The 144,179-nt window shown below is 42.2% G+C and overlaps 1 protein-coding gene and 1 non-coding gene across 4 annotated transcripts; one reads left to right on the top strand and one right to left on the bottom strand.

Annotated features, from left to right (window-relative positions):
- The first annotated feature begins 58,262 nt into the window (after positions 1 to 58,262).
- On the top strand, positions 58,263 to 129,809 carry LOC106562961 (noelin). 3 transcript variants are annotated; one of them, XM_014128096.3, is made up of 6 exons: positions 58,263 to 58,366; positions 99,276 to 99,425; positions 108,446 to 108,601; positions 110,607 to 110,826; positions 117,191 to 117,297; positions 127,406 to 129,809. In XM_014128096.3, the coding sequence occupies exons 1-6, from the start codon at positions 58,301 to 58,303 to the stop codon at positions 128,078 to 128,080; spliced, it is 1,374 nt and encodes a 457-aa protein (XP_013983571.1). In that variant the 5' UTR covers positions 58,263 to 58,300; the 3' UTR covers positions 128,081 to 129,809. The 3 variants fall into 3 exon arrangements, with proteins under 3 accessions (XP_013983571.1, XP_013983570.1, XP_013983568.1); XM_014128095.3 differs by lacking the exon at positions 58,263 to 58,366 and adding an exon at positions 65,034 to 65,503; XM_014128093.3 differs by lacking the exon at positions 58,263 to 58,366 and adding an exon at positions 93,705 to 94,324.
- Positions 67,218 to 67,293, bottom strand: trnaa-ugc (transfer RNA alanine (anticodon UGC)). The gene has a single exon. It is a non-coding gene; the product is annotated as a tRNA-Ala (tRNA).
- Positions 129,810 to 144,179: the final 14,370 nt, after the last annotated feature.

Here is a 144,179-nt window from a genome sequence, read left to right as displayed (position 1 = left end):
GGTGATTGAGTCCAGGTGAGTGCAATGAATCGCTGATGCACGTGCCGAGGGAAGCAGGTGTGCGTAATGATGGTGGCAAGAGTGCGTAGTGCTGGGCAGCCTGGCGCCCTTGAGCGCCAGGGAGGGAGAGCAGGAGCAGGCGTGACAATTTTATATAATTAGCAACTACTTAGCATGTTAGCTAACCCTTCCCCTAACCTTAAACCTTTAACCTAACTCCTAACCCTAACACTAACCTTAACGCTAACCACCTAGCTCATATTAGCCTCAACAAATTTGAATTGGTATCCTATCATACGTATGTCAGATTTATAACATATTGTACAAATTGCAATTCGTAACACATCATACGAAATGTATGCTGGACATCCACAAATGAATAATACCTACACTCGTAGAAAAAAAAGGTGCTAAGTAGAACGATACATACTGGTTCGAGCCCAGAGAGTGACGGAAGCAATACTGTTACACATGCACATGCAAAAACACAGATATTACAGTAAAACAAACTATTATGAAAATCTCCCTGCAATAGAGCATCCTGGGAAATTATATATATGGTTCTCTGTAGAACCCTTCTTGCCTTCCAAAGAATCATCGAAGAACCTTTATCATCCAAATAACCGTTTGTTTGGGAGAAAAGGTTCTACAGTAGGTAGAACCCTTTGCCTTACAAAGAACCCTTCTCTTCCAAAACTGTTCTTGGTAGAACCCTATCCCTCTGCAAAGAACCCTTTTGGTACCATATGAAATGTAACATATCATACTAAATGGAGGAAGAATAAACCAGGTGATAAAACCATTTCAGTGTTTGTGCACTTAACTGAATAGTTCATGATGTTGGCTTAGCTGTCTGCCAGAGCTTTTCACATCCCCAACTTTGCTTTTATCTGCTATTAGAGTGTAATAGAAAATGAAAAAATAGTGTGCAACCCTAAAAGACACATTAGCTTGCAGAGCCTACCTACACTGTACACACTCAAGCACACAGAAATCCCAAAGCATACCACATACAAACATATGCATTCACAAACCCTCGCGCACACGAACACACACCCACCCACACACGCACACACACACACACATTGAGAGAGGCAGTATTCCCTCACATACATCACATTGAAAGCCTCTCTCTTCTCAAGGACGGGTTCTATACAGGAGCAGCTCTTGATTTCAACCTCGCAGAAAGCAGCCTTCAGCCTCCTTGAATCTGCCATGGCTACATTCCCTGCTGCTGAGATTTCACTGGCTGTCATCTCTCAACACCATTCACTTGATTTGTATTCTCTAGCACCTCTCTGTGTGTCATCTGACTGTTATGGGATATCCTTTTTTCTTACAATGTTAGAAGAAGAATAACTTTTTTCCTGCAAGGGAACTTGTTTTTGGAGTGATTCAGAAAATAAAGAAATAACATAAACATAGAAAACTACACACAGTAGACCAAGCTACTAGGCTGAACTTGGTTACGCAAACAAAAGAGCACAGGATGATGTAACACTACATAAAAAAACTAGTTATTTGTTCTTCATCCCATTTTCTTCACTGACACATCAGTTTGCCCTCTTCTGTCTCTGTTTTGGTTTAAACCTGAAACTCCCCGAAACGTCAAATATCACCACAATAAGTTTCCCCACAAATGCAGCATGCAGCCCACTTCAGAGTTGTGGAGGAACATAGCAGAGAGATATAACCTGCCCTTGATTCTCTCCCTATCGATCGTTCCCTCCACCGTGTCACCTCAAACCCCCCACACCCTCCTCCACCACCACTGTGTATAAAAAAAATAAGAGATGGAATTATGGTTGTGTTTATGGCCTTTCTGAGGTCAGAGGATGTGGCGGTAATTCATCACTGTTGTATGGATATCAATGCCGTGCGAGTGGGTCACTACCATCCTCTGATTAAACATCAGGCTGAGATGGTGTCATACTCTAGGGTGCCAAGGTGAGGCCGGCCAGCCCACCACAGCTTACAAATGCTGCCTATCTAATGTTGTTCTACAGCCATATCCTCAAATCGCATTCATAAACACCTCACAGAAGGAGGATCTGTAAACATTTGACTTTAGAAAAGCTTTGAATTATAGTGAAAAACGAATTACAGTCAATACAGTTGAATCATTACATAATCACAGTGATCATTGTTGATTTAACATTCACCATGTCTGTTATAATCCTGCCATATATTATGCTAGTAATGGGCCAATAGGCCATGGTCATAAGTAGTGCACTATTTAGAGAATAGGGTGCCAGTTGAAACACAGACACTGTAGCTGACTGAGGATGGGTGCCAAGGAGAGGCCGGACAGAGCATCTTGGCTATCTAATGTTGGTGCTCCAGCCACATCCTCAAATAGCCTTCATAAAGCATTTCACAAGCATCTCATACAACCTGGTCCAGTCTGTAGATATTTGTGTCTGTGAAGATCGTCTAAAGAATGACAGTGGTTAATTCGTCAGTGATTGAAACTCCATGTTATACTGTATATTGAAATTATGGTCGTTAGATTTGATGATTAATGTTACATGAATAGGTTTAGAAAATAGCTGAATATGTTAAGAAGAAAAGTATTGCCTTTATGGAAAAACCACATGAATTTCACATGTGAACACATGATCTCGTGATATCTCATGTGATCACATGTGACGTTAATGTGATAATGTGACTACATGTGAATCAACAAGTGACAACATGTGAAGCAACGTGATAACGTAAAACTACACGCGACAACATTGAAGCACATGATCTCGTGAAAATAATATGAAATAAACGTGACAACATGGGGATGCAAAATTTCAACATGTGATACCATGACACTACACGTGACAACATGTGAGCACAAATGCGCAGGTGTCAAATGTCATTTGGAATAACTTTGAGGACGTTTTTAAGACGTTGTGTCATGGTCCACTGGAGGCTTTTGTCTATTTGCGGTGAAAATATGGTAAATCTACAACGAGTTACTGCATTTTTACAGCTAAAATCAGGTGAAAGGACAGTATGCTACTGTATGCTGATTATTTGGGACTTTTGAACTTTGAACTGACAACCTCTTGTTTGCGCGCTACCTGAAGTTCCTGCTGCGACACGAGGTCTGTGGACATTGTGGAGATTAGCAAGAATACATTTCTGCACTTTGCTTAAAATTGCAGTTAAAGTAAAATAAAATACATACAACAACTTGGTGTTATTACTATAAATGTACAGTATTCTGCTGTATTCTGACTTAAATTAGTGTAAAATATCTTGTATAATTTTGTATTATGACAACGCATGGTCCTAAACCACACCTCATTTTGTATCACATTCCAATGATAAAACTGGTCTGGTGGAAGCAATGGTCTGGTGGAAGTATTATAGCCGTTTAAATGTTTGATGGTTATGCAATTGCAACCAGAGCACCTCCTTTGACACGGTCTGTTCTGCAAACTTGGTAAGAGAATGTGTCAGTAATGAGCTACACTGTGAAGAAGTTATTATGCATTTTCCATTAACTGAATGGCAACGTGTTGCTGTGAATTGGTCATTTCATAACTGGAAACTACTTTTCAGTAAGTTATTGTAAAAATTCACAATGACATACAGGCAAAATGCTGCCAGTAACCTACAGGACACTTGCTGACACTAGCAATCTTGCAAGTCACCTACAGTATCTTCACTGACTCTTCTGTTGGCAACATTTACATCACTTGCTGATTGGCAGCCTACTGTAACAACGGCAGCCTATCAGAAGATTGCAGGAGTGGCTTATTCTCAGTGTGGCTATCAGTTAGCTCTTTTTGGTCTCCCATAAGATGGAATGACATGACAGTTAGTATGGTGTGTTCATAAACATTGATCTAGTAGACTGTCAGTTCTGCTGTCTTGTTCAAAGCTGTCATAAGTGAATGTCAAACCAAAGAATCATAACATAATTCATTTATAGCTAGTCACCATGTAATTGTAATACTCATGTTCCACCCAGACTGTCAGGTCAGTGGGTGTGAAGTATTAGCTACAGTGAGTTAATGTGAAATTGTCAACAACCCACTTATAACTAGGTGACATTGAGTTATTGAAAATTAAACAACTTCCTGTGAACCAGCTGCCATTAAACTACTGGAAAATGCTAGTGATGTTACGTTTGATATCGGCGCTTTATCGGAGCTCAAAATTGCTAAGCAGTTTACTTCGATGTCGTATGCCGATGCTTGTATCACGTCATCAGAAACAGAAGGTTGTCGAACAACCACCAGATTGGTTTGGTAGAATACAAAAAGGCTACCCTGCGCATGTGTTATGGCGTGTGTGATGTCATCTATAATAATTTGTCTGTTCTAAATGATTTTCACCAGCAGGTGCCACTAATGTACAATGTGTTGATCAAAGCCTTGCGATACGAACCTATCTTCGACACAATTGGCTGGAACGTCTCATTTTCCCATCACTAGAAAATGCCCAGTAACCTCTTAAAACAGCGCAGCTCATAAATATCACAAGATCCTACAACAATAACAAAACTGACAACGCCTAGTCAGAGGTGTTAAATCTTCATAAATATAATTATAAAACCACTTAAACTGGTACAACATTTATACTGGCGGTTAGACCATGACCATAAATATGCTAATGAGCCCCACCAACACATTGCCCCCACCTATATTTCAAATTGCAGTAACGATTGTACCTAATGCTGCATTCTTAACCAAGTGGGAAGTGGGATTTTGAAATAAAATCAAATTTTATTTGTCACATGAGCTGAATGCAACCTCACTTACAAGCCCTTAATTCTTAAGGATCCGCCCCTTTTTTGAAATTTTCGCCTAAAATGACACCCAAATCTAATTGCCTGTAGCTCAGGCCCTGAAGCAAGGTGTTGCATATTCTTGATACCATTTGAAAGGAAACACTTTGAAGTTTGTGGAAATGTGAAAGGAATGTAGGAGAACATAAAATCTGAGAATATTAGATCTGGTAAAAGATAATACAAAGAAAAATAACATTTGTTTTTGGGATTTGTTTTGTACTATCATCTTTGAAATGCAAGAGAAAGGCCATAATGTATTATTCCAGCCCAGCTGCAATTTAGATTTTGGCCACCAGATGGCAGCAGTGAATGTGCAAAGTTTAAGACAGATCAAATGAACCATTGCATTTCTGTTCAAAATGTTCTATCAAGACTGCCCAAATATGGAAAATTGGTTTATTAATAACTTTTCAAGTTCAAAACTGTGTACTCTCCTCAAACAATAGCATGGTATTCTTTCACTAATAGCTACTGTAAATTGGACAGTGCAGTTAGATTAACAAGAATTTAAGCTTTCTGCCAATATCAGATATGTCTGTGTCCTGGGAAATCTTCTTGTTACTTACAACCTATGCTAATCACATTAGCCTTCGTTAGTTCAACCGTCCCGTGGGTGTGACACCGATCTGTAGAGATCCTTAAGGGCTTGTAAGTAAGCATTTCACTGTAAGGTCTACACCTGTTGTATTCGGCGCATTTGACAAATCAAATTTGATTTGATTTGAAAAGAGAAACACGATGTAAGATGCTGACCTGGTATTCCAATTGATTCTAGGCTATAAAGCCAATGACTTACCACTGAACCACAGTGTTATAATGAAAACAACAGAGAAAAATCATCACACGCTGCTATTTATTGCTGACCAGCAGATATCACTAATGTGCATTGTGAACAGATAATGAATCTTAGAGTAATTAACAATTTTTCAGCACAAAAAGCCTCAGTTTCCCATGACTACTACAGTACTTCACCTGGTAAATTCCCACAATTCCCATATTGTTACGAATGCAGCTTTATATTGTATATATTGGGTAGGAAAATGTACCATTATCCTAGATTATTTGCACATGTACCCTAAAACGTATTATTTACATTTACATTTAAGTCATTTAGCAGACGCTCTTATCCAGAGCGACTTACAAAATGGTGCATTCACCTTATGATATCCAGTGGAACAACCACTTTACAATAGTGCATCTAAATATTTTAAGGGGGGGGGTTAGAAGGATTACTTTATCCTATCCTAGGTATTCCTTAAAGAGGTGGGGTTTCAGGTGTCTCCGGAAGGTGGTGATTGACTCCGCTGTCCTGGCGTCGTGAGGGAGCTTGTTCCACCATTGGGGTGCCAGAGCAGCGAACAGTTTTGACTGGGCTGAGCGGGAACTGTGCTTCCTCAGAGGTAGGGGGGCCAGCAGGCCAGTGGTGGATGAACGCAGTGCCCTTGTTTGGGTGTAGGGCCTGATCAGAGCCTGAAGGTATGGAGGTGCCGTTCCCTTCACAGCTCCGTAGGCAATCACCATGGTCTTGTAGCGGATGCGAGCTTCAACTGGAAGCCAGTGGAGAGAGCGGAGGAGCGGGGTGACGTGAGAGAACTTGGGAAGGTTGAACACCAGACGGGCTGCGGCGTTCTGGATGAGTTGTAGGGGTTTAATGGCACAGGCAGGGAGCCCAGCCAACAGCGAGTTGCAGTAATCCAGACGGGAGATGACAAGTGCCTGGATTAGGACCTGCGCTGATTCCTGTGTGAGGCAGGGTCGTACTCTGCGAATGTTGTAGAGCATGAACCTACAGGATCGGGTTACCGCCTTGATGTTAGTGGAGAACGATAGGGTGTTGTCCAGGATCACGCCAAGGTTCTTAGCACTCTGGGAGGAGGACACAAGGGAGTTGTCAACCGTGATGGCGAGATCATGGAACGGGCAGTCCTTCCCCGGGAGGAAGAGCAGCTCCGTCTTGCCGAGGTTCAGCTTGAGCTGGTGATCCGTCATCCACACTGATATGTCTGACAGACATGCAGAGATGCGATTCGCCGCCTGGTTATCAGAAGGGGGAAAGGAGAAGATTAATTGTGTGTCGTCTGCATAGCAATGATAGGAGAGACCATGTGAGGATATGACAGAGCCAAGTGACTTGGTGTATAGCGAGAATAGGAGAGGGCCTAGAACAGAGCCCTGGGGGACACCAGTGGTGAGAGTGCATGGTGCGGAGACAGATTCTCGCCACGCCACCTGGTAGGAGCGACCTGTCAGGTAGGACGCAATCCAAGCGTGGGCCGCGCCGGAGATGCCCAACTCGGAGAGTTGTCCATTGTCCGCATCCATTATCCATTCCCATGTGAATTCCTATATGTACCTTTGAACTTTTTGTACATACACTACCGTTTAAAAGTTTGGGGTCACTTAGAAATGTCCTTGTTTTTGAAAGAAAAGCTAATTTTTGTCCATTAAAATGACATCAAATTGATCAGAAATACAGTGTAGTCATTGTTAATGTTGTAAATGACTATTGTAGCTGGAACCCTCTGATTTTTTATGGAATATCTACATAGCCGTACAGAGGCCCATTATCAGCAACCATCACTCCTGTGTTCCAATGGCACGTTGTGTTAGCTAATCCAAGTTTATCATTTTAAAAAGCTAATTGATCATTAGAAAACCCTTTTGCAATTATGTTAGCACAGCTGAAAAATGTTCTGATTAAAGAAGCAATAATCTAGCCTTCTTTAGACTAGTTGAGTATGTGGAGCATCAGCATTTGTGGGTTCGATTACAGACTCATAATGACCAGAAACAAAGCACTTTGTTCTGAAACTTGTCAGTCTATTCTTGTTCTGAGAAATGAAGGCTATTCCATGCAAGAAATTGAAAAACTGAAGAACTCGTACAACGCAGTGTACTATTCCCTTCACAGAACAGCGCAAACTGGCTCTAACCAGAATAGAAAGAGGAGTAGGAGGCTCCGGTGCACAACTGAGCAAGAGGACAAGTACATTAGAGCTCAGTAGCCGTTAACCTAATATAAAATGACAGGATTATTTTTTACAGTTTGTGTCAAAAGCACATCTAAAGTATCCTGTACGCTTAAATGCAGTTGCAAGTGAGGCATACCAAGTTATCCTGTCAGGCTTCAAGACGGGTCATTCAACTGAGACGGCTCTTTTCTGTGTCATGGAGGCTCACCGCACTACCAAAATGCACTCTCTCTCCTCTGTTCTTAATCTCCGAAATCTATCCACTGCCTTCGACACCATAAACCATCAGACCCTCCTCTCCACCCTCTCAGGGCTGGGCGTCTCTGGCTCTGCACAATCCTACAATCCTACAATCCTACCAGGTGACATGGAGAAGATCTATGTTTGCACCACGCACTGTCACTACTGGTGTCCTCCAGGGCTCGGTTCTAGGCCCTCTCTTCTTCTCTCTATACACCAAGTCACTCGGCTCCGTCATATCCTCAAATGGTCTCTCCTATAATTGTTATGCGCGTGACACTCAACTACTTTTCTCCCTCCCCCCTTCTGACACCCAGGTGGCGACACACTTCTTAGCATGTATGGCAGATATCTCAATTTGGATGTCGGCCCACCACTTCAACCTCAACAAGAGTGAGCTGCTCTTCCTCCTTGGAAAGGCCTGCCCACTCCAAGACCTCTCAATCACGGTTGACAAATCCACAGTGTCCCCCTCCCAGAGTGCAAGGAACCTTGGCGTGACCCTGGACAACACCCTGTTGCTCTTTGCAAACATCAAAACAGTGACTCACTCCTGCAGGTTCATGCTCTACAACATCTGTAGAGTACAACCCTACCTCACAAAGGAAGCGGTGCAGGTTCTAATCCAGGTACTTGTCACCTCCTGTCTGGACTACTGCAACTCTTAGTTGGCTGGTCTCCCGCTTGTGCCATCAAACCCCTGCAACATATCCAGAACGCTACAGCCTGCCTGGTGTTCAACATTCCCAAATTCTCCCAAATTCTCCCGCTCCTCCGCACCCTCCACTGGCTTCCAGTCATAGTTGGCATCCTCTATAAGACCATGATAATTGCCTATGGAGCAGAAAGAGGAACTGCCCCTCCATACCTTCAGACTATGCTCAAACCCTACACCCCAACCCGAGTCCTCCGTTCTGCCACCTCTTGTATCTTGTCCCTCCCACCACCATGGGAGGGCAGCTCCCATTCAGCCCAGTCCAAGCTTTTCTCTGTTCTGGCACCCCAATGGTGGAACCAGCTTCCCCCTGAAGCTAAGGCAGCAGGGTCCCTGCCCATCTTCTGAAAACATCTGAAACCCTACCTCTTAACCCTACTCCTTCAAACCTTAAATAATCCCACGGCACAAAGCACTGTGTGTATCATAATGACTAGCTTTTGTTTGCAGGGCACCACCTGTGGAATCTCATGTGAAAGGTTATATGATCACATGTGAAGTGTTCCAAAAACACATGGTTTCACATGATTTCAAGTGTGAAAATCCAAAATATGAAACTTCATGTGAAATATCATCACATGTGGAGTGTTCCAAAAACACATGATTTCACATGTGCAAAACTTGTGGAAATCTCACATGAAATCATGTGATTTTCCACATGTGAAATCATGTGGTTCTTCCGTAAGAGTGAGGCTATTGGTTGTAGAGGGCTCCTCTCCTGCTTTTGTAATACAATCACCTCTTGTCAATCACTATTTAGTTATTCCTCCAAATTTTCTAGGGCTGCATGTGGCCTGCATGTGATCCGTACTCTGAACTGAAGTTGTGGGCAAGGAGAGGGGAAGAGATGAAGAAGGGAAGAGGACAGTGTGCATGGGCCTCTGATGAGTCTGCAGCTTCCTGTCTTCTTGTATACTGACAGGAAGAATAATTAATCTAATGGTGGTAAGCTGACACCACGCACTGCTGTCATCACTAATGTTACCCGGTTCTTTCTCTCTACCTTAGAGAGAGAATGGATATCCACTTCTGAGTGTGCCTTCCAGGATCCGTTGGGAAGTTGAACGCTTGACAGGGTTGGTGCCTCACCAGCACATCTCTGATCACCCATAATTTAATCAAGTGGAGTCTCTTTAATGGCTTGCTTCATCTCAGTTTGGGCCACACTGATGTGTCACTCACTGTTAGCTGACGTGACAGACAGTTGGGAATAGAGACAGTCAGGAACACAATATTACATTTACAAAGAAGACATTTCATCATCTAACACACTCACATCAAACAAGCATGGCTAATGCATGTTTAATGGACACAAGCTGATATTTCTCCTAATAATTTAACACGTTATCTCCCCTAACTCTAACACTGGCACAGATGGAAACACATTAACCCCTGGTTGGTGTTAACTAGCTGTTGAACGGACCTTAGGTGATATTTCTCCTCATAATTTAACACATTATCTCCCTATATAACTGATCAGGAGGCAGAATCACACTAACATTATCCCTTCATTGTCATTATCTAGCTGTTGAATGTCAGCTCAACGTACTGCTCTGACTGACACATTAGGCCAAATTATCTATGTAAAATGATCTATCTAAATGACCAATTTTTCATTCAGTTCTTTCATGAACCTGAATCAATCGAGGTACTGAGCTTTTAATTACAGCCAATTAATTAAGGTCTATCTACTTTCCGACTGAGTGATTTCCTCTCTCTCTCTCTCTCTCTCTCCTCTCTCTCCCTATCAATGTCTCATTCAGTATTGAACTGAAGTGAATATGAGTCTACACAAGCTTTTGAAAGACAAAGCTCCCTCTCTGTCTCTGTCTTCTAACGACACTCTCATTCATTCATCCATGCCCACCCGCTCCTTCTGCTCACTTCCTCACTCGTCCTCTTTGGAGTGGTACCCCCTCTCTCTCTCTCTTTCTGGAATGGACGTTAAAACAACAACTCCTGAGCATATGCACCTGCTTTCTTAATTACACAGTCAAATATTACACTAACAATCCACTCAGCCACCCATTTGTCAGAAACTGGGAGGCTATCACAAAATGGCAGAGTTGTGCGTGTGCCTTCCTCCGTTCCCCATCCTTTCTCCCATCCTCCTTGATTGTTGTTGCATGTGTAATGCCAGTGATTTTGGGTAGCTTTGCGGGACTGTGCCTGTCCAAAAACGCGCTGTTCTACACCGAGCACAAGTGTGCTATTGGCACCTCTGTCATCTCCAAGAGTTGAATGAAGATGCCTGAAAACAGCAGTGGGATGTCTCATTACCTCTCTGCAGATGGTTGATCACTAGGCTGAGGATACTCTGCTTCATATACTGTACTTCCTAGTATTATCATCAATGAGAGCTGCATTGGATTTGTCTTGATCCTGTTAGAAATATCATAGATACTATGGTAGGGGGCGAAATACAGAAAGAATATGAGATTTAAATATTGCTGTCTTGCTTTGTACAACAGCTCTTTATGTTGAAATGTAGTCGAACATAAAACAGGATCCATTCCACTTCACATACTGTACCTGACAGGATCTGTACTAAGATTCAATACGCAAATCTTGCCAAGCAGAGGCAGCAGGTATCCTAGCAGTTAAGAGTGTGGGCCAGTAAGTGAAAGGTCACTGGTTCAAAACCCTGAGTTGACTAAGTGAAAAATCTCTGGATGTACCCTTAAGGAAGGCTGATTGCTCCTATAAGTTGCTATGGATAAGAATGTCTACTAAAATGCAGAGCAGATAACATTTACTCCTACAGTAACTACATGAATTGAGATTATTACAGGAACCACTGTTGAAAAGACAATCATATAAATGACCTAAATCAGCAGAAGGAGATGCTGGGTCTCTGGGGAACATTGGCATCTGCTTGAATACTAATGGCCCAGTTTTGAGATAGTTTTGGACAAAATCACTACCTGAACCAATCTTGGGCTATGTCTCAATAGTCAAAGCAGACTCTTTTCCTTGTCTCTGTTGGCACTCTACACTGATGTGAAAGAAAGAGACAGATGGAGGTAAATACCTGGTATAGATTAATGACATGGCATATTGCTTTCCCTATGCCATGGTTTCAGATCAGTACACTGAAGGAAAGAAAAGACACAAGGAGAGGAAGCCAGTTCAGTTATTGAGATGCACCCTCAGCAGAAACCCCAGAAAGTATATCAGTAGCAGCATCATCATGATGTTAATCTCAGTGATTCATTACAACACATAGCCTATTCAGTGAGAATGTTGCTTAGCATCTGTCCGTGTTGCTCTTTCTGTTCTACTGTTAACTTCTAAGGGGCCATAGCCGCCGAGATCTCCTATTAGCAAGACAGCACAAAACGATCAGGGACCAGGCTAGTCCATTAATTGGTTTATTAGCTTTATTTGTATAAAGAAATTATGAACGAGATTAGTGTGTTTTTTAACTATCTAATCATGGCATGGGGTTGTTCAGTGAGAGACATGTATTTGTTCAAGATATATTACTTGATGGTTTAATTTCAGAGAGACAAATAATCGTGTTTTTTTGTTGTTGCTAAATGCTATATATCTTCCACACTTTAAGAGAAAGAAATAGTAGCGCTAGGTTTTACATAGTCAGATGTAACAAATAACTACATTTTTTATAAAGAACTGTACAAATGATACATTTGAACAGCAATATAAACGCATCATGCAACAATTTCAAATATTTTACTGAGTTACAGTTCGTATAAGGAAATCAGTCAATTGAAATTAATTCATTGGGCCATAGTCTATGGATTTCACATGACTGGGAAAGGGCACAGCGATGGGTGGGCCTGGGAGGGAAAAGACCCACCCATTTCAGAGCCAGGCCCACCCACTGGGGAGCCAGGCCCAGCCAATCAGAATGAGTTTTTCCCCGCAAAAGGGCTTTATTTCAGACATAATACTCCTCAGCACCCCCTCAGACGATCCTGCAGGTGAAAAAGCCGGATGTGGAGTTCCTGGGCAGGCGTGGTTACACATGGTCTGCGGTTGACGTACTGCCGAATTCTCTAAAAGGAAATCGGAGCAGGCATATAGTAGAGAAATTAACATTAAATAATCTGGCAACAGCTCTGGTGGACACTACTGCAGTCTGCATGCCAACTGCATGCTCCTTCAAAACTACAGACATCTGTGACATTGTGTTGCGTGACAAAACTGCACATTTTAGAGTGGCCTTTTATTGTCCCCAGCACAAGGTGCATCTGTGTAATTATCATGCTTGTTAATGCACATAGAACATTTCTGGGATCTTTCATTTCAGTTCATGAAACATGGAACAGTTTACATGTTGCGTTTGTATTTTTGTTCAGTATAGTTACAGTAACATGAGATCTTTATGTTAAAATGACATTTTAGTCATTTAGCAGATGCTCTTATCAAGAGCGACTTACAGTAAGTATCACAGTCAAATATACAGGACACAAACATTCCATTCCAGCTAATCAATGTAAAAGAAAATATGTTTTGCAACAACAACAAAAAAATTAAAATCTATTCATAAAAAATTGTGTGATGAATCTGCTGACTGTGTGGTATAACGTGCCCTGAGAGAGAGAGAGAGAGAGAGAGAGAGAGGAGAGAGAGAGAGAGAGAGAGAGAGAGAGAGAGAGAGAGAGAGAGAGGAGAGAGAGGAGAGAGAGAGGAGAGAGAGAAACAATCAGACCCCACAAAAATACCCCACAGAGCTCCAGGACAGCAACACAATTAGACCCAACCAAATCATGAGAAAACAAAAAGATAACTACTCTACACATTGGAAAGAATTAACAAAAAAAAACAGAGCAAACTAGAATGCTATTTGGCCCTAAACAGAGTACACAGTGGCAGAATACCTGATCACTGTGACTGACCCAAACCTAAGGAAAGCTTTGACTATGTACAGACTCTTGCTAGTTCTGCATGCTGGGCAGAATTAGGATGATTCCCGATAATAAAAAAAATCCAGAAAAGAGCAATTAAATTCTACAACCACTTTTTCTTTTAACCTTTATTTAACTATGCAAGTCAGTTAAGAAAAAAATGTGTATTTACAATGACGACCTACCCTGGCCAAAAGACACCGGGCCAATTGTACGCTGCCCTATGGGACTCCAAACCACAGTCAGTTGTGATACAGCCTGGAATTGAACCAGGGTCTGCAGTAACCAGTCTAGCAATGAGATGCAGTTGGCCTTAGACCGCTGCGCAACTCGGGAGTCCCTAAAAATATGTGATTCTCAAACATTCCATATCAAATCCCTCATAACAAAGCCATCACCGAAGGGAGATGAACCTGGAGAAGAGTCTCCTCTGCTAGCTGGTACGGACCCCACAGTGCCCCAGGACAGCAACACAATTAGACCCAATAAAATCAGGAAAAAGCAAATAGATCATTACTTGACACATTGGAAAGAATGAACAAAAAAACGGAGCAAAATTGAGTTATTTGGTCCTAAACAGAGTGCGCACAGCAGCAGAATACTAGACCACTCTGAATGATCCAAATTGAAGGAAAGCTTTGAATATGCACAGACTCTGTGAGCATGGCCTTGCTATCATTGGGAGACCTGGCTCTCAAGAGAAGAAGCCCTTCCAATTTAATTGAATTGAGAAAGAGGAAGAGAGAGAACGCGAGAGAGAGAGCGAGTGAAACAGCGAGAGAGCGAAAAAGAGAGAGAAAGAGAAAGAGAATCCAGATAGATAGAGAGAGAGAGAGAGAGAGAGAGAGAGAGAGAGATGGCCATGAGAGACATCTATTAGGCCTTCTGCTGTCCCTGAAGTGTGTCATACACAGTAAGATACAGTCAACCATCCACCCTCAGTCCACCCATCTGCTGATAGACTAGGGAAGTGTTTAGGGCCTTGGTACAGACTCAGGGGAATATTCCACAAATGTAAAATGGTAATGTGAAACTTAATGTCCTCGTGGTAATGAGCAGAAACCTTAATATTTGCTGCAAAGATCCGGAGAGGATGTCTTCTCTCCTCTAAGACTCCTTTCCTCTGATATTACTAGTCATTCTTTCCTTCTCTCCCTCTATTTTGCTCTTTCCGCTAATGACTCCTTTCCTCTTCTCTTATCCTTCTCTCTCTCTCCTTCTCCAGGGTAATGTTTTCGGTCCCTGGTGTAGGGTGCTGAGGCCTTAACTATAAAGTCAATGTGAGGTCAGAGTCACAGAGGAGTTGGAGGGATTTGCACACAAGGACTGGGGAGAATTACTCCTTCTGCATTCATTCATTCAGTCAGTCATTCAGTCAGTCATGATGGGGTTACAGGCTGACTGGGGAAATTGGATACAGGGGGAATGAGAGAGCCAGCGGGGTTGAGATTTCAACTATTACCATAGATCCTGTATTGGAGAGTTATTAGCCGTACTACCCAGAGAGAGAGAACTCATTCCAAGCTAAATAGTAGTGTAGCATTGCAGTGCTGTATTTCTGCTAGCGCTGGCAACGAGAGTCGGAAACTTAACAGGGTTTAATAATATGTGGGGTGGCTTTAACTCAGGCTAGGTAGCATTCGCAGAGCACACTATGGGTCAAATTGATGGCACAGCTGTAATTCAGCTAATATTTGGGAGTGAGGCTTGCTTGAAGGCAAAATCGTACACCACAGCAAGGGGTATGTAGAACAGTCTCAGCAGCGCTCTACTGGCTATGTGAAGAGAAATGGCTCTTATGCGAGTGTTGGTTAGTTTTCTGTAAATGTAATATAGCAATGGTGTGCTATCACATTAGTACTCTGCGGCTAACAAATCAGGAGTGATGGCGAGAGGGAGCAAGAGAGAAAAATAATTTCAAAAGAGAGAAAAGACAGGCACTAAGAGATGCTAGAAAGGAATCATGACTCTCAGCTCGTCTGTCCACTGTTCTTGAAGGTTGTTTACACACTTGTCCCCCTTGAGAGGAGCATCATGTGAGTATTAGTTTGGAACCTTCATAAACTTTGTTTCAGCCACTGTAGTTAAAAACAACTCTGGCATTGCTTTGCTCTCCAAACCTCAAATGTAGATTTTAAAACATGGCAGACCCACACTGTGCCCTAGCTAGCAGAATGAATGCATTATTAATACATGCATGGAAGAGAAAGAGGCAGAATGCTAATATAGAGTACCTACCAGACATACAGTACCAGTCAAAAGTTTGGACCCACTCATTCAAGGGTGTTTCTTTATTGTTACTATCTTCTCAATTTTAGAATAATAGTGAAGACATCAAAACTATGAAATAACACATATGGAATCATGTAATAACAAAAAAGTATATTTGTATTTGAGATTCTTCAAAGTAGCCACCATTTGCCTTGATGACAGCTTTGCATGCTCTTGGCATTCGCTCAACCAGCTTCATGAGGTAGTCACCTGGAATGCATTTCAATTAACAGGTGTGCTTTGTTAAAAGTTAATTTGTGGAATTTCTTTCTTTCCTGTGTGACTCGTCTTAAGTTGATACCGTCAATATGCTAATTTCTGTTTGGTAGTATCCAAACCGTTTGGGCTGCAAACTAATGAACACAATGCTGTTCTCCATTTTGCTCTAAGACCCGCACATGTGTAACTGGACTAGTCTGAAGGTAACCAGTACATGAGATTTTTTAATATCTCAGAGATTTAGGTAAGAGACTTCAAACCTTGTTTTCCTATGGTTTATTTTTTTATTGTCCTTTTTGCTATTTATTAACGTGTTATTCTATGCTTTTCTATGGTCTTTAGTAGTAAAGGCCCAAAATCTATATTTTCAAATATTTTTATATATATATGGATATATATATAAACTTAAATGGGTCCCAAAATTCTAAATCAAATAGCTAAATGATCCATAGTATGACCATCTTAAAACAATTCCACATGTCAGTGCAGCCTGCCTCAGCCTCAATACTGAGCACCACATCACAATCTGTCTCAGTAGCCTACTGGAAACCATACATCCTGAGGCTGCATTTATTGTAGCTGGGGATTTTATCAAAGCTAACCTGAGAACAAGACTTCTTAAATTCTATCAGCATATCGAATGCGCGACACGAGCTGGTTGCGTTCTGGATCATTGCTACTCTAACTTCCACGATGCATACAAAGCCCTCCTCTGCCCTGCCTTCGGCAAATCTGACCATGACTCCATTTTGTTGCTCCCAGCCTATAGACAGTAACTAAAACAGGAAACGCCCGTGCTCAGATCTATCTAACGCTGGTCTGACCAATCGGATTCCACGCTTCAAGATTGCTTCGATCACGTGGACTGGGATATGTTCCGGATAGCCTCAGCCAACAGTGTTGATGTATATGCTGACTCGGTGAGCGAGTTTATTAGCAAGTGCAACGGAGATGTTGTACCCACTGTGACTATTAAAACCTTTCCTAACCCGAAACCGTGGATTGACGGAAGCATTTGCGCAAAACTGAAAGCGCGAACCACCGCTTTCAATCATGGCAAAGCGGCTGGAACATGACCGAATACAAACAGTGTATCTAGTAGAGTTGTAATTCAATGGCTTAAACACGAGACGTATGTGGCAGGGTCTACAACCAATCACGGATTACAAAAAGAAAACCAGCCCCGTCGCGGACATCGACGTCCTGCTCCCAGACAAATTAAACAACTTCTTTGCTCGCTTTGAGGACAATACAGTGCCACTGACACGGCCCGCTACCAAAGCCTGTGGGCTCTCCTTCTCTGTGGCCAACGTGAGTAAAACATATACAGTAGGAAGTCGGAAGTTTACATACACCTTAGCCAAATACATATAAACTCAGTTTTTCACAATTCCTGACATTTAATCCTAGTAAACATTTACTGTCTTAGGTCAGTTAGGATCACCACTTTATTTTAAGAATGTGAAATGTCAGAATAATAGTAGAGAGCATTATTTATTTCAGCTTTTATTTCTTTCATCACATACCCAGTGGGTCAGAAGTTTACATACACTCAATTAGTATTTGGGAGCATTGCCTTTAAATTGTTTAACTTGGGTCAAATGTTTCGGGTAGCCTTCCGCAAGCTTCCCACAATAAGTTGGGTGAATTTTGTCCCATTCCTCCTGACAGAGCTGGTGTAACTGAATCAGGTTTGTAGGCCTCCTTTCGCGCACACACTTTTTCAGTTCTGCCCACAAATTTCTATGGGATTGAGGTCAGGGCTTTGTGATGGCCACCTCAATACCTTGACTTTGCTGTCCTTTTTAAGCCATTTTGCCACAACTTTGGAAATATGCTTGGGGTCATTGCCCATTTGGAAGACCCATTTGCGACCAAGCTTCAACTTTGTGACTGATGTCTTGAAATGTTGCTTCATTACATCCACACAACTTCCCCTTCCTCATGATGTCATCTATTTTGTGAAGTGCACCAGTTCGTCCTGCAGCAAAGCACCCTCACAACATGATGCTGCCACCCCCGTGCTTCATGGTTGGGATGGTGTTCTTCAGCTTGCAAGCATCCCCCTTTTTCCTCCAAACACAATGATGGTCATTATGGCCAAACAGTTCTATTTTTGTTTCATCAGACCAGAGGATATTTCTCCAAAAAGTATGATCTTTGTCCCCATGTGCAGTTGCAAACCTTAGACTGGCTTTTTCATGGCAGTTCTGGAGCAGCGGCTTCTTCCTTGGTGAGCGACCTTTCAGGTTATGTCGATATAGGACTCGTTTTACTGTGGATATGGATACTTTTCTACCCGTTTTCACAAGGTCCTTTGCTGTTGTTCTGGGATTGATTTGCACTTTTCGCACTAAGGTATGTTCATCTCTAGGAGACAGAATGCATCTCCTTCCTGAGCGGTATGATGGCTGCATGGTCCCATGGTGTTTATACTTATACTTACTTTTGTTTCTACAGATGAATCTGGTACCTTCAGGCATTTGGAAATTGCTCCCAAGGATGAACCAGACTTGTGGATGTCTCCACTTTTTTGTATGAGGTCTTGGCTGATTTCTTTTGATTTTCCCATGATGTCAAGGAAAGAGGCACGGAGTTTGAAGGTACGCCTTGAAATACATCCACAGGTACACTTCCAATTGACTCGAATTATGTCAATTAGCCTATCAGAAGCTTCTAAAGCCATGACATAATTTTCTGGAATTTTCCAAGCTGTTTAAAAGCACAGTCAACTTAGTGTATGTTAACTTCTGACCCACTGGAATTGTGATACGGTGAATTATAAGTTAAATAATCTATCTGTAAACAATTGTTGGAAAAATTACTTGTGTCATGCACAAAGTAGACGTCCTAACCGACTTACCAAAACTATAGTTTGTTAACAAGACATTTGTGGAGTGGTTGAAAAACAAGTTTTAATGACTCCAACCTAAGTGTATGAAAACTTCCGACTTCAACTGTAAAAGGACTATGGGCTCTCCTGCTCCGTGGCCGACATGAGTAAGACATTTAAGCAAGGCTGCCGGCCCAGACGGCATCCCTAGCCCCGTCCTCAGAGCATGCGCAGACCACCACCTGTGTTTACGAACATAGTCAATCAATCCCTATCCCAGTCTGCTGTCCCCACATGCTTCAAGATGGCCACCATTGTTCCTGTTCCCAAGAAAGCTAAGGTTGAACTAAATGACTTTAGCTCAGTTGCACTCACTTCTGTCATCATGAAGTGCTTTGAGAGACTAGTCAATGATCATATCACTTCCACCCTACCTGACACCCTAGGCACAATCCAATTTGCTTACCGCCCCAATAGGTCCCCTGACGATGCAATCACCGTCACACTGCACACTGCCCTATCCCATCTGGACAAGAGGAATATCTATATATGAATGTTGTTCATTGACTACAGCTCAGCATTTAACACCATAGTACCCTCCAAACTCGTCATTAAGCACGGGTCTCGACCCCGCCCTGTGCAACTGGGTCCTGGACTTTTTGTAGGGCCGCCCCCAGGTCGTGAAGATAGGAAACAACATCTCCACCCCGCTGATCCTCAACACTGGGGCCCTACAAGGGTACGTTCTCAGCCCTCTCCTGTACTCCCTGTTCACCCATTACTGCGTGGCCATCCACGATTCTAACTCAATCATCAAGTTTGCAGATGACACTACAGTGGTAGGCTTGATTACCAACAACAACGAGACTGCCTACAGGAGGTCAGGGCCCTCGGAGTGTGGTGTCAGGAAAATAACCTCTCACTCAATGTCAACAAAACAAAGGAGATGATTGTGAACTTCAGCAAACAGCAGATGGAGCATCCTCATCGACGGGACAGTAGTGGAGAAGGTAGAAAGTTTTAAGTTCCTCAGCGTACACATTACGGACAAACTGAAATGGTCCACCCACACAGACAGTGGTGAAGAAGGTGCAACATCGCCTCTTCAACCTCAGGAGGCTGAAGAAATTTGGCTTGTCACCTAAAGCCCTCACAAACTTTCACAGATTCACAATCGAGAGCATCCTGCGGGCTGTATCACCGCCTGGTATGACAACTGCACTGCCCTCAACCACAAGGCTCTCCAGAGGGTAGTGCGGTCTGCACAACGCATCACCAGGGGCAAACTACCTGCCCTCCAGGACACCTACAACACCCGATGTCACAGGAAGGCCAAAAAGATCATAAAGGACAACAACCACCCGAGCCACTGCCTGTTCACCCCGCTATCATCCAGAAGGTGAGGTCAGTACAGGTGCATCAAAGCTGGGACCGAGAGACTGAAAAACAGCTTCTATCTGAAGGCCATCAAACTGTTAAACAGCCATCACTAACATAGAGACTGCTGCCAACATACAGACTCAAATCTCTGGCCACTTAAATAAATGTACTTATAAAGGTATCACTAGTCACTTTAAATAATGGCACTTTAATAATGTTTACATATCCTACATTACTCATCTCATATGTATATTCTGTATTCTATACCATCTACTGCATCTTGCCTATGCCGCACGGCCATTGCTCATCCATATATTTATAAGTACATATTCTTATTCATCCCTTTACATTTGTGTGTATAAGGTCGTTGTTGTGAATCTGTTAGATTACTTGTTAGATATTACCGAATTATCGCAACTAAAAGCAAAAACATTTCACTGCACTCGCGTTAACATCTGCTAACCATGTGTATCTGACCAATACAATTTGATTTGACTCTCTGCAAAGGAAAATTATTACGTGAATTTAGTAGCCTATTTTTTTGTTCCTGCTGGGATAAGCTCCTTAACATTAGCTTCTTACTTCATCCTGCTAGCTGGCTAAATAATACTAGCTAGCCAGAGTCCTTCAAAGTTACTGTCACGTCCTGACCAGTAAAGGGGTCATTTGTAATTGTAGTATGGTCAGGGCGTGGCAGGGGGTGTTTGTTTTGTGTGTTGTGGGGTTTTTTGGTTCTAGGGGATTTTGGTTCTAGTTTTCTATTTCTATGTTTCTTTTTCCATGTTTGGCCGAGTATGGTTTCCAATCAGAGGTAGGTGTTTTTCGTTGTCTCTGATTGGAAGCCATACTTAGGCAGCCTGTTTTTTCCTTTGGGTTTGTGGGTGGTTGCTTTCTGTATAGTCTGTGAACCTTACAGAACTGTTGATTGTCGGTTTGTTATTTTTGTTTAAGTGTTCACTCTCTTTATTAATAATAAAACGAAGATGAGCACTATACCCGCTGCGTTTTGGTCCCCTTTCATCGACGCGTGTGACAGTTACTGCAATAGAAGTCTCTGCCGGTAGCTATCCACCTGACTGACTGACATATCTTATCTATTAGCGACTATTTACCAGTTGTGCACTCATTCTCCGAGAGTCGGGTTTTGTTTGTTTGGAGGATGTCTATAGGCACGGCAGGAGTTGCTGGACAGGCTACTAGAGCCGACGCCTTGCTGAGTTAGCCCGTTTCACTTCTCAGTCCCTTGGCCTGTGCCGCAAGAGGGCTGAGTTAGCCATTTGAGAGAGTGGTAAATGTGCTGCAAAGGCAAATCCGGGGGGGGGGGGGCAAATCCAGTGGATGCAGGCAAACATGAAAAAACCACTGTTCATGATTCCAATCGTTCACAAAGAGACGGGCGCTATTAGAATTCAGTCAGATCGAGAACTTTGATAAATGCTGGGACCAATATTTAGATGTTGACCCACCATTTATTTTCATTATTGTGTACAAGTGGAGTCCTCATATGTTGTCACTGCCCTGGTCTTGCCTGCATCAGTTCAAAGGAGAGACGAGTGACTGAAATGACCGCCTGGTGGCTGTGAGTGTATGGGAGAGCAGGGCAGATCAGCTCAATCAGCCCGTGCAACTGAAAGACCAATGAGAGGATTACAATTATATTCTGCAAAGAAATACATGATTATGATTGGACAACACAGATCAAAAGGAGATAAAAAAGGAGCGTTTTGTGAAATTGAATACTATTAGTAATTTGTAATAGTTTTCTGGGCACCACGTCTCACTATCGTAATTCGTTTTTGTCAGTAAAAATTGGTTATTGACAAATATTTTTCAGCGTAGTTATTGTTGACAAATTAACACTGCTTCAGGCAAAGCTGTACTGCTTCCAGCAAATATATTAAAGATAATTCATTTTTAAGAACTGGGAGTAAATCTCTAAGGTGCACACTTCCCGTCATTGATTTAAAAGCGTTGTATTGGTGTAATCATTAGGTAGAAGGAGTCTCACCATTGATAAATCCATGTTGGAAAGTTTGCAAGTTTACACTTCAACAGAAGGGTGCTGAATCTCTCTCTTCCTTAGCCTCCATATTGGACCCTAATCCTCCACCATCCATATTCTTATAATTTGTCTTGGCTCCTTGATTTATAAAACCCGTCATGGCGGCTCTGTAGCCGCGGGGACTAAAGGATTAGCTGGAAGAGCTGGAAACTAAACCACGTAGTGTTCCACACCTGACACCCCACTAGCACAGATGGTGGGATGGCTGCTCTGCCTTGTTCCCTCTGCTCTCCCTGCCTGTCTGCTCTCCCTGCTCTGCCTTGTCTGCTCTGCCTCCCTTCTCTCCCTGCCACCCTGCCTCTCCGGCCAGTTATGCTCTGTAGAGTGTATGTGTGTGTGTGTGTGTGTGTGTGTGTGTGTGTGTGTGTGTGTGTGTGTGTGTGTGTGTGTGTGTGTGTGTGTGTGTGTGTGTGTGTGTGTGTGTGTTTGGTCAGTCAGACATACATATATGTAAGAGTGACTCACAAGTTTGAAGGATTTTTAATAGTTGAGAGTTACAGCCCACGGCAACAGATTCTCAAAATCCTCCTTCATAGCTGGCCAGCCAGCACCATGGAGAGCTGCGCTGTTTTAGAAGTTTTGTTTTTACGTCCTGCTGTTTGTGTGTAGGCTAGTCCTCGCCTTTTACTATGTATTTTGCATGAACCGGGAGTCCAAAGAAAGTTCTGTGAGTTCCCTCACAGACAAATAAAAGTACTTTGAATATTTGGAATGCTCTACATTGGCATTTAGTTGTTTCTTAATTGGTCTAAGATAAGAATGACTTGGTCTAAGAACATAAAGTTTACGTTTCCAAAGTTGGCTATTTATCATGACCAAAGCATTAATTACTTTCGTGTTCTATCCAATAGTGCTATCACACCCTGTACTAATACAACTCCATACTTAGCTATTGTTTATCTGTCAATACTACAGAGCCGATTGCTAAGCTGGTCTGAGAACAGCTATTAAAGAACAGAGCCAGACAGTAGTCTGAGCAGTCTGAAATGACAACACATTATCCCCTCATCTAATCCCCATTCTAATTAGAGATGCTGAGGGCTCTATTCAATCCGTATCATGGAAGTTCCACACTAAAGCCCAATTGAAATTTAAAGGCAAGGTTCCCTCGTTGGCAGACACTGTATTCACAGAAAGACCCTGCATATGTCCGCTCAATCGGAAATTTCCATCACAGTTCTAGTGTGCAGTCTAACGCTTCAGCGCAGTCTGTAACGCTTCAGCGATACAGATTGAATAGAACCCTTTGACAAAGAAAAACACCAAGGAAGGAAAGAAGAGGAAATAAAAAGGCCCAGATGGACAGTACCAGACACCCAGAGGGTGTGTGTGTGTGTGTGTGCGCTGAGTGCCTGTCATATCATTTAAGAAACAGAGCCCGATACTGAGAGGCACCATCATCATTAAGGCAACAGTCAAGTAATGAGTTAAAACTGTGCTCCTTCATTTCTCTACCCCTCTCTCCTCTTCTCCTTTCATTTCCTTCTTGTCCCTCGTTCCTGGTAATAAAACATAGGCAGTTGCATCTGTGTGTCGCTGGGGCTCTCCTCTCTCCCTGTGTCACCGTCTCCTCCTGTCACTCAAAGCACAGCATCGCTTTTTCTCCTTCATTATCTCTGCACACAGTCACTCTTTCTCCCTTTCTCCCCGTCCCCGCTCCTTCTCTCCCACACACCCGTCCCTCCCTCCCACTCAACCTGTCCTTCTCCCACTCTCTGTCACTTTCTCCACCTCTCAATCTTCCACTCTCCAGCTGTCCCTCTCTCATCAATACCTCTCTCTGCCCCCTTCTCTCCCACTGTCCCTGTCCCTCTTGCCCTCTCTCCTCCTATCTCCCTGTCCCTCTCCTCTACCGCCTCTGTTCTCCCTGTCCTTCACCTGTCTGCCCCATATCTACTATCTGTTATCCACCACACCACACTTTTTTCTGCTCCATCTCTTATTCTGCCTGTCTTTAATTTACATCTTTCATCTTTTTTTCTTCCTCAGGCTTGAATAATTGTTCCTGCAGTGTTTCTCTGTTCTCTGCTCCCCTGACATCATGGGTAAATAAGCTGACAGAGTTCTTCCAGCTACGCCTCTATAAACAGAGCACAGACCCACCAGTCATTCTACTAATGATGTTATAATGAGACCATGGCCTATGGGGTCAGAGGAGAGAGGAGACGGAGTGAGACAGACAGGAAGGGAGAGAGAGCGTCAGGGGGTGAAGGGGGGAGACAGAGTGAGAGGAGGGGAAAGACAGGGAGACAGGGAGAGAGACAGACAGGGAGACAGGGAGTGACAGAGGGTCAGGGGGTGAGAAAAACAAAAAGAGAGAGCTTCAGGGAGAGAGAGGAGGTGAGATGAGGGGTAGAGGGGAGAGTCAGGGAGGTAATACACTCAAAAACACGCACAGCTTAATTAGCTTGACTAGGGGCGAGAGGTGGGGGTAGACAGGGCACCGTAGTGGACAGACACACATTCACCGCTATATTCACCTTATTTAAGAACCCGGAAACAAAACAATGTCCGAATGTTCTGTTTTCTGGAGGACTTTCGTTGTGGTGTTTTTTGCAAACTTTAGCTAGCTAGCTCAAAATGTTGTGGGATCATACCAAGAAAACCATTCAGAGTCGAATGGCAAGTCTGTGCCACATCCGCGGATTATTCAAGAGTGGGAGCACGATATGAAAAGATGGCCACATATCACCTACGAAGACATCTTAAATCATTTCGTCTTGTCTCTCGGTGTGGATGGGTCAGAGATGAGGAGCTACAAAAGCACAGAGGCATGTCAATACCTCCACAGTGACAAAGTTGGGCAAGTGCTTATTCACTGTCTTGAGGATGACAACTTGGTGTTCCTCAAAGCAGATGTCCAGCCCAGTCAGAGCAAAACACACCATCATTCTGCCTGGATTCTTGTATTATCTGTCGGCATGGTGGAGACTGAAGGTTGCTCTTGTGTTGCAGGGCAGGGGAAGTCTTGCAGTCATGCAGATGTAATACTATGAAAGGTAGTTCGCTCGCTGGCTTTTTGTTTATCATAACTTGCCCTTTCTGTGACTGATACGTTTCATGTTAGCTAGTTCCTTAGCTAGCTAGCTATTTGTGATGATACCTGCTGGTTTAGTCTGGAGAGTAACTGTTAGCGGCACGGTAGTGAGAGTCAAGGAGCTGTGGCTTTCTGCAAGCCCAGATGGAGTGTTAAACTCTCAAGAACTTCTAGAAATAAAAATGTCCTGTTCTGAGTAAGAAGTGTGAGTCTCTGACTGTTTTCTGGCAAACTCACCGATGTGAATGGATGGTGTTCCTCAGTCCGTGGGTACTACATGCAGGTGCAAATGGGCATGTTCTCCACAGGACTGGAGAGATGCAAACTGCTTGTCTGGGCTCCATCCGAGCAGGTTATTGATGAGCCTTTTGATGGGAACTTCTGTGCTGATGTTATCCCTAAACTGAAGGCATTCTATTTCACACATATGCTGCCAAGGATAGTAGATGAGTTCCAGTCAGGCAGACTAACTCTGTGCTCCAAATATGTTAAACTATGTGGCATCTAAGGGCCCAATACCTCTGTGTTTTTAAATAGTTCTTATATTTTTCATCTCATAAAGCTCTGTCATCTCTATCTTATTATCTAAGCATAACTCTTGATGAGTGTTTTTTGTTGTTGTCTTGCACGGTTCTCTTCATATGCATATTTACCTGATTATGTTTGCATAATTATTGGTGTTTTTTATATCTTGCCTTGTACAGCTCTCCTCATACATGTTTATCTAATACTTAAGGATAACTCCTTATGATTTATGAACATTTGTATAGCTCTTTCCTTTTCATATGGCACTTCATGAACTTATCTCAGCATACTGTAAATCATCTTGCACTTGGCAAATGATGGTGTTGATAAAAACACTATGAAATTCAACTTTGTTGACTTTTTCTTTGATACTTAACATTTTGAAATGTGGAGGCATGTCTAAGGGTGTCAAATGTGTTCTTAGTTTGATTCTGGATTTGGTTTTCAGGGCACAAATTAAGAAAACATTGTGGCATTTGATAAACAGTTGTCTTCCCTCTTGGTCTGTTAGAGACATTTTGGTTTTGAAGAAAATGCATTTTAAATAGATTTAAGAGGGCATGATAACAGCACCTATTGGATGCCTGTAATGATCAGGAACAGGCAAAGTTACAGTACATTTCTAATGTAGGAACATCAAAATTATTCAGATGAAATAGGAAACTATATATACACACAGTATCCCATGTGGATGAAATGATAGTCTATAAAGTTACATTTCAGATGTATGAACATTCTCATTGCTCACTAGGCATCCTAATGGATGATCTCACCCTGCATGTCAACAAGTGCTGCACAGATTCTGGGGACTCCATTTTGTGCATCAGGTTGATGGGAACAGTCTGGGAGATGATTTTGAACACCTTGAGTCATCTGATAACTCTCTCAACATGTCTACACACATTAGCTATCCTTCTCATGCTTGTGTCATCCTCATCAGACAGCTGGTCACCTTTCTGAGTGAAGGCTGGTATTGCAAAGTTTACCTTCCTCTCATACAGCAGATCTCGGATGGTGAAGCCCCTGTCTGCCATAACTTCATTGAACAGGCCTAAGGAATTGCAGGAAGCCAGAGTTTTGGGTGATGAACTTGTCACTGCATCTGCAGGAGAAATTAACATAACGAGTCCACATGAAGCAATGGCAACCAAATACTTGAGAGTATTGTTGGAATAATAGTCGCTGTATGACTCCCCTCTGGAATCGAGATTGTGTGCTTTCTGAAGAGTGGTTTCAGAGCAGTTGATGACGCAAGGGGTATTGGGGAACTTCTCTTTGAAGCACCGAGACTGTGTTCTGGATTGTCTCCCTCGGCTGCCATGGAATGTAGATGCTCATGTGCTCCTCCATTGTGTCAATCCAGCAGGAAAGGATTCTGCTCATTACTCCCTGGGACACAACAACACGTTCAGAAAGTTCACCCTGGAGTAGATTCAGCTTCAGTTTCATCAGTATTTGATCAGTGATATGCATTTTGAAGTTAGCCGTGTAGAATTTCTGCAGAAACGCTACATGGTCAAAGTAAACACTAAGAGGAAGGCCAGTATACAACACTGAGCTAGTGTCATTCTTCAGGATGGTGTGGGTCAATGTCTCCGCACACCACAATGGGTTTGTTTGTTGCAGTTGAGCTTGTTGCCTTGGTTTTATATACATTTTTATTTATTTAACCTTCATATGACTAGGCAAGTCAGTTAAGAACAAATTCTTATTTACAATGACAGCCTACCAATTGGAAAAAGGCCTCCTGCAGGGAAATATAGGACAAATCACACATCACGACAAGAGAGACAACACAACACTACATAAAGAGAGACCTAAGACAACAACATAGCAAGGCAGCAACACATGACAACACAGCATGGTAGCAACACAACATGGCAGCAGCACAACATGGTAGCAGCACAAAACATGGTACAAACATTATTGGGCACAGACAACAGCACAAAGGGCAAGAAGGTAGAGACAACAATGCATCACACAAAGCAGCCACAACTGTCAGTAAGTGTGTCCATGATTGAGTCATGGTTGTCTTGACATTTAGGTGTGATCAGTCAGTGCTGGAACCTCCAATTGAGTATCAACATCTTTATGCTGCGGTGACATTGGCATACTCAGATCAGACTCTGCATCACCACGGTTGTCTTCATCTGTCAAACAAACATAAGAGAGACCACAAGTTTAACAAAATGAAATACACAGACAGCCATGGTTAGGTAAAAAAAAACACAAAAAAACGCTTGAATGTTTAATAATTTAGCTCGTTAGACATTTCATGACCATCACCAGTGGCATGCCAGCAATGATGCGGATAGTCATGGCATGGGGGAGTCATTGCCAGACAGAAGTTGTTGGATAGCTAACAATGTACTAGCTAGGCTAGATAGCTAGCAACACTGTATCCGATGGGCTGCCCTCAATCTAGCTAGCTAAGTGAGTAAGCTAGGCAACAATTAGCTAGCTACAGCATGTTAGGACTTAAGAGTGGCTACCAACTAGTAACATAGTTAGCTAGACTATAGCTAGCAAGTAGCAGCTATCTAACAGCTACCTGTATGTGTTGATGTCCTGATGAGATGTCGCCTTCTGGTCTGTACAGGAGCATCATAGCCCAGCCACTTCTCAGGGAAAGGATGCTCTTCAGTCAGAGTCTTGTCCACGAAGTGATAGGAACTCACATAGGGTTGGTTTTGTGGTGTCTGCAAGTTCAATGCTTTGCGTCAAAGCCGCAGAGACTCCTTGTCCTTAGGAGGTGGGTTCAAATCAAAAGGCGCCTCACAACTGCACTCGCTCTTCAAAAAAGTTTGGTGGTCAAAACACTCCTGCTCCATGAACAGCTTCCGTTTCCGCCAGTTATTGTGACATCCCCTTACCGAACATAAATGCCCGTTTTGCGTGAATCCATGTTTGGAAAGTTGTGAAAAGCAACACTGAGTTAGTTAGTTAGCTAGCTAGCTAACTACGAACTATGGCCCGAAGTGCTTAGCCGGAAGTCCCCCACAAAAAAACCTAAACAGATCCCACCCATATTTCTGTTGAAGATGAGGTGAATACACCTGACTGTTTCTGCTACTATTGTTACAACTCAGTTACATATTTTCTTTGAGCCTAATTAAAATCACAGCTACCACAAAGAAAGAAAGAGGGAACAAAACCGCATAAATAAGGGCTGAAAAAAAAGAAAAATGGATAGGAACACGGCCGGCACTGAGTATGCACACAATAATACGATTACTGTGAATAGTCACATTCATTTAATAGTTCGATTTAAACGTTTAAATGCTTTGCAAGAATAATTATTTCCTTAATAATCTTGTTTACATTACAAATCTGAAATTAGACTACCTGATGATGGGATTTTGATAAATGCACTAAATCTCCAATCAAAAGAAACGTTCTAGCAAAGTGACCATGTTATTTCCGACATACTGCCAAAATAAAGGAAACACCAACAAAAAGTGTCTTAAGGGCGTTGAGCCAGAACAGCTTCAGTGCACCTTAGCATAGATTCTACAAGTGTCTGGAACTCTATTTGAGGGATGCAACACCATTCTTCCATGAGAGTTTCCATAATTTGGTGTTTTGTTGATGGTGTTGGAAACTGTGCTGAATCATCCTGAAGCATTCAATTGGGTTGATATCTGGTGACCGAGATGGCCATGGCATATTGTTTACATTGTTTTCGTGTCCTATGGATGGGGGATATAGTCATGAGAGCCAAAATAATGGTCCAAGTAATGACCTGCCCCGCATATTTTTACATGACCCTAAGCATGATGAGATGTTACTTGCTAAATTAACTCAGGAACCACACCTGTGTAGATGAATCTGTTTTCAATATACTCTGTATCCTTTGTGAATCCATTATTTTGTCAGTTACCTGTATAAAGTTTGTATGTGGAAAGTATTTCAAACATGCATACTTTCCGTTTTTCTAAGATCAGGATTTTCATTTGGTAACATCGCACTGAGTGACATGTAATAATTGTAAAAGACTGACTACAACGTACAGTAGGGGAAGGCCTTTAGACAGCATCACACAATTTAATTTTGCTCTAGGTCTACTCTAATACAAATAGTACATTGTATTTGTAGAGCGCAGTTCATTTATAGACAGAAATCACAAAGCTCTAGTCCATACCCAGACACAGATGACTTGGATGGGGGCTGATGTTGAGTGAGTTGGCATGACAGACCAAGTGGCTGGCCGCCATTTAATCCCTCCTATCATGTAGACAGTAATCCACTACTTCACTAGAGATCTGAGGCGCAACAGACTGCAGGTGTCACAACTCCATCTCCTCTCATAGACAGGATAGACAGGAGTAGACACTCCTGTAGACAGACGATTTTTTGAACAGCTGGAATTGGAAGGTTTGTTAGGGAAATAGCAGATTACAATTATAGTTTAAACTAGACAAGCCTGTCTGTGATTGTGTATGAGGTTTATGTGTACACCAGGTGTGTTTTTATGTGAAGTTATTTATTATTTATTGGGGAATATTATATCAGTTGGTAAACCACAAATTGAATCAGTTGGTTTTCAACCACAGGGCTTCTCACTCTCATAAACACACACTCCCAACATATATTTATCTTCTTCTCTCTATACTCGCTCTCGCCCTCTCTTGATCATATATTGCGGCTACAGTAATACATCAGATGTGTCTCCCAGTTTAGACCGAACAGTATAACTTGACAGTATATCCCAGTAAGGTGTGGCAGACAGACTCACAGGCTCCATTAACAAAGAGGAGGGCTGGCAATGGGGAAAGGAGAGGAAGCCTTCTGAATACCAAGTGTTGAACAGACACGGTAGAATACCTCCTGGTATACGTACGTGTGTGTGCGTGTGCGCGTGCATGTGCGCATGTGTGTATGTGTATGACTGCATGTGTGTGTGCTACACTGTCAGAGGTGTCGGTCTGAGATGAGACTTTGATGAGACATTCACAGATGAAATTACACCTTTGGAGAGAAAAATGTTACTGATTGGGGTGAAAAACGTCATTGTGACTTCTCCTTCTATGACTACCACCATGTTATTTTGGGTGAGAGATTGTTATCTTTCCTTTCTCTGCAAAAGAAGACACTTGCAGACAGGGTCTTTGAAAATAAGATATTCTAGTATTTGCAAATTAATTGGAGTTCTAATGCCAGTTAGAGAATTCAATCCAAATATCATTAGCGTGTGAATTTCTACCAGGTATAGCAGAGTAAGAGTTGCTTCAGCAGTGAATAACTAATTTACATGACATTGGCCATCGTTAGCCGTTTAGGTCAAAAGATCCAAAAGACGGCTAACGATGGCCAATGTCATGCAAATACTAGAATATCTTCTTTTCAAAGACCCTTCGCCACTAAATCAAACAATCAAACAAAAATGATGCCCATTGAAGCCCTGAAATCACGAGACATTCCATCGCAAAATGAGCAGCCAAGCTACGACGTCGCCTCAGACCACCTCAGTTGCCATCACGCTGCCAATTTGCCTCCTCCGCCAATTTGGAAGAGCTGCGAGCAGAGACCACCGTGACAGCTTCAGTCAGAGGGCCATTGTCAGAGAGGATTTAAATCATTTTACAGGGAGTAGGCATCATGCTGCAGTTTCTCTGGTGCATTTGCACATGAAAAGTGCTGTTCAGAATCACATTGACTTGGTACTGGATTGTAACGCCCTGGCCATAGAGAGGGTTTTTTGTTCTCTATTTTTGATTAGGCCAGGGTGTGACATGGGTGGGTGTTCTATGTTCCGTTTTCTATGTTGGTGTATTTCTTTGTTTCGGCCATGTATGGCTCTCAATCAGGAACAGCTGTAGATCGTTGTTGCTGATTGAGAGTCATACATAGGCAGCCTGTTTTTCCTTTGGGGTTTGTGGGTGAATATTTTTCCTGTTTAGTTTTGTTAAACCTGATAGAACTGTTGCTGGTCGTTTTTGGTTTATTTTTGTAAAGTGTTCATTCGGTCCATTAAAATTATTAATGATGAACACATCCTCCGCTGCACCTTGGTCTCATTTTGACGACAGCCGTTACATGGATTCAGTTTCCGCTAAAAAAAGCATGGTCTTTAAAATAAAGTGGTGATCCTAATTGACCTAAGACATGGAATTTGTACTAGCATTAAATGTCAGGAATTGTGAAAAACTGAGTTTAAATGTATTTGGCTGAGGTGTATGTAAACTTCTGACTTCAACTGTACCTATAACAATCACTATAATTACCAGATCTGCATACTGTACTTTATTATTATTTTGCCTTATTTGTGCTTTGGTGTCAAGAGCAATTAATGCTGGATGGCATACCAGTGTAGGTTTTATATTTTTTATATATTTTTATTTAACTAGGCAAGTAAATTAAGAACCCTAACTCCCCTAACTCAGACAATGTGTGGCCAATTGTGTGCCATCCTATGGGACTCCCAATCACAGACTTCCCTGTGGCTCAGTTGGTAGAGCATGGTGTTTGCAACGCCAGCATGGTGTGTGCAACGCCAGGGTTGTGGGTTAGATTCCCAGTACAAATAAAAAAATAAAAAAAATGCATGAATTAAAATGTATACATTCACTACTGTAAGTCGCTCTGGATAAGAGTGTCTGCTAAATGACTAAAATGTAAAATGGTTGTGATACAGCCCAGGATTGAACCATGGTCTGTAGTGACAACTTTAGCACTGAGATGCAGTGCCTTGGACCGCTGTGCCATTTGGGAGCCCAAGGTATATGAAAAGTTTTTTGATGTACTCAAAGAACCACTATTATTATGTTTAAACCACTCCTATAAAAATTGTAAACTATCAGGGAGGCCTCTTCACTTCAATGCTGTGATGCAAAAATCCTAGCAAAATGCATAGCGCATAGAATTAAATAGGTGTTTACAGATATTATTCATCGTGATCAGACAGGTTTTTTAGTTGGATGATACATTGGAGATAATATAAGACAAGTACTTGTAACAATAGAACACTATGAAAAATCTAGAAAATCAGATGTGGTATTTATAGAAGATTTTGAAAAGGCTTTTGATAAAGTACGACTAGAATGTATATATAAATGCCTGGACTCATTTATTTTTGGAGAATGACTTATACAATGGGTTAAAGTTATATATAGTAACCCTAGGTGTAAAATAATAAATAATGGCTACTTCTCAGAAATGATTAAACTGTCAAGAGGAGGAAAACAAGGTTGTCCACTGTCGGCATATCTATTTATTATAGCCATCGAAATGTTAGCTATTCAAATCAGACCCAACATTAGTATAGAGGGGCTAGAAATGCAGGGCTTAAAAACAATGGTGTCGTTGTACGCTGATGACTAAAGTTTCCTCTTAAATCCGCTATCAGGATCCCTGTATAGAGGATCTAGATAATTTTTTGAACCTCTCTGGATTACAACCGAAATGAAGATGTACCATGTTACGTATTGGTTCACAAAAAAATAAAAGTTTTACATTACCATGTACTTTACAAAAAAAAAGTCTGATGGTGAAGTGGACACACTCTGTATTCATATCCCTACAGAAATAAACAAACTTACTACACAGAGATTCAACAGAAAGTTAGCAAAAATAGATAAGGTCTTGCTGCCATGCTGCCTTGCTGCCATGGCAAAATCACACTAATTAAGTATTTAGTCATATCCCAGTTTACCCATTTACTTATGGCCCTGCCTGCGCTGAACAACTTGTCTTTTAAATTATTTGAGCAAAAAATATTTCACTTGATTTGAAACGGCAAGCTAGACAAAATGCAACGTGCATATTTCTATAATTAATATGACTTTAGGGGGCTAAAATTATTTAATATTAAAGCATTAAACCTCTCACTAAAAGCATCAATCATACAAAAGCTATACTTAAACCCACACTGGTTCTCCAGTAGATTAGTAAGAATGGTTCACCCCTTGTTTAAAAATGACCCTTTTCCCTTTATCCAGATTACAACCCTTCACTTTCAGTTAATTGAAAATGGAACCATTTTTAAAATATCGCCCTTTCTAAAACAAAACATTGAAAAAGGAAGTATCTTTGTTAATAATATTATGAATAGGAAAGGTGGAATTACGTCACAGGACTTCAATAGAAGGCTTCTTCACCTGTGAGATCGTCTAAGACCAGCAACCCGGACAGCTGATGAAACTGAGGGTTTTCACAACTGAAGAATTTCTGCACAAACTGTCAGAAACCGTCTCAGGTAAGCTCATCTGCGTGCTCATCGTCCTCACCGATTTCAGCGGGAAAATGCTCGGCACTGGCACCCCGCTGGAGTTGTGTGCTCTTCACGAATGAATCTTGGTTTCAACTGTACCGGGCAGATGGCAGACAGCATGTGGGTGAGAGGTTTGATGATGTCAACGTTGTGAACAGAGTGCCCCATGGTGGCGGTGGAGTTATAGTATGGGCAGGCATAAGCTATGGACAACGAACACAATTGCATTTTATCGATGGCAATTTCAATGCAGAGATACAGTGAGATCCTGAGGCCCATTGTCATGCCATTCATCCGCCGCCATCACCTGATGTTTCAGCATGATGAACATGGCCCCATGTCACAAGGATCTGTACACAATTCCTGAAAGCTGAAAATGTCCCAGTTATTCCATGGCCAGCATACTCACCAGACATATCCTCTATTGAGCATGTTTGGGATGCTCTGGGTCGACAGCGTGTTCCAGATCGCACCAAAATCCAGCAACTTCACACAGCCATTGAAGAGGGTGGGACAATATTCCACAGGCCACAATCAACAGTTTGATCAACTCTATGCATAGGAGATGTGTCACAAATGGTGGTCACACCAGATATGGACAGGTTTTCTGATCCACTCCCCTACCTGTGACCAACAGACGCACATTTGTATTCCCAGTCATGTGAAATCGAGAGATTAGGGCCTGATGAATTCATTTAAATTGACTGATTTCATTATATGAACTGTAACTCAGTAAAATATTTTGAAATTGTTGCATGTTGCATTAAATGTTTCCTGATCTTTCTTATATGTCTCAGATACAGAACAGACACTTCAGAACAAACTTCCAAAATATTTTTGGTGGGGGACTATCTGTTTTTCCATGTAGTGAATCTGTTATTCAATGCATTTGTATGGGCTAATAGCAATAAGGCCCAAAGCAATTTTCTACACTTCACAGATCTTACAATTCAAAATCAAATAGAAAAAAAATATACTTTGTATGACCTTCTTAAAACAATTCCATATAACTTAGTATAACCCCACTCCCTTGGTATGAACTTCGAAAAATAATTTAGCTTGGTTTAGTAGAACCCCCGCGGCTTAGACCAGGCTTATACTCTTATGGGTTAAAGACATCTGTCTGTGTCCAGTGGCCACCTGCACATCAACTGTCACACCCTGACCTGTTATACCTGTCCTTGTTATTGTCTCCACCCCCTCCAGGTGTCGCTTGTTTTCCCCAGTGTATTTATCCCTGTGTTTCTTGTCTCTTTGTGCCAGTTCGTCTTGTATGTTTCACATCAACCAGCAGTTTTTCCCGTACTCCTGCCTTTGCTATTCTCCTTTTTCTAGTCCTCCTGGTTTTGACCCTTGCCTGTTTCTGGACTTTGTACCCACCTGCCTGACCATTCTGCCCGCCTTGACCTCGAGCCTGTCTGCCACTCTGTACCTCCTGGACTCTGAACTGGTTTGACCTTTTGCCTGTCCACGACCATTCTCTTGCCCACTCCTTTTTGGATTATTAAACATCTTAAACTCCAACCATCTGCCTCCTGTGTCTGCATCTGGGTCTTGCCTTGTGTCATGATATAAACAAGTCCTTATATTTTTGAGGTTCCTCTGTGACTGTCAACACAAAGCTGACACACACCAATGCTCTTTTCCCAGACACTGATATAATATATGTCGACTATACCCACAACTTCCTCCCTCCTCAAAATTAATATAATAGATATTGTCAGGTGAAAATGTGCGGTGTGACAGACTGTGATGTAGTTTGTGCAGCCAGCTGAAATAATAGAGGAACATCAACTTATGGAGCAGAGGATGATATGGCACTGTGCCATGCGTACATAGCAAATTGGCCAGTGTTGATCTTTCGGTGTAACATTTCTAGTGTTGATTCAGGAGTTAAATTCACACTATTAGAGTGAAATTTACATTCAGTAGTGTAAAATAACCCCAGTGTTGGTCTTAAAACCTCATCTCAGGCTAGGGTCCTTTTCTCTCAATTTCCGCCTGACTGACATGCCCAAAGTAAACTGCCTGTTACTCAGGCCCTGAAGCCAGGATATGCATATAATTGGTACCATTGGAAAGAAAACACTTTGAAGTTTGTAGAAATGTAGGAGACTATAACACAATAGACATGGTAGGAGAAAATCCAAAGAAAAACCAACCAGAATTGTTTTTCTTTTGAGAGCCTTACAATGGAAAGTATAGGGAAATAATGAAATCTAGCTTCCAGTATGCAATTCCTATGGCATCCACAGGGTGTCAGCACTCTAAGGTTTCAGGCTTGTTTCTTCCAAAACAAGTAAGAAATCTGAGTTTTAGTACTGGGACACAATATTGGAAATTCGTGTTTGGGCGCACGATGAAGACAAGACGCACCTGCTAATTTTGGTTTCCTATTGAACATACTTCTTTCCGTATGAAATATTATAGTTTTATTACATTTTAGAGTATCTGAGGAGTCAATAGAAACATATTTTGACTTGTTCTAACAAAGTTTAGCAGTAGATTTCTGGATTCCTTTCTCTGCATGTTGAACGACTGGATTACTCAAATCGATGGCGCCAACTAAACAGACCTTTTGGGATATAAAGAAGGATTTTATCTAACAAAACGACACTACATGTTATAGCTGGGACCCTTTGGATGACAAATCAGAGGAATACTTTCAAAAAGTAAGTGAATATTTAGTCGCTATTTGTGAATTGCACAAAGATAAATAGCCTGTATTTTTAACTAATCCAATCAGTTAGTTGGACCCGTTACTGAAATGGTTGTTCCAGTTTACCTTACCAGAGTTCCTAACCCTTGTAGTTATTCTGAATGCATGTCGCGGATGAATAAAATTATGTCTGGATTTCGAAAATAATTACACATCACTTCACCAGCCAGGATAATGTGACTAGAAGGTAACACCACTGTATTACTGACTCAGCCATGCCTCCTTTCCCGTCCAACATTTCCTCATCTCCCACCCCTTCTGATGTGACTATCCCTGATGCTTCTCTATTTTCCCCCCTGCCCCGCTACAAAGTTTCTACCTGCAGGCAGTCACCGAGTCCGAGGTGCCAGAGGAGCTCCTGAAACTTGACCCCAAAAAAACATCTGGGTCAGATGGTTTAGACCCTTTCTTCTTTAAGGTTGCTGCCCCTATCATTGCCGAGCCTATCTCCGACCTTTTTAACCCGTCTCCTTTCTGGGGAGGTTCCCATTGCTTGAAAGGCAGCCACGGTTTGTTCTTTATTTAAAGGGGAGATCAAGCTGTTCCTAACTGTTATAGGCCTATTTCTATTTTGCCCTGTTTATCAAAAGTTTTGGAAAAACTTGTCAATAATCAACTGACTGGCTTTCTTGATGTCTATAGTATTCTCTCGGGTTATGGATGTGTCACTGCAACCTTAAAGGTCCTCAATGATGTCACCATTGCCCTTGATTCTAAGCAATGTTGTGCTGCTATTTTTATTGATTAGGCCAAAGCTTTTGATACAGTAGACCATTCCTTTCTTGTGGGGTGGCTTAAGGAGTATTGGTATCTTTGAGGGGTCTTTGTCCTGGTTTGCTAACTGCCTCTCTCAAAGAGTGCAGTGTATAAAGTCAGAAAATCTGCTGTCTCAGCCACTGCCTGTCACCAAGGGAGTACCCCAAGGCTCAATCCTAGGCCCCACACTCTTCTCAATTTACATCAACAACAGAGCTCAGGCAGTAGAAAACGTACCCTAGATCAATAAAACTACAATAAGACACTTGATGAATACAGACCTTGATTCGTTGTTGAGTTTAGTTATTGTCAATATCCATTTATATGCAGATGATACAGTCTTATACTCAGCTGGCCCCTCCCGGATGTTGTGTTTAATGCTCTACAGCAAAGCATTCTTAGTGTCCAACAAGCTTTCTCTACCCTTAACCTTGTTCTGAACACCTCCAAAACAAAGGTAATGTGGTTTGGTAAGAAGAATGCCCCTCTCCACACAGGTGTGATTACTACCTCTGAGGGTTTAGTACTTGGGAGTATGGCCTGACAGTACACTGTCCTCTCAGCACATATCAAAGCTGCAGGCTAAAGTCAAATCTCGACTTGGTTTCCTGTATCGTAATCGCTCCTCTTTTACCCCAGCTGCCAAACTAACCCTGATTCAGATGACCATCCTACCCATGTTAGATTACGGCGACGCAATTTATAGATCGGCAAGTAAGGGTGCTCTCGAGCGGCTAGATGTTCTTTACCATTCGACCATCAGATTTGCAACCAATGCTCCTTATAGGACACATCACTGTACTCTATACTACTCTGTAAACTGGTCATCTTGTATACCCTTTGCAAAACCAACTGGTTGATGCTTATTTACAAAACCCTCTTAGGCCTCACTCCCCCATCTGAGATATCTACTGCAGCCCTCATCCTCCACATACAACACCCGTTCTACCAGTCACATTCTGTTAAAGGTCCCCAAAGCACACACATCCCTGGGTCGCAGGAGGCCTTTTGGTAGGCCGTCATTGTAAGTAAGAGTAAGAGTGTGTGCTTAACTGACTTGCCTAGTTATACTTCAGTATTCCATAGTAACATCTGACAAAAATATCTAAAGACACTGAAGCAGCAAACTTTGTGGAAATTAATATTTGCGTCATTCTCAAAACTTTTGGCCACGACTGTATGTCAGCTTGTATGCATGTGCATCTGTGTTTTCGCCAGCGTGTGTGTATGTGCGTGCATCCCTGCCTATCTAGTATGGGTATGCTTCACGGTATATATGTGTGTGTATGCACATGCCTGCCTGTCTGTAGGCTACATGTTATATGTGTGTGTCAGTGAGATGGATGCTTGGTGCTCCAAAGGTATAATTGGATTCTGCAGGTGCCTCTGGGTTGGTCATTGATCTCTCCCCTGCAGCAGGCAGTCCTCTGTACTGTGGGGCTATGGGGAGGAGGCTGAGAGCTGAGTGACTTTATTGATTTTACCCTAGGCCCATCAGGAGAAGATGGACACGTGATCAACACTAATCCCTGTGGTCTGCTAAAGCTGGGTGCTGGACTATAAAGGCCGACCATCTACTCTTCTCTATTTCACACACGTCATGTGTAGGTAAGAAGTATAGTGTCGCAGCTGCCTCGCAATCCGACCAAGGTCGATGTGTAACGGAGGGGATTTAGATAACCCAACCTCCAGCTCAAAACGAGTCCAGGGCATATTTTTACAGCTGAGAGATAAAGTCCTGTCTGCGTCTGTGATGAACAACCTTGCACTTGAATACTTGTGTTATCTCCCCAAGCTTATGCATGGGCTTCAGCTTTATGGGCTAACAAAGTCTTGTAGCGCAGGAGTCCTGTGTTCCTTCAACAGTCAGCCACCTATGAACTGTGAGCCAAACTGAATATTTTTATTCAGTCAACCATGGAGAGCAATGGAAGTTCAATGTCATTTTATTCTTTGTTAGACAAAAACTCATAGGCCTATTGGATATTGCAACTTTCATTCTCCTTCTTCACCGAATATGCGTTCTCTACAGAGTGAAATACTGAACAGCAACTGTCTTAGCTGCCCCATACATATTTATTTATTTCACCTTTATTTAACCAGGTAGGCAAGTTGAGAACAAGTTCTCATTTACAATTGCGACGTGGCCAAGATAAAGCAAGCAGTTTGACACATACAACAACACAGAGTTACACATGGAGTAAAACAAGCATACAGTCAATAATATAGTATAAAAATAAGTCTATATACAAAGTGAGCAAGTGAGGTGAGATAAGGGAGGTAAAGGCAAAAAAGGCCATGGTGGCGAAGTAAATACAATATAGTAAGTAAAACACTGGAATGGTAGATTTGCAGTAGAAGAAAGTGCAAAGTAGAAATATAAATAATGGGGTGCAAAGGAGAAAAATAAATAAATAAATAAATACAGTAGGGGAAGAGGTAGTTGTTTGGGCTAAATTATAGATGGGCTATGTACAGGTGCATTAATCTGTGAGCTGCTCTGACAGCTGGTGCTTAAAGCTAGTGAGGGAGATAAGTGTTTCCAGTTTTAGAGATTTTTGTAGTTTGTTCCAGTCATTGGCAGCAGAGAACTGGAAGGAGAGGCGGCCGAAGGAGGAATTGGCTTTGGGGGTGACCAGAGAGATATACCTGCTGGAGCGTGTGCTACAGGTGGGTGCTGCTATGGTGACCAGTGAGCTGAGACAAGGGGGAACTTTACCTAGCAGGGTCTTGTAGATGACCTGGAGCCAGTGGGGTTGGAGACGAGTATGAAGCGAGGGCCAGCCAACAAGAGTGTACAGGTCGCAGTGGTGGGTAGTATATGGGGCTTTGGTGACAAAACGGATGGCACTGTGATAGACTGCATCCAATTTATTGAGTAGGATATTGGAGGCTATTTTGTAAATGACATCGCCGAAGTCGAGGATCGGTAGGATGGTCAGTTTTACGAGGGTATGTTTGGCACCATGAGTGAAAGATGCTTTGTTGCGAAATAGGATGCCAATTCCAGATTTAACTTTGGATTGGAGATGTTTGATGTGAGTCTGGAAGGAGAATTTACAGTCTAACCAGACACCTAGGTATTTGTAGTTGTCCACATATTCTAAATCAGAACCGTCCAGAGTAGTGATGCTGGATGGGTGGGCAGGTGCAGGCAGCGATCGGTTAAAGAGCATGCATTTAGTTTTACTTGTATTTAAGAGCAGTTGGCCACAGAAGGAGAATTGTATGGCATTGAAGCTCGTCTGGAGGGTAGTTAACACAGTGTCCAAAGAAGGGCCAGAAGTATACAGAATGGTGTCGTCTGCGTAGAGGTGGATCAGAGACTCACCAGCAGCAAGAGCGACATCATTTATGTATACAGAGAAAAGAGTCGGCCCAAGAATTGAACCCTATGGCACCCCCATAGAGACTGCCAGAGGCCTGGACAACAGGCCCTCCGATTTGACACACTGAACTCTATCAGAGAAGTAGTTGGTAAACCAGGCGAGGCAATCATTTGAGAAACCAAGGCTGTTGAGTCTGCCGATGAGGATGTGGTGATTGACAGAATCGAAAGCCTTGGCCAGGTGTCAGGGATTTCTTCGTCGGAGGACGATATGGCGAAATCATCATCGGAAAATGAGGACCAATATGCAGCAGAGTTCAGATGGTTCATTTTGAACTTTTAATAAATTCCAAAACGAACATACAAAATAACAAAAAAGAACGCACGATACACTGACAGTCCTCTTAGGTTTACACACACTAAACACGGAACAATCTCCCACAATTAAACAGACAAACACATCCAACTAATATAGGACTTCCAATCAAAGGCAACACCACACAGCTGCCTTCAATTGGAAGTCCACCCCAATTAACCAAACATAGACATACAACTAACTAGATCAACATAGAAATACGTGAATCTCAAACAGTGCCCAAAAACCCCGGAATACTAAATCAAATGCCCTTACTACAAAAACACCACCCTGAACCACATAAAACAAATACCCTCTGCCACTTCCTGACCAAACTACAATACCAATTAACCCTTATACTGGCCAGGACGTGACAGTACCCCCCCCTTAAAGGTGCTAACCGCGGGAGCACCTTAAGAAAAACAACCCCAAACAACGACAAAACCAAAAATTCCCCCCTACTAAAGGGAGGGAAGGGAGGGTGGCTGCCGTCAACGACGGCACTGTGCTACACCCCCCCTCCCCAACCCACCTATATCTGGAGGTGGCTCCGGTTCTGGCCATTCCAGGCCGTCGGGCCACTCTGGCAGACCCGGGGGGCAGTCGGGCCAGTCTGGCAGCTCGGGGCAGTCTGACCAGTCTGGCAGCTCGGGGCAGTCTGGCATCTCGGGGCAATCGGGCCACTCTGGCAGCTCGGGGCAGTCGGGCCACTCTGGCAGCTCGGGGCAGTCTGGGCAGTCTGGCAGCTCGGGGCAGTCTGGGCACTCTGGCAGCTCGGGGCACTCTGGCAGCTCGGGGCACTCTGGCAGCTCGGGGCACTCTGGCAGCTCGGGGCAGCTCCAGGCAGTCTGGCAGCTCCAGGCAGTCTGGCCACTCCGGCAGCTCGGGGCAGTCGGGCCACTCTGGCAGCTCGGGGCAGTCGGGCCACTCTGGCAGCTCGGGGCAGTCTGGCCAGTCTGGCAGCTCGGGGCAGTCTGGGCAGTCTGGCAGTCTGGGCAGTCTGGCAGCTCGGGGCACTCTGGCAGCTCGGGGCACTCTGGCAGCTTGGGGCACTCTGGCAGCTCGGGGCAGCTCCAGGCAGTCTGGCAGCTCTGGGCAGTCTGGCCACTCCGGCAGCTCCGGGCAGTCTGGCCACTCCGGCAGCTCCGGGCAGTCTGGCCACTCCGGCAGTTCCGGGCAGTCTGGCCACTCCGGCAGTTCCGGGCAGTCTGGCCACTCCGGCAGTTCCGGGCAGTCTGGCCACTCCGGCAGTTCCGGGCAGTCTGGCCACTCCGGCAGTTCCGGGCGACTCTTGACTGACGGGCAGTTCTGGCGATTGTTGACTGGCAGGCAGCTCTGGTGACTGTTGACTGGCGGGCAGCTCTGGCGACTTTAGACTGGCGAGGCTGGGTTTACGCACTAGATGCCTTGTGCGTGGTGCTGGTACTGGGCGTACCAGACTGGGAACACACACCTCCAGGCTAGTGCGGGGAGCGGGAACAGGACGAGTCAGACTGGGCTGACGTACTTCCGGGTCCGCACGAGAGACAGGAGCTGGAAACCTAGGGCTATGGAGGCGCACAGTCGGTCTTGATCTTACCTCCTGCACAACCCGTCCTGGCTGTATGGAACTAGTAGCCCTGTACGAGCGGGGTGCTTGTACAGGGCGGACTGGGTTGTGCAGGGGCCTGATGGTAGCCGTACGTAGAGCGGGAGTTGGGTAGCCTGGTCCTCGGAGGCGTACCGGCGACCAGATGCGCTGCGCAGGCATCCTCCTACCAGGCTGGATGCCCGCTCTAGCACGGCACCTGCGAGGGGCTGGAATCACGCGCACCGGACTGTGCGTGCGTATGGGTGAGATAGTGCGCTCCTCAGCGAAACATGGCGCTCTCCACCTCATACGCTCCTCCATATAACCACGGGTAGCTGGCTTCCGGCTCTTCCTAGTCCTAGCCAAACTACCCGTGTGCCCCCACAAAAAAAATATTGGGGGTGCCTCTCGTGCTTTAACGCCAGTCATGTCCCTCGGAAACGTTCCCGGTCCATACCAGCCTTACTCTATGGGCCTTCTCCGGCCATAACCTGCTCCCAAGTCCATCTCTCCCGTTTGTCCAAATCAAAATTCCTCTGCTCCTTCCTCTGCTGCTTGGTCCTGGTTTGGTGAGAGATTCTGTCAGGGATTTCTTCGTCGGAGGACGATATGGCGAAATCATCATCGGAAAAAATGAGGACCAATATGCAGCAGAGTTGAGATGGTTCATTTTGAACTTTTAATAAATTCCAAAACGAACATACAAAATAACAAAAAAGAACGCACGATACACTGACAGTCCTGTTAGGTTTACACACACTAAACACGGAACAATCTCCCACAATTAAACAGACAAACACACCCAACTAATGTAGGACTTCCAATCAAAGGCAACACCACACAGCTGCCTTCAATTGGAAGTCCACCCCAATTAACCAAACATAGACATACAACTAACTAGATCAACATAGAAATACGTGAATCTCAAAGAGTGCCCAAAAACCCCGGAATACTAAATCAAATGCCCTTACTACAAAAACACCACCCTGAACCACATAAAACAAATACCCTCTGCCACGTCCTGACCAAACTACAATACCAATTAACCCTTATACTGGCCAGGACGTGACACCAGGTCAATGAATACGGCTGCACAGTATTGTTTCTTATCGATGGCAGTTAAGATATCGTTTAGGACCTTGAGCGTGGCTGAGGTGCACCCATGACCAGCTCTGAAACCAGATTGCATAGCGGAGAAGGTGCAGTGGGATTCGAAATGGCCGGTAATCTGTTTGTTGACTTAGCTTTTGAAGACTTGAGAGATGCAGGGTAGGATAGATATAGATCTGTAGCAGTTTGGGTCAAGAGTGTCCCCCCCTTTGAAGAGGGGGATGACCGTAGCTGCTTTCCAATCTTTGGGAATCTCAGACGACATGAAAGAGAGGTTGAACAGGCTAGTAATAGGGGCCGCAAAAATTTCAGCAGATAATTTTAGAAAGAAAGGGTCCAGATTGTCTAGCCCGGCTGATTTGTAGGGGTCCAGATTTTGCAGCTCTTTCAGAACATCAGCTGACTGGATTTGGGAGAAGGAGAAATGGGGAATGCTTGGGCGAGTTGCTGTGGGGGGTGCAGTGCTGTTGACCGGGGTAGGGGTAGCCAGGTGGAAAGCATGGCCAGCCGTAGAAAAATGCTTATTGAAATTCTCAATTATAGTGGATTTATCGGTGTTGACAGAGTTTCCTATCCTCAGTGCAGTGGGCAGCTCGGAGGAGGTGCTCTTATTCTCCAAGGACTTTACAGTGTCCCAGAACTTTTTTGAGTTTGTGTTGCAGGAAGCAAATTTCTGCTTGTAAAAGCTAGCCTTGGCTTTTCTAACTGCCTGTGTATATTGGTTTCTAACTTCCCTAAAAAGTTGCATATCACGGGGGCTGTTCGATGCTAATGCAGAACGCCACAGGATGTTTTTGTGTTGGTTAAGGGCAGTCAGGTCTGGAGAGAACCAAGGGCTATATCTGTTCCTGGTTCTAAATTTCTTGAATGCGGCATGCTTATTTAAAATCTACATCTAATGGTAAGATAAGTAAAAAGGAAGCAAAGGCTGAGGTATGATTGAAATAGAAGATAAATCAACAATCTTTAGGGTATATAAAATGTAAAGGAGCCACTGTGCTATAAAATAACAAACAACCAACCTGCAAGGTCATTGTTCAGACTTTAAATGGGAAAGTTCATTAGAGGGATACAGTGTTTTGCCACCCAATAGCAGAGGTGGGACCAAGTCACTATTATTCAAGTCACGAGCAAGTCTCAAGTGACAAGGTTCGAGTCTCAAGTCACAAGGTTCGAGTCTCAAGTCGAGGCCCAAGCAGAATGGGTCGAGACTAGAGTCAAGTCCAAGTGGGGCATTCTAAGAGCAAATCACAAGTTTTGTAAAAAAATAAATAAAAAAATCTGTACATGCAAATCTTTGCCTATTTATCGAGGCTAAGAAATTGTTGGCTATAAAATGAAAATGTATCGTATGCCTATCAAACATGAAACAGAAATGTCTATGTGTTGCAATAAATGGTACGGGGATGGAAGGATGAAACGCTCGCAATTGTTGTAGTATTAGATGGAATATAGATTTACCACATAGGGCCTATGCATTTAAATGTGTGACAATAACAGCAAATATTTCAACAAGAGAAAAAGAGCACTCTCCACTGGCGGGAGTTTGGAGAGTGCAAGTGAACAGCCACAGTAATATTTGATTTTAACAACAAATTCTAAATGAATGCAAGCGTCATAAGTCAATTATAAATATCAAGCAATTGTTACATACCAAAAATAGTAATTGTTACCCCAATGCTGGTTAGCTTGCAAAGAAAACAGTTAAAATTCTTGATCATCAAACAATTTTTGGAACTGCATATTACTTTATTATGGCAATCCTCTCTCCCTACAATTTAACGTTTACACTGCACCCGATCATATAACTGTACAGCAAATCAGAAATCTGTTCGCTAGCTCACGCAACCTGTGTTGATTGACAGTTTGCTGGTTCAATCAGAGTGCTGAGTGTGCGTTTCAAATTTGCCAATCTATTGCAGATCTTTTTTGCATGGGCGATGCTGCGGCTACTGTCTGGCTGTGTGTAAATTAATCCACGTAGACTCTGGTCCACAAAATGAGTGACAAAACATTACAAAACCTGGCCAGATCATTTCAAGTCAAAGTCAAGTCCCAAGAATCCAAGTTCAAGTCAAGTCTCAAGTCATCAAATTACAGCGTCTGCCTCTGATTCCAAAAGTTGGAAGTTCAAACCCAGTGATAGAGAGTCGTTTTTTACATTTTTGTTTCAAGCCTAGCCCAAAAATATAAAAAACAACTTTCCAAAAACAGATGCTTACACAAAACGGAAACCTACTTAAAGGTAAAAGCGCTCAATATGTCTCTCTCTCTCTCTCTCTCTCTCTCTCTCTCTCTCTCGACCTCTCTCTCTCTCTCTCTCTCTCTCTCTCTCTCTCTCTCTCTCTCTCTCTCTCTCTCTCTCTCTCTCGACCTCTCTCTCTCGACCTCTCTCTCTCGACCTCTCTCTCTCTCTCTCTCTCTCTCTCGACCTCTCTCTCTCTCTCGACCTCTCTCTCTCTCTCGACCTCTCTCTCTCTCGACCTCTGAATGATCAGCTATGAAAAGCCAGACATTTACTCCTGAGGTGCTGACCTGTTGCACCCTCTACAACCACTGTGATTATTATTTGACCCTGCTGGTCATCTATAAACGTTTGAACATCTTGCGGAACGATCTGGTCTTAATGGCCATGTACTCTTATAATCTCCACCTGGCACAGCCAGAAGAGGACTGGCCACCCCTCAGAGCCTGGTTCCTCTCTACATTTCTAGGGAGTTTTTCTTAGCAACCGTGCTTCTACATCTACATCTGCATTGCTTGCTGTTTGGGGTTTTAGGCTGGTTTTTTGTATAAGCACTTTGTGACATCTGCTGATGTAAAAAGGGCATCATAAATACATTGTATTTTATTTTATTCGACTAACAGAGCTAGCACCAATCTAAGGAAGGGACTGCCCTGCCTGGCGCATCCACAAAACACACACAGATTTCAAAAGGCATTGTTATCATCCTCTGGTGCAAGAAAAAAATTATGTAATTTATTATGTGTTATGTGGGGGTGTAGAGGGTTTGGCACAAGAAAGATGGGCCACAACAATGCATAAGGATTTTCATTTTGTTTTGGTTCAGAGATTTATGTGAGTGCATGTCTGTGTTTCTTTGTGCCCGTGTGGTTGTCTTGAGCATGTGTGTGTGTGTGTGATGTGTGTGTGTGTGTATATGTGCGTGGCCCTCTAAAGATACATGATATTCCTGTGGAAATTTCATTTGCATTTGGTCCATGTGTGTTTGTATGTTTGTTTCTCAATCAAAAGGAATAGCATGAGACTGAAGATCATTTCTTGAGGATACGCTTCAGATTTGTCTCAAGTTTTATATCGTCACCTGCACAAGTACAGTGAAATGCCTCTTTCCCAACAATGCAGTACTCAGTATCAGTAGTATGTTATATGAAGTAAAGTAGAACAGAAACATGCAAGAAATAGAATAAGAAGAACAGGAGAAAGTAAGAAGCTGTATACAAGGTCAGTGTCTATACCATATTTCCAATGTGCAGGGATATTAGAATGGTAGGGGTAGATATGTATAGGGGTAAGGTGACTAAGCATCAGGATATTTGATAAATAGAGTACCAGCAGCGATTATGATGATTTTATGTGACTGTGTCTGTGTGTGTGTAGAGTCAGTATGAATGTGTGTGTGAGTATGTGTGTGTTGGATTGTCAGTGTGCATGTGTATGAGTGTGCATAGAGTCAGTGCCAAAGTACAATAGAAGGGTCAATGCAGATGGTCCGTGTAGCCATTTTGTTGACTATCATCTAGCTAGGAGTGTTATGGCTTGGGGATAGAAGCTGTTCAAGAGCCTGTTGGTTTCAGAATTGTTGCTCCGTTATTGAAAGTTTGAAAGTTGCCCCCCCCCCTTACTGTAGTCCAAGATCAACTCTTTGGTCTTACTCATGTTGAGGTTGTTGTCCTGGCACCACACTGCCAGGTCACTGACCTCCTCCCTGTAGGCTGTCTCATCGTTGCCGGTGATCAGGCCTACGACCATTGTGTCGTCAGAAAACTTGATGATGGTGTTGGAGTTGGACTAAGGGGGGGGGGGGGGGGGGGGACTAAGCACACACCTCTATGGGGCCCCTGTGTTGAGGGTCAGCATGACTCTCTGGGGCCCCCGTGTTGAGGGTCAGCATGACTCTCTGGGGCCCCCGTGTTGAGGGTCAGCATGACTCTCTGGTAGAGAGGTATCATTGGGCAGATCACTGCTGTGTCTTGGTTTGTAATCCGTAATGGACTGTAGACCCTGTCACATGCGGTGGTGTGTGTATGCAGGTGTGTGTGTGCTCTTACGATGGAAAACATGGAGCAATTTAACATTGTTCTACTTGTATGTATGCATGATTTTGTGTGGTGCTTGCAAAAGGCTCCATTAGTAAATCCCATTAGATTCGCTTTAGCTATACATTCTGATGTGTGCCTGTGTGTGTGTGTACAAGTTTACTCACATAATTCGAGACGCATCTCTTTGGCTTGGGTGGTAACACATTTTGAACAGCCGGCTCTTACCTTGGAGTTCCTACAGATTCTGTTCTGATTTCCTGCTTTTCAATTATGCTCTTTTGACCGACTGCACAAGTTGCCTATGGCAAATGCAGCGGAAATATTTTAATCATAATGAATATAGAAAAAAAGCAATACAGAGGTTTTAACAAGGTCTTCTACACGCTGTATTAGTGTGATTAATTCTTCCATCTGGCTAGCCTCCAGACACAGCACTGTGAAACAGGCTGAGAGAGAGAGAGAGAGAGAGAGAGAGAGAGAGAGAGAGAGAGAGAGAGAGAGAGAGAGAGAGAGACAGACAGACAGACAGACAGACAGACAGACAGACAGACAGACAGACAGACAGACAGACAGACAGACAGACAGACAGACAGACAGACAGACAGACAGACAGACAGACAGACAGACAGACAGACAGACAGACAGACAGACAGACGAGTGTGAGGTAGAGGAGACAAAGCTGGAGTCATGGTAATATAATCATACAGTAAATAGACAGGCACTCGTGGCTTATGAAGGATGTCTATTTACCTAGAATTCACTTTTAATGAACTCGTCTTTGTATATGACTCTGGTGTTTAAATGAATTGGATTAGTTAGACTGTGCCCAAACCAAAATGAGGAACTACAAATAATAATTTGCACTAGGCTTTGTTTCAATTTGTCAGTTTCAAAATTGTTTTCTAACAAGTTTTATTTTCTATTTACAGTTTTAATTTAGGTGTGTTACGCCTCCCCATTAATTCACACAAGAAGTAGCCCATTTCACTGTTGCGGATCATTTATTTTTGAGCCGGACAAACTTCTCTCTTCAACGGGAGCTGAAGCACTTTCTCAGTGTTTCCCCAGATCAAGTAGGCAGACGTTTTCTTATCTCTTGTCAGAACAGGCCTTGCACAAACTTTTTACCCCTGGCACATTTTCTGGCTGGCGCCCTTCATTGTTATTTTCCTTACAACTAATAACTTTGGACATGTGTGTGTTCCTATCAAAGTAAGTGCCTCATTTTCTGTATATCGTATTGTCTTTTCTACTGTAGCATAGCTGCTGTTAGCTTAGCTGACACGCTTCTGTTTTCTAAATAATATTACTTTTCTACCTTGTGCTCACCAGAGATATGGTACATTGTAAACAATTCTAGCTGTTAGGTCGCTAACTTATGTTTTTTTTTTTTTGTCAGCGCAACCTGTTATTTACACTGGTTTATGGATTGAGTTTGGCTGTGAAGGTGTTCCGTTTGATGCTTGGAATGATGAAATTAGCATTTATCTTTTACAATAAAGGTGACATTGAGGAATAGAGTTGTGAAACCTTTATTTCCCATCAGAACAAAACATTTTTAGTTTCTTTTCAGACAGCAATGTGCTTTAGACGCGCTTGTTGCGTCATACGTTCTGTTGCTAATGTTCCAATCACATATTTGTGATGGTACGCTGCAGGGACCACTCAACAATTATCACAAATATGTGATCGTACACGTCAAAGGGCTAGAAAAGAATGTATAAATGTTTTATACTTTGATATATTGTGCTGCAGGAAGAGCCTGTCAAACGGATTTGGATCTTTGGACTAGGTATAAATCCTTCCGTGTTTTCAGACAGCAGCACAGAATGTGTCCCAAATAGCACCATATTCATGGGGCAATATATTTGACCAGGACCCTATGGGCCATGGCCCAAAATCCATTCACTACATGGGTAATAGGATGCCATTTGGGAAGGAGCCACAGTAAAGCAATAAATTAATCAGAAATAAACTGAGCTCTCACTTTGATGTACTGTATAACTGACCTCCAGAGCCCTGCTGTAATGTGCTGCGCTGGAATCATGAGCTGAATCATGAGCTGCGTTCAAATCACCACCCAACTGAACTGAGGAGGCAATTTTAACTGGCATAAACAATGCAGGCCCGTTTTACCTGATAAATCATCACAAGAGGTGTGCGTGTGTGTGCGTGCGTGCATTTGTGTGCTCTGGACCAACTTTCAATACCAACCAAGATGGAGGTGTTACCATCCTAACAAGGCTTTATATCCCCATGCACCACGCAAGCTATGATTTAGTAACTGTGTGATGTACTGTATAGACTACGGATAATGCAACAGCCTAACAAGACCAATTCCAATTCCATCCCCACCCACCGCTGATCCAACTGATTGAGCGAATGATTTGTTTGTCATGAGAAGTAGTGATTTATCTGATGTGTGGAAGTGGCAGCCTGGCATTGTGTACAGGCAAGAAGGGAGAGTATACTGCCACAAGTTCTATGATTGTAAAGGCAACCCATACAATAGAAGACACAGAGGATTTACTAATGAGTTTGGCAACCCATCAGAGGTAGCACATTATCGCTGTCTGATGAAAACCTCTTATCTAAAAAATGTAAATATTTTCCCATTAACTAACATACAATTATGAAACTTCAGTATGACATTTTGAATACATTTTCTTGGTCCTAGAGTCATGAAATGGTCAGAATACACTGAGTTACTGCTTTAAATAAATGTTAAAAAATAAGTTTTTCTTTAGACAGCGAAGACATACTCAAATAGCGCAACGGACAGCAAACAAGGCTTCACCAACCAAGTCTGCAAGTAATTCCTAAACCATTCAGACCCATGGAGAGCACCCCATATTACACCAACACATTAACTGGAACACAGTTAGTTCTATCATGAGTGACGTCTGTGTCCTGTGCTATACTAGAAGTAATTAAGAGATCTGAGAATCTGGCAACCCAATGGGTTGAGGAGGAAATGCAGGCAGAGGGGAAGAGCTCGGAGCTTATGGGCCATAATTAAGAAATGTGCAAATCTGGCAACTCAGCAGGGAAAGCCCATTTGCAAAGAAAGAGCAGCTCTAGCCTCTAACTGATAATGAGTTCTCACAACCACAGACATAGATAAAGTGCATTCGGATAGTATTCAGACCCCACTTTTTCCACATTTTGTTACGTTAGAGCCTTATTCTAAAATTTATAATGTTTTCAAAAAAATCCTCGTCAATCTACACACAATACCCCATAATGACAAAGCGAAAACAGGTTTTTAGCCATTTTGCAAACGTATAATTTTTTATATATAATTATTCAGATCCTTTGCTATGAGACTCGAAACTGAGCTCAGGTGCATCCTGTTTCCATTGATCATCCTTGAGATGTTTCTACAACTTGATTGGAGTCCACCTGTGGTAAATTCAATTGATTGGACATGAGATTGGAAAGACACACACCTGTCTATATAAGGTCCACAGTTGACAGTGCATGTCAGAGCAAAAACCAAGCCATGAGGTCAAAGGAATTGGCCGTAGAGTTCCGAGATAGAATTGTGTCGAGGCACAGATCTGAGGAAGGGTATCAAGAGATTGTGGGAGTGTAGGTCCCCAAGAACATATTGGCACAAGTTTGGAACCACCAAGACTCTTCCTAGAGCTGGTCGCCAGGCCAAGCTGAGCAATCGGAGAAGAAGGGCCTTAGTCAGGGATGTGAACAAGTACCCGATGGTCACTCAGAGAGCTCCAGAGTTTCTCTGTGGAGATGGGAGAACCTTCCAGAAGGACAACCATCTCTGCAGCATTCCACCAATCAGGCCTTTATGGTAGAGTGGCCAGATGGAAGCCACTCCTCAGTAAAAGGCACATTACAGCCCGCTTGGAGTTTTCCAAAAACAAGATTCTCTGGTCTGATGAAACCAAGATTGAACTCTGGCCTGAATGCCAAGCGTCACATCTGGAGGAAACCTGGCACCATCCCTACATAGTGATGGCAGCATCATGCTGTGGGGATGTTTTTCAGTGGCAGGGTCTGGGAGCCTAGTCAGGATCGAGGGGAAAATTAAAACCTGCTCCAGAGCGCTCAGGACTTCAGACTGGTGTAAAGGTTCACCTTCCAACAGGACAATGACCCTAAGCACACAGCCAAGACAACGCAGGAGTGGCTTCAGAACAAGTCTCTGAATGTCCTTAGAGTGGCCCAGCCAGAGCCCGGACTTGAACCAGATCGAACATCTCTGTAGAGACCTGAACATAGCTGTGCAGTGACACTCCCCATCCAACCTGACATAGCTTAAGAGGATCTGCAGAGAAACTTCCCAAATACAGGTGTTCCAAGTTTAGTCATACCCAAGACTCAAGGCTGTAATCGTTGCCAAAGGTGCTTCAACAAAGTACTGAGTAAAGGGTCTGAATACTTATGTAAGTGTGATATTTCAGTTTTGTATATTTTATATATTCGCAAAAATGTCTAAACCTGTTTTTCCTTCATCATGCAGTATTGTAGGTAAAAACAGGTTTATAATTAGGGTGTAACGTAACAAAATGTGACTCATTACCTGGATTCGGCCTTATGTAGCAAAATTTGAATTTCTGTTTTTTACATTGGATAAAAGTAGAGATTCAGAGCTACAGCATGGTATATAATACACTGCATTTGAGGAAGCAATGGGAAAGTAATTCTGCTTTGAATATTGATCAACTTGTAAACTCACATTTGAGAAAACCCTCTTTCAATGTTTTGGCACCACTTTTGGAGAGCCCTTTGTCTACACCCATTCAGCATTGTTCACACCCTCTTAAGCCTTTGCTCCACCCATCTCTTTAAGGGTTGATCGGAGCGTTCTGTACTAACTTGCCAGCTACTTCCAGACATCTAAGAGAGAGAGAACAGCTCACTGAACATTACTCGCCCTAGCAGAGCTGGTTAGGCTGTTATGTTATCCAGAGCGTGGCGGCTGCAACTGTGCTGTCAGATTGTCCATTTGTAAATTCAGACCTCCGTCCCAGTCTCAAATCTCTGGAAGACTGAAACAGGTTTCCCTAAAGAATTTCCCTGTATGTAGCACTATCCATCATTCCTTCAATTCTGACCAGTTTCCCAGTCCCTGTCGATGAAAAAACATCCCCAGAGCATGATGCTGCCACCACCATGCTTCACTGTGGGGATGCTATTCTTGGGGTGATGCAAGGTGTTGGGTTTGTGCCAGACAGCATTTTCCTTGATGGCCAAAAAGCTCAATTTTAGTCTCATCTGACCAGAGTACCTTCTTCTATATGTTTGGGGAGTCTCCCACATGCCTTTTGGCGAACACCATACGTACTTCCTTATTTTTTTATTTAAGCAATGGCTTTTTCTAGCCTACTCTTTTGTAAAGCTCAGCTCTATGGAGTGTACGGCTTAAAGTGGTCCTATGGACAGATAATCCAATCTCTGCTGTGGAGCTTTGCAGCTCCTTCAGGGTTATCTTTGGTCTCTTTGTTGCCTTTCTGATTAATGCCCTCCTTGCCTGGTCCGTGAGTTTTGGTGGGCAGCTGTCTCTTGTCAGGTTTTGTTGTGGTGCCATATCCTTTACATTTTTTAATAATGGATTTAATGGTGCTCCTTGGGATGTTCAAAGTTTCTGATATTTTTTATAACCCAACCCTGATCTGTACTTCTCCACAACTTTGTCCCTGACCTGTTTGGAGAGCTCCTTGGTCTTCATGGTGCCGCTTGCTTGGTGGTGCCCGTTGCTTAGTGGTGTTGCAGACTCTGGGGCCTTTTGGAACAGGTGTGTATATACTGAGATCACGTGACACTTGCACACAGGTGGACTTTATTTAACTAATTATGTGACTTCTGAAGGTAATTGGTTGCACCAGATGTTATTTAGGGGCTTCATAAAAAAAATATATATATATATATATATATATATATATATATATATTTTTTTTTTAGGGGCTTCATAGCTAAGGGTGTGAATACATACCACTTTCCGCTTAAAAAAAAAATGAAACATGTAATTTTTTAAATTTCACTTCACCAATTTGGACTGTTTTGTGTATGTCCATTACATCAAATCAAAATAATTTTAAATGACAGGTTGTAATGCAACAAAATAGGAAAAATGCCAATGGGGATGAATACTTTTGCAAGGCACTGTAACTGTGCTGCTGGCAACAAATGAATTACGCTTTGTTGCCGACGTTTACTGACTATGGACATATTCAACGGTTTTGAGCGTTCAAAAATGTATCAGTTATTCTGCGCTCTGGCACACTAAGATGAGTCTTTTGTTAATAAATGTAGCTAGACATCTAGCTAGGTAAACAATGAATCCCAAAGTATGACAAAATGTTAGTTAGCGAGCCAGCCAGCTAACGTAAGCTAGCTAGCTAACAGTACACTTTAACTTGAAATTAAAATATTTTGTGAACATATGAAAAGCGTAATATCTGAAAATGTAGCTAGCTAGACTATCTTACCCATGGTCTGAAATCGGAGTAGACAGCCAGAGCAAATGTAAAAGCTAGTACGTCTATCAACAGTTAGTGACATTCTATTGAAATGGATACTTGCATAGTGGAGTCTTTTGTTAAATCATGTAGCTAGCTAGCTAGCTAACTAGCTAAACAATGGCTCATAATCACAACTCATGACGTTACTACACTGCATGAATCTGCAGGTAGCTAACCATATAGGTTCTATGGCTATAACTAGTCAAGCAAATGTGTCTGAGATACAAAGAATAAGATCATACACATAACGTTAGCTAGCGACCCAGCCAGCTATCGTTAGCTAGCTAACAGTACACTTGAAATGAAATCACTTTCTGTCAAAATAAGAAATGTGTATTATCTGAAAATATAGCTAGCTAGACTATCTTACCCGTATACATGGACATCATGTTTGGACGTGTCTCCTGTCTGATGCCATGCATGGTTGTCCTTGGTTTGAAGATGCAATCCAGACTGGTGTTTTCTCCATCTCCTTAGCTATTATACTCAAATTCCACTGATTTCAAAATTTCTGAAAGTGGAGAGCATGCACATAATGTTAGCTAGTGAGCCAACCAGCTAACGTTAGCTGGCTAACAGTACACTTTAATTTGACATTAGGTTTATGCAGATTTACTACGTGATAAAAAACAATTTTAAAGCCACTTTCAACACAAATACCAAGACATACTGACCAGTTCCAATAGACAGACCAGTGCTATATGGCAGACCAATCCAAACTCATCTCTTGGCATGTCCAGCCCACTCATTATCTCAGCCAATCATGGCTAGCGGGAAGGTTGGACTTTTTCTCTGGGGCTAAACCAACTAGGCTCGTAATTTAACCATTTTATTCGTATTTATAGATTGAATACACGTTTGATATTAAGGCACATGAAAGTTCACATGTTCGAGAAGGCATTTCTGGCCCAAAAACGCATTTTGATTAAAAAATAATCAAACGGCTCTCCTGTGAAGTCGTGACTTGCGACTTACACCTAGTTTCCTGAATCGGGTCACAAATGTGTTAAAAGTGAAGGGGTCTGAGTACTTTTTGAATGCAATCGTCTATGACACGAGAGTGAGGGTGAGAGAGAGAGATCAAATGGATTGCACCGCAACGACGCCTGAATCATGATCCAACATGGCCTCCCTAAACCATTCTCTCACTCTCTCCCACCTTACGTTCCCCTGCTCTCTTTCCTCAATTTATTCCTCTCTTTCTCTCTATCAGTAGGCTATCACTCTCTTTTTTGTTTCCTGCATCATACTATTCTGACCTACATAAACCCAGTTTATACAATATTGCATGTATCTGGATGTGAAGGACGTCCCCTGGCTACCCACTGCAGCCTGCATGTGAGCTCATATACACACACACACACACACACACACACACGAGAGAGAGAAAAATGCACAAGTACTATGCATATACACACATAACAAACACAGACACATATCCCCATTCATTAACACAAGCCCGGAAGCAAATTCATACATGCACGGTACATCTCACCCATACAAAAACACACACAAATCACCGTTCAAACACAAAGAGAGGAGTATATAAAATTTCCAAGGAAGTGGAATGGAATGTCATAGAGAGAGAGAGAGGCAGAGAGAGAGAGACCAAATAAACAACCCAGCGCTGGTTCACTTAGTTGGGTAATTGAGTTATGATCCACCGGGTCAGAGCCAGTGAGAGTATATTTCATTCTGACCCGGTGAGAGTATATTTCATTTGACACGTTAGGGTTCAGCATTGACAAATTTGTAGCCTACTGAGAGTTACGCAAGTTGACTACGGCAAGTTCCTATGAGTATGTTGGGGTAGTTACAACTGTGTTATGATATTTAAATATTGATTGTACATATAAATATGTAACGTGGAAAAATATTGAAGGGAAGTGGACAGGAATGACATAGAGCCATGACTACATGGAACTCTATTTCACACCAAGTAACTCATGCCAGCAGTAAAATTAGATTTAAAAAACAGATAAAAAACACCTTATGTTACAGTGGGGACTGTGAAGCAACACAAACATTGGCACAGACACATGCATACAGGCACACACACAATTACATACACATGGATTTAGTACTGTAGATATGTGGTAGTGGTGGAGCAGGGGCCTGAGGGCACACAGTGTTTTGTGAAATCTGTGAATGTATTGTAATGTTTTTAAAATTGTATAAACTGCCTTAATTTTGCTGGACCCCGGGAAGAGCTTTGGCAGCAGCTAATGGGGATCCATAATAAATACAAATTACATTTATTCTAATGGTTGGCCAAGGAGACCCATCGGCAATCCACGGCCACAATTGGCCCTGCTTCCTGAAAATAACCTACGGATTACATTAAAAAAAGACCCATCTGCTGGGTCAACCCAGCATGAAGGTAAATAAAAACCCAACTGATGATAACTAGTGATGTTATGTTTGATACCAAGGAATGCATAGAAATTGCTAATAAAGTGTACTTCGAAGCAGTGTGCCGATGCCTGTATCACTTTATCAAAAGCACGTGATCATTGACGTCCAAAGTTTTGTTTTGTCGAACTACGTTTGTTATTAGTTTGGTAACAGACAAAAAGGCTACGCTGTGCATGCGCTATGGGGTATGGGACGTCGTCTATAATAATTTGACCAGCAGGTGCAACTAATGTACACTGTGTTGATCAAAGCCTTGAGTAATGAACCTATTTTCAACACAATTGGCTGGAAAACCTCAATACTTCAGAAAGCTTTGTTTCCCCATCAGTACTATATACAACTTCTTTTAATGGCTCTTCATAGAACCTTAGGAAACTTTTTTTATAGCACCATACAGGTTCCCTATAGAACCTTATGAGCATGGTTCCATATAGCACCAAAAAGACTTCCGCTATGGTTACAAGCCAAAGAACCCTTATTTGGCACAACATAGAACCATTTCCTTTTAGAGTACACACAGAGTAACCCAACAAAAACAGTGCTGCTTTCATTGTTGATGCCTGCTAGGTGTGTGTGTGTGTGTGTGTGTGTGTGTGTGTGTGTGTGTGTGTGTGTGTGTACTCTCAGAAGTCTGAGAGTAAATGCCTTTGTTTCATTTTGAGTGTGACCACAACACTAACAGCTCATAAAAAAAACACATAAACATCCCTATAATCAACAGCTTTATCCTCTGCCTAAGTGGCTTCGCTATGCTATCATTCCCCCCAATGTCCTTTATGTGTGAAAATTAAACTATCAAAGTACACAGAAAAATAGAGACAAGCCAAAAACAAAGACATAACCCTTTAATTTCCCCTGTCCCTTCCCTTCCCTTCTTCCTTCTTTACTTCTTCCTCTCTCTCAGGAGAGTCTGGAGCCCAACTGAAATGAGAATAATTAGCGGACTCATTAGTACTTAGTCATATGATGCTGCCTGCCCCCCTTCCCCTCTGGGCCTTCCGTCGGGTCCCGCTGTTCAATCAGACTTTTATGGAGCTCTCTCTCTCGCTCTCCCTTTGTCTCTGTCTGTCACACACACTCTCTGTCTCTCTTTCCCCCCTCCTCTCTCTCTCTCTCTCTTTGCCAGCCCCGGATTGATCGTGACCCAAAGCAATGGGCTGCATCAGAGGCTGCACAGCAGCCAATTTGAATGAATGGAACATCTCAGTCATAAAAGGGGTGAGAATCATATTTTTTATATCTGCCGCTGTGTCTACATGGAGGGGGCTGATAAGCGCTGAGAGGTGGTGATGATGGCTGGGGAGTGTAATGGCCGACTGCCTGGAGAAAGGGACGTGAATTCTATCAGGACAAAAATGTCACAGACTAAAACTCTCCCTCTGTCTTTCACTCTTAATTGTCTCGCTCTCTCTCCGTGACTCCAGCTCTGTCTCCAAGTTAATACAGAATGTAATGTATCTATCCTTCTGTCTCTCCCCCTCTATCTCTCCCGCTCACCCTTTACTCACATTCTTCTCTTCTCATTCTCTCTCTCACGCTCTCTCTTTCTCACTCTATTAGCTCAATAGGAAAGGATAAGAGGAGTGACAGAGAAAATTGTATGCATTCATTAAAGTCCCAGTGCAGTCAAAAGGGAGAATTTCCTTAGAATTGTATATATTTACACAGTGTGAGGTTGGAATAATACTGTGAAATTGTGAACGTTATGATCATGCACTTTTAGTGTAAGATCTGTTTGAAAAGACAGCTTGAAATTTCAGCCTGTTTGGTGGGATGGAGTTTTGGCCTTGCATGGTGACATCACCCTGCAGTAAATTAGTTAATAGACCAATAAGAAAGAGTTCCAAACCTATCTATCAACAACAGCAAATGTTCAGTTTTCCACTCCCTACTCAGATTACTCCCAGACAGTCCTAGCAAAATTCTTGCTTGAAAAATTGCCCTTTGCTAAGAAGCAAATTTTGTTTGTTTTCAATTGAAATTGTAAAAATAATCACAGTAAGGTACTTAGAAATTATTTTAGATTCAGATCAAAATGTCTGCATTGGACCTCTAGAGTAATTGAATTGGCCAATTATCAACCCAGAAAGAATTTGAAACCGTAAAAATTTTTTGAGAAAAATGTCCTCCTGTGTACCAGTCAAAAGTTTGGACACACCTACTTTTCCCAAGGTTTTTCTTTATTTGTAAAATGTTCTACATTGTATAATAACAGTGAAGACAACAACACTATGAAATAACACATATGGAATCATGTAGTAAACAAAAAGGTGTTAAACCAATCAAAATATATTTGAGATTTGAGATTCTTCAAAGTAGCCACCTTTTGCCTTAATGACAGCTTTGCAAACTATTGTCATTCTCTCAACCAGCTTCATAATACTTGGAATGCATTTCAATTAACAGGTGTGCCTTGATAAAAGTTACTTTGTTGAATTTCTTAATGCGATTGAGCCAATCAGTTGTGCTGTGATAAGGTAGGGGTGGTATACAGAAGATAGCCATATTTGGTAAAAGACCAAGTCCCTTTTATGGCAAGAACATGTTCAAATAAGCAAAGAGAAACGACAGTCCATCATTACTTTAAGACATGACGGTCAGTAAATCCGGAAAATTTCAAGAACTTTGAAAGTTTCTTCAAGTGCGCTGGAAAAACCATCAAGTGCAATGATGAAACTGGCTTTCGTGAGGACCGACACAGAAAAGGAAGACCCAGATTTACATCTGCTGCAGTGGATAAGTACATTAGCGTTAAATGCACCTCTGAAATTGCAGCCCAAATAAACGCTTCAGAGTTCAAGTAACAGACATATCTAAACATCAACTGTTCAGAGGAGACTGCGTGAATCAGGCCTTCATGATCGAATTGCTGCAAAGAAACCACTACTAAAGGACACCAATAAGAAGAAGATACTTGCTTGGGCCAAGAAACACGAGCAATGGGCAGTTGGGAATCTGTCCTTTGGTCTGATGAGTCCAAATTTGAGATTTTTGGTTCCAACTGCCGTGTCTTCGTGAGACACAGAGTAGGTGAACGGATGATCTCTACCCGTGTGGTTACCACCATGAAGCATGGAGGAGGTGTGATGGTGTGGGGGTGCTTTACCTGGTGAAACTGTCAGTGATTTATTTAGAATTCAAGGCACACTTAACCTGTTTTTCAACAGGACAATGACCCAACACACCTCCAGGCTGTGTGAGGGCTTTTTGACCAAGAAAGAGAGTGATGGAGTGCTGCATCAGATGACCTGGCCTCCACAATCACCTGACCTCAACCCAATTGAGATGGTTTGAGATGAGTTGGACTGCAGAGTGAAGGAAAGCCAGCCAACAATGCTCAGCATATGTGGGAACTCCTTCAAGACTGTTCGAAAAGCATTCCAGGTGAAGATGGTTGAGAGAATGCCACAAGTGTGCAAAGCTGTCAAGGCAAAGGGTGGCTACTTTGAAGAATCTAAAATTTTAAAAAATTGATTTGTTTAACACTTTTTTGGTTACTATATGATTCCATATGTGTTATTTCATAGTTTTGATGTCTTCACTATTATACAATGTAGAAAATAGTAAAAATAAAGAAAACCCTGGAATGAGAAGGTGTCTCCAAACTTTTGACTGTTACTGTATATCAGTATGTAAAATGATTAAGATAATACAAAATGCATGCATAAATGTTCCCATATATAGACTGAGTACGGAAAACATTAAGACCTGCTCTTTCCATTCCATAACCTGACCAGGTGAATCCAGGTGAAAGCAGTGATCCCTTATTGATGCCACTTGTTAAATCCACTTCAATCAGTGTAGATAAAGGAGAAGAGACACGTTAAAGAAGTATTTTTAGGTCTTGAGACAATTGAGACATGGATTGTGTATGTGTGCCATTCAGAGGGTGAATGGGCAAGACAACAGACTTAAGTGCCTTTGAACGGGGTATGGTAGTAGGTGACGCAATGGTTTGTGTCCTACAACGCTGCTGGATTTTTCACGCTCGACAGTTTCCTGTTTCTGTCAAAAATGGTCCACCACCCAAAGGACATCCAGCCAACTTGACACAACTGTGGGACAGCGTCCCTGTAGAACGCTTTTTGACACCTTGTAAATTCAATGCCCCGTGTTAAAACATTCTCACAGCTAGAGTACCTTTGTAGCGATGTACGCTGTGAGTCGGGAAGCAAGTTCAGGGAGTGAAAACACTTAATAAATAAATGAACCAACCACGTAACACAACCAGCGCACCGACATGATACAGATACAATGACGACTGGTGAAGGAACCAAATGGAGTGGCAATTATAGGGCAGGTAATCAAGGTGATGGAGTCCAGGTGAGTGTCATAATGCGCAATTAAGCGTTACGAGGGTGACAGGTGTGTGCCATGACGAGCAGACTGGTGACCTAGAGGCCGGAGAGGGAGCACACGTGATAACCTTTTTAAATTCATCAGATTACTCAAACTCCTGATGTTAAAGTTTAAACACTGAGGTAAACATTAACGCTCATGCACAATTTAAAAGAAAGAAAAAATACAATAAGAAAACTTATTCAGAATCAGAAGGGCTCTATGTAGAACCCTTCTTGCCTTCCAAACAATCATCAAAGAACACTTTCTTCCAAAAACGGTTCTTAGGATGAAAAAGGTTCTAGGTTGAACTCTTTGCCTAACAAAGAACCCTTGTCTTCCAAAAAGGGTTCTTTAGATGACAACGGTTCTTGGTAGAACCCTATCCCTCCGCAAAGAACCCTTTTGGAAACCTTATTTCTAAGAGTGCACTGTAGGCCACAACGTGGTGATATATTATATATTATAATGGAGGCTCCATAAAATGTGTTTAGACTAGGCATATTGTATTACTCTTTTCAAGACTGAGAGTAGAGCAGCTCAACCACTCTAAACAGACAGTGTGTTCATCCCAAATGGCACCCTATTCACTATATAGAGCATTACTTTTGACAACAGCAATATGGGCCCAGGTCAAAAGTAGTGCACTCTATAGGAAATAGGGTGCCATTTGGGACTTAGGCGGTAATGCTCTGCTGGTTCTGAACAACAATAGCTTTTAGGCTACATGCAGTCAAGCTTTTTCCCATTAACCTCTCAGCTAATTTGAGGGCACCTACTGTAGCTAGCTTTTCCTTTCAAAAGCCCACCCGTATAAAAAACTATTTTGTACACAAAGCAATAGAGGGTAAAAGTGTAATAGGATGTTTACCTGACTTCACTATCTTAAGGAAAAACAGTTAGTAAAACTAACAACTAGTAGACTATGCAGCATGTTCTTCACATTACATTACCCCACAGTATCTCTCTGGATTCATTCCAAGTGGCACCCTATTCCCTATACTGCACTACTTCTGACCAGAGCCGTAGGCAGGCTCTGGTCAGATGAAGTGCACTATAAAGGGAATAGGGTGCCATTCGGGACATGCACTATGTACTTCATTGGCTCAGTCCTTTGTAGCCAGAGTAGATGTAAGTGAACACATTTAGCCAGCTATAGCTAGCTGGGTCCCTCTGTAAGCTGTTTAACAAATTAAGGCGTGTGTGTCTGATGCTACATGCCTTTAAGCTGTTAGTGTATGATACAATTCCATCGAGATGCAGGCAGCCTGGCGGCCATGGAATCGCATCAAAGACTTCTCGGGCAAGCAATTGACAGAGGAATTACTTTTGGTCTGCATCTGAGAGAAAAGAGGCCATTACTGAGGCACACAATGAAATGAGCGCGGCACAGAGGGAGAATGCTAAATAGACCACTAAAGTGACAAAGCACATAGGCTTACACACAGCGGCCCAGCACTGTGGGCTACTGCCTACACAAACAAGACCCCCTGCGCACTAATATACCCAATCCAAATAGTTAGATTCTCTCCATGCATAATATTGTAGGATAGAAACTCAGTTACACACACTTACTTACCTGTGGCTCGCGCCCCCACACACATACACACACCCCCCCACACACACACATACCCCCTTTAGACACACACATACACACACAGACACACCACCAACATATTTTCACTTTAGTTTGAGGGAGGACATAAGCCAGCTTACAGTGACAGTCTATAAAAGTCTATAAAGCCCTCTTCAAGCTGACACACAGCACTTGAACACATTGTACATCACATGTGGCTAAGAGAGGAAGGCATTCAGATGAAAAGTGTTGAACTGCACTTTCAATTCCAACTACGGTTGCAGTCAATTTCATGAACTGCGATATCCCTAGCGTGCAGTTGGGTAAAGCAAATCAAGAACCGGCTGTAGTTGCAGCCTACCACACAGTACGAACACTGTTAAAACGAAGTGCTTCGTAACACCAAAACAAGTAGCAACTGAGCTATCACCAATGTGAAGGAGCCGAAACCTTAACTTTGCTGGAGTATTGAAACACATTATCCTGAGATGTTTTGAAACATTACTTGGTGGGTTTTGACACCACTTAATCAAGTGTTCTGCAACACCTATTTTGGTGTTTCGAGTTCGGTTAGATACTTTCTCTTTTGGTGTTGTTTGGGCGGGCCGGCGTGCGTGGCGGCGTGGGCTCGAAGGGGCTGTGGGGGCTCGGAGCCAACATTATTATGGTGTTTCAAATCCTGTCTAGTACATAATTGGACCACTTCTTTTGGAGTATTTTAATGTTTAACATTGATTTATGTATCTGATCATTTGCCAGTTTAACCCATTTTGTCAGGCACAGTTGAGCACAGTTCTCGATCCCCCAGGAGTAGCTGCAGGTTTTCCAGAAACATTGCAGGAAACGGTATTAGCCTCCAACATTACAAGCTAGAAATGTGGGAATGGGTCGTCTCATCACTGAACTTCATTTTGCCTGACGGTTTTTAAATCTGTTCATCATGAGCAATTACACCTCATGGCACAACAAGCTGCTTAATACTAATATAGAGGTATACCTTTCTTTCTTCAAACATGCATACCACATTGTGTAAAATAATAATGAAGTCTGAACCTTTTGAATTACCTACAGTCCTCTAAAAACAGAGCCACAGGGCAAGAGAGGAAGTGCAAGGAGATTAAAAACACGAGACTTCCAATGAGTTCAATAACTTAATTTTCTCTATCTTTGGTTATCCTCATAAAATATAGTTACAATTAGAATTCCACAACAAACATTTCTTCATAGACCCTTATCATGAATCAATATTTAAGGTGTAACCCATTTGCATTTCTCAGTCTCACACAGTCTGCTAAAAATATATTTATGTTTGTTTTGATGCAGCATTTTACATACACTGAAACGCAAAGTGTTTTCAAACACTCTCTTAAAAACACTAATATTCAGATTGAAGAACCACTTCGGGTGTTTCAGAATAATGCTATTCCATTTTTAAAACACTTTCTGTGCATCGTAACACTTACATTGGGTTTACATTCAAACACCTTCCAAAAACGAGATCTCAGCACTACTTTTCATGGTTTCATGCAACACAAACAACATTACATAATCCCAGTGTTTTGAGTCTTTCTATTTTTACAGTGAAGCCACTGTTACTGCCAGTGTTGCTTGATCAATTTCTCAATTTAGAAACCAACACACGATTTCAGCCTTACAGACTATGATCATGTATTATTTCAATATCAATGAACAGAGGTGTATGTGAAATGAATACCATTATTTTGGAATATGAGCCAAATCAAAGAAGAAACTCCCAATGGACTAAATAGGCTATCTAGAACACAGACAGGCCAGCTTTAGTTTAATAAACCTGTGACAAATAAATTAAATACTAGAATTGAGGGACATGTTTTCTTAATAATAAAAATCATCAAATATTAGGCCTTCTCCCATATCTCTCGTGCGCTCCCTGTTTGAATTTCCCACGCTCTGGCATGTCATTTCCTGGTTCAACACCGTGGACAGCTCCGCCGTCTCTCACATTTTTTCACCAATCGCTATTCTTGAGGCTCGAGGCAGGAGAGCAAAGTTTTGGCAAAATCTGAGTAACCGGTGCAGCTTTCCGTAAACCTTCGTCTTCCTTCGCAAATGTTTATCAGAACCCGTAGTGGCGATTAGAGGACGAAAGGGAGGACGAAAGAGGGAGAGCAGAAACACGGAGACTGAGAGGAGCCGAGATTTTTTTTTTTAAATATGCGAAGAGACTGTGATTCCGCACAGATTTATCGCTTTCTACTATTTGATTGCTGAGTGATAAACAGGCGGCGAGCGACCTCAGCGCTACGAGGGAGCGGAGAGGACTGCCGTGCGGGGGACGCAAAGGAACCGATCTGCATGTGAGAGCATTGGTACGTTCCACACACCGGAGGCAAGAGATGCAGCCCTCGAGCAAGATCCTGAGTCTTATCGTCCTCGTCTTGATGGGCACAGAACTCACCCAAGTAGGTTTGAACACACGCCATTTTCCCCTCTGTATTAGAGCTACAACGTGGCGGGCGGTTAATTGGTCCGATAAAAGATTAAGAGGCTACCCAGTGCCTGCTCGCTAGACAGAGCTCCGGTAAATCAGACAGTTTCCGCACTTAAACAGATTAAAGGGTGGGATTACATGGCGATGATGTGGATACATTGTGCTACACGGGCGCAGATAGCGCCAGAAGCGCCCAATGAATGTCACACAGCCTGACCCTACTGGGGCTCTCCGTCTAACGCGCAGGGATACAGAGATATACAAAACGCACAAATGTGTGTCAATATACAATATACAAATATATTACACACGTATAAATAATGAGCAAATGTAATAAATGAATGACAAATATATCCATCCAAATAATCAATGTGCGGGTTAGGGTTATGTCAGAATGTTTTTAATTCCAAATCGAATCGTTGTGCTTTGTCTGCTAGATGTATCGTTATTCTGGATGTGTCGTTTGTTTTGAATAAATAACAGTCAAAGATGATTGCATATCAAGTAGCACAGCTCGTCCTTTGAAGATGCCCAAACGAGCAGTAAGAATTTGACTTCTGAGAGGAATAGGGAGGTCTTCATTCTAACCAACGAAGTACATTTTATTTGTCTGGTATAAACCATTATACAACATATTGATCCAATCACCAAAAATGTATCCAAGGCTGTAATGCAGGAGTTGACAATGTGATGGAAGAATGTTGTCAAGTGTTGTTCTCTGTCTGAACCACCCACACAGCACTTCTGGGAGATGCTTATGGTGGTGCTGTCCATGGTGCTGATGGTTGGTTTATTGTTGTGAGGAAGTTGCCTTTAACTCACATTGTGCACATTTTACTCTATAATTTAAAGTAAATTCCCACATTTTTAGCACACATTTTTACATAAAGGGTTACACAGGTATTCAAGCAATTATTTATGTTTCCCAAAATTACACGTGTGTCTGTTCATTCCCAGAGACCTACACACAAAAAAATTATGGTTATAAATAGTACCAGATTGCGGTTCTTTGGCTTGTAAGTATAGTGGAACCCTTTTTGGTGCTATATAGAACATTTCTTTTCAAGGTTCTATAAAGAACCATGCTCATGAGGTTCTAAATGGAACCCCTATGATGCTATAAAACACCCTTTCCTAAGGTTCTATAAAGAACCATTAAAAAGGTTCTTTATAGAACCAAAAAAAGGGCTCCACTATGGTTACAATCCTTTTTGGGGCTATATATAACACTTTTTTATGGTTATTTTTAGAACCTTTATAAATAACTGTTTATTTTATGGAGAAGGGTTCTATAAATAACCTATATCAATCTGAAAGGTTCTGTGTAGATCCTTTTGAAGAACCACACTTTTCTTGTCTTTCTGGTAAGCCCTATTATATTGCTATAAATCCATAGGTGTTAGAAGATTAATTGAATCACGTTAGCTACCTCTGGAACAGCTGGGGGTCCATGAGGAGAGAATTGAGAAACTCTGAGTGATTGAGTCAACCATTTTCAATTGACGCAAGGCCATGCAAAATCTTTCACAAGATATGCCACTGCCCATAATCATATAGCAGAGCATAACACAACACATTTTTACATTACATTTTAGTCATTTAGCAGACGCTCTTATCCAGAGCGACTTACAGTAGCGAAGGCATACATTTCATACTTTTTCATACATTTTTTTTTTCTTCCGTACTGGTCCCGCGTGGGAATCGAACCCACAACCCTGGCGTTGCAAACACCATGCTCTACCAACTGAGCCACACGGGACCATTAGATAGACTGGAATGACACTCTCACTCACGGTTGCACAAAAAGAGCCCCAAAATATCTTAATGAGCCACCTCCCCTACATTTTAAGTATCACTAAAAGAGCAAAGAACCCTTATGTGAACTGTAAAGAACCATTGAAGAGCTCAAAGGGTTCTTGAGTCATTATGGTTCCACATAGAACCAGCACACTTCCCAAAAAACTCTTGAGGAACCCTCATATTTTTTTACCTATCTCCCTAAGCATGAACAAGTTGACAACTGGTTAAAACCTCGAGGATACAATCCCGATAACGGGATTGGATGGACAACAACCAGTGAGATAGCACGGCGCGATATTCAAAACAAAATAATCTCAAAATTAAAATTCAAGTATTATACGGCATTTTAAAGATACTCTACTCGTTAATCCAATCACATTGTCCGATTTCAAAAAGGCTTTACGGTGAAAGCAAAACATTAGATTATTTTAGCATAGCACCTCAGCAAAAAAACAAAAAAAAAAGCAATTTTCCAAGCACGATAGCCATCACAAAACCAGATATACAGCTAAAATTAAGCACTAACCTTTGACAATTTTCATCAGATGACACTCCTAGGACATCATGTTAGACAATACATGCATTTTTTGTTCGATCAAGTTTATATTTATATCCAAAAACCCAATTTTTACATTGGCGCGTGACGTTCAGAAAATGTTTTCTCCCCATAACCGCCGGTGAATAGGCACATTTAATTTACAGAAGAACTCATAAACGTTGAAAAAATGTATAAAAATTATTTAAAGAATTAGAGATAATCTACTCCTTTATGCAACCACTTTGTCAGATTTCAAAATAACGTTACGGAAAAAGCACATTGTTCAATATTCTGAGTACAGAACTTAGCCTTCAATGCTAAGCTATACAGTTAGCCTACAACCACGGCGTCGACAAATCTCTAACAATATGTTCGAAATATTTACTTACCTTTGCTGATCTTCGGCGGAATGCACTCGGATCGGCACCCACTTCCACAAGAAATGTTCATTTGTTCTGCAAAGTCCATCATTTATGACAAATACGTCCGTTTTGTTGACCCATCCAGAACACTTTACAATGCCATGTGGCATGGACGCAAATCCATAGACGAAATGTTCAAAGTTCCATTACCGTTTGTAGAAACACATCAAACGATGTTTACAATCAATCCTTTAGGGTATTTTTTAACGTAAAATTGCGATCATTTTACAACCGGGCAATAGCTATTCATCCCAGAAGAAAAATATAAAAACGATGAAGTCACGTGCACACGCATCTTAAGACACCTCTCCTCAGACTGGCCAATGATTGACTGAGCCAAAATGATCTGCCCGGTAACAGCTGACGGTTGAAACCAGTTCTTAAAGATTGTTGACAGCCAATGGAAGAGTTAGGAGGTGCAACGTAAATCCTATGTCACTGTAGTTTTTCAAGGGATTCAAAACAAAAAATGTCATATTTCTCCCACTTCCTGATTCAATTTTTCTCTGTTTTTTTCTGCCTGCCTTATGAGTTCTGTTATACTCACAGACACCATTCAAACAGTTTTAGAAACTTCAGAGTGTTTTCTATTCAAATCTACTAATAATATGCATATTCTATTTTCTGGGCCAGAGTAGTAACCTGTTTAAATTGGGTACGTTTTTCATCCGGACGTGAAAATACTGCCCTCTAGCCCCTTGAGGTTATTAACAAGCAGAATGGACATTAGTTGAACATAATAATCCTGTCAACATGAATACATTATGTGGACATCTATTTGGCAATGCATAAACATAGACCACACAATATTCTACCAAATTTGAACCTACATTTTAATTAAAATTCAACCACAGGCCTCAACATTTAATTCATTTCAGATTGGATTAATGTTAGGGACAGATCGGAATTTACTAGGGCGGGACTGGTCTACCTCAAGGTGTCATAAAAAAAAGCACCCCCCCTCCACAAAGTAAAACATATTTTCACTTGACCCTCCCGTTGTACTATAAAACATATTGAACACCCTCCCCCCTCATAGAATTACCTCAAAATAATGTGTTTACTGCCACAAATAACAATAACTGTAGGGATCCTGTGTTTATAAACATGGATATCGACTTTGCCACTTCAGCATGCTTTTGTGGTACAGCTGATTCCACGGAGGGCTACGGGCCAGAAGGTTGAGGTTTCGCTGACCACCACAGACGAGTTAACTCTCCCTGCCTCAGTGATTACACTACGATCAGAGTTGGCTGCAGACACAATCAGCTAGGGGGAAATCACATTTCATTCAACATTTTGATGCAATATTTCTAATTATATAAAATGTATGCAACATATTTTCAACCAACAGGTTTCTGTGCTAATGCACCTCACAACTAATAAACAAAGCATACCGACATTGGGCAATTCAATATCATGGTTTGCATTTTCAACACCACAATAAATAGATTATGTCAATCTCGACAAACAGAAAATACATCCCTACCTTCTAGGCTTACCCAGTATCAAATCCTTGGCTTGACAATGTCCGAATGTCATTCAACTTTTCTGTTTTCTGTATTAGATCTCTCTTTCCATTCATCAACCAGCTGCTGCACAGTTTGGACTGATTGATTTTATTTGTCAGTTAACATAACATATATACAGTTGAAGTCGGAAGTTTACATACACTTAGGTTGGAGTCATTAAAACTCGTTTTTCAACCACTCCACAAATGTATTGTTAACAAACTACAGTTTTGGCAAGTCGGTTAGGACATCTACTTTGTGCACGACACAAGTAATTTTTCCAACAATTGTTTACAGACAGATTATTTCACTTATAATTCACTGTATCACAATTCCAGTGACTCAGAAGTTTAAATACACTAAGTTGACTGTGCCTTTAAACAGCTTGGAAAATTTCAGAAAATGATGTCATGGCTTTAGAAGCGTCTGATAGGGTAATTGACATAATTTGAGTCAATTGGAGGTGTACCTGTGGATGTATTTCAAGGCCTACCTTCAAACTCAGTGCCTCTTTGCTTGATATCATGGGAAAATCAAAAGAAATCAACCAAGACCTCAGAAGAAAGAATTGTTGACCTCGACAAGTTTGGTTCATCCTTGGGAGCAATTTCCAAACACCTGAAGGTACCACGTTCATCTGTACAAACAATAGTACGCAAGTATAAACACCTAGGGACCACGCAGCCGTCATACCGCTCAGGAAGGAGACGTGTTCTGTCTCCTAGAGATGAACGTAGTTTGGTGCGAAAAGTGCAAATCAATCCCAGAACAACAGCAAACGACCTTGTGAAGATGCTGGAGGAAACAGGTACAAAAGTATCTATATCCACAGTAAAATGAGTCCTATATCGACACTTTTTTGGTTACTACATGATTTCATATATGTTATTTCATCATTTTGATGTATTCACTATTATTCTACAATGTAGAAAATATTACAAATAAAGAAAAACCTTGGAATGAGTAGGTGTGTCCAAACTTTTGACTGTTACTGTATAAGTAAAAATGTTGATAAATACTTTGAGGGAAAATATACTTGATACGATTTTGATATGTTGTTGGCTCACCTAGCTATCTTAAGATGAATGCACTAATTGTAAACCACTCTGGATATGAGCGTCTGGTAAATGACTGAAATGTCAATTTTTATGTAAAAATTGCAGAGCCTGCTGAGTATTATTCTAATGAGCTCTGCCCTGAAACAAGGCCATTAATAGTACCCAGTGTGCTTTGTTGTTGATTTTGGTATGTTCATTTTCACATATACATTTACATTTTGGTCATTTAGCAGACACTCCTATCCAGAGTGACTTGCTCAACTAAGGTAGTTAAACAACAACATATCACAGTTATAACATGAAAAACATTTTTGTAACCGTTACTTGCAAATTTATTTTTGTATTTGAGTATGTATTTTAATTAAATACATTAGAGAAAACAAGTGTTTTGTAGTTTATTTTGATACACGGATCACTGTATTTTCTGTCTGAATTGTGTCCTGTTTTGCATCACACACATGCCCACAAAAAAAAAAAATATGTTCTTCAAAGTTTCTTTGGGAAGGGTGATGGTTCTATGTGGGGACCATAATACCTCAAATAACCCTTTGAGATCTTCAATGGTTATTTACAGTTCACAAAAGGGTTCTTTGCTCTTTTAGTGATAATTGAAATGTAGGGGAGGTGGCTCATTAAGATATTTTGCTGTGTGGTATGTGCACAGCTCTTTTTGTGCAACCGTGAATTAGGTCATTCCAGTTCATCCAATGTGTTGTGTTATGCAATTGTATATTATGTCTATGGCTAGTGATAGGGTTGTGTGAAACACTCATGTATGGGCTTCTGTCAATTGAGAATGGTTGTTTAAATGTATTTCTTTACGCTCTCCTCGGGGACCCCAAGCTGTTCCAGAGTTAGCTCTCTTGATTCAGCTTGTCAATTAACACAATAACACCTATGGAATTTTAACAATATGAGATGGCTGACCAGAATAAAAAAAAACATGTATGGTTCTTCAAAAGGATTTACAGAGAACTTTTCAGGTTGAGAAATGTCAATAAGTACCACCTTGTAACCAACATCAGAGAAGGCGTGTTTGGAGAGGGGCATGGTTTATATAGCTAGGAGCTACTCTGCTGGTGCCAACATTTGACTGTAGTGTCTCTGCAAATAGTGCATAATTAAAAGTTTACCCAGTTCATCTATATAAAAGATACGTATAGGTTTCCCCTTTCATCTGTGTCTGGTGTTCGCTAGTTACTGGCTAGCTAGGTCTTCAGCCAGCATGGAACAAACGTGGGGAGGGCTGTTCAAAACTCTGATGCAGTTGTCAAGTCAACACATCAATCAGTGTTGCTGTGATAACATCACAAGAGACATGCCAAATGGGATATACAGTGCCTTTGAGAAGTATTCAGACCCCTTGACTCTTTTCCCAATGATGTTATATTACAGCCTTATTCTGAAATTGATTGAATCTCAACTTAATACCCAATATTAACAAAGCAAAAACAGGTTTAGACATTGTTGGCAATTTATTAAAAATACAAAACTGAAATATCACATTTACATAAGTATTCAGACTTTTTACTCAGTACTTTGTTGAAGTACCTTTGGCAGTGATTAAAGCATCAAGTCTTCTGGGTATGACACTACAAGCTTGGCACACCTGTATTTGGGGAGTTTCTCCCATTCTCTGCAGGCACTGTCAGGTCGGTTGGGGAGCGTTGCTGCACAGGTTTTTTCAGGTCTCTCCAGAGATGTTTAATCGGATTCAAGTCTGGGCTCTGGCTGGGCCACTCAAGGACATTCAGAGACTTGTCCGGAAGTCAATCCTGCGCTGTCTTGGCTGTGTGCTTAGGGTGATTGTCCTGTTGGAAGGTGAACCTTCGCCCCAGTCTGAGGTCCTGAGCGCTCTGGAGCAGGTTTTCATCATGGATCTCTCTGTACTTGGTTCCGTAAATTTTTTTCCTCGATCCTGTCTAGTCGCCCAGTCCCTGCTGCTGAAAAACATCCCCACATAATGATGCTTTCACCACTGTGCTTCACCGTAGGGATGGTGCCAGGTTTCCTCCATACGTAACGCTTGTCATTCATTGTTTTCATCAGACCAGAAAATCTTGTTTCTCATGGTCTGAGAGTCTTTAGGTGCCTTTTGGCAACCTCTAAGCGGGATGTCATGTGCCTTTCACTGAGGAGTGGCTTCCATCTGGTTACTGTACCATAAAGGCCTGATTGGTGGAGTGCTGCAGAGATCCTTGTCCTTCTGGAAGGTTCTCCCATCTCCACAGAGGAACTGTCTTTTCAAACTTCCTGGTAATTAGCATTGAGATAAAAATCACTTTTTCTCTAATTTTGAGCATTGATATCCAAAACAAATATTATGGGTGATATTTTAGTCACTCTAAAGGCTATTTTACGTGGGAATCAGTCCTCAACTGGCAGCTTCATTAAATAGTACCAGCAAAACACCAGTCTCAACGTCAACAGTGAAGAGGCGACTCCGGGATGCTGGCCTTCTAGGCAAAGTTGCAAAGAAAAAGCCATATCTCAGACTGGCCAATAAAAAGAAAAGATAGGCAAAAGAACACAGACACTGGACAGAGGAACTCTGCCTAGAAGGCCAGCATCCCGGAGTTGCCTCTTCACTGTTGACGCTGAGACTGGTGTTTTGCGGGTACTATTTAATGAAGCTGCCAGTTGAGGACTTGTGAGGCGTCTGTTTCTCAAACTAGACACTCTAATGTACTTGTCCTCTTGCTCAGTTGTGCACCGGAGCCTCCCACTCCCCTTTCTATTCTGGTTAGAGACAGTTTGCGCTGTTCTGTGAAGGGAGTAGTATACAGTGTTGTACGAGATCTTCAGTTTCTTGGCAATTTCTCACATGGAATAGCCTTAATTTCTCAGAACAAGAATGGACTGATGAGTTTCAGAAGAAAGTTCTTTGTTTCTAGCCATTTTGAGCCTGTAATTGAACCCACAAATGCTGATGCTCCAGATACTCAACTAGTCTAAAGAAGGCCAGTTTTATTGCTTCTTTAATTATAACCACAGTTTCCAGCTGTGCTAACATAATTGCAAAAGGGTTTTCTAATGATCAATTAGCCTTTTAAAATTATAAACTTGGATTAGCTAACACAATGTGCCATTGGAACACAGTAGTGATGGTTGCTGATAATGGACCTCTGTACGCCTATGTAGATATTCCACCAAAAAATCTGCCATTTCCAGCTACAATAGTCATTTACAACATTAACAATGTCTACGCTGTATTTCTGATCAATCTGATGTTATTTTAATGGTCAGAAAACTGTGCTTTTGAACATTAGTGTAGCTGTTGCCAGAGAATCGACTGTTCATTTCTTTACCATAAGCCACCTCCATTTTAGAGAATTTGGCAGTACATGCAATCGGCCTCACAACTAATTGTTTTTATAATTATTTTCTCTCTGACAAAAATCTTCCTTCGGCCAAATGTAGTTGCGTACTCCTCCCCTAGAGCACTACATATCCAATAGTTCCTTTATGAAGATGTACTCAGAGCATAGCTAGTATGTGGGCAGTATGTATTCCAGAATTCCTTAATTTTTTTTTTTTTAGAATAGATAGTGAGGGCAGTATTTGTTGTTGTTGGTTCAGGTTTTCCGTCATGCAGTGAAAGGCCAGCTGTTCACCTGGCAGTTCCCTCAAGGCTTTAGGCCCACTACATCTCCCTGCATGGCAGTTTTAGACCCCTCTCCCTGCCTGCCCTCTCACAGAGACCTGAAAAGCAGCTGCTGCTGTTACAGTAATATAACAACCCTCTGTAACACTCAAGGATTCAGGCCCACCTCTCCCTCCAGCTTTATGAAGTGATATACAAAGAAACACAGCGAGCATGGGCCCGTGAGTTCTTCTGCATAAATATAGAAATAGAGTTGGATAAATGTAGATAAACTTGCATTTTTTTTGCAAGGACTTATACAGGATACTAGCCTCAACATCAAAACCTTCATTCCAATTTTTGTATTTATTATGGATCCCCATTAGCTGCTGGCAGCAGTAATTCTTCCTGGGGTCCAGCAAAATTAAGGCAGTTTATACCATTTTTAAAAACATTACAATACATTCACAGATTTTACAACACACTGTGTGACCTTAGGCCCCTATTCCACCACATCTACAGTTCTAAATCCATGTGTATGTGTGTATAGTGTGTATGTTATCGTGTGTGTGTATGCATGTGTCTGTGCCTATGCTTGTGTTGCTTCACAGTACCCGCTGTTCCGTAATGTGTTTTTTATCTGTTTTTTAAAATATAAATGTACTGTTTGCATCAGTTACTTGATGTGGAATAGAGTTCCATGTAGTCATGGCACTATGTAGGACTGTGCGCCTCCCATAGTCTCCTCTGGACTTGGGTACTGTGAAGAGACCTCTTGTGGCATGTCTTGTGGGGTATGCATGGGTGTCCGAGCTGTGTGCCAGTAGTTCAAACAGACAGCTCGGTGCATTCAACATGTCTGACACATGTGCTCCCACTCCGGCCTCTAGGTCACCAGGCTGCTCATTGTGGCGCACACCTGTCACCAGCGTTACGCGCATAATGACACTCACCTGGACTCCATCACCTCCTTGATTACCTGCCCTTTATATGTCACTCCCTTTGGTTTCTTCCCCAGTCGTCATTATTCCTGTTTCATGTTGGTGCGCTGTTTGTGTGTCTTGTTTTGTTCATTTATTTATTAATTAAATGTATTCACTCCCTGAGCTTGCTTCCCGACTCTCAGTGTACATCGTTACAATGTCAATACCTCTCATAAATACAAGTAGTGATGAAGTCAATCTCTCCTCCACTTTGAGACAGGTGAGATTGACATGCATCTTATTAATATTAGCTCTCTGTATACATCCAAGGGCCAGCCGTGCTGCCCTGTTCTTTTTTTTGTAGCAGCTGTCCACACGACTGAACAGTAGTCAAGGTGGTACAAAACTAGGGCTTGTAGGACCTACCTTGTTGATAGTGTTGTTAAGATGGCATAGTGTGGCATATTTATTATGGACAGATTTCTCCCCATCTTAGCTACTGTTGTATCAATACGCTTTGACCATGACAGTTTACAATCCAGGCTACTCCAAGCAGTTTAGTCATCTCAACTTGCTCAATTTCCACATTATTTATTACAAGATTTAGTTGAGCTTCAGGGTTTAGTGAATGATTTGTCCCAAATACAATGCTTTTAGTTTTAGAAATAATTAGGGCTAACAAATTCCTTGCCACCTACTCTGAAACTAACTGCAGCTCTTTGTTAAGTGTTGCAGTCATTTCAGTCGCTGTGGTAGCTTATGTGTATAGTGTTGAGTCATCATAGAGTCATACATAGACACTCCGGCTTTACTCTAAGTCAGTGGCATGTCGTTAGTAAAGATTGAAAAAAGCAAGGGGCCTAAACAGCTACCCTGGGGAATTTCTGATTCTACTTGGATTATGTTTGAGAGGATCCATTAAAGAATACCCTCTGTGTTCTGTTAGACAAGTAACTCTTTATCCACATTATAGTAGGGGTTGTAAAGCCATAACACATGTTTTTCCAGCAGCTGACAATGATCAATAATGTCAAAATCTGCACTGAAGTCTAACAAGACAGCCCCCACAATCATTTTATCATCAATTTCTCTCAGCCAATCATCAGTCATTTGTGTAATTGCTGTGCTTGTTGAATGTCCTTCCCTATAAGCGTGCTGAAAGTCTGTTGTCAATTTGGGTACTGTGAAATAGCATTTTACAGAAGTTTACTATGGGTTGGTAACAGGCTGATTGGCCAGCTATTTGAGCCAGTAAAGGGGGCTTTACTATTCTTGGGTAGCGGAATGACTTTAGTTTCCCTCCAGGTCTGAGGGCACACACTTTCTAGTAGGCTTAAATTGAAGATGTGGCAAATAGGAGTGGCAATATCGTCTGCTATTGTCCTCAGTAATTTTCCATCCAGATTGTCAGACCCCGGTGGCTTGTCATTGTTGATAGACAACAATATTTTTTTCCTCTTCCACACTGACTTTGCGGAATTCAAAATTACAACGCTTGTCTTTCATAATTTGGTCCGATATACTTGGATAACTTGGATTAGTGTCAGCGTTTGTTGAAATTCACAATTCCATACCTAAAACCTTGATTTTGGACAAAATTACCTGAATGGACTATTACTACCAAGTACTATCAAGGAAAAATACTTCTAACAAGCCAAGACCTGGAGAAGAAACACAACGGAACCTGGAAATACCATCCAACACAAAATTGCGTGAGTAATGTTCAGACTGAACCTACTTTCTGAAGCCAAAAAGTAAAAGACAATCTCGAGGTAATTTTGTTATATGAAGCTTAATAAATAAGGCTACTAATCTGCTAGGAAATAATCTGACTGAAATTAGCACTGAAGTGTGAAGTGAGAGGAGTGAAAACTCAAAAAAAGCAGGAGAGTTTCACAGCCTCTCCCCACCCAAATGCAGAGGCCTTTGAAGCCCTCTCCATCTGTGCAGAGAAAATATCCTCCTCAGAATCCCCAAAATACAACAGCCACAGGACAACTTTGTTTGGACGTTGTAAAGCACCATTCGCCAAAAACTGACAAGATAAAGCTAGCTAACGGCCTCGTTTTCCATGTGGAAAAGATGGACAGAGACATACTAGCTACGTTAGCTGGGATTTTCTACAAGGAATCTGCCTCCTGAAAATAGCTTCTCCCAAGTGGGTCTGACACCTACTCCCATTGCCTGCTGCACTGCTGCTTGGATTCCACCTGGCGATCTGTTCACCGTTTGCCCTGGCATGTCTCCCCTTATCTGGTATAGGTACCCCCGCCACACTCCCCCCTCTCTCCCGAGCTTTCTCTTGCCTCCAGCACACATGCACTGTTGAGGCAAGTGACTCTGAACTTACAACGGCTAGCCCAAAGTTATATTTTTCTCTTGTGCCTTATGCTATTTGCCTCATGACGCCTGCATGCTTTGTTGACTATGAACTTGCTTGTTTACCCAACCATGGGAAAGTCTGTTTTTTTTAAACACTCGGGACTCTGACTCTCTACTGGTTACACGGACTCTTGGCCTCCCATCCTATTCTAACCACCTCTTGCTGGCTTTGTATTCATGTTACCTGATGAAATTGCTGTACAATATGATCTTGTATGATATCATTCAAATGTTATAAATCAGCACTGCAGAGCTCTCCCTGTCCTCTGCCATTCCCTGATTGTATTACTATTGATTATATCTGGAAATGTGCAAGTACACACTGGCCCATCTACTGTTGCTAGTCCCAATTCTGATTTGTGCTCTGATATCTGCTTCACTGATTTCTGCTCACGTAAAAGCCTGGGATTTCTGTACGTTAACACCAGAAGCTTATTACCTACAATGTATCAATTGAAAGTGTGGGTTCACAACTCCATTCCAGATGTGTTGGTCATTACTGAGACGTGGTTAAGAAAGAGTGCTTTGAACACTGATGTTAACCTTTTTCGGCAAGACAGATCTTCCAAAGGTGGTGGAGTGGCAATCTTTACCAAGGAACACTTTCAGTGCTCGGTTGTCTCCACCAAGTCTGTTCCCAAACAATTTTATCTGCTGGATTTACACATTAAACTTTCAAATAACTCTTTGTTGACTGTTGCTGGGTGTTATCGGCCACCATCAGTACCAGCCTGTACCCTAAATGCCCTAAACTCTCTCCTGCTCCCTTACAATAAGTCTTAATTTGTCCTGCTAGGTGACCTAAACTGGGACATGTTTAAACCACCTGACCAAGTCCTAAAGCAATGGGGCTCTCTAAATCTTCCTCAGATTATAACCCATCCCACACACTATGACTCCAAACACCAAGAAAAGGCTACTCTCCTTGATCTTATCCTTACAAATAATCCTGATAGGTATCAGTCTGGTGTTTTCTGTAATGACCTTAGTGATCACTGTTTTACAGCCTGTGTTCGTAATGGCTGCTCAGTGAAACGACCTGTACTGACTTGTCATAGACGCTTGCTAAAAAAGCTTAATGAGCAAGCCTTCCTTCATGATCTGGCCTCTGTAAATTGGTATAGAATCAGCTTGATCCCCTCTGTCGAAGACGCTTGGCCCTTCTTTTTTGATATTTTTAGTGGTAACAAATACACGCTCATAAGCTAAATGAGAATTAAAAACAGGTTCAGCCCCTGGTTCGACCGTGATCTGGCAGAGTTACTCCACCTCAAGAATTTCATTTGGCGAAAGGCTCGGCACACGGCATTCAGGCTGACTTGCTCTCGTTCAGGCAAATTAGAAATAAGTACACTCAGGCTATCCGGAAGGCCAAAGTTAGTTACTTTAAGGAGCAGCTCTCTCTCTGTGGGTCTAACCCCAAGAAGTTCTAGAAAACGATTACAGACCTGGAGAATAAACCCTCCTCATCACAGCTGCCCATGTCACTTAACGTTGATGATGTGGTTGCTGCTGACAAGGAGCACATGGCTGAGCTCTTTAATCACCACTTCATTAAGTCAGGATTCCTATTTGACAATGCCATGTCTCCTTGCCTGTCCAACATTTCCTCATCTCTCACCCCTTCTAATGTGACTATGCTCCTCCGTCTTTTTCCCCTGCCCCACTACAAAGTATCTCCCTCTAGGCGGTTTCTGAGTCCGGGGTACTAAAGGAGCTCCTTAAACTTGACCCCCAATAAACATCTGGTTCAGATGGTTTAGACCCTTTCTTCTTTAAGGTTACTGCCCATATAATCGTCAAGACTGTCTTTGACCTTTTTAACCGGTCCCTCCTCTGTGGGGAGGTTCCCATTGCTTGGAAGGCAGCCACGGTGCGTCTTTTATTTAAAGTGGGATATCAAACTGATCCTAACTGTTATAGGCCAATTAATTTTTTGCCCTGTTTATCAAAAGTGTTGGAAAAACTTGTCAATAATCAACTTACTGGCTTTCTTGATGTCTATAGTATTCTCTCGGGTATGCAGTCTGGTTTCCGCTCAGGTTATGGATGTGTCACTGCAACCTTAAAGGTCCTAAATGATGTCACCATTGCCCTTGATTTTAAGCAATATTGTGCTGCTATTTTTATTGACTTGGCCAAAGCTTTTGATATGGTAGACCATTCCTTTCTTGTGGGCTGGCTAATGAGTATTGGTGTCTCTGAGGGGTCTTTGGCCTGGTTTGCTAACTACCTTTCTCAAAGAGTGCAGTGTATAACGTCAGAGCATCTGCTGTCTCAGCCACTGCCTGTCACCAAGGGAGTACCCCAATGCTCAATCCTAGGCCCCACACTGTTCACAATTTACAAAAACAACAGAGCTCAAGCAGTAGGGGGCTCTCTCATCTATTTATGTGTAGATGATACAGTCTTATACTCAGCTGGCACCTCTCCAGATATTGTGTTGTACGCAATAAAACAACGTTTTCTTAGTGTCCAACAAGCTTTCTCTGCCCTTAACCTTGTCTTGAACACCTCCAAAACAAAGGTCATGTGGTTTGGAAAGAAGAATGCCCCTAATCACACCCCCCACCAGTGTGATTACTACCTCTGAAGTTTTAGAGGTTGAGGTATGGTATGGTACGGACGGTACACTGTCCTTCTCTCAGAACATATCAAAGCTGCAGGCAAAGATTAAATCTAGACTTGGTTTCCTCTATCGTAATCGCTCCTCTTTCACCATAGCGACTGGAACGAGCTGCAAAAAACACTCAAACTGGACCGTTTTGTCTCCATCTCTTCATTCAAAGACTCAATCATGGACACTCTTACTGAGAGTTGTGGCTGCTTCGTGTGATGTATTGTTGTCTCTACCTTCTTGCCCTTTGTGCTGTTGTCTGTGTCCAATAATGCTTGTACCATGTTTTGTGCTGCTGCCATGTTGTGTTGCTACCAATGTGTTTTCATGTGTTTCTGCCATGCTATATTGTTGTCTTACGTCTCTCTTTATGTAGTGTTTTGGTGTCTCTCTTGTCGTGATGTGTGTTTTGTCCCATATATATATATATATATATAATTTTTTTTTTACATCACGGCCCCTGTCCCCGCAGGAGGCCTTTTGCATTCTGATAGGCCATCATTGTAAATAACAATTTGTTCTTAACAGACTTGCCTAGTTAAATAAAGGTTAAATATAAATAAATACAAATTCTTACAGAGGCTTGGAGTGTCAGATAAGCGCAGTTTGCACATTTGAGATTTTTCTGTTGTTTCCACTGCACCTGAAAGCTCAGTCAAGCACAGTATTTGAATCCAGGTATGCTGCTGTAACAGTAATATAACAGCCCTCTGTAACTTTCAAGGTTTCAGGTCCACTCTATCTCCACCTCTCCCTCCACCTCTCTCTTCCTGCATTCTTACAAAGGCCTGATGTGCAGACCTAGGTTCGAATACCATTTAAAAAAATGTCTAAATACTATTTGAAATAATTTAAAATACTTTATCTGTGCTTGATTGAACTTTTCTGGCTTAACTGACCAATATAGTAGTCCCAAAACTGTAAACCCACATTTGGCACTCTATGCAGGCTAGATCAAAATATATTTTTCATGTTTTAAATTGTTATTTGAACCCAGGTATGCTGCTGTTACAGTAATATACCAGCCCTCTCCTCTATAAACCTAAAGTTTTCAGGCCTACAATTCCATGCTACATATCACACACCTACAATCTGCATCAAAGTGCAAACCTCTACATATCGTCACACGCCTACAAACAAATACAAACCCACACACAGTTACAGGCTAACTCAGAGCGATATGTAACATACTCCCACTAATGTAAACACATGCAGACTCCCTCATAGATCAAATTAAATGTATTTATGAGGCCCTTTTTACATCAGCAGATGTCACAAAGTGCTTATACAGAAACTCATTCTAAAACCCCAAACAGCACCGCACCTAAGGGAGCAGCAGATTTTATACATGTGATCACTCCCTAGTGGTATGATCACCTACGTAAATGTATGTATACAGCAATATTTTGAGGTTACCTTATAAGGTGACCTAGTACAGTAGCTTCTCTGAATTCATTAGCATTGTCCACTGTCATACAAGATCAAAATGTCAAAACCAGACAGTGGTTACTTCTTTTTATCTAGTTTCGGTCTGACTCAGACCTAGCCTGCCTGCAAGCACACTCTTGCAACAGCTAGGGCTTAACCACAAAGACTAAAATAGATGGCTTGTGGAATGTATAGTGGTAGAGTTTTTAGGCACATAGCAACCGTATCTATTATAAGGCCTGCAGAAAAACATATGAATCTTAAGGTCCCCTTAATCAATAATGGGGAGGGTCTTTGGGACCCTAACCCCTTCAAGAGGAACCAGGTTCTGGGAGGGGGGGTCAGTCCTCTTCTGGCTGTTCCGGGTGGAGACTATAAGAGCACAGGGCCATTATGGCCAGATTGTTCTTCAAGATGTTCATACATTTATAGATGACCAGCAGGGTCAAATAATAATCACAGTGGTTATAGGATGTGCAACAGATTAGTACCTCAGGAGTAAATGTCAGTTGGCTTTTCATAGTCGAGCATTCAGAGGTCGAGACAGTAGGTGCAGGGGAGAGAGAGATCGAGAGAGGGAGGGAGGGAGAGTAGAAAACAGCAGGTTCAGGTAGCACATCCGGTGAACAGTTCAGGGTTCCATAGCCACAGGCAGTTGAACAGTTGAAACTGGAGCAGCAGCACAACCAGGTGGACTGGGGACAGCCAGCACTCATCAGGCCAGGTAGTCCTAAGGCATGGTCCTAGGGCTCAGGTCCTCCGGGAGGGGAGGGAGAGAAAGAGAATTAGAGGGAGCATACTTCAATTCACACAGGACACCAGACATAACAGACTGCTCCTAGCCCCCCGACACATAGACTATTGCAGCTTAGATACTGGAGGCTGAGATGGGGGAGTCGGGGGACACTGTGGCTCTGTCCGACGATACCCCGGACAGGGCCAACTAGGCAGAATATAACCCCACGCACTTTGCCAAAGTACAGCCCCCACACCACTAGAGGAATATCAACAAACCACAAACTTAGATACCCCCTGACAAGGCTGAGTATAGCCCATGAAGATCTCATCCAACGCTGAGCCAAAGGAGGCGCAAACCGGACAGAAAGATTACGTCAGTGACGCAACCCACTTAAGTGATGCACCCCTCCTAGGGAGTGCATGGGAGAGCACTAGTAAGCCAGTGACTCAGCCCCCATAATACGGTCAGAGGCAAAGAATCCCAGTGGAGAGAGGGGAGCTGGCCAGGCAGAGACAGCAAGGGTGTTTAGTTGCTCCACTGCCTTGCTGTTCTCCATCGCATCCCTGGGCCAGACTACACTCAATCATAGGATCTACTGAAGAGATGAGTCTTAAGTAAAGAGTTAAAGGTCAAGACTGAATTTGCATCTCTCACATGGATAGGCAGACCATTCCATAAAATGTAGCTCTATAGGAAAAGCCCTGCCTCCAGCTGTTTGCTTCAAAATTCTAGGGACAGTAAGGAGGCCTGCATCTTGTGATCATAGCATACGTGTAGGTACAGTTCAAGTCGGAAGTTTACATACACTTAGGTTGGAGTCATTAAAACTAGTCTTTCAACCACTCCACAAATGTCTTGTTAACAAGCTATAGTTTTGGCAGGTCAGTTAGGACATCTACTTTGTGCATGACAAAAGTAATTTTTTCCAATAATTGTTTACAGACAGATTATTTCACTTATAATTCACTGTATCACAATTCCAGTGGGTCAGAAGTTTACACACGCTAAGTTGACTGTGCCTTTAAACAGCAAAATGTCATGGCTTTAGAAGCTTCTTATAGGCTAATTTACATGATTTGAGTCAATTGGAGGTGTACCTGTGGATGTATTTCATGGCCTACCTTCAAACTCAGTGCCTCTTTGCTTGACATTATGGGAAAATCAAAAGAAATCAGCCAAGACCTCAGAAAAAAGAATTGTAGACCCCCACAAGTCTGGCTCATCCTTGGGAGTAATTTCCAAACACCTGAAGGTACCACGTTCATCTGTACAAACAATAGTACGCAAGTATAAACACCATGGGACCACACAGCCGTCATACCGCTCAGGAAGGAGACGCCTTCTGTCTCCTAGAGATGAACGTACTTTGGTGCGAAAAGTGCAAATCAATCCCAGAACAACAGCAAAGGACCTTGTAAAGATGCTGGAGGAAACAGGTACAAAAGTATCTATATCCACAGTAAAACGAGTCCTATATCGAAATAACCTGAAAGGCCGCTCAGCAAGGAAGAAGCCACTGCTCCAAAACCGCCATAAAAAAAGCCAGACTACGGTTTGCAACTTGCACATGGGGACAAAGATTGTACTTTTTGGAGAAATGTCCTCTGGTCTGGTGAAACAAAAATAGAACTCTTTGGCCATAATGACCATAGTTATGTTTGAAGTAAAAAGGGGGAGGCTTGCAAGCTGAAGAACACCATCCCAACCGTGAAGCACGGTGGTAGCAGCATCATGTTGTGGGGGTGCTTTGCTGCAGGAGGGACTGATGCACTTAACAAAATAGATGGCATCATGAGGGAGGGAAAATTATGTGGATATATTGAAGCAACATCTCAAGACATCAGTCAGGAAGTTAAAGCTTGGTCACAAATGGGTCTTCCAAATGGACAATGACCCCAAGCATACTTCCAAAGTTGTGGCAAAATGGCTTAAGGACAACAAAGTCAAGGTGTTGGAGTGGCCATCACAAAGCCCTGACCTCAATCCTATAGAAAATGTGTGGGCAGAACTGAAAAAGCGTGTGCGAGCAAGGAGGCCTACAAACCTGACTCCGTTACACCAGCTCTGTCAGGATGAATGGGCCAAAAATCACCCAACCTATTGTGGGAAGCTTGTGGAAGGCTACCCAAAACGTTTGACCCAAGTTAAACAATTTAAAGGCAATGCTACAAAATACTAATTGAGTGTATGTAAACTTCTGACCCGCTGGGAATGTGATGAAATAAATAAAAGCTGAAATAATGTCACGTCCTGACCAGTAACAGGGGTTATTTGTTATTATAGTTTGGTCAGGACGTGGCAGGGGGTATTTGTTTTATGTGGTTCGGGGGTATGTAGAGGGGTGTTGTATTTATGTTTTCCGGGATTTTTGGTGTATGTTCTTGTTTTGGTATTCTAGGTTTTCTATGTTGTGTATTTCTTTGTTGGCCGGGTGTGGCTCTCAATCAGGAACAGCTGTACATCGTTGTTTCTGATTGAGAGTCATACTTAGGGAGCTTGTTTTCACCTGTCTGTTTGTGGGTAGTTGTTTTCACATTGCTTTCGTGTATAGCCTGCGAAAATTTTGGACTGTCGTTTCTTTGTTTATTGTTTTTTTTCGTGTTCACTTTAATAAATAAATATGATGAGCACGCAACCCGCTGCGCCTTGGTGTAATTCCTACGACAGCCCTGACAAATAAATAATTCTCTCTACTATTATTCTGACATTTCACATATTTAAAATAAAGTGCTGATCCTAACTGACCTAAAACAGGGCATTTTTACTAGGATTAAATGTCAGGAATTATGAAAAACTGAGTTTAAATGTGTTTGGCTAAGGTGTATGTAAACTTCCGACTTCAACTGTATGTACGGCAAATCGGAGAGATAGAGAGGAGTAAATCTATGCAATGCTTTGTAGGTTAGCAGTAAAATCTTGAAATCAGCCCTAGCCTTAACAGGAAGCCAGAGTAGAGAGGCTAGCACTGGTGTCATTTGATCACATTTTGGGGTTCAAGTCAAGATTCTAGCAGCCGTGTTTAGCACTAACTGAAGTTTATTTTGTGTTTTATCCAGGTAGCCGGAGAGTAGAGCATTGCAGTAGTCTTATCTGAAAGTGATTAAAGCCTGTATTAGCTTTTCTGCATGATTTTTGCAATGTTTTGAATATGGAAAAAAGCTGCCCTTTGATATATTCTTGATATGTTTGTCAGAAGAAAGATCAGGGTCCAGAGTAACGCTGAGGTCCTTCACAGTTTTATTTGGGACCATTAAGATTAATCGTCAGATCCAACAGCAGATCTCTTTGTCTCATGGGACCTAGAAATAGCATCTCTGTTTTGTCCGAGTTTAAAAGTAAAAAATGTACCGCCATCTACTTCCATTCATCTGAAACACAGGCTTCCAGAGTAGGCAATTTTGGGGCTTTACCACGTTTCATCGAAATGTACAGCTGCGTGTCGTTCGCAAAGCAGTGAATGTTGGCATTGTGTTTTCCGAATGTCGTCACCAAGAGGTAGAATATATATTGAAAACAATAGTGGTCCTAAAACGGAACCTTGAGGAACATCGAAACGTACAATTGATTTGTCAGAGGGCAAACTATCCACAGAGACAAACTGATATCTTTCCGACAGATAAGATCTAATCCAGGCAAAAACTTGTCAGTGTAGACAAATTAAGGTTTTCCAACAGTCTTGATGGAGTTCCCACATATGCTGAGCACTTGTTGGCTGCTTTTCCTTCACTCTGCGGTCCAACTCATCCCAAACGATCTCAATTGGGTTAAGGTCGGGTGATTGTGGAGGCCAGGTCATCTGATTCAGCACTCCATCGCTTTCCATCTTGGTCAAATAGACCTTTCACACCCTGGAGGTGTGTTTTGGGTCATTGTCCTGTTGAAAAACAAATACTAGTACCACTAAGCGCAAACCATATGGGATGGTGTATCGCTGCAGAATGCTATTGTAGCCATGCTGGTTAAGTGTGCCTTGAATTCTAAATAAATCCCTGACAGTGTCACTAGCAAAGCACCCCCACACTATCACACTTCCTCCTCTATGCTGCACGGTGGGAACCACACATGCGGAGATCATCCGTTCACCTACTCTGCGTCTCACAAAGACAAGGTTGGAACCAAAAATCTCAAATTTGGACTCATCAGACCTGTGGACATATTTCCACCGGTCTAATGTCCATTGCTCGTGTTTCTTGGCCCAAGTTAGTCTCTTCTTCTTATTGTTGTCCTTATGTAGTATTTCTTTGCAGCAATTCAACCATGAAGGCCTGATTCACACAGTCTCCTCTGAACAGCTGATGTTGAGATGTGTCTGATACTTGAACTCTGTGAAGCATTTATTTGGACTGCAATCTGAGGTGCAGTTAACTCTAATGAACTTATCCTCTGCAGCAGAGTTAACTCTGGGTCATCCTTTCCTGTGTCGGTCCTCATGAGAACCAGTTTCATCATAGCGCTTGATGGTTTTTGCGACTGCACTTGAAGAAACTTTAACATTTCTTGAAATTTTCCAGATTGATAGACGTTCATGTCTTAAAGTAGTGATGGACTGTTGTTTCTCTTTGCTTATTTGAGCTGTTCTTGCCATAATATGGACTTGGTCTTTTACCAAATAGGGCTATCTTCTATATACTATCCCTACCTTGTCACAACACAACTGATTGTCTCAAACACATTAAGAAGGAAAGAAATTCCACAAATTAACATGCACACCTGTTAATTGAAATGCATTCCAGGTAACTACCTCATGAAGCTGGTTGAGAGAATGTGAAGTGTGTGTAAGCTTTCATCAAGGCAAAGGGTTGCTGCTTTGAAGAATCTCAAATATCAAATATTTTTTGATTTGTTAAACACTTTTTTGGTTACTACATGATTCCATATGTGTTATTTCCTAGTTTTGATGTATTCACTATCATTGTACAATGTACAAAATAGTAACAATTAAGAAAAACCCTGGAATGGGTAGGTGTGTCCAAACTTTTGGCTGTTACTGTAGGTCCGGAGACATGTTGGACAAAACCCACTAAGTGTATGATGTCTCCGAAAGCCTTTTGGAGTGGGTCTGTGAACTTTTCCATGTGAATATTGAAGTCACCAAAAATGTGAATATTATCTGCCATGACTACAAGGTCTGATTGGAATTCCAAATACTCAGTGAGGAATGCTGTATATGGCCCACGAGGCCTGTAAACAGTTGCTATGAAAAGTTTTTGAGTAGGCTGCATAGATTCCATGACTAGAAGCTCAAAAGATGAAAATAGTATTTTTTTTGTTGGTACATTGAAATTTGCTGTCGTAAATGTTAGGAACACCTCCATCTTTGCGGGATGCGCGGGGGATATGGTCACAAGTGTAACCAGAAGGAGAGGCCTCATTTAACACAGTAAATTCATCAGGCTTGAACCATGTTTCAGTCAGGCCAATCAGATCAAGGTTATGATCAGTGATTAGTTCATTGACTATGACTGCCTTGGAAATGAGGGATCTAACATAAAGTAGCCCTATTTTGAGATGTGAGATATCACAATCTCTTTCAATAATTACAGGAATGGAGGAGGTCTTTATTTCAGGGAGATTACTAAGGCAAACACCGCCATGTTCAGTTTTGCCCAACCTAGATCGAGGCACAGACATGGTCTCAATGTGGATAGCTGAGTTGACTACACTGACTGTGCTAGCGGGAGACTCCGCTAAGCTGGCCTGCACCGTATCTCATTGTTTAGCTAGAGGAGTTAGAGCCCTGTCTATGTTGATAGATAAGATGAGTCCGTCACTCCTCAGCAGGCCAGGCGTGGTCCTGTTTGAGGGTGAGTCCCAGAAAGAGGGCCTATTGTCTACAAATTCTATCTTTTGGGAGGGGCGGAAAACCGTTTTCAACCAGTGATTGAGTTGTGAGACTCTGTTGTAGAGCTCATCACTCCCCCTAACTGGGAGGGGGCCAGACACAATTACATGATGTTGACACATCTTTCTAGCTAATTTACACGCGGAAGCACATTCAAATGCATTCACTAAACACATACATAAATCCTCAGCAAATATACACATATCCACAAACACACTCATACAGACAAGACATTCATTTGTTGAGACAAAATTCCAAACACTTATGTCCCGTGTGCTGTTCAGCTTAATCTTTCACCCAGCTAGAAATGTAGGGATCCAAGAGAGAGAGAAGAGAGATAGAGGGAGAGAGTGAGCGAGAGAGCGAGAGGGAGAGAGTGAGTGAGAGAGTGAGCGAGAGAGCGAGAGGGAGAGAGTGAGCGAGAGAGAGAGCGAGAGAGTGAGAGTGGGGGGTTGTAATGCAAGGTTTACACTATAATCAATTCAGTTCTTGGGAGAGTGAGAAATATGGAGAGAAAGATGGAGTCTCTCTGCAGCTGCATTGCATTATGTGATTGACATCTTGGATTTGATTGATTCATAATTCAGTGTGAGTGAAAGAAGTTGTCCATTTGAATTGGCACAGCTCCATCTGACTCAATGGGAGAGATCATTGACGATCATATGTCATACTGTACTTTCACAGTTGTGTATGTAGTAGTAGCAGCAGCAGCACTAGTTATACATGCCATATGGTCATAGTAATCATATAACATGGGAGAATATAGCCGTTTTAAATGACATATTCTAGTCTGACTAAATGAGAGACATAATTGGTGCTGTGTGAACCTCAGGCTTTCTGCATGATACTTACTGTAATGTTCCTTTTACTCCTTAATTTCCTCTCTGCCACTCTCTGTGAATCGGTCAGTCAAGCCAGCCTAGCCTGACAAGCCCGAGCTAGTCCTCCACTGACTGATCTGTTCCAGTGGTTTATCCCGTATTAGCTGATCTGTCCAGGGCATGGTCATAAGGACGGTTTCCCATACACAGACTAAGCCTAGTCATGGACTAAAACCCATGCTCAAGGACTAGGTTGAATTTGTGTTGGGGAACCCACCCAGTTAAAGCAGGTTATTAATGCTTAGCACTGCTATGCAAACTGACTGGCAGAGATGAGATGGCCCTGGGATGGGGTGAGCAGAGCTGAGCTGGGCAGGAGGGGAGGGGAGGTCAAGGCAGGACAGGACAGAACTTGGATGGGTTGGGCTGGGATGGGCAGGGTAGGAGATGGCACACACAGAGGTGAGCTGACCCCCTCTGATACCTCACACTGTCCTGTAGAGTTACAACTGCTGTGTACTGTACACTGAGAAAGGTCAAAGAGAGAGGGGGGATGGAGAGACAGATACATTGTAGGAGGGGGAGAGAGGAAAAGGGAAAAGGAAGGAGAGACTGAAGGTGAGAGAGAATGGGAGACTGAGTCTTATTTATAACAGCATACTGCATTACTGAGAGGACATAAATAGCCCATATAACACTGGATATTTTGGGTCTTGATGTAACCTATAGGTTGAGCACTACCCAGGTAGTGTGATGCTCTGGTCAGTGCTTTGATTCTTTACTTCAGGGTTGGGCAACTCCAGTCCTCGGGGTGCTAATTGGTGTCACACTTTTTCCCCAGACCCAGCTAGCATACCTGAATACAATAATAAACTAATCATGATCTTTGGTTTAGAATGCAATTAGTTTAATCAGCTGTGTTTACTAGGGATGGGAAAAAAAGTGACACCATTCCGGTCACATGAACCAAAACGCTGTAATGAAATTATTTATTGGGTAATATTAAGGGAATTATTAAAGTGAGGATTCAAAATAGTCACAAGGTGATGGGAGAGAGGTGATAGGATAAAAGAAGGAGACAGGTATGGGGTCTAGAGTACTGGTGTGTCATCCTGCTGCTGTGGATATCACTGTGGTTCTTCCCTGTGGGAATGTCTTCCCTGTGGCTCAGTTGGTAGAGCATGGTGTTTTCAATGCCAGCATGGTGTGTGCAATGCCAGGGTTGTGGGTTTTGATTCCCACGGGGGGCCAGTACAAAAAAAATATATATATATAAAAAATATGCATGAAATGAAATGTATGCATTCACTACTGTAAGTCGCTCTGGATAAGAGCGTCTGCTAAATGACTAAAATGTAAATGGTTCAGGGGCTGTATGCAGGGCTGGCCCTGGGCATAAGCAACATAAGCGATTGCTTAGGGCCACGGCTGATAATCGAAATTTGGTAGTGTATCAGCAGTTTTTCTCATGTAATGTCAGTTATTGACAGTCACTCAATTAGCCCATGTCAGCAAACATTGATAGCCATCTATCTATACCTTGTTGTAATCATGTCCAAATTACTGACCAGGCACACAAGGCATGTGCCTAGGGGCTCTGACCTATAGGGGGCCCTCATTGATTTTGTTAGTCACTCTCACTCAGGTATCATATGAACATGGGATAAGTCATGGTAAAATGTGTAGAATTGCAGGAAATTAGCTTTAAAACTGCTCATTTTTCTCTCCTCCCCATGGACAAATGACTAGAATTAGTTTTAAAACTGCAAAAATATATCTCCACTGCGTGGCAGAATTTGTAGAATTGCAGGAAATTAGCTTTAAAACAAGAAAATGTTCTGTTCAGCCCCATAACACAATGAGTAGAATTGCATGAAATGTGTTTTAAAACGGAAAGATTTTCTTTCCGCCCTGTGGCAAAATGTTGCAGAAAATGTGCCTTAAAACTGCAACATTTTCTCTATGCCCCATGGCAAAATGTGATTGAATTGCAGGAAATTAACTTTAAAACATAATTTGTTCTCTTCGCCATCAAGAAGGGGACCACTAAAATGCTTTACCCGTGAGGTGGGGGGCTCCCAAACCAAATCTCGCTTCTCAGAGTAGGAGTGCTGATTTAGGATCAAGTCCCCCTTGTAATTTTTTATTTATTTTTAGTCATTTAGCAGACGCTCTTATCCAGAGCGACTTACAGTAGTGAATGCATACATTTCATACATTTTTTTTTTGCATGTAATCTTATTCATTGTGAGCTTGAAGGCAAAACTGATCCTAAATCAGTACTCTGACAAGGTTGATACTATATATATGGCCTATGGCTGGGTTTCCAAAACCCTGGTTTTTGCCCTACCACTACAGAGCTGATTCAAGTAATGAGAGAGTGTGAGTGAGTGAGAATCAATTCACCTGACCCTGTATGTCAGGGGTAGGCAACCCTGGTCCTGTAGTGCCGCAGCCACTTCATGTTTTTTGTTTAAACGACTGGGAAGACCAGGTGTGTTGAATTTAGGCAATCACTGAACTGATCAATTAGCTCAGTTGGTCAGGTGTGGTGCCTAGTTGGAACAAAATCCTGCAGTACCTGTGGCACCCCAGGAACAGGGTTGCCTACCCCTGCTGTGCTTGTTCTTTTGCCTGTAACACCTTCAGAAATCATTTTAGGTGATGCAAATTAGGCACACATTCCAACACGAAATTAGTCGCTAACCGTTGGGTGATTCATTTACACATTTAAATTGGGTTGTGACATGTATGTGATATTTCACAGCTATTTAATGAAGAACAGTATTGCCTTATGACTACTGTCCCTTTAAAAGACAGTTTGAAGTACCAGCAACACCAAAAGCAGCTACAAGATGGTGCCAGAGTCTTCAACATCATTAGTTTCAGATTATACTGTAAAGGCAGTGTTGATAATGATAGGTGTGCGCTTTGGGGACTTTTGAATTAAGCTTGGTTTTGTGTTTTAATGCACTTTTTTTTCATTATTGGATAATAAATGCTTGTTATCCATATTGTGTGCACTATTAGGCATATGTACAACCCTTATTTGCCTATCTCACCTTAATATGCCCACCACAACTTCTGATCAAATTCTGAACTGGTGGAGTATTTAAATCAAATCATAATGGACTTTAATTGCATGAGGTTGTTCATTATATGAAGGTCAACTTGAGTAATTATCGGTACCTTAACACCTCGGGGTCCATGGGGGGGGGGGGGGGGGGGGGGTGAGAAACGTCACCTGCTGCGGCCCGGGATAATTGCCTCGTTCACAACAACTGGGAACTTGGAAATCTCCGATTTCCGACATTAGTGAGTTCAAAACAACTGGGAACTCAGAAACAAATGATCCCTGACTGAGAAAAATCGATTTGAACGGTCATCCAACTCGTGAACTTGGGCCTCTTTCTAGAGCTTCAACTATCCGACTTGAAGATCACCTACGTCATGATTTGACCTCGTATTTTTTCGAGTTAACTTTTTTTTTACTTGGCAATAGAAGCGCTCAGCGTCTTGCGAGCAGGCAAGTGGGGCAATTTTACTGGGAATTGCTCTTTCCCCTATTTCCTCTGGGGGCGCGATTGAGGACAATAACGGCGCGCAATCCGAGATTACACAAACCAAGTAGACACGGACCCCCGGTGGCACGAGGAAGGGAGTCTCGATCCTGGTTGACACCATCATTTTTTGCGTGTTGCTTGCGTTGCTATACAAATTAAATAATGTGGTTTCCTCAAGGGTACTTTGGGAAAGGTGATGGTTCTATGTGGAACCACAATGATTTAAAGAACCCTTCGCGCTCTTCAATGGTTCTTTACTGTTTCACAAAAGGGGTCTTTGTTCTTTTAAAACATAGTGAAACGGCTCATCAGAATATGCTGGGTCATGGTATGCGCATAGTTATTTTTGTGCAACCGTGAGTGAGAGTGTCATTCCAGTTTTGTAATCTGTTATGTTGTGGCATTATATGTAACTATGGCCGGTAACGGTGTTTTTTTGTATTAATTGAGAACGGTTGTCCGTTGGTCGCAATTGTTCTCAGGGATCCGCAGTTGTTCCAGAGGTAGTTCACTTCATATTCACCTTGTCAATTAACACAATAATAACACCTAAGGGATGTTAGCAATATGATATTGCTGACAAGAATAAAAATAAACGGCGGTTCTTCAAATTGATCTAGAAAGAATCGTTCAGACTGAGAACGATTCTTTATGGAACCATTCTCCACAAAGTTAAATAAAGAACCGTAATAAAGGGTGCTATATAGCCCCGAAAAGAGTTGTAACCATAGTGGAACCCTTTTTTTGTGCTATATAGAAAACATTTGAATGGGTCTTTATAGCACCGTACATGTTCCAATTAGAGTCTTGAAAAAAATGGTTCTATATTGCACCAAAAGGTTTCCGCTACGGTTACAAGCCAAATAACCCATCTGGCAGTATACATATCCATTGTTTTCTGTGTATATATCTGCAGGCACCTCCTTCTCCATTTGGAACAGCCTGTGTGTAGTCACTCGCACTTATATTCAAGAGTGCGCGAGGCAGGAGGCGGACTGAGGGCGTGAACGAAAGAGGAAGGGAGAACGGGAAAGCCACCAGAGCGCGGGACAGCACAGAGACAGCACAGAGCCCTTTGAATTGAATTGAAAGAGATAGGCCTGTCCATCCAGATTTCTCCATCTCCAACCCACAACTCAATCTCACTTTCTCACGACTTTCGGGTCTGTCCGATTGGTTATCGAGGCTTTATTCTCATTAACGTGATCCATACCTGCTCCTCCGAGCTTTTTCCAGCTCTGAACCATTCCGCCATTCACCAGTGATGTCCAAGAAACGACCGACCGAAACGGGGCTACGGGTGTTACACCAGCAGGCTATGGCTTCACCAGGCAACATGGATTGCCTTGCTCGTTTCTCACCGGATTGTGCCGAAATAGAATGCAGCTAATTTGGGTTAAACACAGAGTGAAGAGATGTCGGTACCGTTGTTGAAAATCGGTGTGGTGCTGAGCACCATGGCGATGATCACAAACTGGATGTCGCAGACGCTGCCCTCGCTGGTGGGACTCAATACCACCAAGATCACCGCGGAGAGGGCAGGCTACCCGGACAGGAGCACCGGAGTAAGTGGCACCACAACTTTTCGTTTCTCGCGGCTTCGTTTTGGCTGCATATTATTTTCTCAACTATTACTCGTTTTATTTTATTCGCTCTCATTGGTTCATTAATTATTAAACGTATAAAAGCCCTTCTCTTAAAGCTCTTTTTTTTTTGCTTGACTGGGTCACTAGTGTATTTTTATGTTGCGCTGTCTGTTTCCAACGCATGGTTGGCTCTCAGATCTTAGAGCAAATGGAATTGCAGAGGCATGATTGATATCGTCTTTTCCAGTCTGATATCACTCGAGAGAGAGAGATACTAGTTGTAGGTTACTGTATTTTCGAGGTGAGGCGGGGGAGCGCGCTGAGAGGAGGAGGAGAACAAGGGCGCGCGGTGGGAACTGAGAGCGGTAATGGACTTGGATGCTGTCATTGATAAAACGCTGCAAGGTGAAAATTACAGTGAAAGCAGCTGGGTTCATATTTGTTCCCGGATTTCAGGCACCCTCAGTGGGGTCTCTGATTCTCTGATCATCGAATGAAAAGCGCACCAGATAAATCATTGGGTCCTGTTATTACTCGGGGCAGAAGGCTTCTTCTCTTTGTATCTTTGTCAAGCACAATCTGACCTTTTGGTTAATCGAAGAAAATGTAATGATTATTAAACATAAATAGGCTAATACTTTGTGAAATAAATGTTGAAACCTATAGAAAAAGAAATTCTATGTGATTTTACGCAATGAGGTTGAGTAATAAATAATTAATAAAACGCACTCCTTAATCGTTTACATTTTTGGCAAAAACCTATTTGATTAGAACATAAACCATTTCAATAATTAAACCATAAAACAATACTATCTGGTCCGATATAAAGGCTGCACTGTAATGAAGGGCCGACATATTACAATATTACATAGTCATTTTCGCTTATTACATGGTGATCTGATAGACAAAATGTTGTGTTATTACATAGTAATAACCAGAGCCATGTGTTTAGATAAGACATGGCTCTGGTTATAACATTCATGAGTGTTTGCACTCTGAATTTGAGCTGTTCTCCTGTGGGATTATTGATTAAAAAAAAACTTCCTCTAAACCATGCACCAACAAAAATCTAGGGGGGCACAAAGTACATGAGGACGGCTGGGGGGGGGGGTGAAGTTAGAGAATTTTACATTTTTCAATCACCTGAAATAGATTTTTCTTGTAGTCTAGAGACATAATCATAATGCTTAATTATATGTAAAAAAATAAAATAAAAGTATATAATGACTAAAATAACCCTTTGAGCTCTTCAATGGTTCCTTACAGTTCACAAAAGGGTTCTTTAGTCATTTTAGTGATAATTAAAATGTAGGGGACGCGGCTCATTAGAATATTGTTGTGTAACCGAGTCAGAGTGTCATTCCAGTTTGTCTGATGTGTTGTGTTAGGCCAGTATCTGAATTTAGCCGGTGGAAGTGTTTTGTGAAAGACTCATGTATGGCCTTGTTAATTGAGAACGATTGATGAAATCAGTCAGTTCTCAATTCTTTCTTCAGGGACCCCCATCTGTTCCAGCGGTAGCTCACTTGATTCAACTTGTCGATTAACACAGTAATAACACCTATGGAATTTTAACAATATAATATGGCTGACCGGAATAAAAAAACCTGTATTGTTTTTCCGAAAAGGATCTACAAATGACCTTTCATGTTGAGAAATGTTCTTTATATCACCATACAGGTTCCATTTAGAATTCTTTATTGAACCTTCAAAAAAGGGTTCCCGCTATGGTTACAAGCCAAATAACCCCTATCTGGTATTATTTAGAACCATTATTTTCTTGTGTGTAGTTGAGCATCTACCTTTCCATTATATTCAGTCAATGCCTCTGTGAAGTGAATATGGAAAGGTTGCCAGTTGGCTTTAAACATTCACATTTATTTACCACACTTTAAGTTAATTGTTGGTGACCTTTTTGGTTCCCTTTAGGGCTCTAAGGTAGGGATGTATGTAGGGATGACAAACTGCATCCATGCACTATCCATTCACTCTCAGCAGTACTCTGGCTACCGGACATTTGACTCAGATTAATATTCACTATTGGAATAGGCTTCTCTTGCACCCTGGTCATGATGTACAGTCAAACGATGAATTGTGGAATGAGTGTGTGGATTCAGGATCAGGACGCTGTTGGCTTTTATGTACAGTAGTAATGAAAGTGCTACGATTTCAGATTAGTCCTGCAGATATGTAATGGCCCAGGTAGAGAGACTGAATGGAACGGAAGTGCAACGGTTTCAGATGAACAATGCAGACGAACAATTGGCTATTTCCTATGTTCATGCCACCAGACCTGTAGATACATTTACATATGGAGCATGAGTCTTTGGCTGAAAAGTTTTAGTGATTAATTATTTCAAAGATATCTGCAATCTAAAAAATGCTGGGTTAAAAACAACCCAATTGATGTAAATATTGGACAGAACACACATTGGGTTATTTTGACCCAGCCACTTGGGTCACAAACAACCAATTATTTTCTTTAAATTGGGTTGTTGAGCTATGATCCACCAAGGTCAGATAAGAAGACTGGGGGCGTGGCTTTCCGGTAGTTATTTTTGGCCAACCGTGAGAGTGAATGTCATTCCAGTTAAGAAATTCTGTTGTATTGTCAAGGAATTATAAGGGTTGAGTCAGTCAGTAAAATACTTGGTGGAGAGTGTGGTGAATTGGTGACGATGACGACGTTGTCTGTCCTGCAAAGTTAGGATGTGTTAGTTATCCTGTGAGAGCTTTTGTTCTGAAAATACTGCGGCGTATTATGATCCAAGCTTATGGTCATTTTACAGCAGTGTGTATGAGGGAGATTCCTACATGTAACAAGTGTGCAGGAGGGCATGAGACAAAGCAATGTGTCGTATCGGTGGAGAAAGTCATGTGTCAGCTGTGGCGGTGCCCATGGGGCTGGAGATCGGGTCTCCATTGAGACAAAGGCAGGTTGAGGTTGCCAGGGTCAGAGTAGTACAGAAAGTGTTGTACTGAAGCAGTGAAGAGAGTGGTAGAGGAAGATGGGTACAGCGTGAGGGATCCTGAGAGGATTTCTGCGAGTAGGAAGAGACCATTAGAGAGGGATGGGAATAATATGCGCTTCAGTAAGGTGGGTTTCTTAGCATTCATAGACGTGGTTGTCAACTGAACCGCAGAAATGCAACGTGAGTAACAGAAAATTTGAGGTTGTGGTGGCAGCCGCAGAGAAGTCCTTGGGATTGTGAGGTTTTACTGAAAAAGATTTGCAGGGGGTGTTGAGTGGTAGTTTTTTCCTCCCAGACCTTTGGCCCGGAGAAGGATTAGATAGGGTTAAATAATGGAATAGGGTAGTGTTTTTTGTTGTTGTGAGGGCTAATAATTGGCAGGGTCATTTTCCTTTTCCCCAATTTTGTAGTACCGGAAGTTAGTAGTAGGTGGCGGTGTATGCAACTAGAAGTTGGATGCGAACCGCCAACCCAATCCCAAAGTAGAAAAAGAAGTGTCAGTGAAAGTAACTTGAAGGTTCTTCCGTCCAGAGGGCACGTGCGCTCACAATCACGCACATTGGGACAATAACTATGACTTGCTTTGCTCTTTGGGGCAGGGTGCCATTTAAAAGGAGTGATGGTGTTAAGTGTTGAGGAGGATCAACTGAAATTGAAGATTCCAGGTGTATGTGACGCCTGCCATTTGGTGCGACGCAGACCCAGTGGAGAGCGTGGTGAAACAGAGAAAACACTGTCTGTCCTGCTGAGTTTTTACCTGACAGCCATGGTTATCAACTGTACAGCGGAAATGGAACGTGAGTCTCGGAAAATACACATTGTGGTGGCGGCTGCAGAGAAGTACTTGGCATTACAGGATTTTACTGCAGAAGAGTAACAGGGGATGTTGATTTGGTAGTGTTCTGTCAGCCCAGGCCGTCGGCCTACAAAGTGTCCGTGCTCAACCTTAACATGTGTTGACTATACAACAGAACAGATTAACTGGAATTACATTTACTCCAAAAATGTAATTCCCGACTAAGCCATGCCTCTAGTCTTCTGCTCTGACCCGGTGGATCATAGCTCAGTAACCCAACTAAGTGAGTCAACTGGCTGGGTCAAAAATAACCCAACGTGTTGTCTGTCCACTATTTACCCAACACGGTTGTTTTTAACCCAGCATTTGTTTGAGTGTGGGCCTCAGCTTGTCAATCACTCAGGGACAAGGATAGAGACATGTCAATCAACACCGTTGTCAGATCCCTATCAGATTGCTGTCAATTGGTTGTGAGACCAGCATCAGCCCCAAATTCAGTATTCATTGATGACCTCTCAAGCTTTGTAGGATTCTGCATACCCAGCTTAGCCCTGTCTCAATGCGAACATGATTGGACTCTGTTCATTGTTTAATCTTGACCATCTCACACCTCATCCTTGTATTGTTAAATAGTTGGACACCAATAACTTTGATAATGTACACATACACGAGTATTTCGACGTCTCGACCAGTTCGATTGGCTGCTGTTCCCCTCTGTTTGCATTTGATGATTGGATGGTTGCGGGGTGGGAGGTTGGAGGAGTTTAACGGTTCTCGTCATGGCCATATGTCCCCGTGCGTAATCCTTTGTTCGTGTGCATCCCACAGAGAGACATTATGTAAGTGCCACTGTGGAGAGAAAATAAACACAAAGTACTGAGGGTTTAACACAGCTCCACCACTCCAAATGGTGCTATATGTGACCACAAGCCTACAGTGTATGTTTGAAGTGTGCGGCCAAGCTAAGCCAATGCAGTCAGGGAGCAGGTGAGGATGGAAGGGGCAGAATAAGTTATTTGTTCAACAAATCCCTGACAATTGGATTATAGGATGGATGCTTTTGTTATTCTCTCACCAGTTTTTTCCCCGAACACCCACCCACCCTCCCTCCCTCCCTCCCGCTCTCTCTCTCTCTTTCTATCTCTCTCTCTCTTTCTTCCAGGTGTTGCCAGCGAACCCAGAGGAGTCGTGGCAGGTGTACAGTTCAGCCCAGGACAGTGAGGGGAGGTGTGTGTGCACCGTGGTGGCACCGCAGCAGTCCATGTGTTCACGAGATGCCCGCACCAAACAGTTGAGGCAACTGCTAGAGAAGGTAACTACACTGAACAAAATATAAACGCAACATGCAACAATTGCAAAGATTTTACTGAGTTACAGTTCATGTAAGGAAATCAGTCAATTTAAATAAAACAATTAGGCCAAAATCTATGGATTTCACATGACTGGGAGTACAGATATGCCTCTGTTGGGCACAGATTCCTTAAAAAATAAAGGTACTGGCGTGGATCAGAAAACCAGTCAGTATCTGGTGTGACCACCATTTGCCTCATGCAGTGTGACACATCTCCTTCGCATAAAGTTGTTCAGGATGTTGATCGTGGTCTATGGAATTTTGTCTCACTTCAATGGCTGTGCAAAATCGCTTGATATTGGCGGGAACTGGAACACCCTGTCGTACATGTCGATCCAGAGCATCCCAAAGCGGCTCAATGGGTGACATGTCTGGTGAGTATGCAAGCCATGGAAGAACTGGGACATTTCTGGGACAGCTTCCAGGAATTGTGTACAGATCCTTGCGACATGGGGCCGTGCATTATCATGCTGAAATGAATGGCACGACAATGGGCCTCAGGATCTTGTCAGCGCTTCCCTGTGCATTCAAATTGAGGTCGTTGTTCGTAGTTTATGCCTGCCCATACCATAAACTCACTGCACAATTTTGCACTCTGTTCACAACGTTGACAAACCGCTCACACACACAGCGCCATACACACTGTCTACCATCTGCCTGGTACAGTTGAAACCGGGATTCATCACTTCTCCAGTGGCCATCGAAGGTGAGCATTTGCCCACTAAAGTCGATTACGACGCCGAACTGCAATCAAATCAACACCCTTGTGAGGACGACGATCACGCAGATGAGCTTCCCTGAGACGGTTTCTGTCAGTTTGTGCAGAAATTGTTCGGTTGTGCAAACCCACAGTTTCATCAGCTGTCCGTGTAGCTGGTCTCAGACCATCCCGCTGGTGAAGATGCTGGATGTGGAGGTCCTGGGCTGGTGTGGCTACACGTGGTCTGCGGTTGTGAGGCCGGTTGGACGTACTGCCAAATTCTCTAAAATGACTTTGGAGGTGGCTTATGGTAGAGAGATGAACATTACATTTTCAGGCAACAGCTCTGGTGGACATTCCTGCAGTCAGCATGCCAATTGTGTGCTCCCTCAAAACTTGAGACATCTGTGGCATTGTGTTGTGTGACAAAACTGCAGATTTTTGAGTGCAGCTGTGTAATGATCATGCTGTTTAATCAGCTTCTTGATATGCTATACCTGTCAGGTGGATGGATTATGCTCACTAACAGGGATGTAAACAAATTTGTTCACAAAATTTGAGAGATATACTTTTTGTGCGAATAGAAAATGTCTGTGATCGTTTATTTCAGCTCATGAAAAATGGGACCAACACTTTACATGTTGCGATTATATTTTTGTTCATTATATTATTACTTAATGTCCAAAGCAACACCAACCAATGACCTGTCAAGTCTTACCTCACAGACTTCAACGGAATTATTCAACTACCCCACCACCACACAACCCACAGACAGCAGCCCACACATACAAGTAGCAGTCCAAGACAACACACTACTTCAGCACCCTGCCTTAACTTGTTCAGCACCAGCTCCACAAAATCTACCCAAATTTACTCCTCCAAAAATGACGGGTAAAAAAACAAACACAATTTGGTTATTTAGCATTGTTTTCTTGAACATGCATTGACAATAAAACACAACAGATGAAACGGAACAACATTTACTCTCACGGGTGGCCAAAAATAACAATATGAAAGCCACGCACATACTAAGACACGCCTCCAGTTTTCTTATCTGACCTGATGGATCATTGCTCAATAACCCAGCATCAACAACCCAACTTAAAGTAAACAATGGGTTGTTTGTGACCAAACTGACTGGTTCAAAATAACCCAACATTTGTCTGTCTAATATTTACCCACATTGGGTTGTTTTTAACCCAGCATTTTTTGAATGTAACTACACTGTAAAACCATGCAACATGTGAACACTTTCATAACTTAAACGTTGGTGTTTAAAACTTCAACATTAGGCATTTAGATTTGCCAATAAGTGTTCTCATCTTAAACACAGCTGTTTAGAATGCAAGATTAAACATGATAGTCAGCTTTTTCCAGTCAGTTTCCAATCAGGAGAACACCTACTGTATATCTCCTAAGTGATCCGATTTCAAACACTAGTGTTTACTTTCCCATCATCCTGTTTAGAGTGCATTTAGTGATTCGAAATTGATGGAACTTTCCATGCCTTTTATTCAGATCAGTGTTAGGAATGTCTGTCACCATACCTACATTTCAGCACTTAACAGGACATTTGATTCAAGAAATCTTTTCAATCGCATGGTGTTGTTGTTACTCGACTGTGTTGAATTCATTTCCGTTAACTCTCTCGTGAGTGAAAGAGACGTGGGAAGGGTGTCATGATCATATATTTCCCAGCATGATTTGTTGCAGGTTGATTTTTAGAGTAGTTTGTCTTAATATCTATTGGTCTTATACTATACAAAGACAAATAACTAAAGATTTTCTAAACTAATCCAATCGCTAAGGGTTTCTATTTATTGCACCCATTGCTGAGATGGTCGTTCCAGTTTAGACGGTTTAGGTACTGTGATCGTCTTTGTTATGTCCGCCATCATAGCAGTCATTCCGAGTGCACGTTGTGGGTGCTAAAATAATCAGGTCGTTGGATGTTCTCCCACTGGTATGATTCTGATAGTAATTACTTACCGCTTCACTGACTTGTTGGTTTTCATGTAGCCTGTGAGTCAGGATTTTCAGATGTGAATGGCCAGGATAGCTGATTGCCTTACGAAATGTATTAAATTTGGTCATAAAGGTTTTACATTCAGTTGAAATACTTTCACTTAGGCAGTCACGTGAAGGCTTAAGGGGTAGAAGGTTCTGAATGTAACAACCATGTGTCTCTCAGTAAACAAACACAGTCACGCTGTTGGTGGGTATTTCTCACATTCATTCGAAAGGCACGCAGGGAAATATGCAAATACAGCTTTACACCCTACCTACAGTGTTAAAATAACATCCCCTGTGTTTAGTCTTTAAAATCTAAACTCCTTGTGCTGAATAAACATGTTCGTATGTTTAAAAAAATGTTACAGCGAATAAACATGTTTCTGGTATGTACAATCTAAACATTTATTGAAATTCGAAATGCCTTGGCGTGTTTAAAAGAGTTTTACAGAAAAGTGTTTAGTTGTGTTCAGATGGTTGTCACCCACGCCCACCTGCGGCTCCATCTTCATCCACCCTGTTGTTCATAAGACAAGAATGAGAACCGGGAACCAGTCAGCCACTAATGAGTTCCATGGAAACCTCAGGGCAAGAAGCAGGCATTATGGGAGTCACTATTACATCACCGCACACTAGCCAGACAACACTACAGATGATGCAACCCAGCTCAATGCACATACAGTACAGCAGGGATTTACAAACTCAGTCCTGGGGCCCTCCTGGGTGCACGTTTTGGTTTTTACTCTAGCACTACACAGCTGATTCAAATAACCAACTCATCATCTAGCTTTGATTATTTGAATCAGTTGTGTAGTGCTAGGGTAAAAACCAAAATGTGGGTGGCATAACTGAGTTTGGAAAACCCTGCAGTACAGTGTTTAGAGAAGGAACAATTATCAAATGTTTGCGGTATTTATGATGCATAGTTTGTGCTGTTTTGGCTAGCAATTGGTAAAGCTAATCTCAAAATAACCCAGAGTGTATTAGAACAGTTGGTGAGTGTCCATAGTATTGCTCAAGCTGCCAATAAGTCTGACTGACGCATAAAGATCTCTCTTCCTTAGACTAAGTGATTTATTGTCCAGTCATGTCTGTCGAGTTGTCTGTGGCATACAATAGGCAACTAATAATACATTGCATTATTATGGACAAGTATAGAAATAGAGTACAATACAATTTTACATAACAACATCACATACAAATCAAATCACATTTATTTATATAGCCCTTCTTACATCAGCTGATATCTCAAAGTGCTGTACAGAAACCCAGCCTAAAACCCCAAACAGCAAGCAATGCAGGTGTAGAAGCACGGTGGCTAGGAAAGGCCTAAACCTAGGAAGAAACCTAGAGAGGAACCAGGCTATGAGGGGTGGCCAGTCCTCTTCTGGCTGTGCCGGGTGGAGATTATAACAGCACATGGCCTAGATGTTCAAATGTTCATAAATGACCACCATGGTCAAATAATAATAATCATAGTAGTTGTCGAGGGTGCAACAATTCAGTAACACAAGAGTAAGTGTCAGTTGGCTTTTTCATAGCCGATCTTTGAGAGTATCTCTACCGCTCCTGCTGTCTCTAGCACAGTTCCCGCTCAGCCCAGTCAAAACTGTTCGCTGCTCTGGCACCCCAATGGTGGAACAAGCTCCCTCACGACGCCAGGACAGCGGAGTCAATCACCACCTTCCGGAGACACCTGAAACCCCACCTCTTTAAGGAATACCTAGGATAGGATAAAGTAATCCTTCTAACCCCCCCCCCCTTAAAAGATTTAGATGCACTATTGTAAAGTGGTTGTTCCACTGGATATCATAAGGTGAATGCACCAATTTGTAAGTCGCTCTGGATAAGAGCGTCTGCTAAATGACTTAAATGTAATGTAATGTAAATGTCTCTAGAGAGTTGAAAACAGCAGGTCTGGGACAGGTAGCACGTCCGGTGAATAGGTCAGGGTTCCAGCAGGTCTGGGACAGGTAGCACGTCCGGTGAACAGGTCAGGGTTCCATAGCTGCAGGCAGAACAGTTGGAACTGGAGCAGCAGCACAGCCAGGTGAACTGGGGACAGCAAGGAGTCATCAAGCCAGGTAGTCCTGAGGCATGGTCCTAGGGCTCAGGTCCTCCGAGAGAAAGAAGGAGAGAAAGAGAGAATTAGAGAGAGCATATTTAAATTCACACAGGACACCGGAAAAGACAAGAGAAATTCTCCAGATGTGACAGACTGACCCTAGCCCCCCGACACATAAACTACTGCAGCATAAATACTGGAGGCTGAGACATGAGGGGTCAGGAGACACTGTGGCCCCATCCGATGAAACCCCCGGACAGGGCCAAACAGGTAGGATATAACCCCACCCACTTTGCCAAAGCACAGCCTCCACACCACTGGAGGGATATCTCCAACCACCAACATACCATCCCGGGACAAGGCCGAGTATAGCCCACAAAGATCTCTGCCACGGCACAGCCCAAGGGGGGGCGCCAACCCAGACAGGAAGACCACGTCAGTGACTCAACCCACTCAAGTGACGCACCCCTCCCAGGGACGGCATGGAAGAACACCAGTAAGCCAGTGACTCAGCCCCCGTAATAGGGGTAGAGGCAGAGAATCCCAGTGGAAAGAGGGGAAACCGGCCAGGCAGAGACAGCAAGGGCGGTTCGTTGCTCCAGCCTTTCCGTTCACCTTCACACCCCTGGGCCAGACTACACTTAATCATAGGACCTACTGAAGAGATGTGTCTTCAGTAAAGACTTAAAGGTTGAGACTGAGTCTGCGTCTCTCACATGGGTAGGCAGACTATTCCATAAAAATGAAGCTCTATAGGAGAAAGCCCTGCCTCCAGCTGTTTGCTTAGAAATTCTAGGAACAATTAGGAGGCCCGCGTCTTGTGACCGTAGTGTACGTGTAGGTATGTACGGCAGGACCAAATCGGAAAGATAGGTAGGAGCAAGCCCATGTAATGCTTTGTAGGTTAGCAGTAAAACCTTGAAATCAGCCCTTGCCTTAACAGGAAGCCAGTGTAGGGAGGCTAGCACTGGAGTAATATGATCAAATGTTTTGGTTCTAGTCAGGATTCTAGCAGCCGTATTTAGCACTAACTGAAGTTTATTTAGTGCTTTATCCGGGTAGCCGGAAAGTAGAGCATTGCAGTAGTCCAACCTAGAAGTAACAAAGGCATGGATACATTTTTCTGCGTCATTTTTGGACAGAAAGTTTCTGATTTTTACAATGTTATGTAGATGGAAAAAAGCTGTCCTTGAAACAGTCTTGATATGTTCTTCAAAAGAGAGATCAGGGTCCAGAGTAACGCCGAGGTCCTTCACAGTTTTATTTGAGACGACTGTAGAACCATCCAGATTTATTGTCAGATTCAACAGAAGATCTCGTTGTTTCTTGGGACCTAGAACAAGCATCTCTGTTTTGTCCGAGTTTAAAAGTAGAAAGTTTGCAGCCATCCACTTCCTTATGTCTGAGACACAGGCTTCTAGTGAGGGCAATTTTGGGGCTTCACCATGTTTCATTGAAATGTACAGCTGTGTGTCATCCGCATAGCAGTGAAATGTAACATTATGTTTTCGAATGACATCCCCAAGAGGTAAAATATATAGTGAAAACAATAGTGGTCCTAAAACGGAACCTTGAGGAACACCGAAATTTACAGTTGATTTGTCAGAGGACAAACCATTCACAGAGACAAACTGATATCTTTCTGACAGATAAGACCTAAACCAGGCCAGAACTTGTCCATGTAGACCAATTTGGGTTTCCAATCTCTCCAAAAGAATGTGGTGATCGATGGTATCAAAAGCAGCACTAAGATGTAGGAGCACGAGGACAGACGCAGAGCCTTGGTCTGACGTCATTAACCCCTGGTCGGGCTCGGACGGACATCCAGTGAAAAATCCTATCGCCATTAGCATAACGAAATTTAATATATATATTTTTTCAAATATAGGACTATGTTATATCGTTTTATAGATACACCTCTCCTGAATCGAACCACGTTGTCCGATTTCAAAAAGGCTTTACAGCAAAAGCAAAACATTAGATTATGTTAGAGGAGTATATCGTAAAAGTAGCCACATAGCCATTTTCCGACCAGCCACATGCATCACAAATAACCAAAAAACAGCTAAATGCAGCACTAACCTTTGACAATCTTCATCAGATGACACCCCTAGGACATCATGTTACACAATACATGCATTCTTTTGTTCGATAAAGTTCATATTTGTATCTAAAAACAGCATTTTACATCAGCGCGTAACGTTGACTAACTATTTTCCCTCAAATGCATCCGGTGAAACAGCGCTACAATTTACTAAATTACTATTCAATTTTTTTTTTTAAATGTAATATTGTCATTCTAAGATTTATAGATGAATATCTCTTGAAAGCACCTGTAATGCCAGATTTAAAAATAACTTTACTGGGTAATCACACTGCGATAAAATGGGATGCGATACTCAGAAAAATAGGCTACCGTTACAGGTCAGCGCCATCTTGGAACAATCGCATATCAAATCTAGTCTTGTATACTATTGTCAATAATCCCTTACCTTTGATTATCTTCCTCAGAAAGCACTTCCAGGAATCCCAGGTCCACAACAAATGTATTTTCGTTCGAAAAAGTTAATCCTTTACGTCCCAATAGCTTGTTCTTGTTAGCGCGTTCTGAAGGCTGCTCCAAAACTTCCGTCGGCTGCGGGACTACTCTTTCAATAAAATGCATTTTTTTTTAATGTAGGTTCGTTCAAACATGTCAAACGTTGTATAACATACATCTTTAGGGCCTTTTTCAACCAGAGCTCCAATAAGATTCAAGGGGGACGATTGCACTGTGTTTCAAAACGTTTCGAAAGGGGAGGGTAGCCAGGGGCGCCGGCGTCATAATGGTGATGGCCCTCTCCGTGTGACCACGTTCCACTGCGTCTCATTCATTCAGTTTTCACAGTAGAAGGCTCAAATCACTTTGTAAAGACTGGGGACATCTAGTGGAAGCAATAGGAAGTGCTCAGTGAACCATTGCTCACTGTGTGATTTACAGGCAAACTGATGAAGTTGAGTCCGCAATTCAGAATTCCACTTCCTGTTACGATCGGTCTCGGGGTTTTGACTGCCATATGAGTTCTGTTATACTCACAGACACCATTCAAACAGTTTTAGAAACTTTAGGGTGTTTTCTATGCACAAGTATTAATTATATGCATATCCTAGCTTCTGAGTTTGAGTAGGCTGTTTAAAATGGGCACGAATTCTTTTCAAAAATCGCTGTAGCGCCCCCTATCCTAGGCGAACGACAAGAGGTTAAAAGGTCATTTACCACCTTCACAAGTGCAGTCTCAGTGCTATGATGGGGTCTAAAACCAGACTGAAGCGTTTCGTATACATTGTTTGTCTTCAGGAAGGCAGTGAGTTGCTGCGCAACAGCTTTTTCAATTTTTTTTGAGAGGAATGGAAGAGTTGTTATAGGCCGATAGTTTTTTTTATAATTTCTGGGTCAAGATTTGGCTTTTTCAAGAGAGGCTTTATTACTGCCACTTTTAGTGAGTTTGGTACACATCCGGTGGATAGAGAGCCGTTTATTATGTTCAACATAGGAGGGCTAAGCACAGAAAGCAGCTCTTTCAGTAGTTTAGTTGGAATAGGGTCCAGTATGCAGCTTGAAGGTTTAGAGGCCATGATTATTTTCATCATTGTGTCAAGAGATATAGTACTAAAACACTTTAGTGTCTCCCTTGATCCTAGGTCCTGGCAGGGTTGTGCAGACTCAGGACAACGGAGCTTTGGAGGAATACGCAGATTTAAAGAGGAGTCCGTAATTTGCTTTCTAATGATCATGATCTTTTCCTCAAAGAAGTTCATGAATTCATTACTGCTGAAGTGAGAGCCATCCTCTCTTGGGAATGCTGCTTTTTAGTTAACTTTGCGACAGTATCAAAAATAAATTTCGGATTGTTCTTATTTTCCTCAATTAAGTTGGAAAAATAGGATGATCGAGCAACAGTGAGGGCTCGTTGATACTGCACGGTACTGTCTTTCCAAGCTAGTCGGAAGAGCGCATCAGGCCCTTATTTGTGCCACCAGTTAGTACCAATCAATGATTTCCCACAAAGCTAAGATGTGTTCTGCAGAAGTCAGACTCTGAGCCCAGACCATAGAAATAGAATTGCTAGAATGGGTATCCTATTCAAGTCAATGTTCTGTGATGGAAGAATCATATTGAGTGTAGGCATACCCATCTCCATGTCTTCCCTGTTCTCCCCTATGTAGGTCCAGAATATGACCCAGTCCATCCAGGTGCTGGACCAGCGGACACAGAGAGACCTGCAGTACGTGGAGAAAATGGAGGTGCAGCTGAGAGGTCTGGAGACCAAGTTCAGACAGGTGGAGGAGAACCACAAGCAGAACATTGCCAAGCAATACAAGGTACAGCAGCAGACCAGTACACCTAAACCCACCCTGCTGGGGCTATAGGGGCTATCACCATCACCACTCATCTGATAAAAACCACCTCCATCCACCATGGATTGGTTTATGTATGTGCCCACTGCCCCCTCTGGATATGGTCCAGCATCAGATGATAAACAACGACATTCTCAATCAAAAAGTCGTGGATGTGCTGGATCCTCACAGATAATCAATGGAGAGCACTCCCAAAAATGTAATTTCAATACTTATGTATTACCCATGCATGTTTGACGAATGAGTATTGATATTGAACCATTGGAGTGCTGCATATTTCCTTCTTCTATAGTTCGTCTAGAGTGCTTTTCATATTCTCTAGGAAAAGTTCTCAGAATTGAATGCATCAGTATGTATCAAAATGAACTGTATTGGGACTTAAGACTTTTGAATAGGAACATTTGGGATTCTCTCTTACCGAGAAACAGTCTTCTTCCTCCACAACAATAACCATTATTACAACAACAACTACCACTGCCACTAATAGTACTAATACTAGTAACAGTAATGAATTCTAGTTTATTAGCTGATACTGGGGGGATTCTAGACCATTCAGTGGGCACATGCAAAAACTATCATCAACCAGATATTAATTCATTGCTTAGCTCTCCTTCCTTCCTTCCTTCCTTCCTTCCTTCCTTCCTTCCTTCCTTCCTTCCTTCTCCTTCCTTCCTTCCTTCCTTCCTTCCTTCCTCTCACTCCTCCCTCTGCTTCCTTTTAAATGATGATCAACAATGCAAGTTTAGCACCACATTTTTTTATTGATTGATTTGACAAATCAATGAAAGAGTAGATCCACCAGTAAATCACAGCTAACCAACTACACCTTTTAAACCACATAATCATAAGCTACACCTGCACACTGATGTTACTTTCCTGGCACTCAGAAAAACATATTTGTACATATTGTACATCTCAACATAAACAGCGGTGTCGATGACAATTTGCGAAACAACAATTTCCACCCCCTGCATTCCTTTCGGAGTGTCTACATTTCCATTGCATGCCCCCCGCCTTCATATCATGACTGCAAAAATAATCAAAGCCTGTTTAACATACTCTCTAATCCAGTGTGTGCATTACTGTGTGTGTTGTTTTGTGTCTGTTAGATAGGTTAGTGAGCTAGATGTCAAAAGTATGTTATTTTCTTGCTTGCAGGGCTAACTTTAGGACATGTAAAGAGAGAAGAAGAGGCAGGTCAATACCATGTTCCACCTGAACTGGGCTACCACAGTACTGAGCATCAAATAGTTTATGTTTTACCTTTAGCACCATTAGTACTACTACTAAGAAACCCCACCTACCGCCTTTCCCAACCAGCCAGTCTACCTACCTATCTACCTACCTACCACTGATCACTTCCTGCATGTTACTGTTACAATGTTTTCCATCCAAAAGCTTTTTCAAAAGTAAACATTTAGTTATTTACAATTATTGATATTGTTATTTTTATGATTATTGTTATTTTACTTTAGTTTTTTGTCTATGTATATTTGGTTACTAAAGACTACAACGTACTTATAAACATTAGTGATAATAAAATCCAAAACACTTTGTTGTGTGTGACATGTAAAAGCATGTAACCTTTTAAAGATGTTGCATTTTAAACGATGATGACCAATAAAGCGCTTTCCCAATTGTTTCCTGGTGTACCGAGAGCTTGTGTTTAACGCAATGGCTCGTCTCCATTAGGATGGAGCCTCTGCTATCTCGCCGATACGGTGGAACACACACTGGGTTTGTTCCCTCAGACACACACACACAGGTACAAACACTGTACACCCACACACACACTAACAAACAGGGTGCTGTTACAGAGTTGTGTATTGTCAGAGAGTCAAGATAGGCAAGGCTAGAGTAGTTAAGGCCAGATAGGTGTTTTCTCTTTTTTTTTTTTTGCTTTTTTTGGAGTCTCTTCTTTTTTGTCGCCAAGCATGACACTGAACCCAGCTTATTTTAATCCTTTCAGGCCATAAAAGCGAAAATGGAGGAGCTTAGGCCGTTGATACCAGTGTTGGAGGAGTACAAGGCCGATGCCAAATTGGTATTGCAGTTTAAGGAAGAGGTCCAGAATCTGACGTCAGTTCTAAGCGAGCTCCAGGAGGAGATGGGAGCCTATGACTACGAGGAACTCCACACCAGAGTGTCAAATCTTGAGGAGAGACTCCGAGCATGCATGCAAAAATTAGGTAGGCTGAGAAAGTTTCTGACACATACTCACACGCTATGGCTGCGTTTACACAGGCAGACCAATTCAGATCTTTTGCCAAAAATGGGTCTTTTGACCAATCAGATCAGCTCTTTTGCCAATAATTGGGCGAAATATCAGAATTGGGCTGTCTGTGTAAACAGCCTTTGCACACTTCCATTGTTCATGGACAAGTTCTTTATAGTTTTAGACTAAAGTGAGAGCTTCAGGCACATGTAGTACACAACTCAGAAATGTCCAACATCAAGGCGCACAATGTACGCAATGGATACACCTGAAAAGAAACACTCAATCCTTTTTTTTAACACATTGGAATACACCTTAGATTTTTTTGGAGAGAAGACAAACTATTACATACATTTTATCTGTGCATTATATGCATATTCCACACAGGAAGGAATCAAATTTTACACTGAGAAAGAAAACATGATCCCATATATTTGCCTCAATATAGCCTCTAATTAGCCAATGTGGTATAGGTGCATTTGATTGACAACATAGATGAGTTGTATGCACAACTTACATCCAATTTAAAGTGTGATTCACTTATTCATAAACATATTCTGTCACACATGTGCTAAACACACACATTACTCTCTGCAACATACACACTCTCACTCTCCCTCTCCCTCATTTTTTATTTCATGTTCCCTATCTCCCCCCCTTTATTTGACAGTGATGGCCCCATGCTTACTGCCAGTACATGATTATTCCAGCACCGATCGTGGTGTCGTCGCTCACAGCTTGTGTCCCAAATGGCTCCCTTTCCCCTGTAACACCTATAGTGCGCTACTTTCGACCAGAGCTCTAAGGGCTCTCTGGTCAAAGTAGTGCGCTATATTGGGAACTGGGTGCTATTTGGGACACACACCGAGATCAATCCACATGCAAAGCCTTTTATCTATGTAGAGTTCTGTGCGGATGAAGAGACACAACCGCAGGAGACAGTCCACCCAGTATACAGTAGTTACGAAAGAATGAAATTAAATGATTTCACCGTTTTTAAAAGGAAATGCCAACAATTGCTTAAAGATTTAATTGCTAAAACATTGTGAAATATTCCACTATTTCTATCAGGTCCATATTGAGTAGACATCAATAGAAAAATAGGATCTATATTACTTCGTTTTTTATTTGATGACGGTTATTTTTCATTCCTTAAAAGTCAATAGTCTGATCTCTGCTCAGGCAGTAGCAGACAAACATCCAGACAATGTTCTCCCTGCTCCCTATACTGTAGGCCTACTGTCTTTAGTCATTCTATTTAGCTAGGCTAGCCTGCCTAAGTATGCTGCAGAGCTGTCTGCCGAAATCATTTGACTAGTTCTTCAAAGTAGATCAGGCATACTTTCCACAAACTGTCTCCGTCACTCTCTTCATGGTGTTGTGTACTTTCCTCTCTCATGCGGTCTGTGTGTATCCAACGTAATATTGCAGGCGTAAAAGTGTATCCTAGTGATGGGTTGTTCGGTCGCGAATGGCTCTTTTTGAACGGATCTTTTTGGTGAGGATCTTTTTGGTGAACGTCGGGAACCGAATCTCTTCGGTGAAAGAGCCGTTCATTTGGCTCCCTGATTTCCATACTTACTACTGCTTTTTGAGCTCAAAACAGTGCTTTTCTTCAGATAAGTTACAAAAGAATTCTCTAAAGAGGGTGAATCCTCACTGCAGAAACAATAAATAGTAGGGAGAGCGCATCTCCGATTTTGTCAGTGCCTAAAAACAGGCCATCTAATTATTTGGCCAGGTAAAAAGAAGTTAACTCGCATTTCATGATCTGACATAATGGTAGCCTACCTTTTGGGCTTTACATTGGAGATTTGCATTTTTTTGATTGTTCTAGATTGTATTTTTTTTTTTACAAAGAGCCATTTGGGAGCCAAATGAGCCGTCTCTTTTATGTGAATGGTGCCAAATGAGCTGGCTCACCGAAAATACTCGGAATGTACATCACTAGTGTAAAAAAACAGGCACAATGGATTATGGTCATTGTAGGTAATTACCATGTTTCTGCACTGAACTAGGCTGAATATTTGCCTAATGAAAACTATAACTCCCTTCAGACCAGTGTCCCACTCTCTCGTGAATGATTCGATTTCTCGAATCATTCACGAGAGAGTTTTCAGCGCATTCGGCTCAGAAAAAAACATAACTAAATGGAATTTAAGTAATTGAACCGAAGTTGGTCAATTAGTTGTTTAATAACCCCCCCCCCCCCCAAAAAAAAAATATATATGTTGGTTAATCGCTCAACACTTATGACAGGTCAGTCAGAATGGGACTTTATCTGATACAGTAGTACACAGAACGGTTATCACTTTCATCATCACATAAGCACAGGCACCTTTACACACACACACACACACACACACACACACACACACACACACACACACACACACACACACACACACACACACACACACACACACACACACACACACACACACACACACACACACGCACACACACACGTACACACACACAAATGCATGCATGCAAGAACACATGCACAGGAACACATGCACACACACACAGACACTGAACGCATTTTGCAGCCACTCACAGGAAACTCATACTCTTTGGGACTGACCTGAGCAGGGTAAACAACTAGGTTGTCACCAGAAAACAGCAAATGGAGGGGAGAAAGATGGAGAGAGAGAGAGAGAGAGATAAAGAGAATGGATCGCTGAAGGCCTTTCCTTCAGGCTGTTTTGTGGCAGCTAGAGTAACAGTGCTGTGACGTTGGCGACACAATGGCCATCCATCACAGGGACATGGCATCTCACAGGGATATAATCAAATAAATAAATCATCCTGTAGTGCTCCTGGCTCTGGTTGGGCCGGTGAGGTCCCTTGTTCTGCAGGACAGGGCGAACGTGCAGTAGCTCTTGTCAGACCTGGGTTTAAATACTATTTGATATCATTTCAAATTCTTTAGCTGGGCTTGATTGAGCTAGAGTAGTTGCCAAAGTGCAAACCCCGCCCATCTGGCACTCCAGGCAGGCTAAAGCAAACACTATTTTTGGGTGAAAGATTTGAAATAGTATCTGAACCCAGGTCTGACTCCTGTGTGTGACATCACAGGGAGTGGAACGACACCATCACATGGTGATGGATAGAGCAGAAAGGCAATCTCACCTAGGTCCCCAGGCACTGACAGCTCTCTCTCTCTTTCACTGCTACACCGAGCCCGGATATACCGACATTTCGCCCCCTATCACTGCTTGACATAGCCCCCAGGCACTTAGATCTTTAACTATCAAGCTCCTTCTCCCTCCCTCTCTCTCTCGCACTCTCTTTTCTATTGTCTCTATATTTACACTCTTCGGGAAAAAAGGTGCTATCTACAACCTAAAAGGGTCCTTCGTCTGTCCCCATAGGAGAACCCTTTGAAGAACCCTATTTGGTTCCAGGTTGAACCCTTTTGGGTTGCATGTAGAACCTTCTGTGGAAAGAGTTCTACCTGGAACCAAAAATGGATTCTACCTGGAATCGAAAAGGGTTATCCTATGGGGACAGCCGAATATTCATTTGGTACCCTTTTTTTCTAAGTGTAAACATTACATCATTGCTATATCTTCCTCTTTATCACTGCTGTCCTTTCTCTTTCTCGCCTTCTGTTATTTCTCTCTGTCTCAGTAGACAATCCTCCTACTCTCTCCTATAGTCCTTCTTTCTGACCCCAGCTCAGTATATAAAACCTAAAAGGTAATAAAACCTGTCTTCTCTCTCTATGTTCCCTTCACACTAGGATCAGGCTGTTCCCTCTTTTATGTGTCCACGTTCATTCACTGATTCGATAATCCTCAAATCATCATTCCATTCCACAATGACTGACTGATGGTGTTTGGGTTATTTCAATTTTATAGTCTAGTTGTGATTTCCATTAGATTTCCCCTAGTCTAGCTCTGGTTGGCTGGAGCCATATTCAGGCCAAGAGGGGATTAGATTAGACCTGATGTGCATATTTCTCCCAGAGGTCCAGACCAAAAGGTAATCTAAAGATAGGAACGATTAGAGGAAATTAATAAAGAAATAAAGGTCCAGATTATTACTATAGTCTGGTACTCCCACTGAAGTATTATGTAAGGGGCTGATGGTAGTGGTGCTTGTTTGCTCATGTGATGTTGTGTTTGTCTCACTGCTGCAGATGCTGAGGTGTCATAGTCACAGCCATACACCTGAGGGCATGAACAAATAATACATATACACAGGAGCACACACACGCAGGGAACACACAGGAATGTGCACGTTGTACGCAAACCTCTCTACTTGATATACGAAATGTTTTATATAACCAATGTGCTAAAACACACAAATGATCCAGTTTTCACATCAAAAACATTCAAAGTGTGACTGTGAAAAAAGGAACAGAGTTGTCACAGAAACTGTGAGAGATGAAGATGGTCATGTGAGGGTGAAAGTAAAAGGAAAAGAAGGAGCAGAAATCTAATCTGGATTCTATGACTCCATCCTATAATTGCATTTCACAACCACTTTATTGCCAGAGAGAGAGAGAGAGAGAGAGAGAGAGAGAGAGAGAGAGAGAGAGAGAGAGAGAGAGAGAGAGAGAGAGAGAGAGAGAGAGAGAGAGAGAGAGAGAGAGAGAGAGAGAGAGAGCGCAAGAGAAGCATAGAGAGAGAGAGATATAGAGGGCAAGAGAAGCATAGAGGGCAAGAGAAACAGAGAGAGAGAGAGATATATAATGGGGTGCAAGAGAAGCATAGAGAGAGAGATATATAGAGGGCAAGAGAAGCATAGAGAGAGAGAGATATAGAGGGCAAGAGAAGCATAGAGAGAGAGAGATATAGAGGGCAAGAGAAGCATAGAGAGAGAGAGAGATATAGAGGGCAAGAGAAGCATAGAGAGAGAGAGATATAGAGGGCAAGAGAAGCATAGAGAGAGAGAGATATAGAGGGCAAGAGAAGCATAGAGAGAGAGAGATATAGAGGGCAAGAGAAGCATAGAGAGAGAGAGATATAGAGGGCAAGAGAAGCATAGAGAGAGAGAGATATAGAGGGCAAGAGAAGCATAGAGAGAGAGAGAGAATAGTTGGGGATGGGACCAGATAGCAAAAATAAAGATGTTGAGAGAAAATGAGACCTTTTAAATGTATAGATTTGTTACCCATTAGCATACAAAACAAGTTCAGTGATATAAATAAACTCATTAAAATAAAATATCGAATTCACCTTTGCCTCGTCAAAACAAAGTGTTAAGTTAGAGAGAGAGATATAGAGGGCAAGAGAAGCATAGAGAGAGAGATATATAGAGGGCAAGAGAAGCATAGAGAGAGAGAGATATAGAGGGCAAGAGAAGCATAGAGAGAGAGAGATATAGAGGGCAAGAGAAGCATAGAGAGAGAGAGATATAGAGGGCAAGAGAAGCATAGAGAGAGAGAGATATAGAGGGCAAGAGAAGCATAGAGAGAGAGAGATATAGAGGGCAAGAGAAGCATAGAGAGAGAGAGATGAGAAGGTAAGTAGAGGGCAAGAGAAGCATAGAGAGAGAGAGAATAGTTGGGGATGGGACCAGATAGCAAAAATAAAGATGTTGAGAGAAAATGAGACCTTTTAAATGTATAGATTTTTTACCCATTAGCATACAAAACAAGTTCAGTGATATAAATAAACTCATTAAAATAAAATATCGAATTCACCTTTGCCTCGTCAAAACAAAGTGTTAAGTCAATTTAACAAAATATTGCCTTTCAAATTAAGGAACATTAATGTCAGTGTGTTTGAGCTGTTTGCTCGTTAGCTGACATTAAGATCTAACCACAGAATCGAGGTTGTTCCACATCTGTTTCAAAATAACAGCCCATTAGTCCAACTACCTGGCTGTCATCGGGGAGGGAGGCACAGCCGAGCGTTCAGATATGTCAACTTCACATTAACACCTCAATCAAGCCTTATTAACGATATGCTCAGCTCACACAGCTTGGAACAAATAGAAGCAGGAGCAACAGCACAATCCTACACAACTTGAATAACAATGAAATCTCTCTCTCCATCCCTCAGACACAAACACAGACACAAACATAAGCACAGAATAACTAAGACCATTACAGTACCTTTATTCTCTCAAGATGGCAGACAGATGGAGGAACCAACATAGACACACACAGCAATAAAATACACACATTCCATTCTCCTTTTGTGAATGAAGGCTACAGGGGCATGTTTTGTAAATAATGTTATAATGTGCAAGTACAACGTGCTTTCTTTATTACAGCACGCGAGACAATATAAATCATACAGATGTGCCCTTGAATGCTGACTCTATGAGAAGTATATGTTGTGTCTATGAGAGGTATTTCTATGTCCGTTATTCCTTCACAGCATGTGGGAAGTTGACGGGCATCAGCGATCCTGTCACCATCAAGACGTCTGGATCCAGGTTCGGATCTTGGATGACTGACCCTGCAGCACCGGAGGGAGATACACGGGTAAGACGCAGACAATCAATCAAATTTATTTAGACAGCCGGTAGGGTAGGAAAGACATTTCAATTGATGGTATCTACCAGTAAATGCTAACTAAGGCAACAATGGATATGCAACCAGGTATTGAAAAAGTTTAGTCCATAGTGTTGATTAGTAGGCTATTTGTGATGCGCAATTGTCCTGATGCACTGTTTGCCTCAGGGGCGTAGACATGGATGGGCCTGGGTGGATAGAGGCCCACCCACTGGGGAGCCAGGCCTTTACACCCCCACCCAATCAAATTGATGTGGTTTAAGCATTGTTGTGGACTTAGACCATCAACATTTTTTGAAAATCTGAAAAATCTATAGAAAGACAAACAAAAAAAAAACCATAGGAAATCATAGGATCTTTCACACAGGGTGCCTTTCCATTGCTGGGTGGGCCGTTTGGGAATTTTCTGGCAAAATTAGAGTATACCCACTTCTCCAGGCACCACTACACCACTGCATAGGGCCGATGGAAAGACAACAGTCACACACAGCGTGATGTTAAAGGATAAGCAGTCCATAAACCTCAACATAATAAGCCAGTAGGTCCCAATCATAAGAGTACAAAAACACAACCATTAACTATTTCCCAATCTAAATGTACAACTATTACTTACCATTGCAAAAAACACATTTCACTTTTAGCTCACAAAGTAACCAGTGAACTAAAGTTTAAAGTGGACGGCCTCCTGAGTAGCGCAGCGGTCTAAGGCAATGCATCGCAGTGCTAGAGGCGCCACCACAGATCCGGGTTCAATCCCAGGTTATGTCGCAGCCGGCCGCGACCGGGAGACCCATGAAGCATCGCACAATTGGCTGAGCGTCGTCTGGTTTAGGGGAGGGTTTGGCCGGCCGGGATGTCCTTGTCCCATCATGTTCTAACGGCTCCTGTGGCGGGCCTGGCGCCTGCACGCTGACACGGTTGCCAGTTGGATGGTGTTTCCTCCGACATGTTGGTCCGGCTGGCTTCTGGGTTAAGCGAGCAGTGAGTCAAGAAACAGTGTGGCTTGGCAGGGTCGTGTTTCTGAGGACGCTTGTCTCTCAACCTTTGCCTCTCCCGAGTCCGTACGGGAGTTGTAGCGATGAGATAAGACTAACTAGCAATTAAACTATTATATATATATATATATATATATATATATATATATATATATATATATATATATATAATAATATATATAATAGTTTAAAGTGGAACTGACAGTGTTTTAACAACTATGCAGATATGAAACAAACAGACAATCATCAGTCACAAATATCAAATTCCCAGTTTATGCTACAAAACCAACTTTATAAGAAGCTTTAAAAATAGGTTATATTTGACTCAAAGTTCCATGACGTACACTAAGGCATTGTTGGCAGAATAGATGGATGCAGTTCAATGCATGACAAATATAATTCACCAATAAATGTCTTGGTAATCTCAAAAATGTTGCTATCAGGTTGTAAATCACAGCTGGCTTGGTACATACTGCTTCTATTCAGGATGCACTGTTTCAGTTTCAATGACTCAATATTCTGGACAAAAATTGACAAATGTAACTAAGGCTAATACAATCAATGATCACAAGTCAGTCAAAACGTGGCTAATAGGCTAGCATATAAACTCAGCAAAAAAAGAAACGCCCCTTTTTCAGGACCCTGTCATTCAAAGATAATTCGGAAAAATCCAAATAACTTCACAGACTTTCATTCTAAAGGGTTTAAACACTGTTTCCCATGCTTGTTCAATGAACCATAAACAATTAATGAACATGCACCTGTGGAACGGTCGTTAAGACACTAACAGCTTATAGACGGTAGGAAATTAAGGTCACAGTTATGAAAACTTAGGACACTAAAGGTGTCTGAAAAACATCAAAAGAAAGATGCCCAAGGTCCTTGCTCATCTGCATGAACGTGCCTTAGGCATGCTTCAAGGAGGCATGAGGACTGCATATGTGGCCAGGGAAATAAATTGCAATGTCCGTACTGTGAGATGCCTAAGACAGCGCTACAGGGAGACAGGACGGACAGCTGATCGTCCTCGCAGTGGCAGACCAAGTGTAACAACACCTGCACAGGATCGATACATCCAAATATCACACCTGCGGGACCGGTACAGGATGGCAACAACAACTGCCCAAGTTACACCAGGAACGCACAATCCCTCCATCAGTGATCAGACTGTCCGCAATAGGCTGAGAGAGAATTGACTGAGGGCTTGTAAGCCTGTTGTAAGGCAGGTCCTCACCAGACATCACCGGCAACAACGTCGCCTATGGGCACAAACCCACCGTCGCTGGACCAGACAGGACTGGCAAAAAGTGCTCTTCACTGACGAGTCACGTATTGTCTCACCAGGGGTGATGGTGATGGTCAGAATGAGTGTTACATCGAGGCCTGTACTCTGGAGCGGGATCGATTTGGAGGTCGAGGGTCCGTCATGGTCTGGGGCGGTGTGTCACAGCATCATCAGACTGAGCTTGTTGCCATTGCATGCAATCTCAACACTGTGCGTTACAGGGAAGACATCCTTCTCCCTCGTGTGGTACCCTTCCTGCAGGCTCATCCTGACATGACCCTCCAGCATGACAATGCCACGAGCCATACTGCTCGTTCTGTGCCTGATTTCCTGCAAGACAGGAATGTCAGTGTTCTGCCATGGCCAGCGAAGAGCCCGGATCTCAATTCCATTGAGCACGTCTGGGACCTGTTGGAATGGAGGGTGAGGGCTAGGGCCATTCCCCCCAGAAATGTCTGGGAACTTGCAGGTGCCTTGGTGGAAGAGCAGCAAGAACTGGCAAATCTGGTGCAGTCCATGAGGAGGAGATGCACTGCAGTACTTAATGCAGCTGGTGGCCACACCAGATACTGACTGTTACTCTTGATTTTGACCCCCCTTTGTTCAGGGGCGCATTATTCAATTTCTGTTAGTCACTTGTCTGTGGAACTTGTTCAGTTTATCTCTCAGTTGTTGAATCTTGTTATGTTCATGCAAATATTTACACATGTTGAGTTTGCTGAAAATAAACACAGTTGACAGTGAGAGGATGTTTCTGTTTTTGCTGAGTTTATGTTTATGTAGCAAGCTAAAACACGTTAGTTACTGTAGATAGCTAGCTAGCTGCTAGGAGGAATTCATGCCATTGGAGGAGTGGGTGAGTGACTGACTTTTTCCCCTCATATCGTTTTTTGGTGGCTATACACAGCTAGAGATGCAGGTGTCATTTGGATAGCTGGCAAGAACTTGAACGACTGTTATCCAGTTAGCATATCTCTTGCGTTTGCAAATTCACTCTGGCTATCTACTCTGATTTCAGAGCACTCTTGTCTGAGTGTGCCAGAGCGCAGAATAACTGATTAATTTTCAAACGCGCAACATCCACTGTGTATGACCGGTGTCAATAAACTAAGGCAAAAAAGAGTTATTTTTAGTCAAGAACGCTCCAGATAACATGTAAACAGCCTAACCAGCTCTGCTACGATGAGTAAAATAGTCAGAGTGAGGTGTCTGAAAGTAGCTAGCTAGCAAGCTAGACAACTTTAGCCAGTTAGCTTGGGTGCTTGGTTGGGGACAAGAATGCATCGACAGGCAAGCTGCAGAAGGACAAGGAGGCTACAATTTCCCATTGTTTATCATTGGAATTTTGACGGTCAGCTAGCTGAAAAAGTTTGAGAGGGTTTATCTAATGTTCCTTCGTTAGATTTCGCTCATCTTGCTCTGGCTAGCATTAGTTGTTGATCTTTTTGTTGTTGATGATGTGCATATCAGAGAGAGAGAGAGAGACTACCTTTTCATGGTTGTTTGATCAATAGGACTGTAAAATTCCCAATTGTTAGAGGACTCCTGTGGTGTTTATATACAGTATTTGCAGAAATCCATTCACGTGTATTTTGTGGCTTTTAGTGAATGCGTTCTAATGATCTAAAGTTGCACTGTTGTAACTGCCTGTAAACACACAGTCCAGTTCAAAGTGAATGATGGCAGGCCCATGTCACAAATGGCTTTTTTGTATAAAGGCCTACTGTAGCTCTGATTGGCTATTGCGCACCTGCCTGTGTATACTCTGGTCCTGGACAAGACAGATGGTTTTATTTGGTTTTATTTACTGCAGTGTCTATTAATTGTCCAAACGCACGGCCGCTTTCCCACTCTATGTTGCTATAGAATTTTCACAAATGCCTTAGTATACATCATTGCTAAAAAATCTATGAATTTATGAAAATGTGAAAATTACCATATTTAAGTGGTCGCTTGTCAGAAAATGTTTTTAAAGTGTCATATTCTTCCTGGGAGTGTACTGTATATGAACCGCTTTTAATAAGATTTCATGTTGCTAAACTGCTTTCAGTTTCACTTACATTTACATTTACATTTTAGTCATTTAGCAGACGCTCTTATCCAGAGCGACTTACAGTAGTGAATGCATACATTTCATACAATTTCATACATTTTTTTTTTTTTTTTTTTTTTTTTTCCTGTGCTGGCCCCCCGTGGGAATCGAACCCACAACCCTGGTGTTGCAAACACCATGCTCTACCAACTGAGCTACAGGGAAGGCAACAATGTTTCAGACATAAGTTATTTTCAAAGAGATGGCTAACAACAGCAAACATTCTGCAATAAAACACAGTTCCACTCACCAGATGATGATTTGAAACTTAACTTCTTGTTGAAAGTTATTGACCTGCTGCATCCTCCTGCAAACTAACCAACAACAAAAGCTAGCTAGCTTGACCATGGAAAAACTACTGCTCGCTATTACGCAGTGATCTGTTGACTTTCAAAAAGGCAGAAATTTCCTTAAGTTTTTGAAAAACAGTCCCACCCATTAAGTCAAAATGTGATTGGTTTATTCCACTTTCACTCCAAAATGTTTCCCTAATACACTTGAATGGCACATGCCTTTATCTAGCTTCTGATGGACTAGCCAATGGTTGACTTAGCTAGCTAGATTTATCTCCCCAGAAACCAGCAGTGTTAACCCTTTCCTTTACAGCAAAAACTGAAGAGATTAAATCAGAGCATTATTGAAAATAATATTATAATTATTGATTATTATTATAATCATTAATTTATAAATCCTTAGCCCTTCTCTGAATGCGCAGAAGGCCCATTGTTCCCCACTGTGTTTGGGTTAGTAATAATAGGCTCTATTTCCCCTCAGCATGCATTTGTTCACTATTCTGAATGTCTAAAGAATCCATATGTTGTTCTGAAATATGAACACAGAAATACTGGACATTTTTAACTCTTATTATGTGTTGATTTGACAAAATAACAATCATGGTCTTGAATTGGACTCGCATTTTCCTGGTCTCGGTCTTGACTCGGTCTGGCTTTAGGTGGTCTCGACACAATACTGGCTGAGACACACACACACACACAAACACACACACACACACACACGCACAAACATACAGTATATATACACACACACACACACACACACACACACACACACACACACACACACACACACACACACACACACACACACACACACACACCACACACACACACACACACACACACACACGCTTCAGCCATCCATCAACATGGAAAGCCCAGCTCCATTAAGGTAATGATTTCATGACCTTGGTACTGTGTTTCACTCCTGTTGCTACTGGAAGATCAGACTAAGTGCTTGACAACATCGCATTACCCTCACTCAGATCATGCACACACACACGTTTGTTTTACTATCCTTGTGGGGACCAAACAATTGATTCCTATTCAAAAGCCTATTTTCCCTAAACCTAACACGAGACAAAAACCGTCTGTGCGCGTGCACCATCGTGCATGAATTTATTTTGTCCCCCCACACCAAGCGCGATCACAACACGCAGGTTAAAATATCAAAACAAACTTTGAACCAATTACATTAATTTGGGGACAGGTCGAAAAGCATTAAACATTTATGGCAATTTAGCTAGCTAGCTTGCACTTGCTAGCTAATTTGTCCTATTTAGCTAGATTGCTGTTGCTAGCTAATTTGTCCTGGGATATAAACATTGAGTTGTTATTTTACCTGAAATGCACAAGGTCCTCTACTCCACACATAAAACAATCAACCGAATAATTTCTAGTCATCTCTCCTCCTTCTAGGCTTTTTCCTTCTCTGGACTTTATGTTGCGATTGGCAACTTTCATAAATTAGGTGCATTACTGCCACCGACCTCGTTCGTCTTTCAGTCACCCACATGGGTATAACCAATGAGGAGATGGCACGTGGGTACCTGCTTCTATAAACCAATGAGGAGATGGGAGAGGCAGGACTTGCAGCACAATCTGCGTCACAAATAGAACTGACTTTCTATTTTAGCGCTTGGTAATGCAGACGCTCGTTAGCGCGCACAATAGCTGAATAATATAGATTTCTACATTTATTTTGCAACGGTCGCGCATGCGACGCGAGCGGTGAAGTCAGCCTGTAACCCTTATCATAATCCTAATCCTGATTCTTAACCTAACCTTAACCCCTAACCATAACTATAACCCTAACTCCCAAGCCAAAAATTGCCTTTTTCCTTTTGGGGACAGGCAAAATGTCCTCACTTCTCCAGATTTTCCTTGTTTTACTATCCTTTTGAGGACTTCTGACACACCCACACACCTGTCTGTCTGTCTGTCTGTCTGTCTGTCTGTCTGTCTGTCTGTCTGTCTGTCTGCTAAGCTCTCCTGGGCTGGTCATCTGTTGAAAAAAAAAAAAAGGCGAGACATTCGTTACTGAAACACATTCAAATGCAAATGCAGAGGATACATCTGTGTGGTTTTCACCTGCGCCAGACGGCTAGGTCACTAATGAAGGGAGGGTGTCAGCGAAGATGTTTATACAGTATGTCAGCCAAGATGTTTTCTTTAAAACATACACATGATTCTTTCATAGTCTTATTCATGTGTACATCAATGCAATGTGATTTGCACGTTACATTATTAAGTCATATGTGAGTATCCTTGCTATTGTTCATTACCCTTGGTTTCTCTGTGTAACGTTTAGGGTTGGGGAGTAACAGATTACATGTAATCCGTCACATGTAACTGATTACAAACATTCTAAAAGGTAATCCATTATGTTACCAGCAAAAATATTGTAATCAGATTACAGATACTTTTGAAAAACTATATGATTGCTTCTAGGATTACTTTTAAATGAAATAGAAACGATGTTTGCTAAAACCAAATATTTTGACACCTTTTTTGTTTTCTCAATGACATTCAAATAAGCATTGAAAAAAATGGCTGAGTTTAAATTTGTTCCACCTGAGCGAGTCTGACCACAAATCAGAGACAACTATGATGACAAACCAAATGTGTTTTGATGGATCACAGGAAAAGAGCAGGAATAGGCTTTTGTAGGCTACAGTCCAAGCTACAGTATGTTTTCAAATGATGTGACCGCTGTCAGCATTCAAAGATTATACATCCAACTTGAATAAATGCTTGGAGGTATGGACTAGAGCAGTGGTGTAGCGTACTGGCGATACGGATGACTTACTATTGATATTTACATGAATCACACTGCTTCTCTCTCATCAGCGATTTACAGATTTTGGTTGTTGTGGATGGTTGTTCACAAATGTATATGTGTATTAAATGTACGAAGTTTAAACTGCGACCAGTGGACCGCCAGTGAGAAATGTGATCTTGCAGATCCCAGCCTGTGGAATAAAAGTTCCCTTCTAAACTCCTCTGTGATATTGTGGTCCAGAGCAATGAATGCAGGAGCTATGGATGCAAGGACTCACTACATTTACAAGCGTATTTTTGGGGTTCTGATGGAGTACATCAGTTGAACTAAGCTAATGGGGCATTTAAGTTATATTCTTCAGGAATCAATGGGTACATATCATTAATTGTTAAGTGAAAAAATGTATGTAGCAACTGCAGATTGCCACTTTAAGGGGAAAGTAATCTGATTACGTTACTGAGTTTGGGTAATCCAAAAGTTACATTACTGATTACAATTTTGAACAGTTAACTGTAACGGATTACAGAAAGTAACCTACCCAACCCTGGTAACATCGGACCATGCACTATAAAACCAGATAAGTTTTGGCTTCTCAAACATTTTGAGGATACCAAATATCTTGTGGTGGATGAATCATAATTAGCTCGGTAATATAGATAATTAAAATGTCTTATCTGCATAATATGCTTATATAATTTAACTGTTGAACTTATTAGAATGTATCCCTGTTGGCAGTTGCACTTCAGCCCTCAAATGGGCCTCAGTCACCTGGGGTCCAGAGAGGGTAGGAGTTAGGCTTGTCTTATCACTTGTCTATCACATGTCCCTGGTGATATGCAGAATATCAGAAAGGTAAGAGGACAGGAGGGAACATTGTCTTCATGTGTGAATGTCTTTACCTATTCTAAACCATGTGAAGGGATGGCTTGATTCATGGGGAACAATTACTTGTCTCCACAATGTCTGTGCGCCAGTCACTTCCGCCTTTGGCCTTGGGGGAGATAAGGTCTGAGACAAGATGTGTGGGGTAGTGTCTGGAACCATTGTACGTCATCTCTGATGTTGCACCTATCCTGGGATAGTGTATGACCCAGAGACTCACTCACCTCAGGACTTTACAATTGATTTATTCCATAGAATGAGTTGGTGTTTCTGTACTGTGAAGTACCAGGGACGAGATCTTAGGGGCCTAACTCTGTACAATAAAAACAGTCTTCATAACAAATGCTATCTGGCTGAGGGGTACCCCTTTCTCACCTTGTGACCCATTCCATACATCTGTTGTTTGTCATGTAGACTAAGAGGGTGTATCTGCTAGAAAACATATTTTGCATACTTTGTATGTCAGAGCTACTCGCCACAACACTCAAGGGCGTTGAGTCGACCAGCCTCATTATTGTAGAAGCAATTACTCTATGCTCCCTTATTAATAAGGTTTGAATGAAGTAATATCCTGATTGGTGATTGACCTTGTCTCTCCTCATTACTGACTAGAATTTCCATGACAACCAAACAAAAATAAGTTAAGAAACTTAAATAGCTGAAGTGAGCAGTACTACCTTCATATGAGTAAAACAAATGCTGTTTTTTTGAGTAAGGTATACTTAAATGTAACGCCCCCACTAAGCCACACCTCCAATAATTTCCCAGTGTGCCTTGCCTTTTTGATTGAATTGTAGAGATACAACCCATGAATGCATTTGTTAGTGACAGTAACATTTGGTGTTGATTTTTAAAATGTTCATTCCTGTGGCCTTCACTAAGTGAGTTTCTAGGCTAATGTTATCATTATTATTGAATCCTTACATGTATCATAAGGCTCTATACATTGGCCAGAAACTCATAGTCTATAGGCTGTATCAGGCCTGCAAGTAGGGTTGAAAAATTCCACAAACTTTCCAGTAATTTTAGAATGTACTGCTTGTGAGTGGCAAGGTGGTGTGAGAGTGTGTGACACAGTAAGGCAAGATAAAGTATCTAAGTGGGACCGGAAAATATGTGCTAGGTATCGTTTACATCTGTGAGACCACGTGTAATGTGTTCTAATAGTACCAGGAAGACAGATTAGATGTGATTGATCACAACAGAGAGGTCCTCTCTTTCTTTCTCTCTTTCTCTCTTTCTTTCTTTCTTTCTTTCTTTCTTTCTTTCTTTCTTTCTTTCTTTCTTTCTTTCTTTCTTTCTTTCTTTCTTTCTTTCTTTCTTTCTTTCTTTCTTTCTTTCTTTCTTCTCTAAGAGCCATAGGGAGAATGCAGCTGAGATGAGCATTTTATCCGGAATGATCCGCATTATTCCCGAGAGGCTCATTCCCGATCCCGGCCTGACGCCGCCTGCAGCTGCCTGTCATTCCTGACTGTTTGTATTCACAATGTCGTCTTGGTCTGCTCCATCAGGAGGCAGGAACACTGCTTCCCCTTCCGCTCTGAGCTGAGGCTCCGATTTAATGAGGCTTTCTGTGAGCCACACGTTTATATGGCTCCCTTCTACATAATGGTGCACTGAGGAGTTTGATATGAGGGTTTTAAAAGGACTGCAGGGTGTGTTTTATCTTTTTTGTGTTATAAAGTTGCTTCTGACTCTGTGTTAATGTTTCCTCTGTTCTTCCTTCTCATTTGTTCTGTCTGTTAGGTGTGGTACATGGATGGTTACCACAACAACCGCTTTGTGCGGGAGTACAAGTCCATGGCGGACTTCATGACGACGGACAACTTCACGTCTCACCGCCTCCCCCACCCATGGTCCGGTACAGGTCAGGTGGTCTACAATGGCTCCATCTACTTCAACAAGTTCCAGAGCCACGTCATCATCAAGTTCGACTTCAAAACCTCCACCATCAGCAAGTCCCGGCAGCTGGACAATGCCGGCTACAACAACATGTATCACTACGCCTGGGGCGGCCACTCCGACATCGACCTCATGGTGGACGAGGGCGGGCTGTGGGCCGTCTACGCCACCAATCAGAATGCAGGGAACATCGTGATCAGCAAGCTGAATCCCAGCACGCTGCAGATCATCAAGAGCTGGACCACCAACCACCCTAAGAGGAGCGCCGGCGAAGCCTTCATGATCTGTGGTACTCTCTATGTTACCAACGGTTACTCTGGAGGGACCAAGGTGTACTACGCCTACAGCACTAACTCCTCCACGTACGAGTACATAGACATCGCCTTCCAGAACAAGTACTCCCATATCTCCATGCTTGACTACAACCCTCGGGACCGTGCGCTCTACGCCTGGAACAACGGACACCAGGTTCTGTACAACGTCACACTGTTCCACGTCATCAGCTCACAGGAACTGTAACCACAGAGGCAGGACTATATACGACATAATATATACACACAATAGAAAGAGAGAGATCATCCTATATATGAACATATATCTATGAGAGACTTTATGGAATGAGTATCATATATAGTATATCGTAAACCTGTACTACGAGAGATTAGATTAAATGTGACTGGAACTGCAACGTAGATGAATGTGCACTATCTATTGGAATTAAAAAGATAACTGTTTGCTAAAAAGGAAAGGAACATGATACATCTAGAGTTCAAAATGATATATTGGACTGAAAAGAACAGATGCCAAATAAACATCACGCCTTTTTTAATAATGAATAGTAACTATCGTAGAAGATTGTCTTTGTGGCTCTGTGTCTGTCTCTGGATGTACTGTACCTCCTTCCTCCCTCCTGGACTTATTTCAGGGTCAGGGAGGTCCTAGCAATGGACTATGGGATTGGTTATTAACTGTTTGCCAACCAGGACCCCCTGGCCCCTCAGACAGAGAGGGAGAACCTCGCCCCTCGAACAGATAAGGGGAAAACCGAGGAGAACCTGGTCAAACGGTTAGAACTAGGACATTATTTGGAGAACTGTGGGAAGAGCCAGGATATTATGTCCAGAAGACCACTGATTCTATGACCACAGTCTGTCACACACACTTTTATCCATTCAGTAGCAAATAAAGAAGTCTGTAAACAAGTAAACAACAACAACATCAACATCCATGAGAAGACCTGGGCCTGTATTCACCAAGAGTCTCAGAGTAGGAGTGCTGATCTAGGATCGGGTCCCCTCTCTTATGCATTATGTTTGAAGGGCAAATCTGGTCCGAAATCAGCACACACTTTTTGAATACAGTCCCTGACTGTATTCAAGCACTGACTGTTGGGGCGAACTGTTGTATTGTACAAGAAGAAGGCCGGGATTCAATCTGAGCCGTGTAGTAACGCACTTGACATTTAAAGGTAAATTGATTGAGCCAACATCTGCAGCGTTTACATAGACGCAATCTCCGCAAACTTTGCCTTTAAAAGCCGAATTGTCGACTGCACTAAGATGCGCCTATTGGATTGAATCCCGGTTGAAGACTTTCCTGTGTTTGTGACTCCGTGTGAAACAGCCTTGATTTGCATGAGTGTTTTTTTTACCATTCTCGTCTGCTACCTTCTGAATGTCGTTTTGCTGTATTATGCTATACCTATAAAAGAAGGGGATGGGGTAAAGGGTTAGTTTAGGTACCTTTGGGATTTCAGGGGAGGGGAGTAACAAAGCTGTTTGCTTTTTGAATGTTTTTTTCTTCCAATCAGATCATTTTTTGGGGGGGGGGGGGTGTAATGTTCTTGTATCACCCCCTAACTGTTGGCACCGCCTTTGCTTCTCTGTCTGTGTTTAGTTGGAACATGCGTGGGAGAACCCTAGCTCATATCCAGTTTATATATTTCAGAAGATTAGAAAATAATAGAATGTATCACGTAATATATCCAGGAGACCGGGGCTCAGTCCTATGGCTTCAACTTAATCATCATCAGCCTATTGTTTGAAGTATCCCTCTTAGTCGAGGGTAATGATGTTAAATCTATATCTCCCCTCCCACCCACCTAGCAAAGAATAATGCTGTTTAAATGTAAATCCCATCGCAGAGGACAATGGCTTTTCACTCTTTTTGTGCTTTTGCTGAACGTGTGTTGTACCTGAGATGAGATAGTTAATGATTTGTGTCAATAAACAGAGAATCTTTGTTCCGAGCTGATGCCTCACACAGTTTGAATGACAAATTATTGATTGCCATGGAGCCACAAAGGGGCAATTGAAGAGCCACACAGAACCACAGGTTGCAGACCCCAGGTTATGGCTGCTATTTGTGTGCATGTGACTGACTGCAATACCACCTCATGGGTCTTACTCTAAAGTCATGTTTTTTGAGTGTATTCTCCTTCAGATAAAAGTTAAAGATTATTCCCTAAATGTAGATAATTTACAGTATATAATTTCCTGTATGTGGACAAATGTTTCAGAATCAGTGGTGGGGAGTAGTGAAACACATGTAGTTCTACTAGTAATTTAACTACATTTTGCAGGAGCTTGGTGGTAGTTGAACTACATTCAAATCTTGTTCGTGTTTTCAGTAGTTGATTACTTTTCTGCCATGTTAGCGGTGTACTTAACTACTGGAACTACAAAGTACTTTTTTGCAGAAAGAAAAGAAAGTCAGAACTGCCTTATACGCACTTGAAACATTGTTTTTGTGTTTAAAAGACTACATTACCCATTCTGTAAACTTCTGACTCCAGAGTGAACTGTTCTTGCAATTTGTAGTCTGACATTTTTTTTACATTTCGTTGCATTACAAAGTGGGATTGAAATAGATTAGCGATTTTTTTTCATTTGATCTACCCAAAAAAGACAATTCTACACATTTTTACAAATGAATAAAAATTATACAACTAAATATAGGTGTTGCATAAGTATTCACCCCCTTGTTTAGGTAAGCCTAAATAAGTTCAGGAGTAAAATTTGGACACTGTGAAATAATAGGGGTTGACATGATTTTTGAATGACTACCCCTTCCTCTGTCCCCCATGCATACAACATCTTTAAGGTACCTCAGCCAATCATTGCATTTCAAGCACAGATTCAACTACAAAGACCAGTAAGCTTTCGAAAGGCTCATAATGAAGGGCAGTGATTGGTAGATGGGTAACAGTAACAAATCAGACATTGACCATCTGTTTAAGCATGGTCAAGTTAATAAGTATGCTTTCGATTATGTATTAAACCACCCAGACACATCAAAGATACAGTCATCTTTCTGAACCGAGCTGCAGGACAGGAAGGAAACAGCTCAAGGATGTCACCATGATTTTAAAACAGCTACGGAGTTCAATGGGGTTGATGGGATAAAACTGAGGATGGTTCCACAACATTGTAGTGACATTTCAATCATGACCTAAATGACAAATATACAGAATAAAAAAATACTCTAAAAAATGCATCCTGTTTGCATCAAAGCACTAAAACAACTCTGAAAAAAAAACAGGCAGTTCTGACTTTCTTTTCTTTCTGCAAAAAAGTACTTTGTAGTTCCAGTCTAAATACAAAGCCTTATGTTTCAGGCAAATCCAACACAATACATCAGTGACTAACTGCCTCCTTATTTTCAAGGTGGTGGCTGCATCATGGTATGGGTATACTTTATATTGGCAAAGACAGGAGTTTTTCAGGATAAAAATTCATGGGGTGGAGCTAAGCACAGGCAAAATCCAAAAGTGAAACTTGCTTCAATCTGCTTTACTCAGACACTGGGAGACAAATTCACCTTTCAGCAGGATAATAACCTACAACACAAGGCCAAATCTACATTGGAGTTGCTAACCAAGAAGACAGTGAATGTTCCTGAGTGGCCAAGTTACAGTTTCGACTTAAATCTGCTTGAAAATAGTTGTCTACACATGATCCCGAACACCTTGACAGAGCTTGAAGAATTTAGAAAAGAATAATGGGCAAATATTGAATAATCTCGGTCTGCAAAGCTCTTAGAGACTTACCCAAGAATACACACAGCTGTAATCGCTTCCAAAGGTGATTCTAACATATATTTACTCAGGGGGGTGAATAATTATGTAATCCAAGTACATTTGTGTTTTATTTTTAATTCATCTTTTTTTTAATGATTTTTTCTTCCACTTTCACATTACAGAGTATTTTGTGTTGATCATTGACAAAAAAAATTACAATGACCTCCATTTTAATAAAATTAAATGTGAAGAAATCCAAGGGGGGTGAATACATTGATGCCCACTGAAGATATGAAAATTTTTCACAAAGTAGCTTTGATGTACTAAACTACTTTTTCAAAGTAACTTTAGTTAAATTAAGTGAACTATATTTTTCATAAGGGTAGCTTTAGTGTATCTCGACGTCTTCCCGTTTGAAGTAATTGGTAGCTTGGTAAACTATATTTTCAGAGTAGCTTCCCCAGCACGGTTCAGAATGGCGGATTAGACTTCCTGTGCACTATCTGCTTGCCTGTAGGTCACAATCACAACACTGTGGGAGAACACTAGTCCCTTATAATGCTAATCTCCCAAACATCATTACCGTTAAGTGTCATAATTAAGTTATCAGACGTCTAACATCAAACATCACAAAACACAATGTAACCCATTAAAAATAGTATTTATTTTAAGCATCTTTTTTATTTCACAGTGGGCTCCCAGCCATTCCAGATAGCTAAAAAGCCTGCTCCCTTTCATAGTAGCTTACATTTTTTTTATTTATTATTTGTAATAAGAAATTATTTGTTTCCACATTGTTGCAATAATAAATGAGAGTGATTCTTGCTAGGAGATCAAACTTTCACAGGGACTGGTAGGGATTGTTCATGTTTCCTTCCTCAGCATAAGTATTTCTCAACAATCTGTTGAGTCTCCTTAAAATGGGTCAAATCAAATCTCTTGTGGAGATAAAATACTTTGGTGTAAAGTGACTTTGGTGTAAAGTTCTCCAAGTCTACCATTCTCACTCTCTGCCTCTGTAGCTCTCTTTCCCTCTCTCTATCAAACTCCTCTCACTCTCTCCCGATTTTGTTTGATTTCTCTGCCCGTCTCCATATAGCTCCTCTTTCTCTACCTCCTTCTGTATTTTGCCTCCAACCCTTTCTCTCCCCTCTCACTGTTTAACCCTCATTCTCTCTCTCCTCCCTCTTCCTGTCCACTCTTTCCCCTCTCCATCCTTCAGCCATTCTCTCTCTCTCTCAATTCAATTTCAATTTAAGGGGCTTTATTGGCATGGGAAACATATGTTTACATTGCCAAAGCAAGTGAAATAGATAATAAACAAAAGTGAAATATCCAATAAAAAATGTACAGTAAACATTACACTTACAAAAGTTCCAAAATAATAAAGTAATTTCAAATGTTATATTATGTCTATATTACAGTCGTGGCCAAAAGTTTTGAGAATGACACAAATATAAATTTTCACAAAGTCTGCTGCCTCAGTTTGTATGATGGCAATTTGCATATACTCCAGAATGTTATGAAGAGTGATCAGATGAATTGCAAAGTCCCTCTTTGCTATGCAAATGAACTGAATCCCCCAAAAACATTTCCACTGCATTCCAGCCCTGCCACAAAGGACCAGCTGACTTCATGTCAGTGATTCTCTCGTTAACACAGGTGTGAGTGTTGAAGAGGACAAGGCTGGAGATCACTCTGTCATGCTGATTGAGTTCGAATAACAGACTGGAAGCTTCAAAAGGAGGGTGGTGATTGGAATTATTGTTCTTCCTCTGTCAACCATGGTTACCTGCAAGGAAACACATGCCGTCATCATTGTTTTGCACAAAAAAGGGCTTCACAGGCAAGGATATTGCTGCCAGTAAGATTGCACCTAAATCAACCATTTATCGGATCATCAAGAACTTCAAGGAGAGCGGTTCAATTGTTGTGAAGAAGGCTTCAGGGCGCCCAAGAAAGTCCAGCAAACACCAGGACCATCTCCTAAAGTTGATTTAGCTGCGGGATCGGGGCACCACCAGTACAGAACTTGCTCATGAGCGGTAGCAGGCAGGTGTGAGTGCATCTGCACACACAGTGAGGCGAAGACTTTTGGAGGATAGCCTGGTGTCAAGAAGGGCAGCAAAGAAGCCACTTCTCTCCATGAAAAACATCAAGGACAAATCAAATCAAATTTATTTATATAGCCCTTCTTACATCAGCTGATATCTCAAAGTGCTGTACGGAAACCCAGCCTAAAACCCCAAACAGCAAGCAATACAGGTGTAACACGGTGGCTAGGAAAAACTTCCTAGAAAGGCCAAAACCTAGGAAGAAACCTAGAGAGGAACCAGGCTATGAGGGGTGGCCAGTCCTCTTCTGGCTGTGCCGGGTGGAGATTATAAAAGCACATGGCCAAGATGTTCAAATGTTCTAAATGACCAGCATGGTCATATAATAATAATCATAGTAGTTGTCGAGGGTGCAACAAGTCAGTAACACAAGAGTAAGTGTCAGTTGGCTTTTTCATAGCCGATCTTTGAGAGTATCTCTACCGCTCCTGCTGTCTCTAGAGAGTTGAAAACAGCAGGTCTGGGACAGATAGAACGTCCGGTGAATAGGTCAGGGTTCCAGCAGGTCTGGGACAGCAGGTCTGGGACAGGTAGCACGTCCGGTGAACAGGTCAGGGTTCCATAGCTGCAGGCAGAACAGTTGGAACTGGAGCAGCAGCACGGCCAGGTGAACTGGAGACAGCAAGGTGTCATCAAGCCAGGTAGTCCTGAGGCATGGTCCTAGGGCTCAGGTCCTCCGAGAGAGAGAAAGAAAGAGAGAAAGAGAGAATTAGAGAGAGCATATTTAAATTCACACAGGATACCGGAAAAGACAAGAGAAATACTCCAGATGTGACAGACTGACCCTAGCCCCCGACACATAAACTACTGCAGCATAAATACTGGAGGTTGAGACAGGAGGGGTCAGGACAGGGCCAAACAGGTAGGATATAACCCCACCCACTTTGCCAAAGCACAGCCCCCACACCACTGGAGGGATATCTCCAACCACCAACATACCATCCCGGGACAAGGCCGAGTATAGCCCACAAAGATCTCCGCCATGGCACAACCCAAGGGGGGGCGCCAACCCAGACAGGAAGACCACGTCAGTGACTCAACCCACTCAAGTGAGGCACCCTTCCCAGGGACGGCATGGAAGAACACCAGTAAGCCAGTGACTCAGCCCCTGATATTCTGCAAAGGTACAGGGATTGGACTGCTGAGGACTGGGGTAAAGGCATTTTCTCTAATGAATCCCCTTTCCGATTGTTTGGGGCATCCGGAAAAAAGCTTGTCCTGAGAAGACAAGGTGAGCCCTACCATCAGTCCTGTGTCATGCCAACAGTAAAGCATCCTGTGACCATTCATGTGTGGGGTTGCTTCTCAGGCAAGGGAGTGGGCTCACTCACAATTTTGCCTAAGAACACAGCCATGAATAAAGAATGGTACCAACACATCCTCTGAGAGCGACTTCTCCCAACCATCCAGGATGGATGGTTTGGTGACGAACAATGCCTTTTCCAGCTTGATGGAGCACCTTTCCACAAGGCAAAAGTGATAACTAAGTGGCTCGGTGAACAAAACATTGATATTTTGGGTCCATGGCCAGGAAACTCCCCAGACCTTAATGCCATTGAGAACTTGTGGTCAATCCTCAAGAGGCGGGTGGACAAACAAAACCCCACAAATTCTGACAAACTCCAAGCATTGATTATGCAAGAATGGGCTGCCATTAGTCAGGATGTGGCCCAGAAGTTAACTGACAGCATGCCAGGGCGGATTGTAGAGGTCTTGAAAAAGAAGCGTCAACACTGCAAATATTGACTCTGCATCAACTTCATGTAATTGTCAATAAATGCCTTTGACACTTATGAAATGCTTGTAATTATACTTCACTTTTCCATAGTAACATCTGACAAAAATATCTAAAGACACTGAGGCAGCAGACTTTGTGAAAATTTATATTTGTGACATTCTCAAAACTTTTGGCCACGACTGTACTGTAATTGTGTTGTAATTATGTGCAAATAGTTAAAGTACAAAAGGGAAAATATAAATATGGGTTGTATTTACAATGGTGTATGTTCTTCACTGGTTGCCCTTTTCTTGTGGCAACAGGTCACAAATCTTGCTGCTGTGATTGCGCACTGTGCAGCTCAGTTTCCACCTCATTTTGTGGGCAATGTGCACATAGCCTGTCTTCTCTTGAGAGCCTGGTCTACCTTTCTCAATAGCAAGGCTATGCTCACTGAGTCTATACATAGTCATTTCCTTAATTTTGGCTCAGTCAAAGTGGTCAGGTATTCTGCCACTGTGTACTCTCTGTTTAGGGCAAAATAGCATTCTAGTTTGCTCAGTTTTTTTGTCAATTATTTTCCAATGTGTCAAGTAATTATCTTTTTGTTTTCTCATGATTTTGTTGGGTCTAATTGTGTTTCTGTCCTGGGGCTCTGTGGGGTCTATTTGTGTTTGTGAACAGAGCCCTAGGACCAGCTTGCTTAGGGGGCTCTTCTCCAGGTTCATTTCTCTGTAGGTGATGGCTTTGTTATGGAAGGTTTGGGAATCGCTTCCTTTTATGTGGTTGTAGAATTTAACGGCTCTTTCCTGGATTTTGATCATTTGCGGGTATCGGACTAATTCTGCTCTGCATGCATTATTTGGTGTTTTACGTTGTACACAAAGGATATTTTTACAGAATTGCGCATACAGAGTCTCAATTTGGTGTGTGTCCCATTTTGTGAATTCTTGGATAGTTAACAAAATCCAAACCTCAAAACCATAAACTGCAATGGGTTCTATAACTGATTTTAACCGCACACTTGTAGTTTGTGTACATGGATTTTATAATGTATATTTTTTCACCATACCACTTTCCATCAATTTGTATAGCAGGCCCTCATGTCAAATTGAGTCGAAAACCTTTTGGAAATCAACAAAGCATGAGAAGACTTTGTTTGTTTGTCAATTAGGGTATTCAGGGTGAATACATGGTCTGTTGTAAGGTAATTTAGTAAAAAGCCAATTTGACATTTGCTCAGTACATTGTTTTCTCTGACGAAGTGTACGAGTCTGCTGTTAATGACAATGCAGAGGATTTTCCTAAGGTTGCTGTTGACGCATATCCCACGGTAGTTATTGGGGTCAAATTTGTCTCCACTTTTGTGGATGGGGTGATCAGTCCTTGGTTCCAAATATTGGGGAAGATGCCAGAGCTGAGGATGATGTTAAAGAATTTAAATAAAGCCAATTGGAATTTGTGGTCTGTATATTTTATCATTACATTTAGGATACCATCAACCCCACAGACCTTTTGAGTTGGAGGGTTTGTATTTTGTCCTGTAGTTCATTTAATTTATTTGGAGAATCCAGTGTGTTCTGGTAGTCTTTAATAGTTCTATGATTTTGCTGTTTGTTCTTTGTTATAGAGCCAAAAAGATTGGAGAAGTGGTTTATCCATACATCTCTGTTTTGGATAGATAACTCTTCGTGTTGTTGTTTGTTTGGAGTTTTCAAATTTTCCCAGAAGTGGTTATATTCTATGGATTATTCAATTACATTGAGTTGATTTCTGACGTGCTATTCCTTCTTTTTCCGTAGTGTATTTTTGTATTCTTTTAGTGATTCACCATAGTGAAGGCATAAGCTCAGGTTTTCTGGGTCTCTATGTTTTTGCTTGGATAGGTTTCTCAATTTCTTTCTTAGGTTTTTGAATTCTTCATCAAACCATTTGTCATTGTTGTTAATTTTCTTAGGTTGCCTGCTTGATATTTTTAGATTTGATAGGGAAGCTGAGTGGTCAAATATACTGTTTAGGTTTTCCACTGCTGAGTTTACACCTTCACTATTACAGTGGAAAATTTTGTCCAGGAAATTGTCTAGAAGGGATTGAATTTGTTGTTGCCTAATTGTTTTTTTGATAGATTTCCACACTACTTTCCTTCTATCTATAGCATGTCTTAATATTATTCAGTTCCTTTGGCTTTGATGCCTCATGATTGAGCAAAGCTCTGTTCAAGTAGTGTGATTTTGCTGTGATCTGATAGTGTTCACAGTCAGTCCACTGACACCCCTAAGAGACTCTGGGTGAGGTCAGTGATAAAGTAGTCTGCAGTACTACTGCCACGAGATGAGCTATAGGTGTGCCTTTCATAGGAGTCGCCTCGAAGCCTACCATTGACTATGTACATACCCAGTGTCCGACAGAGCCACAGGAGTTGTGACACGTTTTTGTTGGTTATGTTGTCGTAGTTGTGTCTAGGTGGGTATGCTGTCACCTCCAGGTAGCAGGGAATGCTGTCCCCTCCAGGTAGCAGGGAATGCTGTCAACTCCAGGTACTTGTTTGTCCCCCTATGTGCTGGGGGTGTCAGGTTCTTTTCCAATTCTGGCATTTAGGTCACCACAGACTAGTACATTTCCCTGGGCCTGGAAATTGTTGATCTCCCCCTCTAGGATGGAGAAGCTGTCACCGTTAAAGTACAGGGATTCTACTAAGGTGGATATAGGTTGCACACATGAGGACATTTTTCTTTGTTGAGATCATGTCCATATTGATTTCTAGCCAGATGTAAAATGTTCCTGTTTTGACTAATTTAATAGAGTGGGTTAGGTCTGCTCTATACCAAATTAGCATACCCCCTGAGTCTCTTCCCTGTTTCACACCTGGTAGTTTGTTGGATGGGACTACCAGCTCTCTGTAACCTAGAGAGCAACCAGTGGGTCCGTCTGATTTATACCATGTTTCTTGTAGGATGACAATGTCTGTATTTCCAATTTCTTTGATGAAGTCTGTTCTCTCTCTCTCTCTCTCTCTCTCTCTCTCTCTCTCTCTCTCTCTCTCTCTCTCTCTCTCTCTCTCTCTCTCTCTCTCTCTCTCTCTCTGATGTTTCAATCGATGAATAAATGATTGCTTCTATTTTTAGTGAGAGTGCTTGGCCAGCAAATGCGTCCTTGTTCTCCACAAGGAAAGCTCTTGCGATTGAGAAAGAAAGAAACAAAAATAATAAGAAGTAAGATAAATAAGATAAAACATGTTCTGAACAAGGTCTCTGACTGTGTGTTGCAATGCACCGAATACATTACCATGTTTAAGAATGTGATTGGCAGGCACACTGAGACGCACAACACCCCTACAACTACCCCCAACATCCTCTACTCCCCATTTCTCACACACACACTGCTGCAACAATCTCCCCCCACCACACACAACAGTTGCATTTAATTTCATCATGCTGTATAATGTTTGTTTCCTGTGTCTATTGTCTTGTGTATTCCAGATTCCTCTAGCTATGCCACTTGCTAATTATTTAGCAACAGTAATAATGAAGCCTGCCACAAATGAGAAGCATCAGGTGTCCGTTGTGACTTTACCAGGAGCGCAATCACACAAAGCCAACCAGAGTGGAAGCAGAGGCAAGGTGAAGGACACAAAGACTGTGGTCTGTATGCCCTTGTTTGAGCCGACAGCAAGGTAGATCACCCCCAAGGACAGAGACACTGTGTGTGTGTGTGTGTGTGTGTGTGTGTGTGTGTGTGTGTGTGTGTGTGTGTGTGTGTGTGTGTGTGTGTGTGTGTGTGTGTGTGTGTGTGTGTGTGAGAATGTGCTTCTACAGGGTGACTGGCATCTAACTTTCATAGGTGTATTACCACGACCGACAGACCTCAGTTCATATTTCAATCATCCACGTGGGTATAACCCATGAGGAGATGGCAGTTGGATATCTGCTTCTATAAACCAATGAGGAGTTTGGAGAGGCAGGACTTGCACTGCGTTCAGCGTCACAAATAGAACTGACTCCTATTTTAGCGCTTGACAACGCAAACACTCGCTGGCGCACGCGGGCAGTGTGGGTGCAATGATTGAATAACATGTATGTGTGCATTTATTTTGCAACGCTCACGCATGCGGTGTGGTCAGCATGTAAGGCTTACAGAGGAGTATAAGTTTCCTATGCATAGCACAATGTTGGAGTAGTTACCACTTGTTATAATATTTAAATAATAATGTTATTCATTTTAGATTAGAATATGTCTTTATAAAAAGTACTGAAGAAAAATGTCAATGTAAAGTGAATGAAATGTACTCTCACGGGTGGCAAAAAATAACTATCTGAAAGCGCCCCCAAAAGGCCAAGCCTTTTTGGATTAACCAAACATGGGTTAAATTAACCATCATTTGGGCCTCCCGAGTGGCGCAGTGGTCAAAGGCACTTCGATCCCGGGTTCGATCCGGGTTGTGTTCGACAGGAAGACCCATGAGGCGGCGCACAATTGGCCCAGCATCGTCCAGGTTAGGGGAGGGTTTGGCCAGCCAGGATGTCTTTGTCCCATCACGCTCTAGCGATTCCTTGTGGCCGGCCGGGTGCATGCACGCTGACTTCGGTCGCCAGCTGTTCGGTGTTTCCTCTGACACATTGGTGCGGCTGGCTTCCGGGTTAAGCGAGCAGTGTGTCAAGAAGCAGTGCAGCTTTGCATGGTCGTGTTTCGGAGGACGCATGTCTCTCGGCCTTCGTCTCTCCCGAGTCCGTACGGGAGTTGCAGTGATCGGACAAAACTGCCAGTTGGATATCATGAAAAAACGGTGAAAATTACTAAAATAACCATCAGTTGGGTTTGTATTCACTTTCATATGGGTTGATCCATGGTCTTTTCCTAGGTAAGCCATAGGTTATTTTCCAGAGGCATGGCCTATTGGGGGCATGGATTTCAGATAGGTATTTTTTTCCACCTGTGAGAGTAAATATCATTGGTGTGCATGATGTTATGTCCGTACTCTGCAAATTTGAATTTCCCTTCGATGTTTTTGGCACGTCACATATTTTAATATAGAAAAGCAAGCCACATTTTCAACTACAATGTTTTGGAAAAACACATATATTCATCTTTTAATACACAATATAATTAATATTTTAACATCATCAGAATACACATATGCATCTCATAAACTCTAACATAAACTTTATTGTAATACAAAAGTGTCAATGATTTACCTATACAATAAAACAGAACAAAATAAACCAGAATGACATTTGTTCTCACGGGTGGCAAAAAAGAACAATCCGAAAGTCACACCCCTACTAAGCCACACCTCCGTCTTCTGACCTGTTCATCGCTCAATCACCCAACTGAGTGACCCAACTAGCAAGATAAAAAATAACCCAAAGTGTCTTCGGGCCACTATATAGCCAGCACATTAAAAAAAATGTCTCTATTGAATCTGCATCGCTGAAGCGTTACAGATTGCGTAATAGAAATGTTAAGATAATTTCCAATTGAGCCGACATATTGAGCCAACATACATTTGTATATATAGTGTATGTGGACACCTCTTAAAATTAGTGGTTTTGGCTATTTCAGCCACACACGTTGCTGACAGGAGTGTAAAATTGAGCACACAGCCGTGCAATCTCCATCTTAAATAAAGATGCCCCATTCAAAAAATGTAGAACCAGGAACAGATATAGCCCGTGGTTTCACTCCAGACCTGACTGCCCTTGACCAGCACAAAAACATCCTGTGGCGTACAGCATTAGCATCAAATAGCCCCCGCGATATGCAACTTTTCAGGGAAGTTAGGAACCAATATACACAGGCAGTTAGGAACACAAAGGCTAGCTTTTTCAAACAGAAATTTGCATACTGCAGCACAAACTCCAAAACGTTCTGGGACACTGTAAAGTCAATGGAGAATAAGAGCACCTCCTCCCAGCTGCCCACTGCACTGAGGCTAGGAAACACTGTCACCACCGATAAATCCACAATAATGAGAATTTTAATAAGCATTTTTCTACAGCTGGCCATGCTTTCCACCAGGCCACCCCTAGCCTGGTCGACAGCCCTGCACCCCCCACAGCAACTTGCTCAAGCCTCCCCATTTCTGCTTCACCCAAATACAGAAAGCTGATGTTCTGAAAGAGCTGCACAATCTGGACCCTCTCTTTCTAAAATTATCAGCCGAAGTTGTTGCAACCCTTAGGAACCAATATACACAGGCAGTTAGGAACACAAAGGCTAGCTTTTTCAAACAGAAATTTGCATACTGCAGCACAAACTCCAAAACGTTCTGGGACACTGTAAAGTCAATGGAGAATAAGAGCACCTCCTCCCAGCTGCCCACTGCACTGAGGCTAGGAAACACTGTCACCACCGATAAATCCACAATAATGAGAATTTCAATAAGCATTTTTCTACAGCTGGCCATGCTTTCCACCAGGCCACCCCTACCCTGGTCGACAGCCCTGCACCCCCCACAGCAACTTGCTCGAGCCTCCCCATTTCTGCTTCACCCAAATCCAGAAAGCTGATGTTCTGAAAGAGCTGCACAATCTGGACCCTCTCTTTCTAAAATTATCAGCCGAAATTGTTGCAACCCCTATTGCTAGCCTGTTCAACCTCTCTTTCGCATCGTCTGAGATCCCCCTCTTCAAAGGGGGAGACACTCTAGACACAAACTGCTACAGACCTATATCTATCCTACCCTGCCATTCTAAGGTCTTCAAAAGCCAAGTTAACAAACAGATCACCGACCATTTCGAATTCCACCGTACCTTCTCCGCTATGCAATCTGGTTTCTGAGCTGGTCATGGGTGCACCTCAGCCACGCTCAAGGTTCTAAACCATATCATAACTGCCATCGATAAGAGATAATACTGTGCAGCTGTATTCATCGACCTGGCCAAGTCTTTTGACTCTGTCAATCACCACATTCTTATTGGCAGACTCAACAGCCTTGGTTTCTCAAATGACTGCCTTGCCTGGTTCACCAACTATTTCTCAGACAGGGTTCAGTGTGTCAAATTGGAGGGCCTGTTGTCCGGACCTCTGGCAGTCTCTATGGGGGTGCCACAGGGTTCAATTCTCGGGCCGACTCTTTTCTCTGTATACATCAATGATGTTGTTCTTGCTGCTGGTGATTCTCTGATCCACCTCAAAGCAGACAACACCATTCTGTATACTTCTGGCCCTTCTTTGGACACTGTGTTAACTAACATCCAGACAAGCTTCAATGCCATACAACTCTCCTTCCGTGGCCTCCAACTGCTCTTAAATGCAAGTAAAACTAAATGCATGCTCTTCAACCGATTGCTGCCTGCACCTGCCCGCCTTCCAGCATCACTACTCTGGACGGTTCTGTCTTGGAATATGTGGACAACTACAAATACCTAGGTGTCTGGTTAGACTGTAAACTCTCCTTCCAGACTCACATTAAGCATCTCCAATCCAAAATTCAATCTAGAATCGGCTTCCTATTTCGCTACAAAGCATCCTTCACTCATGCTGCCAAACATACCCTCGTAAAACTGACTATACTGCTGATCCTTGACTTCGGCGATGTCATTTACAAAACAGCCCCCAACACTCTACTCAGCAAATTGGATGTAGTCTATCACAGTGCCATCCATTTTGTCACCAAAGCCCCATATACTACCCACCACTGTGTATGCTCTCGTTGGCTGGCCCTCGCTCCATATTTGTCGCCAAACCCACTGGCTCCAGGTCATCTATAAGTCTTTGCTAGGTAAAGACCCGCCTTATCTCAGCTCACCGGTCACCATAGCAGCACCCACCCGTAGCACGCGCTCCAGCAGGTATATTTCACTGGTCACCCCCAAAGCCAATTCCTCTTTGGGCGCCTTTCCTTCCTGTTCTCTGCTGCCAATGACTGGAGAGAATTGCAAAAATTACTGAAGCTGGAGACCCATATCTCCCTCACTAACTTTAAGCACCAGCTGTCAGAGCAGCTCACAGATCACTGCACCTGTACATAGCCCATCTGTAAATAGCCCATCTAACTACCGTATCCCTATACTGTTATATTTTTTTTCTACTTTGCACCCCAGTATCTCTACTTCTGCACATCTATCGCTCCAGTGTTTATTTGCTAAATTGTAATTATTTCGCCACTATTGGCCTATTTATTGCCTTACGTCCCTTATCTTACCTCATTTGCACACACTGTATATAGACTTTTTCTCTATTGTGTTATTGACTGTATGTTTGTTTATTCCATGTGTAACTCTGTGTTGTTGTTTGTGTCGCACTGCTTTGCTTTATCTTGGCCAGGTCGCAGTTGTAAATGAGAACTTGTTCTCAACTAGCCTACCGGGTTAAATAAAGGTGAAATAAAAAATAGACAAACATTGGCAGTAGAATGGCCTTACTGAAGAGCTCGGTGACTTTCAACGTGACATCGTCATAGGATGCCACTTTACCAACAAGTCAGTTCATCAACTTTCTGCCCTGCTAGAGCTGCCCCAGTCAACTGTAAGTGCTGTTATTGTGAAGCGGAAAAGTCTAGGAGCAATAACGGCTCAGCCGCGTAGAGGTAGGCCACACAAGTGTTATGTCCAAGATGTCATTTTCTATAGTAGAGTAGGCCAGGGCGTGACAGGGGGTGTTTTTGGGTGGTTTTCTTGTTATCTGTTTCTATGTGGTTTTTCTAGGTTTCTATTTCTATGTTGGCCGGTCCTTGTTGTCTCTAATTGGAGATCATATTTAAGTAGGGGGTTTTTCCACTTGTGTTTGTGGGTTGTTCATTTTTGAGTAGTGTGTATTTCTCTCTGCGTC

Source organism: Salmo salar, chromosome 11 (assembly GCF_965601325.2).
Source record: "Salmo salar chromosome 11, fSalSal1, whole genome shotgun sequence".
Lineage (NCBI taxonomy): Eukaryota > Metazoa > Chordata > Actinopteri > Salmoniformes > Salmonidae > Salmo > Salmo salar.
This window is presented reverse-complemented; position numbering and strand designations above follow the sequence as displayed.

Excerpts from the sequence above, each read along its gene's own strand:
- LOC106562961 (XM_014128093.3), top strand. The coding sequence starts at position 94,175 with ATGTCGGTACCGTTGTTGAAAATCGGTGTGGTGCTGAGCACCATGGCG. Across the intron at positions 94,325-99,275 it reads ACCCGGACAGGAGCACCGGA|GTGTTGCCAGCGAACCCAGA; the intron begins GTAAGTGGCACC and ends TCTTTCTTCCAG. Across the intron at positions 108,602-110,606 it reads ACATTGCCAAGCAATACAAG|GCCATAAAAGCGAAAATGGA; the intron begins GTACAGCAGCAG and ends TAATCCTTTCAG.